Source organism: Physcomitrium patens, chromosome 8 (genome assembly GCF_059467195.1).
Source record: "Physcomitrium patens ecotype Gransden chromosome 8, ASM5946719v1, whole genome shotgun sequence".
Lineage (NCBI taxonomy): Eukaryota > Viridiplantae > Streptophyta > Bryopsida > Funariales > Funariaceae > Physcomitrium > Physcomitrium patens.
Genome location: NC_143417.1, coordinates 7,761,137 through 7,902,338, shown reverse-complemented (window position 1 = coordinate 7,902,338; position 141,202 = coordinate 7,761,137). Strand labels below are relative to the sequence as shown.

At 36.4% G+C, this 141,202-nt stretch overlaps 13 protein-coding genes and 1 long non-coding RNA gene across 49 annotated transcripts; 5 read left to right on the top strand and 9 right to left on the bottom strand.

Annotated features, from left to right (window-relative positions):
- Positions 1–9,099: 9,099 nt before the first annotated feature.
- Positions 9,100–13,511, bottom strand: LOC141045689 (uncharacterized). Its single transcript, XR_012218028.2, has 3 exons — positions 12,758–13,511; positions 10,200–12,404; positions 9,100–9,976 (listed from the first exon to the last, which is right to left on the bottom strand). It is a non-coding gene; the product is annotated as an uncharacterized LOC141045689 (long non-coding RNA).
- Positions 13,512–17,663: 4,152 nt separating this feature from the next.
- LOC112285420 (uncharacterized) lies at positions 17,664–23,759 on the bottom strand. 2 transcript variants are annotated; one of them, XM_090252433.1, is made up of 4 exons: positions 20,683–23,607; positions 19,405–19,469; positions 19,043–19,311; positions 17,664–18,627 (listed from the first exon to the last, which is right to left on the bottom strand). In XM_090252433.1, exons 1-4 carry the CDS (start codon positions 20,784–20,786, stop codon positions 18,358–18,360), a joined length of 708 nt encoding a protein of 235 aa, XP_090108559.1. In that variant the 5' UTR covers positions 20,787–23,607; the 3' UTR covers positions 17,664–18,357. The 2 variants fall into 2 exon arrangements, with proteins under 2 accessions (XP_090108559.1, XP_024382006.1); XM_024526238.3 differs by having other exon boundaries at positions 19,043–19,469; positions 20,683–23,759.
- Positions 23,760–48,347: 24,588 nt separating this feature from the next.
- Positions 48,348–52,946, bottom strand: LOC112285807 (uncharacterized). 11 transcript variants are annotated; one of them, XM_024526989.3, is made up of 11 exons: positions 52,379–52,936; positions 51,846–51,935; positions 51,406–51,643; positions 51,190–51,269; positions 50,971–51,014; positions 50,360–50,806; positions 50,050–50,101; positions 49,726–49,828; positions 49,369–49,508; positions 49,069–49,236; positions 48,348–48,941 (listed from the first exon to the last, which is right to left on the bottom strand). In XM_024526989.3, the coding sequence occupies exons 2-11, from the start codon at positions 51,861–51,863 to the stop codon at positions 48,813–48,815; spliced, it is 1,419 nt and encodes a 472-aa protein (XP_024382757.1). In that variant the 5' UTR covers positions 51,864–51,935; positions 52,379–52,936; the 3' UTR covers positions 48,348–48,812. The 11 variants fall into 11 exon arrangements, with proteins under 11 accessions (XP_024382757.1, XP_024382758.1, XP_024382760.1 ...); XM_024526990.3 differs by lacking the exon at positions 52,379–52,936 and adding an exon at positions 52,100–52,372; XM_024526992.3 differs by lacking the exon at positions 52,379–52,936 and adding an exon at positions 52,131–52,372.
- A 414-nt stretch (positions 52,947–53,360) lies between these two features.
- LOC112285808 (uncharacterized) lies at positions 53,361–55,996 on the bottom strand. The gene is made up of 6 exons (XM_024527009.3): positions 55,468–55,996; positions 55,191–55,305; positions 54,846–55,042; positions 54,689–54,716; positions 54,059–54,167; positions 53,361–53,931 (listed from the first exon to the last, which is right to left on the bottom strand). The coding sequence occupies exons 1-6, from the start codon at positions 55,744–55,746 to the stop codon at positions 53,847–53,849; spliced, it is 813 nt and encodes a 270-aa protein (XP_024382777.1). The 5' UTR covers positions 55,747–55,996; the 3' UTR covers positions 53,361–53,846.
- A 993-nt stretch (positions 55,997–56,989) lies between these two features.
- Positions 56,990–62,429, bottom strand: LOC112285716 (calcium-dependent lipid-binding protein). Of its 12 annotated transcripts, none has more exons than XM_073535970.2 (13): positions 62,118–62,429; positions 61,777–61,872; positions 61,226–61,369; positions 60,719–60,820; positions 60,487–60,537; positions 60,176–60,296; positions 59,956–60,074; positions 59,580–59,678; positions 59,299–59,379; positions 59,006–59,094; positions 58,551–58,776; positions 58,126–58,290; positions 56,990–57,875 (listed from the first exon to the last, which is right to left on the bottom strand). In XM_073535970.2, the coding sequence occupies exons 3-13, from the start codon at positions 61,325–61,327 to the stop codon at positions 57,495–57,497; spliced, it is 1,536 nt and encodes a 511-aa protein (XP_073392071.1). In that variant the 5' UTR covers positions 61,328–61,369; positions 61,777–61,872; positions 62,118–62,429; the 3' UTR covers positions 56,990–57,494. The 12 variants fall into 12 exon arrangements, with proteins under 12 accessions (XP_073392071.1, XP_073392074.1, XP_073392073.1 ...); XM_073535973.2 differs by having other exon boundaries at positions 61,226–61,344; XM_073535972.2 differs by having other exon boundaries at positions 61,838–61,872.
- Positions 62,430–79,869: 17,440 nt separating this feature from the next.
- Positions 79,870–85,394, top strand: LOC112286023 (rhomboid-like protein 15). 7 transcript variants are annotated; one of them, XM_024527517.2, is made up of 14 exons: positions 79,930–80,072; positions 80,209–80,328; positions 81,161–81,326; positions 81,584–81,887; positions 82,302–82,334; positions 82,544–82,635; positions 82,931–83,004; positions 83,222–83,307; positions 83,598–83,688; positions 83,913–83,951; positions 84,094–84,293; positions 84,562–84,601; positions 84,911–84,967; positions 85,157–85,394. In XM_024527517.2, the coding sequence occupies exons 2-14, from the start codon at positions 80,305–80,307 to the stop codon at positions 85,232–85,234; spliced, it is 1,284 nt and encodes a 427-aa protein (XP_024383285.1). In that variant the 5' UTR covers positions 79,930–80,072; positions 80,209–80,304; the 3' UTR covers positions 85,235–85,394. The 7 variants fall into 7 exon arrangements, 6 of the variants coding, with proteins under 6 accessions (XP_090108556.1, XP_024383284.1, XP_090108558.1 ...); XR_002970909.3 differs by having other exon boundaries at positions 79,870–80,328; positions 84,094–84,172; XM_090252430.1 differs by having other exon boundaries at positions 79,870–80,328; positions 83,607–83,688.
- Positions 85,395–88,544: 3,150 nt separating this feature from the next.
- Positions 88,545–90,482, bottom strand: LOC112285453 (uncharacterized). The gene is made up of 3 exons (XM_024526303.2): positions 89,907–90,482; positions 89,202–89,423; positions 88,545–88,896 (listed from the first exon to the last, which is right to left on the bottom strand). The coding sequence occupies exons 1-3, from the start codon at positions 89,985–89,987 to the stop codon at positions 88,789–88,791; spliced, it is 411 nt and encodes a 136-aa protein (XP_024382071.1). The 5' UTR covers positions 89,988–90,482; the 3' UTR covers positions 88,545–88,788.
- Positions 90,445–94,789, top strand: LOC112285451 (actin-related protein 6). 4 transcript variants are annotated; one of them, XR_002970687.3, is made up of 11 exons: positions 90,445–91,247; positions 91,384–91,814; positions 92,000–92,105; positions 92,298–92,423; positions 92,590–92,656; positions 92,795–92,879; positions 93,126–93,176; positions 93,509–93,571; positions 94,016–94,132; positions 94,259–94,351; positions 94,560–94,789. XR_002970687.3 is itself a non-coding variant. In XM_024526301.3 (10 exons), the coding sequence occupies exons 1-10, from the start codon at positions 90,966–90,968 to the stop codon at positions 94,269–94,271; spliced, it is 1,341 nt and encodes a 446-aa protein (XP_024382069.1). In that variant the 5' UTR covers positions 90,445–90,965; the 3' UTR covers positions 94,272–94,544. The 4 variants fall into 4 exon arrangements, 1 of the variants encoding a protein (XP_024382069.1); XR_002970688.3 differs by having other exon boundaries at positions 94,259–94,369; XM_024526301.3 differs by lacking the exon at positions 94,560–94,789 and having other exon boundaries at positions 94,259–94,544.
- Positions 94,790–95,757: 968 nt separating this feature from the next.
- On the bottom strand, positions 95,758–100,262 carry LOC112285450 (uncharacterized). The gene is made up of 6 exons (XM_024526300.3): positions 99,637–100,262; positions 98,248–98,531; positions 97,841–97,997; positions 97,331–97,513; positions 96,930–97,189; positions 95,758–96,544 (listed from the first exon to the last, which is right to left on the bottom strand). Exons 1-6 carry the CDS (start codon positions 100,180–100,182, stop codon positions 96,079–96,081), a joined length of 1,896 nt encoding a protein of 631 aa, XP_024382068.1. The 5' UTR covers positions 100,183–100,262; the 3' UTR covers positions 95,758–96,078.
- A 2,439-nt stretch (positions 100,263–102,701) lies between these two features.
- Positions 102,702–107,426, top strand: LOC112285334 (protein SLOW WALKER 1). The gene is made up of 13 exons (XM_024526048.3): positions 102,702–103,056; positions 103,197–103,259; positions 103,483–103,551; positions 103,716–103,768; positions 104,160–104,256; positions 104,403–104,479; positions 104,614–104,686; positions 104,861–105,121; positions 105,452–105,694; positions 106,040–106,159; positions 106,385–106,491; positions 106,654–106,759; positions 106,931–107,426. The coding sequence occupies exons 1-13, from the start codon at positions 102,862–102,864 to the stop codon at positions 107,036–107,038; spliced, it is 1,572 nt and encodes a 523-aa protein (XP_024381816.1). The 5' UTR covers positions 102,702–102,861; the 3' UTR covers positions 107,039–107,426.
- LOC112285898 (uncharacterized) lies at positions 107,363–111,997 on the top strand. Its single transcript, XM_024527257.3, has 8 exons — positions 107,363–107,438; positions 109,000–109,103; positions 109,995–110,057; positions 110,328–110,579; positions 110,670–110,761; positions 110,991–111,063; positions 111,274–111,336; positions 111,477–111,997. Exons 1-8 carry the CDS (start codon positions 107,363–107,365, stop codon positions 111,510–111,512), a joined length of 759 nt encoding a protein of 252 aa, XP_024383025.2. The 3' UTR covers positions 111,513–111,997.
- A 755-nt stretch (positions 111,998–112,752) lies between these two features.
- Positions 112,753–116,638, bottom strand: LOC112285897 (uncharacterized). Its single transcript, XM_024527255.3, has 9 exons — positions 116,470–116,638; positions 116,121–116,253; positions 115,002–115,424; positions 114,772–114,855; positions 114,532–114,650; positions 114,294–114,395; positions 113,938–114,117; positions 113,750–113,816; positions 112,753–113,607 (listed from the first exon to the last, which is right to left on the bottom strand). Exons 1-9 carry the CDS (start codon positions 116,496–116,498, stop codon positions 113,347–113,349), a joined length of 1,398 nt encoding a protein of 465 aa, XP_024383023.1. The 5' UTR covers positions 116,499–116,638; the 3' UTR covers positions 112,753–113,346.
- Positions 116,639–127,605: 10,967 nt separating this feature from the next.
- LOC112285425 (uncharacterized) lies at positions 127,606–130,592 on the bottom strand. Of its 3 annotated transcripts, none has more exons than XM_090252428.1 (5): positions 130,081–130,592; positions 129,106–129,642; positions 128,486–128,825; positions 128,207–128,353; positions 127,606–128,030 (listed from the first exon to the last, which is right to left on the bottom strand). In XM_090252428.1, the coding sequence occupies exons 1-3, from the start codon at positions 130,267–130,269 to the stop codon at positions 128,781–128,783; spliced, it is 771 nt and encodes a 256-aa protein (XP_090108554.1). In that variant the 5' UTR covers positions 130,270–130,592; the 3' UTR covers positions 127,606–128,030; positions 128,207–128,353; positions 128,486–128,780. The 3 variants fall into 3 exon arrangements, with proteins under 3 accessions (XP_090108554.1, XP_024382015.1, XP_090108555.1); XM_024526247.3 differs by having other exon boundaries at positions 128,217–128,353; positions 130,081–130,558; XM_090252429.1 differs by having other exon boundaries at positions 128,217–128,825; positions 130,081–130,540.
- A 2,505-nt stretch (positions 130,593–133,097) lies between these two features.
- Positions 133,098–138,270, top strand: LOC112285290 (uncharacterized). Of its 3 annotated transcripts, none has more exons than XR_002970647.3 (11): positions 133,138–133,468; positions 133,808–133,873; positions 134,427–134,584; positions 135,029–135,215; positions 135,564–135,814; positions 136,013–136,127; positions 136,472–136,564; positions 136,684–136,836; positions 137,285–137,407; positions 137,542–137,613; positions 137,788–138,270. XR_002970647.3 is itself a non-coding variant. In XM_024525971.3 (10 exons), the coding sequence occupies exons 1-9, from the start codon at positions 133,265–133,267 to the stop codon at positions 137,384–137,386; spliced, it is 1,329 nt and encodes a 442-aa protein (XP_024381739.1). In that variant the 5' UTR covers positions 133,098–133,264; the 3' UTR covers positions 137,387–137,407; positions 137,788–138,270. The 3 variants fall into 3 exon arrangements, 1 of the variants encoding a protein (XP_024381739.1); XR_002970646.3 differs by having other exon boundaries at positions 133,186–133,468; positions 137,542–137,577; XM_024525971.3 differs by lacking the exon at positions 137,542–137,613 and having other exon boundaries at positions 133,098–133,468.
- Positions 138,271–141,202: the final 2,932 nt, after the last annotated feature.

Below are 141,202 nucleotides of genomic sequence, written 5' to 3'. Positions count from 1 at the left end.
AAAAAAAAAAAAAAAAAAAAAAACCTTTGATATTATAAGTGTATTTTAATCAATCTATTAAAGATAAGAACTTAAAGAATGTAATTAAATAAGTAGGTTGTTTTTAAAAAAAAATGAAAAAAAAGAAATAAGTAAATATATATATTCAAAAAGAAATTGGAATAACAATTGCCAAAATACAAGAAAACTAGAGACTCTTGAAACTAGACTAGAAGCAAGAAAAGAATTGACAAGAGTAAAGATGGCTTTACTCTTGCTTATATATATACTATCTAACTATGAGCTACATAATATATATATATATATATATATATATATATATATATATATATATATATATAAATACAAAATTTTATATGTGTTACATGTTTGAATTTGTACAAATTTTATTCTTTAATATATAAATTATGCATACATACAAAAGTAATAACATCTTTAATATATAAAAGAATATTAAGATGAAATTTTATTAAATAATTTTGAATAGATTAGTAATTAAATAATAAAAAAATTCCACAATAGTAGTTTTAAGTCAATTTTAATATATATATATATATATATATATTTATATATATATATTTATATATATATAATTTTTGATACTTTACATCTTATATTGATACAAATAAATTCGATAAATGATTATTATTATGTAATTATTTTTTAAGTTTAGTAATCTTTTTAGAATCTATCAATAAAATAATATCATTAAAATAAAATATGAAAAACTATTAGATACATATTGTACCAAATTCTTATATTTAAAACATTATTTTTTTAAAATAATATTTAAATTATAAAATATTATTAAAAATATTTATTTATTTATTTATTTATTGATAAGTCTTTACTAATTAAATATATTTATGTTCTAATATTAAATAAATATAAATATAATATTATATATATATTATATATAATCTTATTATATATATAATATTATATTTATATATTTATATTATATTTATTCATGGAATAATATATATATATATATATATATATACATAAGAATACTAAATATGTCCTTAAAATTGCTATTTCTATATCTTGCATGACTTTTGGATTACTCTTAAAGTATCTACAATAGTCAATATGACTATTTTTCTAAAATAGAATTTCCATCTTCCTCCTTTTTCTTCTACAAGATATTAGGTTGTCTCTATAGTACTCGTAATGATCTTAAATACAAGTCAAAACTACCAAACCCTGTTGTCTCCAAATCTTACTACATGTAAACAATTACAATACTACATTGTGATTCTTTGAAAATATAATATGGCTAATACAAATACGTGCATTGTGAGCTACTTTGATTATATATTATGTACTTTTATACACAAGTTATACTTAAAGTTTGAAAATGTGTACTTTCTTGGACTAATTCAAATTGAGATGGATTTATTTACCTAAAGAAAATTATTTAGATATGATCTTTGATTAATAGAGCCTCATGGATGTCTATTAGTATTCTGCACCACCAAGTTCTCTAATGCCAATGTCAACAATGCCAATTTTAGTAGCTAATTGCATACATGTTCTTATTAATAGAGTGACTAGATCTAATATGTGCCTCTAATCTCGTCAAAGATGGATGCAAAGCTATCCACATTTGGCATTGTTCTTGTAATACTCAAAACACCTCTATGTGCAAATTGAACTTCTAATCTAAGTTGTTGCATATAGAGAAGGTGCCAAAAATGATGGAACTTTGAGATAAAAATTGATTTTTTTATTACTAAAAGTAAAAAAGTAGATAAAGATGAAATAGATATTATTTTAAAAATAAACTATAGTAGCTATTGTAAAGACACAAAAAAAATACAGCATCTTGAATTAAGACTTAGGTATCAGAAAGATATTGATACAACTAAAGATAGTCTTGGTCTTACATTCAATCATATTAGATACTAAAAAGCTCTTATCTAAAAACAATAAGACTTCTTGTTTAAGCAACAAGCTAAAGGTTTCTTCTAACTTGACTTTTAAGTAGTAAAAAATTTATAGAACAAGTTTCAATAGTCATGTGGTATATCTACAAGTGTCTAAATATTTCATTTCTATCTAAGAAACTTTTTAAAAGACTTTCAAGGAAGATATTATCTATCTAATATATATCTATACATATTTCTACTTACTTATATTTACTTGAATAATATAAGAATATAATATATTAGGCATATGTATCATTATATATATATATATATATATATATATATATATATATATATATATATATAAAAACTAAAAATATTATACGGTACTTATACAAAAAAAACATACAAAAAATTCATATTATATTTTTATTAAAATTAGTTTATAAATTTTAGAAAATTTTTTTAATGGTAATTTTTATCATGGTTTTTTAATTAAATATATATATATATATATATATAATTAAAGAATTATATATTTTTGAATCTTTTGTATAATTGAACAACATTTTACACTTATTAAGAATTAGAAATGGCTATATTTTTCTATTAACATTAAAAAAATTAAATAAAAAATTAAATAATTATGATAAAATATCACCTTTTTATTGAATATTAGTATGGACCAAAAATATATATATATATATATATATATAAATAAAAAGAAAAATTAAAATTAAAATCAAATTTCTAAAAAAATACCTCACTTTTTTTCTTAAGTAGAAAGATCTAATGAGCATGTATTTTTATAAGGTTTTTTTTATTTTTCTTATGCCTTCAGATTTTGTGTGCAAATACATGTATTTATGAAAATGGCTATTTTTATATACTTTTTATTTGTATAGAAACCAAGATTGTAGAAAATGTAATAACATGTTTATCATAAAAAGTCACAATTTTGAAAATAAATGGTTATTTTCTACTAGTGTATTTTTTCTAAGAATACTAGTAAAATAAAATTATAAAATATAAAAAGAAAAATAAATTAAGATAATAATACAAGACTTTTTAAAATTTTAATATAAAACATAATTATAATAGTGATAAATTTAATGGCTTTATGCGGACACTTAATAGGATGGATTCTACAAAGAATAAAAACAAGAAAAAAGTTCCAAATATTTTACTCATTTTATGCATTTTTAAATATTTTTAAAGTATCAAATAATAAAAATTTACTTATTTTATGTATTTTTAAACCTTTTGGTTATGTTCTGTTATTTCATATTTGTAAAATATCAACTTAATTTTTTTAATGAAAAAAGGCTAATGCAAGCAATTGAAGTTTTTTATTTTCTTAAAATTATGAGTATATCAAAGATAAAACTATTTAAATCATATGATTGATAAAAAAATTCAATGAATAAATAAATAACCATTAAATTAAAAATATCTAATTAGTTACTTTAAACTTTTGGATTGTAAAAATACATAAAAAATAATTAAAATTTTTATTTTTTAAAAAAATATTAAATTATATAATATAATGATAAATAAAATATCATCAAATGAAAATTTTTTAAGTTTAAAATCTCATTAGATTTTAAATTAGATCTTATATAAATTTTCTTTTGTGCAAGTACTACATATTAGTTAAAAAATTATAAAAAAAATAAATTAAACACCTAATTATAAATGATATTTATTTATTTATTATATTATTATATATTTAAAATATGTATACAAAAAATATAAAAAATATATTTTAAAAATGTTGATGTCTGTATACACGAAAAAACCACATAAAACATTAAAGAATATGTTAATAAGTATTTAAGTAATAATCTCTTGTTGCAATATGCATATTATTAAAAAAAAATATATGTTGAGTATTGAACTAATTACATCTTTAAAAATTAATGATATATATTTCTTTGTATTTTGTATTGTTAATATTCAATAAAACAAGTAATTGATAATAATTTGAAAACACAGATGTTAATTTTCAATATTTTATTTTTTTTCTATTTGTATACTTGTAGTAATAGTATTTTTTTGTCATAAGTCTTTTGTAAGAATATAATTTTTACTTCTTTAACAAAGCACTATGAAAAAGATGTCTACAACATCTTTATTTTCAAATCAATTTTTGCATATTATTCTACATTTCATAATTTTCAAATAAATAATTTATGGATTTATATACCATTTAAAAAAATCATGTTCTATGTCTCAAATATAATGGACTATAATATGTTATAAATTTATTTTTTAATATTTAAAATAAATATTAAAAATTTAATAAAATATTTTAATATTCTTTATTTTATGATAATTATATAATTATAATTTATTCTAAAAAAAAAATTATGTAGATATACACTCAAATATATATTTAGTTTCAATTTGATATTTCTTGAGTTTTTTAATTTATATTATTTATTACTCAATTTTAACTTAAATTATTTTAAAGGTACTCTAAGTATTTTTATGAAATTTATGTAAAACATTTAAATGATAAGTAAAAAAGAAAAAATATTTCATTTATAGAATAGTTTATAATGTGTTCGAATGTTTTTTAATATGCTTATATCTACCACGATTTTGATAGAAATTTTTGATACATTTTAATACCTTTGAGAAGTTTATTTGAAATTTCCTTTGGACTTATAGGATATTTTTTAATACTCACAGCCATACCTTAAAGCTTTTACAGTATCTATAAATTCTAATATAAATTATAAGACAAGAGAAGAGGCATCTAAGTCTTGTCAATGCAAGTTTTATAACAATTCAAGTATTATGTTGTTTTGATTTTTAAACTTGGCAAAGCTTCTAACTTTATCTTTTACATTGCTTTCATAATTATTTATTCTTTTTTCTTTTGTGATTAATTCTTTCTTTAGTCTTTTTATTTTTATCAAAAATCAAAAATATTTTTAAAATCATATTCTTTTTATAAAAAAACAATCAAAAATAAATAAAACAATTTTTTTTGTAATACCTTAAAATTTTTAATATTATCCACCTTTGAGTTTATGCCTTATTTCATAGTAGTATCTTCTAATTAAGTGTAATTTTATTTTTTTAGAGGATACAATACTATCATAGAAATATATATAAATTTTAAATTTTAAACTAAAAACAAGAAAATGTACGTTATTACAATCAATGTAGATACAATTTAGATCTCTATTTATCCATGGATATATAATATAACTTATGGCTTCTATGTTATCTCACATGGCTTTTTTGTTACCTATAATTTACTTAAGCAAGAAAAAGTTTATTTTTAGGTTAATTAACATTGATTCATATACTACAACATTAATATAATAATCATTATTATTTTTTTACTTTAAAATTAAAACTTTAAAAAATATTTTTTATTTTTATCTTTTAAAGATTCTTATATATATATATATATATATATATATATATATATAGACACACACATACACACATATGTATGGATTTAATTATTTTTGTAGATTTTTATGCTAAAGTATTTGAAAAATATCATTAAAAAATATTATACTTTTTTCATTAAAATGATGGTATCTATATATATATATATATATATATATATATATATAAGCAAGTTTCTGAATTACTTTATTAAAATTGCACAATCTTTATGATGCTATCTTTGTATTTATATTTTATGTTTAATTTCTAGTATAAAAATTAGTTTAATTATATTTAAAGTTTATATACAAGTAGAAAAAAATTCAAACAAGACATCATGATAGAGCAATTGGAAAAACGATTGCAATAAATGATTTTTTTAAATCATAATCTTCTTCTACCATTAAAACTGAATTTTAAAAAAATTAATTATAAAGATGAAAAATTAGAAAATTCTTTTTTAAATATATTTCTGGCTCAAAGTGTTATTTATATCGTGAATTTCCAAAAAAATAATATTTACATCATTTAAAGAATAAATATTTGTTCTCCTTGAAGACTTTAATGGTAATAAGTTGGAGCTTTAAAGATTTATCAACTGAGTATTTTCTATTTCTAAGTTCCAAATTTTAAAATAACCAAATATAATATTCTAAGTAAATTTTATTAGAATATTATTTAGTAGTCATAATTTTTTTTGGTTCTTACAAATTTTTAATACAAAACTATGTATTTGAAAAATTTGATTATATAGGATATATTTTAATGGAATTTTTGCAATAATTAACACAACAAGAATCTTTAAGAAAGTAATATTTTTGTCTTTGAGTATATAATATAAATTTAGCAACTAGCAATTAATATCAAAATAAATGGTCTTGTATTTAAAGGGAATTCTTTTACATGTAACAACATAATATAGACAAATTAATACTCATTTTTATTATAAATTTAAATATAAATAGCTTCTGATTTAATATTTTAAATATTTATTAAAATTCCTAAATTATTTTTTAAAAGCTAAAATGAAATCATGTATCTTTTTTATAATTTTTTTATATTTAATTATTTATTAAATAAAAAATCGATTCTATATTGCAAATTTTTTTTTATCTAATATAAGTTAAAATAAAAATTATTGTCATGATAAAAATCAATTATTAATGAATTCCTAAAATATTCTTGTATTTTCATATATTTTGTAAACAGAAGTTATTTTTGGTTTTAGTATTTTTTTAATTATATAATCAATTTATTAGTTTGTATTTTTTTAGTAGTTGGTTTCTAATATAATAATTAGCTAATAAAATTATATATATATATATATATATATATATATGAAAAGGTGTAATAAAAACGTATTGCTATGATTTTGGTTTGTAGATAGTAAACTTAGAAAGAAGCACTATTAAGAAAATAAAAGAAGAAAAGAAAAGAAGAGATAGCTCGTTTATGTAGCACAAAGATTTACTATAGCAATAAAACACTATGTTATTATTTACAAATCACAATCTTATTCTTATTATGTGGCTATATTCTTAATTAATATTATCTTATAATTTAATCTATACTATCTCTTTAATTTACAATACAAATTTCAAAAACTTTATTATTTTTAATAAAATTTTTGAAATCAAACTGTAAAATTTAGAAAAACTTTAGTTTTAGAGTTGTTTCCTTCAAATTCTAAAAGACAACCAAATCCAAGTATGTGTTAAATTTTTAAAATCAAATATCTACTCATTAGAACATATTATTATTGAGAGTGAAAAAATTAATATATATATATATATATATATATACATATACATACATATATAAAAAAAATAAAAATAGAAAACTTTTATCCAAGTGTATTATTAGATATAAAAACATTACAATATTTTAATTATTATCATGTTTAAAAATATTTCGTGATTTTTTTAAAAAATATATTAAATATTTTTATATATACTAAATTATTTATTTATTTATTTATTTTTCAAAAAAGTATACTGGTTAATGTCATAGTAAGAAGTTATCATTATAAAGTTTAGAATGATTTTAAAAATATAAAAATATGAAAAATAATAAAGATATTCTTAAAAAATACTCATTTTTTAAATATATTTACACATATATTTTTTCTACTTTTAAATTCTTTATACGTTTTAAGTGAAATGCAACTTGATTTAAAATTCATAAATAAAAAATTCTTATATATTTTTTATCTATATTTATATATATATATATATATATATATATATATATTTATCTATATTTTTATATATATTTATATTTATGTATATATATATTTATGTATATATATATTTATTTATTTTTTAAAAAAAAATTATGAATGTCTCAAATACACGATTATCATTCCAATTTTTTTATAAAAAAATATATTTTATAAATTCTTTAAACATTTTTTAATTTAGAAAAAATTAAACTTCGATATTTAAAATTATATGGTAGTTACAAGAAGCTAATGCTGTCAATGCTCAAAACTGTCTATTATTTATTAGTTTTTTCTTGGTACTATTGCATCTGTAATATTGTTTCAGTATCATAAATTAGAAGCTTTAAAATTAAGAAAGCTAATCACAATTTTATTTGTTAAGTGAATTTACAAACTATTATTTTGGCAGTAATATATTTACATAGTTTTTAAATAAGTTATGAAAATGTTTATATTCTGAGTACTGAGTGGTCCATATTATGGCAACATATATGAGTATATATATATATATATATATATGTATATGCATATTTCAACATAGTTTCACCTTTAAAAATATTTATCAATGCATATTTTGTATGGGCATAGTGAATATGTAGCAGTTCGATATAAATTAAAACAAAGTATAAATTCCAATTACAAAAATTGTATGGCAGAAAATAATCTCTTAGTGATGTCTACCTTAAGACTTCTTGTAAAATAAAGAATATGCAAAAACCATTAAACTTGGATGTTTTTTTCTTCAAATTGTAACTAAAGACATCAATCAAATAAACTGTACACATAACATATTGATGGAACATTGTTGATAGTATTACATATATAAATAAATCAAGCCTTTGCCTTTTTTTGAGGGTATTATATTAAAACGAATCATTAATAACTAATAAAATTACAAATTAAAGTGTTAACAATAGTTAGAAATATACAAAAATATTTTATCAATAAAACATTAAAAAAATGTAAAAAGATAAAGTTCTACAATAATATAACCACTGAAAAAAAAAAAAAAAAAAAAAAAAAACATTAACTTGATTAACAAGAAGACAACAAAAAGAAAATTGCTCGTAATTTTAATTTAATTTAATTATATAACTGAAAATTTTGACATTTAAATTATATTTTGATCAAATACAAAATCGCCAATTTATGTATCAATAATATCAGTTTTCAAGGAAAAACATATGATTAAAAAATTTAAAATCTTAATGAAACAGTAAGTTTTAAATTTATCAATCAACTAAAAAATTCTTAGCAATTTTGGTGTAGTTTATCCATTTGCACACTTATTACGAATAGAAATTACTCAAAAATTCTACTTGCAAGACACCAAGAAAACACTTTCTTTGTTGAAGAGTCAGGAAAATTCACATAAAGAATTTTGAAAGTAAGTGGGAGTTGGGAGTTTGCAAACATAATTTATACATTTGGGCATGTGTATATATATATATATATATATATATATAAACCAATTTTATAAAATATGAACAATATTGAATTTGATGTGAAGTATGTTTATTTGAAGCACGTTTCATCTATTTGGTATAAAAATTATACCAATCATTGAAAATAAAATACTCTTTTGTAGAGTATTATTCATATGAGTGTATTATACATTGCATACATATTTCCATACATTTGGAGAGTTTACAAAATGTTTTATTACACACAAGTAAAAACTGATCCAATAAATGAACGTAATTTATAAAAATAAAATGTATAGGAAACCTAAATTCTCTACATTTGCGTTGAACGTGAGATAACATGAAAGTAATAATAAATAAAGAAATACCATTAAGGTGGTGTTAATTTATTACGTGCCCAAGTTGAAGCAACACCCATACTCAGGGATTTCGACAAGAACAAGCGTTATTAATGACTAGCAGCCATGTCACCGACACTCAAAGCGCGAGTAACGTCCACATTACGTAAACAAATGGAAGATCTTACGTAGAAAAAACCAAATTAAAGACATAGGACCGAATCCCTCCTGAGACATCCATTCCTACATTCCGCCACCATGCATGCGAAGGATAGAAGAGTTAGCGTGGGCCATGCTCTCCCTCCCTTCCTCCGGAGTGTGGACATGGCATTGAATCCCCTTGATAAACCTTAGCCAGCTTCTTCTTCTAGTTTGTTTTCCAGATTCTCCTCCGCTCTTTCGTGACGAACCAATATCCCGTAACGCTTTCTATTCTTTCATGTAGCCGAGGTCCCGGAAAAGCCCTATCACACCTGCTCCAAAGCCTTCCGCTGATAAAAATTTATTGTTTTGCTCTTCCATGCCCTCAAGGGGGGAGCAAAACAATAAATTTTTATGTAAACTTTGGTTGCGGTGCACACAGCACCCATCAGGCTGTGAAAAGATGAGTGTTATAGTTGCCTCGAGTCCACACGAGCTTTGGAATGCAATTGGCTTTTGGCTTCAAGTCTGTACAGCCTTGCTGGACTCCAAAAAGGCAAGCTGTCCTCGGAACTGATTTGCACAATAAACATGATCAGATTAGCGATCCAAAAGGGGAAGCGCACGCTGTCACAGAAGCAACACCGACTGGCACGACCACTTTCTTCTTCCGTCATGCCTGATGGTGGGCCAAGAACAAATCTCTGCAAGTGTGGATGCCTGCATAAGCAACCTCATGCAAGACAAAACATGGAGAACATGTTGTCGGAGCACTGGAACATGTGTAGTAAACCACCTGTTGCTTCAAGCAGGTTGCCAAGGGTCATTGTCTCCGACCATCCGTTGGATACACTCAACGCATGTCACCAAGTCTGTTGGCTGTGCGTGTGCGTGTGCGTGTGTGTTATTTTATTACAATTTTCTCCCCCCGCTCTCTCTCTCTCTGAAACAATAATGTTACTTGGGCACTTGGCGGGTGCGTCAATCGGAAAACTTGGGAGCGACTCCTGTCGTTAGGATTTCGACTCACCACACGTGGTATGTTACTCAATTCGTGGTGGTATATTCCAAAATCTACCTACCCACGTTCAAAATTAGCCATCGAACCCGAGATTTGGGAGATGGTTTGACACACGAAGGGATGTGTGGTCAAACTAGGAAGCTAGCACTGTTCACGGGAAGATCGTGAATCAAGGCCACCTCTACTAATCCCCTCTCAGCCGCAAGCTGGGTCCTCAAATCTCGTCAAGTAGGATGCGCTGCTGAGAACCCTGCTAACACGAGCGGAAATGTCTCCATGGGAGAGTAAAGCTGAACAAGAAATCAATGTAGAAGCCATAAGAATCGATACGTGGAGTCAACAAAGTGGGTTATCTCCAACCCAGGTTTGTTGTCCCATCACTGCTTTAGTGTCAACCATTTCATCTTCGAAACAAAATAAAATTATAAATAATCTTCGAGGCAAATATTCTTCACAGAAACCCCGGACTTTTTCTTCTGAACACCGATTTTACAGGACTCCACACCCATTAAGTCAAATTTATAGAAATTGTCAATGCCCGCCAATTATTCACCACGTTCCACGATGACAAGCTTCTATGACGATTCCAATCAGAACGGATTGCCAACCAGCTGCGGAAGCAGACCGCTGCAGAAGTCGGCCAAATTCAACGACAAAAGTACGGTAACAACGCAGCAGGAGCATATGACTGGTTGGATCAGAAGGGGTAGCGTACAAGTCATCGGTAAGCCATCACACGAATCAAATGGAAACCCACAACTCATTCGCGAGCTAGAGCCTTAATGAAGACACTTCACTCCTTAGTAATATTAGACGTGTGGAGGGTTTTTTAAAAAAAGAAAAATGTTTTTTCTGCGTTTCTCTTGGAGATCATATTCGCTGGTGGACTCAGTCCCGTCGGGGATAATCCCGACAGCCCAACAACGTGGAGCCGCATGAGGGGTTGGGATACGAACTCAGAAAGTTGGCCTTTGGCCAGGCTGGAAAGCCGCACACGCAATCGGATGCTGTTCTTCTACTTCTTCTTCAGTGGCCACAGGAATCCTGGTCGCATACCCGGAGAAACGGGACTGGACAAGACGGGACGGGACAAGACGGGGTTGCGCGGATCCCAAAGGCGATGGCCTCGCCGCTGCCGAGCATCCGGAGGTGCCTGCGATCCATCGCACACAATTGACCCACCCACCCACGCAAGTGAAACTAAACAAAACAAACCAAAACCACCACAACTCACTCACACACTCACTCCCACGATCATCAGCATCGATCTCGCTCGCCTTCTTCCGCAACTCGTACCGCCCGTGCTTGCTTGCTTCCAGCCGCACTCGCTCTCCAACTCAGCACCCCTTCTCCACCATCCTCGGGGGTCCTGCCCTATGCCGCCTCGCCACGTGGACTACTGCTGGCTCACTTGCTCGCTGGCCTGGCGCCCGCAGGCCCGATAAAAGCACTGGCCCCACTTAAGTGCTACACAATGTGGGATGTACGAGGCGGACAGGCGGTGTCTTCTCATTGGGTGACCTTTCTTTCAACTTTAAAGTGAAATCTTCATGTCAACCTTTTGACTGTTTTTGGGTGGCGACCCATTTTAAATCCACCTTGTAATACTGTTTCAGAACATAGTTTATCGAAAATATACTAGTGCTTTAATGAGTCAATCATAACTTCACATTAAAATGTACATCAAATTACATTCTTCCTTGTGGGCTCACGCTACTTTTTCTGTTGTAAAATTTCTTATTTTGAAAATATTTATCTTCATTTCATATCTTGAGCTCTTTAAATTTTTATTCATTTTCATTCTTTTCTGAATGTGTTACAAATTTATGAAATTGTATTCAGAGCATATTTTTGTGTAAAATTGTACACAATCCTTTTTGTAATAACAAGTTGAGTTTGTAATTTAAATGAATGATTTATCTTCATATTTTGAACTAATATTAATGTCATTTTTGTAAAATATTGATTACCACCCTACCACTAAACATATAATCTCCATTTTAAAATTAATAAAAATACATGGAAAACTCTTACTACAAAGAAAATAAATGTAATGACATTGTAATACTTAAACTCAACTCATGACTATTACATTACTTGTGACATATTCTATTATTGCAAAAACAACCGCAACATGTTTTCATCAAACTACATGCAAAATCCTGTGAACAAATTCTTTGAAGTTCAAATGAATGTTCTGTTCTTAATTTACTCATTCAAGTAATGGTAAAAATGAAGATGTTTTAATATTTTTTAAATCATATTTGATTTAAATAAAACTAAACCAAAAAATTCCTATGTATATTTACATGTGTGTGTGTTGAGAATAGAACCTCTGTATCTTTTTTGTTGAATGCTGTGGGTCAATAGTATGCTTTGTCAGAAATATAATACTGACCATTCAGAGTGCATTTAAAAATTATTGGAAAAAGACATATTATATTCAGTTTTTACTATAAAAACCTTTCAAAATCAAGAGATTTTTTTTAAAGCGTCATTTTAAGTTATGTTTTTCATACTATTTATTTAATAATACTTCAAGTGCAAACCACTTTCTGTGAAAATTTCACAAAAAAATTGACAATGTTTGGCAATTATCCGGCATTCAATTATTTGACATTGTTCAACTGCAGTTTTATTTTTAAAAACTATGATAGGATAAATGCATTTTGAATTTGATATTGATGTTTTTGACGAAAAATTTAAACAGGATGTAAAGTGTGAATCAAATTTAAACAGGGTGTAAAGTGTGAATCAAATTTAAACAGGGTGTAAAGTGTGAATCAAATTTAAACAGGGTGTAAAGTGTGAATCAAATTTAAACAGGATGTACAACAACTAGATAAATAATAAGAATAATGATAATAATAAAAACTCACCTAATAAGCTCAAAGTGCAAAAAGAATGTTTCCCTAGTTCAAATAATGGTAGAGGGGTGCTTTGAGGTGAGGGTGTCCCAACTTTTGAGACTTTTTTGCTTTTGGACAAGGATCAACGAAGGACGGATGAATGAACGGACGGACGGACGGATAAACTGGCGAATTGGAGGTTACCACCACTGGCCACGTGGCGCAGACGAAACCCCGTTCACACAGGAGCTGGTGAATGGTGGAGTTGCTAATAATATGGATTTTTTTTTTTTTTTTTTTTTTTGTGTGCACGAAAAACGACACCCAAAATTTATATTTATATATTGGTTTACTCATTTTTCGGGGTATGATTTTATTGAATTTTCTCAGCATTAGAGTCTATGTGACATTAATATTGTGTGGTTCATTTTCATTTTTAATGGCTGACACAAAGACCAGAATTACAAAATGTAGAATAATTGATTAAAAAAAATTGTCATCATTACTATTACAAACACTTGCTTCAAATTAAAAATAATTAAAAATAATTTTTTTGCAATGAATACGAGATGGCACATAACAAGAATGGTTATATATATACACACATACACATTTATATGAATGTATATTTAAAAGCACATGCAACACTTGCATCAACAATTATTTTATTGTAGACATTTAAGGGACAAACATAGATGAAAACAACCATATCTAGTTCTCAAAAGTAGATTTCTACTTGTTCGAAGCAACAAGCAATCATTCGAACATTATTAGATCCTACTAGCTATTCTACACACAAGTATTAATATATTACCTATTTTGTACCTAAAAAGGAAATAGTGTAGTGAAAAACAGTATGGGTTCCAATTAAGGAATGGAGGTAACTTAGGGCTGGTTCAAAATCCACCTTCAACTTTCGCTCTAAATTCACTTCCAGGACAAAGCTGATGTTTGCAAGTGCCAAAGATATTGTTTACTGCAACAGTATCCATATCCAATACTTCTAACTATCAGGAGAGGTCAGAAACAGCTTCCTAATGGCATTGTACTTGTTATTCCTTAGAGGTAAAGCTATTAAACCATACATTCCTTTTCATATTGTGAACTATATTATTATTATTATTATTATTAGGATTTTGTATTACCATCAGTAATAGTGTGGGACCTTTGTTCAAGTCTTCAATCAACACATTAATAAAATTTCACTATGCATCTCTTCTTGTAAGTATTCAATTGTGGACATATTAGACTCGCTAAGAGAGTACTTGGACTTGTCCATTAATTAGTCCTAAGTGGGTTGGATGGTGGTGTGGCTGCACATCACAATCAAAAATGACAATAGTGATTGCAAAATGTATACATGGTGTTGGGTGTAATCAGAAAGGTTGCCCTTGTCTTCTGGTTACCAACTCTTATCATTTTTTTTACAACTTTCTTCTCAACCAAACAAACGTAAGAGTTGATTTCTCATACATTTTATTCATATATATATATATATATATATATATTCATACTCCATAATTTGTAAATATAATTACAAAGTATGGATCCTAATTGTCAGGATCTGTATTAATTCTAAGGTTTATCCAGCAACATATCTTTTACCACTGCAGGGTATATTTTCACTTGCTTGTAAAACAATACAATTGTCTTAAAACTTTTAAGAGAATTAAAAAGAAAAAGTAACAGAACTTCAAAATAATGTTTCCAAAACCAAAAAAAAAAAAAAAAAAAGCCACGTCATCCTCCACGCCACGTCACCACGACAGACAAAATCATGCAACCCGTCCAGAAACAGGAAAAAGCACCCAATTAATGACAAGGGACTGGACCGGACACGACAGACGGACAACACCTAACAGCAAGTCGGAATCGGAAAGAAAAAATACGACAAGGCAGAAAGAAAAAAGTAGAAGAAGACGAGATGGAGAGAGATAGAGGAAACGAAAAAGAAAAAGAAACGGAGGGGGGACGCAGTGAGTGCATGCAGAGATCGGAAGCAAATCTGCGGCGCCGAAGAGTTGAATGGCAACATGGCATACCGCACTCACTCACTTAATCGCTCGCTCTCTTCTCTTCTAATCTCTTCTCTGTCGTGTTGCATCGAATTGCATTACATGGAGATCCAAGCTAGCGGAGATCCGACCACAACACGCGCAGGGCGTGACAGCAGCAGTAACAGCAGCAGTTGCCGGAAAGCTGACCACAGCAGCGTCGCGTACTCGCTGCTGCTACTGCTACTGCTACTGCTGCGATGGAGTATCCGAATCCACGCTCGTAGATCCACCGACGACGCTCTGGACCCGAACCAAGCGCTCGCAAAGCGGCTCATATCCCTCCAGGGACACGACGCCACCGGCCTGCAGGTCACCCTCGCAGTCCACATGAGGAATGACACAGCAGGTGCAACTCAATGGTGTTTCGCGGAGCCTGTATCGGGAACGACAAGGGGAAGATGCCGACGCAGAGCCTAAGTGTTATATGGCGACGTACAGTCGAACATGATGGGATTAGTGCAAGGACTCTGGCGCTCTGCTTGCCGTGCAGCTGCATTGAGGGACTGCCCTCGCGGCTAACAGAGTTGCACGACGCGCCAGATCACAGCCTGCAGGCATTGAAGCGGGCCGCTGCCCGCTTGCGGCGTGCGAAGCCAGCAGCATGTGCTGCAGATTCAACCGCTTCAGGCCTCTGCGACCCAGGCTGAGGATCAGAGCTCTCGCTACGCGATGAGAACGATGGATCCAGCAAGCAGCAGCAGCAACAAGACCCGCGCGGCCTTGGGGTCGGGCCCTGGCATGGCTTGGCATGGCGCAGGGTTGACGAGATGCGAGTGATGACAATAATAATAATAAGAATAAAAATTATAGTAAGTTGATTGCCATGACTCATTCTTGCGTCTGCTCCACTTCCTCTTCCCCTCTTCCCACCCTCATTCTCGTCCTCCTCCTCCTCCATGTTGTGTGAATTATGTCCTCTGTCCTTTACGTGTTGTCCACGTGTACCTCCCTGATCTTCACACTATGACGCCCTCGCCCCCAGCTGACTCGATTCTGTTGAGCTCTCATCGCCGTTTGTTTGGTTTTATCTTTGTTTCATCTTTTAAGAGTCTCTCTCTCTCTCTCTTCAGTGGTTAAGCTTCTCTTACCTTGTCTTATCTGATTTCCTCGAGACTTTGCAAATCCAAAATTGTTTTCTTCATTGAAAGAAAGGAAATAAGCGGAATAAATGAATGCAAGTGCCTGAACTGCATGAAACCCAGTTACTGGAAATCCCGGGTTTTGTGACCATCTGAATTTATTCGATTTGCATCCCAGTTAATCAAGAATTGGAAATAAGAGTGTGATTCTGCATTTTGTCTTTAGCTAGACTCATTTCCAAAATGCTGTGCATGTGTGTAATTTTATTTTATTTTATTTTGTTTTGTTCAAAAGCAGCAATTTTGCTTTTGGATCATAATGGCTTTTCAGCTTGTTTACAGTTTGTTGTGCATCTACTTCACATGCAAGCCTTGTGTTGGTTGAATAAATTTATGCAAAAAAATGCTTTAGACACTTGTAGTTTTGGTCTTGTTTCGGTTTTGTACTAAATCAAATTAATTACTATTTTATTTTTAATTTAACATTATAAATTAACTTCGAAACGTTTTATGAGTAAAATAAAAGAGATTGTTTGAAGACAGAAATTTTCAAATATGAACATTTTGGATAAAACATTTTCATGTCATTTTCAACTATGTATCTTTATTTTGATTATATATGGATGTCAATTGATTATATATTATATATTTTATAATTTAGTAATGACAAATCCCAAACTATGTTGACAGTTATTTAACAAACGTCTAATTATAATATATGTTTTGATCATTTACTAAATAAATTTAAAATAAAATATCTATGCAATTATTTAAAATATAGTACATGTTTAAAACTAGATTGCAGAAAGAGTCATCAAATATGTCAAAAGAAATGACCAAAATTATCTTTTAGTAAAGTATAGGTAGAAGATTAACATGAACTGTAGAAATAAAGTTACGTATAAAAACAAGTCGTATGAGCTTGTGCAACCTCATAAATGGCCTACATTTAAGATCATCAGAAACTGTTACAAAAAGACTGTACGAATTAGAGTTCTGATGAATCCTAACTTGTACGAACCTTGGGGAGTGCTTTGACAAAGTCTGTCCAAGTCACGCAAACACCCTTCTCAGTACAAATCCATAAGGCTGGCTATATTTAAGCCAAACGTACGAAGATTATCTTAAACGTTGATAATAATAATAATAATAAAAAAATTAAAAAAATAAAAAGCAGGACAGTTGATGTCGAACAAGCACATTTGTTAGCTTACTTAAAAGACGAATCAGTAGTGAAATGAGTAGTCAACACACTGAAGACAAAAATGTTGTGTCAGATATTACCAGCCACTTGAGGTCTTCTAAAACAGGCAACAGAATGTAATGGATTCACCTTTTGTTTGTCCCTATACATCCCTCTATTAGGTTACACCCTATGTCTGCTGCAACTGTCCCTCCCAGAAATGGGCTAGAAATATGCCTAGACGCAATAACTCATGGACGTACTAGGTTCTGAATCACAGAATTCCGACCTATTTTAGAGCAGAGTCTGGAAAGTTTTGAGGCTGAACAGCCAAGTTGCTACAATCCATCCAGTAATTCTCTCATTAAGTTATTTTTACAGACCCAAAGTCAAATTGAGCTAACCGCGCACAATCCTTCCACCTTCTAGTCCTGCTGAGGTGTGAAAACATGGGCAAAATGTTCGAAAAAGAAGAACAGTCGAGAAGGGGCAACATTTGAAGAATGGCCCACACTTTACCACCTGTAAATGCGCACACTAAGCAGACCAACGGCTAGAAGGCCAGTCACTCCTTGGGAATTTCTTGATCATCGCAAATCATCCAGATTTCATCGAAAGTTTGTGAATAAGTGTAGAAACACAACCCTTCTCAATCACAGGAAGCAAGTAATCATAGTAGTATGTCCAACTTGAAGTAGATTGTTATGGTGAACAACAACGAGATGTGCTCCCAACGAACTTCGAACAGTGTGCATGAGCATCAGCTCAATAACAAATGTCGGATAATGACTTGTACCGCCTCACAAGACCCCTAGGTTGGTCGTCTCCCATGGTAATGTTATTGGAGCGAGACGGTACCTTGAGTGAAGAAAGCCTCTTCAGAGGTGCAGGTGCATTATGTCTTGATGGCAATGATAACTGACTCTTTAAAGCCTTTACATCCAACTGCTTCTGTTTCATCCCTTTGCTTCCTCGAACACTGCAACGAAGACTGCTTGGACTTCGCTTGATGTCACAAGAAGCACTTGTTCGCATCTGTGGAATTGTGTAGTAAAGGATTCGATAACTCATTAAGGCTGTGTATGTCCAAGATTAAGCAACTACAGCGTTGACGAGCTACATAAAGATGCAAGATTATGACTAAATTGCTAACTAATAAGGAGCGGTGAATAAAAACTGCTGGTAAGTCGCATAATGAGACATTCGTAACAGAAAAACGATAAACGATTCAATTTCTTATCAAGCTCATGGCCCCAGGCACGTGAATTTACAAAAACCAAGCAATGTCCCTTTAACTAGCTCCGTAGATTAAGCACTTAGCTCAGGACTAGCAACGATAATTTCGATATTTCCAAAATTCGGTTCAAATAAGCGCTCTTCACTCAAATTCTACAGTTTTAGGGTCTAGAAGACATATTTGCATGACGGTAAATGGAAGTGAATGAAGTACCTGAACAGTTCCGATACTGCCTTCTTCATCTGAAATGCTGGTGTCTATGGTCACACGCTGTTTCCGCAGATTCGAACTTGCATCACCAAGCGGGCAAGATGCTGAACGCAAGCCTGAGCTAACTTTCTCACTCTCTACACTTGATGAACAATTGGAGCCACAATTTGCAGTAGGACTAGGTTCGCTAGCTCCGGTAGGCAAACATGCCAGTGGAGGAAATTCCTCCTTGGTCGACATTACTGCCTTAATTAGAAACTCAAGGCCGTTATCTGGAGATTTCAGTGAACAATGTGAAAACTCTCGGGTGGCTTCCTTCATGTCAAGAGACATAAGCTTCTCATACTTTATTTTACGTTGCTTACCTAATCTACACCAATCACAGACCCAGTTTCCAGTGTCGAGTCCCTCTTTCGATGCGGAACAATATCTGCCAAACAGAATCAAAACATCAAATGAGTCCAAATCTTTTACTTCGACCGAAAATTACAGAGATAACCAAATAAAACTAGTTTATCGGTGCAAACGCTGGAATATATGATAACTGAAACCATTGCGATCCAGAAATGTCTAAATCTGCAATGTTGCTCAATCGCGTTACTCAAAGTTCCTAAGAGAGATCGAATAAAATTAAAGCTAATGCCAAACTTTCACTAACGCAGTGCCTCTGCGACAGCGGTTAGCAAAGAGGTCCAGCTACAAGTAGATTAAATATACTGCGACTATTTCCATTACAAACCAGCACTCCTACACAGCCATGACGAACAAGAGACGAGATGAGAGAACCAGCTACAGAAAAAAGTAACACCATTTAGATGGAAATCTTGAATAGATCATCACCGTATTTGAATAGATAGTAAACAGTAATTAAAAATCACAAATTTCTAACACTTCTTAAACAAAAATCCATGAAAATATTAGTCTAAACTAAAAACCTCATGAAGTGTTAAAAGGACACAGCAATTGTGCACCGCTAGCTAGTTCGACACTCGGTTCAATTAATAACACATTTCTGAACTCGAACCCACCACTGTGCTTCAGAAAAAAGACGCCCTACTATCCGATTCTAAACTTCGGTTCTTTGGTACACAACCAAGAGAAAAGGAAAAATCATGACTTCTAGCAGTTTCTCAGGAAGTTACTACCGCTCTGGTGAGAAAGATATCAAGCTCTGGGCCAAAATGGTTCCGCAGTTTCACTAATACAATTTTATGTTGTATACATGCAGATTATAGCAGATGATTCACGTGACAACTATATAACTATCCCACAGTTGCCACTGAAATCACCTGAACAGAATTTATGGAACGAAAGGTTATGTATCTAGCTGTAATCCATCCTAGTAGAAGCCATCGACGGACACTAAACTGAGCACTGCTGGACACCATTGACACCCAAGAGAGCATGACGCTGACAATTTCAAATGTAAACTGAGAGGATCAAAAAGTTGAATCCACTAGCAGTCTGGACCAACCACAGATCAACGACAATCTTAAAACCAGCGGTAGGAACGCCCATAGGTCTCAACAATCGTACGCTGATATATTCATGGAGGAAGGAAAGTTCACAAGTTACTTGTGAGAATTGTGAGGCCTTGGTGACTACTATCACACGAAAGTTCTCCAGAAGGCAAGAACACGTACATGTGCTGAACGCGTACACAGGCTTTACATTGCTGGAGTTGATCAGAAAATCCCACATCACCGCACATGCTGCATTCGACCGTCGAGGCACCAACGCAATCCATGCCTGCTCGATTGATTGTACAAAGATACAGTTCACCTGAACATCGTCGCTTCAACTTCCATACTCCTGCTGGTCCGTAGCGGTGCTCGAGTCACAACAAACTCCAGTGGCAACTAATGCATCTTATTTAACGAATCCAACTTCTGTTCATCGAAGCAGCGTGTGTGCGTACTTGGCAGGTGATAAAATGTTAAGACAGGCAGCAGTCGCACAGCTGTTATTCGATATGCTGAAGTCTAGCCGTGAGTGGACGCCGAAGTTTATGAGCAAGGTCAATGGACTCAGATGGGGCTGATCGCTATTTCAAGCAGCAATTCAACCGGACAGCCAGGATTACAACCAATGCTTGAAGAAAAAACTGCGAGAAATCAGGAGTAGAGAAACCCTGAGCGAACTGCACGATCGTTTGGACACACTCTACCAATGGCGATGGGCACATGAGCAGCAAGACGCAACAACGCACAATATCATGCGAGATGCGATACAGATGACTAGTGATTGTAGAGGGACAGGACTGCAAAGTATGTCGGCTAACACGAAGTAACTACTCTGACAACCAACCGCGACTTAGAAATGGCGGAGAAAATCGTCACCAAATTGTACTTCGTCCGATAAAGAGACAAAAAGGCACAGCCTCAGCCTTAATTTATTGGAAATGAAGGAGGAACAGGCAGCTACTATGCTAGGAGTAGTGCGCACCATGAGAGGGAACAAGAACTCTAACAGTCTTGACAATGGTAGAGGCAGGCATGAACCCTACGTGATTGAAACGAAAGCTTCAATTACTTCGAGGTATCACTCTTCGTCACTTGCAGAGGTTCCAGTCTTATTAGACAAATATGCCCGTTGGAGCTGCTGGCGTGGGACTCCAGAGAACTAGACACTTGGAGCGCTAAACACTAATATTCCCGATGATCGTTTCAGTGGATCTGGGCCCCCTTTTTTTTTTCTTTTTTTTTTTTTTTTTTGAAGAACGTCACTACACCATTTCTCTCTTCGGATTACAGGAACGTGCTAGTCAAGAGTGCGCTCCACAACCTGAAGGTCTAGACTGTGTGACACAGGAGATCAACCCTCGTAGGAACGTGTACCGAGTATTCAGGTCCAACGGTTTATTACTCAAGTCCGCAGACCTTTCTGATCACACCATAAAACTCCTACAAACGAGTGACAAACTGCCCGCGCCTGCCAATTCAAGACCTCAACAGTCAGCATTCACAACTTAATCAAGAAGTCATGAAGCAACGTTGTGTTTGCCTAGACCTTGAACTTCGTAGCAGCTCTTGGTATTTGCATGTAGTAAATAGACACCAAGAAAGGTGCAAAGTTCTGGACAACTTGGGTATTGAAACTCATCTACACCGACTCGTTGCCTCCTGTGAGAGGGTGAATGGGCTCTCCAAATCCTTCTAGATGAAAGAGATCACTATGACAACGCAGGAGTCTCAGAAGTCATACACTCCGCAGCCGTTCTCCACAATTGTCAATCAGCAGTAACACTATTACCGCGAAAGGGATAATTCAATAGGACTCATCTCTCCATCTCAAGCACACCCAACTAGATCAACCTAGGAAGAGAAGTGCTACTGCTAGATCGGCCAGTTTCGATTCCCACTAGCCAAGCTGCAAAACTCAATTCTCATGCGATCATCAAACGCTGCGATAAGTTTGCTACGCAGCTTAGATAACAAGAGTGCTGTGAGACACGAAGATAAAAGGCGGAACTGCTCCAAAAACAACCTGAAATCAGTAACTAGAACTGATAAAGTTTTGCGAGGAAGTCAAGTACCTACACTGACTTCGCTATGTCGGATGTGTGGTGGGCAGCAAGTCGAGAAAGACATACACAACTCTAACGATAGCACTTATAACATCAGCAGGATTACACTGAGAAAACCAAACCCGCTGGAAACCACTCTCAGCCAGAAAGATGCGCTTCGTAAAATAAACTAACTAAACAACTTGTTCACACCTCCAAAATCAGGAACAAGCTCCAACACTCGGCACTAAAACCTCCGCACGCCTACAGAAACTTCCACTCGAGCGTCAATGCAGACACAATACCACGCTACCAAAGTGCGCGCTCCGGAACACTCACACATCCAGAACACTCGGAATATCCTGACTCACCCTCAGAAAAACCGCCATACTCCCTCACTCACCTCGCACAGTCACCAAAGTGCGTGCCAATCACCGTGCACTAACTACTAGGCTACCACTCCCATTACTGCCAAACCTTCCGAAGCCTCACAACGAACTTCGCTCAGCAACAACTACAAAACCAAAATTCACGTCACATAACCCTCAAGAAACGCACTCCGCCCGGAAATACGCCATACCAAATACAATCAGACACGCAGGGCGCGTAGCGACGACGAAGTCACTTCATGCCGAGGTGAACGATACGAGGAGGGCATGAAAGGGATGCTAAGTGGCGGGGGCAGCCAAGGGGGAACAGAAGAAGAAGAAGAAGAAGCAAGGGAAAGTAGGAAGGTGCGAGATCCTGACGTCTCACGCTCAGAAAAACCGCCACACCCCCTCACACTCACCTCGCACACTCACCAAAAAGTACGCGCCCATCACTGTGCACATTATTAACCACTGGACCAACACTCTCTCACTGCTGCCAAACCTCTCAAAGCCTCCCAAACCAACTCCGCTCAGCCACCACTGCAAAACCAAAATTCGCGTCACAGAAGCCTCAAGAGACGCAGCGAAAGGCGCCCTCCGCCCGGAAATACGCCATACCGAATACCAACAGACACGCAGAGCGCGAAGCGACGACGAAGTCACTCCATGCCGAAGTGGACGATACAAGGGAGGAGGGCATGAAACGAGGTGGGGGGGGGGGTAGCCAAAGGGGAAACAGAAGAAGCAAAAGGAAAAAGTAGGAAGGTGCGAGAAGAGCGCGCGAGAGAGAGAGAGAGGGAGAAAGAGAAAGAAAGGGACCAGGGGGCTGGGCTGGGGACGGGGTTGGGTTGGGTTGGATGGGGGAGGACTTGACCCTACTAGTTAACTGGGAGGGAGTAACCGCAGTATGGGGGCGGGGGGTAAGGGCGGCTCTGGCAGGGCTACCGTTGACTGTATGTACCGCATCCAGGCATGGCATCCATGTCAGTGCCAAGGGGAAAGACATCATCATCCAGCATGACACCATTCCATCATCCCCCTTCCCTCCCTCCCTCTCCACCGCCCTTGCCTTCTCTCTCTCTCTCTCTCTCTCTCTGCTCCTTCGCTCATCCATTCGCTCATCTATTCGTTCATCTTCTTATCATTCATCTAACTAGTTTTCGACACCAACTTGGACAACGTCTCCCCCTCTTCTCCTCTCTCTTAATTCATGTCTTTCTTTCTTCCATCTTTTGTGAACTTTTTCCCCTTTTACATTTTCACTTTCTTTTATTGTTTAGGGGTTTGTGTTTAGGGTGTGTGCCATTGGGGAGGGGGGGGGGAGCATCTTTTCCCCACCCTCCTCCTCCTCCCAGTTGCAAGATCTAGTGCCCACATGAGTTAAGGAGTGTTGACATAATTGGAGGTTTCCATGCTGGATGATACCTTTGTGCATTGGAGAAAGAGAAAAAGTTGACAAAAAAGAATATTGTGGGTGACCAATGTTTTGTTTCTTTATTCTAATACATTTGTTGTGTCTGATATGTGTTGGTGAGTTTGGGATGGGTGGACGCTGAAGAAATTGTGAGGGGAGAGGGGGTGTGTGTTGCCTTCACTGTTTGAGGAAGGGATCATAAGGGAGAGGACTATTTGGTTCACAAACTAATCTCTTCCTGTTCTATTTCTGTTTTGTGGTGACTTGCCTTTCCCTGATAGATGGCAGCCTGGACTGTATGTATGTGTGTGTATATATATATATATATATATATGTAGGCAACTGATTCATTCTTTTGTGGCACACATGATTGAAATATCCACTGAACCCTTGAAGTATGAATTAGTTCTTGGTCTTGTCAAGTTTCATGGTTGTTTATCAACCTTTTTCTCTCATATTATTTTCCCCCTCTATTCCTTTAAGAAAAGAAGTAAATGTTGTGAATATGAACCACCTTTTATTATTCTTTTTATTTTATGAAACTTTGTTTACAGACAAGAAAAGGACTAAGTTATGGTTGAAAAGACTGATTCTTTTCCACTTTATTCCTCTCATTCCAATGATGTATATGATAAACTATGTGTGCAACAAATCTGGGTGACCAATATTTAAACGTCTTTTTTACTGTTGTGTTGTTAAAAACAATATTTGGGCAATTCTTTTTCTTGGTTTTTTTCTTGATTTTTTTTTTTTTTTTTTTTTTTTTTTTTTAAGTGGACTTACTGCTATGAGTTGAGCTTCACAGATGAATTACTTGTTTAGTTGGATATGTTGAGTGCCTCAGGAGAAGAGAAGATGGAATAGGAGGTTGAAATTCTCAAAAGGTTGGGTGGTTATGCCATTTGGCTATGTCTCTCTGGGAACTGCCATTAATCCAGGACACATCAAATCCAAACACACATTCTGTAGCTTGAGCAGGTTCACAAATGGGTTAATAAATTTATGAATAAATGTTCTCTCTGCAGTATTTTTAGAATCCCTAAATCATCCAATGCACATTTACACTCACTTTTCCAAATTATAAAATGATGCTTACTCAGAGTTGATACTTAACTTGTTTACTCTCTATGGTGAAAAAGGGAATAGCACCAGGAAAAACTTCCCATAATTAAATTCTCCTACATTCTGATTATCACCAATTTGGAATCATGAGAGATTCAAATTTGTGCCTACAGCTTGGTAATCTCCAGAAATCCAAGAAAAACTGGTCAGGGTTTGTCAATAATCCCCAAATCAAAGCTGCAAGCTGATATGGAAACTCTACTGGATTTTTATATTTTATATTTTAAAAATTTTGAAATTTTGAACTGTTACAATCATTGCAATCACTATGAGGCATGATTTTCATTTACATGAACAATTGGGGAAACATGACCAGTATGGGAAATTCCTAGGTATGCATGTCTCTAAGCATACACCATAATGCTAAGCAGTAGTTGATTTCAAAACTTTCTTTGCTCAAAAACACTCTACATGCAAGCATACATAGACTTACACACACACACACATACACACAAATTTAGTGACCAGACTCATGAGCTGTGAGTGGGTGGAATAAGGGGGCAATAAGATGTATCCATCTGTGCATCTATGTGTCAATCTGTGAGAGCATGTCTGGAAATAGTGTAAAGTAGGCAATGCCCCAATTGGCCAAGGGCCCAATCCACAACAAACTAGGGACACGGGTAAAGGAGTCTCTAGAGGTGTGGTAGCCTTGTCTGCTCCTGATTTAATAATCGTGAGCTTGCCCATGAGTGACATGTTTTTGTGGGTGTAGGTGCAAGCCAAGTAAAGCATGAGTGTTAGGGTTTTTGGTATAGATGGGCCCCGCTTGCAACTTGCGCTGCAGTTGTGTCTTCTTTCCCAGGCTCTTGTGCCACCCAGTTGGTGTGTGTATGTGTGTGTGGGAGAGAGTTTGAGTGTGTGTTGGGTTTATTGGTACCCTCACCCACTTGCCAAATGTAGATGAAACGTGTCTCATAGTGTGTGTGTGTTTCAGAAGTGGCAGTAGTAGATTGTGAGTGACAATGGGGATGTGAAGGGTGGGGGGGGGGGGATTGACAGGATTTGGCCAACAATGTGAAATTGTCAAGACAAGATGTTGCTTTCTCAACCATGGTTGCATCCTTCTCACAGTTCAAATGGGAGATTGTGCATAATAAGACGATTGTTCACAAAGATGGAAGAAAACTAGTTAACCCATGCTCTAAAATTAAGAATCTGATAGAAAATAAATCGGAAAATGAAATGAATAATGGATAATAAATACATGCCCTCTTCACAGGTGACATTCCTAATTTTCAGTGTATAATAAAAGGTGGCAGCTTCTCAGATTTTTTTTGGAAACAATGTTAAACAAGTGTGTCCACTTCAAGAGGATTTAGGACTAAAACTACCTTATCCATATATAAATGTCTACATATTCTTATTTTTTGGGGTGTGTTGAGCTAGCAGTGTAATGATGAGAATGTTTTCACAAACCATTTATGTTTATCTGATGTCTCTATGGGAGGTATATAAAGTTTTTTCCATGTATTAATTGACAGCATCAGTGATTAGAGTTTATATTTGTTTATTTATTTATTCATTTATTGAAATAGACAACACTTACAATCCTCACTATTATCTTACTTAAGTAAACTCATAATTTGATGGGTAATTTCCGATCCAGATCTTCCATAGCTAACTATTGTGTAATTACTTTTTGAAATTTAAAGGTCCAGAATATTAGAGATAAATTTGAAATAACATTATCAATATGTAAAACAAATCATTGTAAATTTTATTCTTTTAAGCAATCAACCAAAAATGCAATTGAATAGAAATACCTCTCTCTCTCTCTCTCTCTCTCTATATATATATATATATATATATATATATAAATCTTAAGTGTATATTAGCTATTTTTTAAAATTTACATTCTATCTTTTTCTGCAAGAACACTTTTTTGATTTAACTTAGAATGAAAACACAAATTTTTATTAAATTAATTCATGAAAATTAAATAAATAAGTGTAAGTTACTTATAAGGTAAATTTTAAGACGGCTTTTAAAAAATGACTAATCTTTAACATAAAAAATAATAAAAATAATAATTAATATAATTAATCATGTTGAATTTTTTAAGGATATTTCAAATTGTAGTAATTTATATTATTTAATAATTTTTTGTTAATGTATTGCCTAAGTGAGAAAACTGTGCATTTTATTTTTTTATTGACCAAAATTAGCACAAGTTTATTTTGATAGCAAGAAGTGCACAATAGAATACTTGAAGATGGATGCTAAAGTGACATAGCACCACTATTGCCAATAAATGTTTAAATTCTCCAGAATGTTCGTGAGGACATAGTTGGGAAGGAAATTCAAGAGGTTGTTGTGCAACAAGCAATATCCATGAAAACCAATATGCATTAATTGTTCAAGAATTCGCCTTATTTTAAATTTTTTTTATCTTTTTTATATTTTTCTTTTTATTTCCTCATTTCTTATCTTCTAGGTTTGGATGAAGCTAGATGGGATGTGCGTTATGCAGATTTGTAATAGATGAAACACGTCAATTTACAGATGTGAATGGATTATTCATCCATCCAAATCCCTTTCACACTTTGTTAGGATTTCTGCCTCCAAGTTGCTTTATTTTACACACACGGTCTGTGGAATGTTTAACTGTTACACAAGACAAGTCAATCATCCCAAAGTAAGAATTACTTTGATTTTTAAAAAAAAGTTAAAGTGCTGGTGCAAATTTTGATACATGTAGATTGCTAGAATGGTTGTTTTATTGGTTTAATCTGCTTTGATAATATTAATCCAATGTAACTAATCCTGTATTGCTTGTCATGATCCACATAGCATGATAAAGTGGGTCTTTTGGATTCATGAAAAAAGAATATTGAAACCTGCATTCCGATTTTCAGTTATATTCGTTTATTATTTAGTTTTCAAATCCTGATGCTTTCTTTTATCCTCAATATATTCTGCATATGTTCAGAATTTTTAATAATTTATTTACTCTAAAAACTTGCAGTTAAGTATTAATGCTGTCACATTTCAAGATATTTAGTCGTATTAGTTTCACATCCGGAGATAATTCTGTGTTAGATTATTTTATTTTTCACTTGAAAGTAAAATAATATTATTCAAGCATATAAACACACGCACCAAAAATATGTTGAATTGTGCATTAATCAGTTTACTATGAACTGTACTTACATACTTTAATTTATTTTTTATTCAGCACTAAAGTTTTGAAAACATGTAATCAATTCGTTTATTTGAAATAATTTTAACCGATTGATTTTAAGCTGCATCAGCAAGCCACTTCCACTGAATTTAATATTTGGCCTGAAAGATGACACTAAATAGGTATATCTTTCATTAAACAGAAAGAAATAAGAGAAAAAGAAAAAGAAAAAAGGAGTGCATAATACAAATCAGATTGTAAATGTATAAAAAATATATATTCATTAATGGAAAGATAAAATTGACTATTGCATTTACATTTGATGCATTATAATTCGTATTGTTTTGAAGATGTTTTGACAAAATCGTAAGTGTCTCAATACAAAATCTTAAAAAGTGTTAAAAAAAATCTTAACAATTAAAAAAATGATATTGGCATTGGTGTTGTCATAACAACAAAGCATACAATAATATGATTAAAAGCATTTTAAAGAGCTTCATTAGATGAGAAATTATTTACAAAAGTATATATATAGGATATTGTTTAATGTCACCAAAAATATAATTTTGGAGGTATGTTGAATGAGTTGTGCTGACAATAGCAAAAACCATCGTGACACGTGCAATAATATATATATATATACATATACACACACACACAAGTGTGCATGTACATAATTATATTCTTAAAATCTTCACACCTCATAACATTGATAAAGTTGAGGCAAATAAAGTGCAAAATTCACCCTCAATTTTGACCCAAATCTTGTACTGAGCTAGACCAAAAAGTTAAATATTAAACCCAAAAGCATTTTTGACATTCTCTATTGCACCAAAAATAGAGTTTGAAAAAAACCCAATGCAAAGAATGTTTATTACTTTCTTTTTTCAAGCCAACACTCTGTCTTAGAGCCATAAGTTGAGATTTTGTGAGAGCCCATTCTTCTAGATCTCAAGCCTCATGTTGGCTCAATTTTTAGTAGTAGTGTGGAAAGTTAAATGCTTCAATAAGTGCAATCCAATAATTAACTGGCATGATCTTGAACTCTTTAGTGAATATCTTGCTCATAGAGCTTGGGTTTCAATAGTTGGTAACACCCGTACTTACTCAAGCCAATAGTGACGTTCCAGATATTACAAACTAATATTTTGCAATGTTGAAGATGATTTATAAGGCTTTTACATGTACAGCCTTAAGATAAATTACAAGATTCTAAATATATGTACATACATTCAAATCACTAAGAGTTATCACTTAACTATAACTCTTAGTGATAGTTACTTGAGGCTCAATATCTTACATAAAATTGTGTCTGACTCTTGCAACTTTAACAATTACACCCTCAGACAACTCAACCAAGAAGTTGAATCTATCCATCAAAAGAAGAAACAATTGAATTTATATTGTGTTTTAGAAAAAAAAAAAAAAAAAAAAAAAAAAAAAACACTTCTATTTTTTTCTTCTTTATCTTTTTCTTTTTTCCTTCTCTTTGTTGGAGGGTGTTTTGTTAAGACTGGATGCAGTCTTCACTCCTGTGCCACCCCTGGACAGGAAAAGCTAAAACCCAGCTAGCAAAACTTAAGTTGGAAGCACCAAAAGGGGTGCCATCCAGGTGTCACATTAAGGGGTGGTGGTAGTGGCCAGGTGGATATGCTGAGCTGGATATCGAGGGTAGCGGGGTGGGGATGCTGAGGTGGACAACAAAGGCAGTGGGGTGGGGTGAGATGGGTGTGTCAATGCACTGGAGTGTACACCTGTTTCCATTGTGCCTGCTACATGTCAAATGCATAGCATTAAAGTGTTATGGGTCTGCTTCCTTAAACAGAGAAGGAATGGGAACAAATGAGGCTATGGTGTTTCAAACACTGTGTAATCAAACTTTCCATGTGCTTTAAGCAACCATGAATCAGTGCACATGTACACACCCATTTGTTCTTCTACTTTTGGTTATACTTCATTTAAGGCACATTCATTCAGGGAAAATAACAGAATTTCTCAAACTTGAGTAATTTGGTATTTGATGATCATTCTTACATCACTTGGTATGACTCTTACAATGATTTTAGGTGGAAAGTGAAACATTATCATTTTGTTTCCTAACTTTGGAAACAGTTGCCATTTGTGTGTGTGTGTGTGTGTGAGAGAGAGAGAGAGAGAGAGAGAGAGAATATGCACCAGAAACTAAGGTTTTCCCACTTCTTCTTCTTTATTATTTTTCTGTTATTTTCCTTACTTAAATGCACATATTCATGAGACGGCTCTGCCATGGCAACTGCCATGTGGAGGTTCGGAACCATTTCTCTCTCTCATCTGCAAAGTTAAGATCATGCTTATTAAGAAGAAGAACAACAACAACAAACACACTTTGTGAATGAGAGAAGCTTTGCAGCAATATCAGTAGTGTTATTCCAGACTCACAATTCTGCTGTTTGGAGTGAAGAAGAAGGCACTTTCTATTATTTACTTATTGATTTTTAATTTTAATTTTTCTCACCCTTTCTGTTCACTGGTGGTTGAAAATAATATTCCAGTAAAACGAGTATTATTTATATTTTCTCATTGCCATTTCATGCCTGAAAGCAACGTGAGTGTCGTCTTGTGGTTGAGTGCACAGCCCAACTTCTTCTTCTAGCAGCACTGGAGTGGAAGGAAGTGGAACAGGAATGGGAGAGTGGAGAATGGGATAGGGAATAGGGTTGGGATTAGAGTGCCACACACTCACATACACACACATTTCAGCCAGCTCTTCTTATTCTGCTTTTTGCACACCAACCTCCTCATTCTCATCCAAACTTCATCCATACACTCATCCATCCATGTTTCTCTTTCTTCAGCCTGGCTGCCTGGCTGCATGGCCACCAGCCACACAGTGTCTTTACTACTACTTAATAACAACCCCCCCCCCCTCCCCCTTTCTATCTACACTCCAGTATCTATCTATCTATCAATCTACATGTATGTATAATAACTGTCTCTATTGCTTGCTTCCAAACTGTGTTTTCATGCTCTCCTCCTCTGTTTTCCTGTGATGACATGTCTGTTTGGCACACAGCTCACTCAAAACATCCAGGAGTCTGCTTGGCACACGGCTCACTCAAAACAGCCACTGTCAACGGTTTCTCTTCTTTCTTAAAATTATATACACTACCATTAAGAATTTATAATTAATTAATTAATTCAAAGGAAGAGAAACAAACAAACAAACAACCAACCAACCAACCCCAAGAGAGGAGTCAGGGCAAGGCAGGCCAACCAACCAACAAACCAGCTTTTAGGAGAAAGAGAAGCTGTTGAATGGATGGATGAGTGGATGACGAGATGGTGGTGTATGGATGAATGAGAGTTTCTTTTTATGTTGAGAGTAGATGCAGCTAACATGATTGATGATGGGTGCATGTTTGCTTGATTGGAACAGGGAATGTCCCACTCAGACACATGAGCAGTATCAAATGAATAACAAATGAAATCCCTCCCCCCCAAAATTTATTTAAAATAGTAATGAAATATATTCCAGTATGTACAGCCTCATAATAGTAATAATAATAATAATAACAATAATAATAATAATGATAAGAGTAAATCACTCAATTTGATGGTGGAGGAGGAGGAAGCAGAGGAGGTAAAGGAATGCTAAACACAACCTCTCCCTCCCAACTACAAAAAGCACACCAACAATGTCAACACCAACACAGTAGTAGCTTCAAATATTATTCAATCACCTGAGGAGGAGGTGAGAAAAAAAGAAGGGGATCATTCTAGAGGGGAAATTCACTTCACTTCAAAATGGTATTAAAAATAAATAAATAAATCAATAACTTTGTGAAGCCGTTCTGTGAGAGAAGACATGATGTCCCAATGGACCTTCTTCACATGTCAGTGACTCATCTGCTGAAGCCACTTACCCATCCAGTTATGTCTATACATACACACATATATCTATCTAAATAAAGACTACATATAAAACATAATATGATATATTCATCCATCCACGTCAGCCAACTCTGATAGGATATTTTGCTGCTGTTGTGGGCAGGCGGGGGTGCTGGATGTGTCAATCAAAGAGGGGGGGGAGGTCCAAGACGTGCCCCTCCAGGAAGGAAGTAAGTGCCTCTAAAATTGACATTGGAGGCAGAGCTAACAATATCCACTTTTCGAAGAAAAAGAAATTGCCAGTGAATAATATTCCACGCCCAATCAATCCCCACTAATTGACAACAAAATTAAAAATAAGTATTAATATTAATACGCTGGAGGGGTACTGCATTGTTGACCAATCATTCCATTTTGAAGGAATACATACATACATATGTACATACATATATGTATGTATGTATTTAATGCTCTGTCTAGGTGAATGGACTGGGATTGGACTGAGCTGGCTTAACTGTGCTTGTTAAGCGTCCCCCCACAAATAAAAGTAGCAGGTCTCTCTATTTGCCCCCCCCCCCCCAAACCATCCCAGGTGGGACGAATGAACAAGGCTTCTCCTTTCATTTTCCATTCAATATTGCCCACCTTTGGCTTTCAAACCCATTTGCACACTAATAGTGAAAGAAGATTATATATATATATATATATATATATATGGTTAAAAAGAAGAAGAAGTGAAAAAGGAAGATAAACACAAAGGGATGATGAAGAAGATGAAGAATAGGAAGAACAATGAAAAAGTTTCAAGGACTATGGCTGACACGTCTACCCATATACATATATATATATATATATATATATATATATAAGTTTTTTAGATTCATACACTTACTCAGAAAATTGGGGTTGGTAACTTACTTAGTTGAATGAAATACCTACTTCGTGGGCCCATCTATTCAGTCAGCTTTGTCTCGTATTATTCATCCAATACATTCATCAAACACATTCATCCATCAATTTCATCCATCAATTTCAATTGACCTCTTCGTGAAAGCAAATATGTATATGTTTGTATGTTGCAGGGGCTGAGTGATGTGTCAGCAAATTATTTCTAAAAGGGTTCAAAGATGAATTGGATTCAATCTTCTTCTCCTTTTTCTTATTTATTGCATTTTTTGAATGAAAAATAAAAGAAGGAAGATTATGGGTTGTGAGCAACTCTTGTAACTCTTGATATTTCTAGACAACGATGCAAGTATTGGAAATACATGTGTTGAGTTAAAATATGTGCTTGATGAGAGCTGTGTACGCGAAAAACTGTGTTATCTTTATAATTTGGACATCAAAACACTTCAATTGGGGTCTGAAGGCACTGTAGAATTTACTTTAAAAGGTTAGAGGTATCCCAGTTAAAAATAAACAAAGTGAAGAGAAATAAAATAAATAAATAAATTTGATTAACCAAGTTGGTTGAAAACTTTAAAATGGGACTAACATTGATTTTAAACACTCTCATTATATGTTTATTTACATTTATATCTTGTTGTGGATGTAAAGATGAGCTAGGTTTTATAATAAATATTTGAATGCAGAAGAGTGGATTTTTTCGTTAAGGCTTATTATAAATCTTATAAGATTTTCAAGTGAAAAACTTTAGGATTATATTTAAGATTAAATTATATCCATTGATGTGTTTATGAGATACTACTGTTTTCACAACCATGGAAAAAAGTTAAACTATTTTTTACACTTCTATTTTAATACAAGGCCAATTTTAAACTTTAAAATAAAAAAATGTGTAAGTAAAACCAAAATTTAGTACTTTCAAACTGCATGTAAGGATAACAGACTATTAATTTGAAAGGGAAATGATATTATAAAGTCACATACCCATTATTTGTCACTGATTAAACACAATCCATTAATATTCCAAAGTATACAGAGAATACTGTGAAATTTATTAATGTACTTATCATGAAATAGCATTATGCTCCAAACTTAAACATACTAAAGCAAAACAATAATCACCACAACAATACAACTTTAGGTGATATATCTTAACATAACTAAAGTAGACCAACAGATTCATGTCCATCAAATTCCTAAGTAGAATAATATTGTTTTAATTTTTATATATTGCAGATAAATTTTCATGTGATACATAACACGGATTTAAGGAAACACAAACATTTTGTCTTTTAAAATGCCAAAAAAGAACAACTTGCTTGATGCAAATATAATGCAATCATGAATTTTTTTCTAGCATATTTTAAACAGAGACTCTTACATTTAATTGAGAATGATTGCGCAAACATTTATCATGACACTTAAAATTACATAATCTGAAAGAAATAAATCAAAAAAACTACGTTGGCACATATTACCAAAACTGTGAAACCAAAACAGGGTTTGAAACGTATTATAAGAATTCTAAACTATTATAAGAAACTCATAATAAAATTGAAAACAATGGAGAATTTCACTTTAATATGTTTTACATTATTTACTTTATTCGTGTGAGATAGAAGATCACACACACACACACACACACACATATATATATATATATATATATATATATATATACATAATCAAATTTATTATTTAAAGATGCATATAATCTTGATTGACAATCCAAAAATAATATAAAAGTTCATTTGAATCTCAGTGTATTCGCAAAATTATTTTATTAAGTCTCAAATGTAATAAACCTGATAAACATATGCATGTATGTGTATATATATATATATATATATATATATATCTAATCCTAAACATAAATTTTAATAGATATTTCGAATTTAATATTTACAAATACTGCATTGTTAACTGTGGCAAAGTTTGCTTTGGCTTTTTTGTAATATTTTTTCAAATCTAAAATATCCTTTACGAAATTGTAACTCTGCTATAAAGAAATTTATGCAATAATGAATAAAAATAGTAAAATTATGTATTGATAGTTTAAAATAGTTATAAAATCAAAAAGAAATAAAAATAAAAGTGTATATATGTATTAGTGTAAGTTACACTATTACATAAATACTTAAAAAATTCAAATAATGTTTTAGCTAAACAATACTTCATTTCTCTGTATTATTTATTTTACCCAAAAAACATGATAACCATTTGTAATATGGTATGATTATCAAATATTTGTTTTTCAAAAAACTTTTCATCTACTGTCTTATGCTGTAAATTAAATACAGTTACTATTGTAATTACACATGGAAAATTTCAAGTAGATCTTTTTGTTTAAAACTAAAACTTCACATGAATAAAGTAGACAGTGACACCTTTGAATATTCTTTGGCCAGTGTTTTTGGGCTCTTGTTAACAATGTTGTGCACCAAAGCAAAACACCATTCCAATTGGTCATGTTGTATCTTCTTTGTAAGAAGTTTTCTAACCATACAATTTTTTAGTTAAATTTTATCTTGTGAAGAATGTTACTGAGGGTACCAAGTTCTTAATGTACTGTACATTTATGAAAACATTCATATCATGTTCAACTATTAAGATATTACAATTGGTTTTAATTTATGAATTAAACAGATAATAGTACTTAAGCAAGCATAACCACATGACAGAATGAATTCAAACTTTGTAAAATACTATGTTGTTCTTGAATACATTGTTGTATTAAAACATAAACGACACTCTAAACAAAAATATAAGACATGATTCCAAGAATTTCATATATATATATATATATATATACCTGTAAATGGTGTTTTAGCTTACTAAATAAAGTATAAATATATAATTTGTTGTTTCTTAAAGTTCATAACCAATACATAAACAGAATTTATAGTTTTTTTGATATTGAAAGTATGATACAAAAACCAAATGGTATTGCAATTGAACTTTTATGCTTGTTTGTATATGCACACTACTGTGCATTTTAGTATGTGCTTGCAACAACTAATCTTGATTTTTGTAGCACATTTTCAATAATAAATAAAGAAATAAATATTCTAATCAATTTCAATTTACTGTCTTGTTACTTGGTGAATTGTTATAGATACAGATTTTTTTTTCTAATAAGAAAGTTCATTCTTTTTGAGCGGCAGTATGCAAAAAGAGTAATATTTTTTTTGTCTTTAATTTTTTACAGATGAAAAATGAAAGACACGATATAAAATTTCAGCAGTTTTGAGTAACATAAAATCTTTCAAGTCTGTAATTATCAACAGCTACATGAAATACAATACTATACCAACACAACCATTAAGAACCAATATATGCAATTATTTTGTAGTTTGTGCAACAAAATTTAACAAGAAAAAAAAAAAAAAAAAAAAAAAAAAACAATATTTCTATTAACTCTCATAAATAACAATGTTTTAGACTTAAGAGTGGATTTAAATGAGTATATTATTATTATTATTATTATTATTCAATCCCAAAAGATTTAGCTCATGATGAAGTGGTTTGGAATCACAAACTTAAACAATAGAAACAAAGCATCTCATTAAAAATATGAAAATCAAGCTATACATACAAACACACACACACACACATATAAATAGAAGAAGCATGTTCACAAATATAATCAATCTTCTACACAATAAAAATTAATCACATCACCAATACTATTACAACCCACCGAGAATGTGCTGAACACAAATAATAATGCCCACGTCGTTGTCCGGTGTGAACGCGCTGGAGACGACAATGCCAGCGGGGCAAGGGGCGGGTAGTCCACGTCAGCGAGGGAGGGGTCGAGGTGGATGAGGACGTGGCACCACCAGCACCACGTCAGCAGGGCACAATCGTCATCATCACAGGGCCAGCAGCAGAAGCAGCAGCATCATGATAATCCTCACCATCACCACCTTCACCACCACCACCACCACCTCCATCATCATCATCATCATGGTCATCATGTGCTGCTGGTAAAGATCAAGGGAGTAGCAGCAGCACATTATTGGACACTTCCTTTTCCTTCCATTCACAGACAGGGGTTAGTGTCGAATGGATGAATTTCGGGTTGTGTTCATCCTTATTAGATGAAGTAACTGGTCCTGTGGACGGACAGATTCGGACGTGGCTTTCTGGATTGGAGATCCCAACCTCTGCGATCTCATTAAACCAGAACCAGTTTCACACGAGGACTTTTTAATTTATGTTTTTTTCTATTTATTATTTACTTGATCCGTTGATGAGGAGATCTAGAAACCAGATTGGTTGGTTGCCCTAAAACTTTATTTAAGGTGTTCCTTTTGCTGCACGGAGGAGAACCTGCATTTCCTTAATGGTGGTATACTTACTAATCATTTGCTGTGTGTCAATTTAGTGCTTCTATTTTTTTTTTTCTTTGTGTTGAGCTATTATAGCGGAATTGTGTGATGTGAATCTCATGTACTTTTTCTTTCCTTTCTGTGAAAATAAAAGGAAATGAGCAGCATTTTAACAATTTTTTTAAATATATATATATATATATATATATATATATATATATCATAAAATGGTGTCCCTGAGTACAATTACTTACTTCACAGTCTAGTACTTTCAATTTCTATTTTGTATTACTTTCCATGAGTGCCCTAAATCTTTACACAGTTCTATGTTTATAGAATCAGAATGACTATTAACATTGACTATCTCATCACCAACTACACCATGTGTTTTGATATCTTTTTCAACATTTACATGTGAACATTTAAATTGACCTGATGAGTTCCAAAGATCACCCTCACATTTGTAAAATTCTCTTCCTGACGCTTCAGAAAGGAGGTCATGAACAGCTTCAAAACCCTATCTTGTCAAAATTTGTATGGGTCACCAATAAATCATATCATTGTCCAGACTGCATCTAACATAGTTATAACAGTCTCCGCAAGATTAACATTTCAATGCAGCTTCAATAGTTCTACTATTTACAGGCTCTGTACACACTGAATTTTAATAATCACTTACAATATATGTATATATATATATATACATATACATTAGTGTGTGTGTTCATGTGTTTCAAATAGATATTAAGCATGTGCATTGCAGATAATTAATCTTGATCAATTTAGAATTTAATACTACAGAGTAGATATAAAACACTTACATGTTTTTCTTAGGTTTAAATTATTAATTTTTAACAAACCCATAAAATTTAAACTAAGATGTAGTGTTAGAATACATTGCAAACATACAAAACATTCATGTAGAGTTACGTGAAAGGGTTTTTTGCATGATATACTTTATCCTGTATCACACATTGGAATACACAATAGTCCTCCAACGAATACATTTCATCTAAATCTTCAATTAAATATACCACTGTTGGTTTCACTCCAATGAACCTCACACCAGTCTCATTGGATTCTCATTATTACAACCTATTCTTGTGTAAAGGACTTGAAGGGTTGGCCAAGAAGATGGCACACAAAACAGAAAGCCAAGAAATACTATGAAACACCTACATAAATTAAAAAAATTAAAACATTCTCACTCTTTTTGATACTCATATGGATTTAAATGGCAACATTATTGCGAACGAGGAGAATCCCAAGAGGTGCCTTCAGAATTTATTGGGTTGATAGTGTAGAAGCAGAAAGAGTGACTCATCCAAAAATCCACAAGTAAAGGAAAAAGACAAAGAGAGAAAGAAAAGGAAGAAAAGAAACGCGAGAGATACTCTTCTAGACCCCTCAGAAGCGGAAGGGTATGGAATTCCCTCGGTCAATGGGCCTTGACTTTAGCTGGAGCCCTCTCCCCTCCCTTTTCTGTTCTTCATCTTCTTCTACTTCGAGAAGCAACAAGAAGCTCCCGTCCCTCCCTCTCTATGGGTCACACTAAATTGCTGGCTGGCTCCCTACTTCTGACACATCCCCCCTACGATGAAGCTTCGTCGAATCATCTCCCCCCCACAAGAGGAGTTGTAGTTGCAGTGACACTACCACAACCTAGTTATACGTACGCACGCAGCATTCTTGTCTTGACCATGTATCTACGCAAGATATATATATATATATATATATATGTATGTTACTGACAGAGCGTGCTCTGCGTACGAGCAAGCGTAAGTACACACCTCAGATAAGTACGCGTAAGTACGCGTACGTCGTTTTCTTTACAGTTTTTTAGGGTTTTTTTGGGTATTGTTTTGCTGGTGAGGCTGCAGGGTAGGGGGGGGGATTCAATTCTGACATGACAGGAAAATATATATTTGTTTTATGACTTCATTTCACCCCATCTACGGTCCAGTGGGAGCCGTATTTATTTGAACCTGGGCTAGAATCTATGTGTGGATGGAGGATGAAGTCAAGGACCACGATGCACATCCACGCCCCCTTGTGTTCGTTCGCTTGGATGAATGTTGCACAATTAGCCCTTGTGCTGTTATTTATATTATTTTGTTTCGATTTGTTTTGTTTTGTTTTTTTCTTTTCTTTTCAAGAGTAACTTTCAAGTGTCAGATATTATTCAAATACATTCGAGTTTGAGTAAAAAACTTTTCTGCATGGGTTTTAAGTTGTACTCATTCAATAATTTTCTTTCTATGTGGGGACTTCAAATTTTACAAGGTCAACTCCAATTTGCATTAATAGATTTCCCCCCCCCCTTTCCCCTCTTTTTCTCTGTTCCCTTGTAATGATAATCATGAACTCATAAATTTGACAGTATTGAGAATCTGGTAGTCATGGATTGTTGAATCAGAAGCTATTGTATTTCAAAACTCAACAAGAATTTATTTCTTTTATACTTTTTCAACTACTTCTATGAAATTACTTGTGAGATTGCTATGATCATGCTATACTCAAAGTATGGATGACCAAATATAGAATGGGCAAGATAATGGATGGAAATGGGGGGGTGGTGGGTGTGGAGGTGAATTCTTCTCTCAACTGTGCTAGTAACCAAAATCCTAGAAAATGGTCCTTTTTTTTATTGCATCAAGGAAGCCCCCCCCCAGAGTTGCATAATTGGTTGCTGACAATGAGCCACAGCTCTGCCACTACCACTACTACAACAACAAGAAGATGATGGGGCAGGTGGGTGGGGGCCATATGTCAATGAGCTTCACACTAAATATGTGGGTTTCAAATAGTGTGGCCTCGTGTGACTTGGCACGTACAAAGAAAAAAGTTGCCACCTTATTTTCTTTCTACCTTGAATGGATTTTCTTACCCTTGAGGGGAAAAAGAGCCCCCGTCCACCCGCGGAAGTAGGAAAGAGTGCGCTGGGCTGGGTTTCAGACGGGTGGGGAGACCCGGCCCCGGTTAAATTGGGTGTCTGAAGGAGGGATAGGACGAGGTCTTGGGCTGCGGCGTTAGCCACGTGTGCAGTCCAAGACACGTGTCATGCTCGAGTTGCTGACTCGGTGTACCGACGTGGAAGTTTTCAATCACCTCATTCCTGAATTCCTTGGCCTAGGAGGTGCCATGGAGCAGAAAAAGGATCCAATTGCTGCTTAACATTCCGAAATTTGTATAAATGAATAAATAGATTGACTAAATAATAAAATAAAAAAGAAAGAGAGTTCTTGTGTTGATGTTTTCTCATGGAACACTCGGATCCACCAAAAATGTGAAGTGAATATGAAATTTTGGTGATAGGCCATGATTTCATATATATATATATATATATATATATATATTCTTTTATAACAAATGTTGGGTCATTTAATCCGAAAAGAACACAACTTGAAAATTCACTCATACGTGAGGCACAGTTTAATTTTCATTTAATAATATTGTTTGAGCAAGAATGTTCCACCACGTAGTGTAACCAAGTCACCTCTTGCCAATTACCTTTTGGATGAATGGGAAACAGCAATCTCTTATGTAGATAATTGTTTAATTGTTTAATTGTTTAAATATGCCACAGAAGTGAAACAGTTTCTCAAATTTAAAATTCCATTGTCAAAAAACTTTATATCGAGACTATTTTTCTTTAATACAAGAGGAAGTGTTCAAGTGAACTTCCGTGATTGTTATTGATGGATTATTTGAAGTTTATGGATTTTAAACAATATTTCAATAAATGAATTCATTACTTTCAGGCCTTGATAGGCCACCTTCAATGTTATTACAAATTATACAATCAAAATGAATGTGACACATTTATTTTAGTTTTTTTATTTTATTTACACTCACCATAAATTCCTTAGATGCATTTTGTGGAGAAATAGTAGGTAATTCTGGAGAGGAAATTTGTTACAAAAATTTTAAAAACCTCCCACAAAATTTAACTGTAATATAATTCTACAAAAACATGGTTAATAATACTGAGAAAAAAAAAAAAAAAAAAAAAAAAAAAAACAGCATTGTTGATCAGTTTATTGAGTGATTTAAACTTGGTCAAAATACATTCTAGTTTTGATGGAAAGAATTCAAGAGATTATTTTGAGGAGTTAGCATGCTATCAAATTATAACTACAAAGTTAATTACACATTCTCTTCTATTCAACATATTTTTAAAATGAAGACTGTTAACCACATTGTGGTGCTTACAAATTGAAGATCATATTTACATCCTTTCCTTGTGTTGCTAAGAAATCAAACTTATAGTCATCTGCTCATTTTAGACTATATATTATACTAATAGTTAACAAAATAAAAGAATAATGTATCATTTAATGATCAAATCATGGTATGCACTGTGCTTTAAGTTTTAACTCTCTCTCTCTATATAAATATATATATATGTGTGTGTGTGTGTGTATGAGGGTTTATGTTATTATAACATTTTAAATACATTCTTGTATTAGAATTTATAGATACCAAAATATATCAAAATAACGAATGGTAGAAATTTATTGACATTAAATGATAATGTTGCAACACCAGATCCATTGACCAATCTAGATTTGATTAAGTCATAAACAAATTATCTACTTAATAAAAATATATGTAATTTCGTGGAAATTCTAATATATTTGAATTTGTGGAATATTTTTATTTATCTAAAAAAATTCGTTATTAATTTTTTTTAATTTTAAAAACATGTATATATTAAATTAATATACAATAAAATGAAATCTTGAGCACATCCTACCACCAATTAAATTTTGTAGAATGTTTAAGATATTTATACCACTTTCAATAAATTTTTAAAATATGCATATATAATTTTACATGAGATTCTAAATATATTTATTAGGAGCTACAAAATCTTCTAAAATCATCTGCAATCTTGTCTGATTTTTAACAAGTTTCAATCACAGATTCTTTAAATTTCTAGAATATTCTATGACCCATAGAAATTCTTTTAGAAAGTGTCAATCGGACCTGCTTGCTACATACAAATCAAAAGGCAAATCAATATGCATTTGCATAATAAGTTTTCAGCATAGAAAAATGTTCTAAATATATTTATTCTAGATCATTACTAGAATAATAAGGAATTGTGTTTTCTTGGCTGTTAAAAAACCATTAGAATGTTTGTCTCGTACATATTAATAATGCAGTAAATTTGCTCAAGGTTGGAAGTTTGTGAAATCGGAAAAATACTTTACCACTTAGATTCTCTCACGTAACAAAAAAAAAAAAAAATGGTGAAGTAAAAGAGGTTACAACTTCAACTATATAATCGGGTTATTTTGGTTATGGTTTCATATTACAATTTACTGCGCAGTTTGTGACGAATGTGGTAATTGTTTTAATAGATTATGACCTTCAGCATTTAAAACGAGACTTGAGTAAAATATTCAATCATCATCACTTCAGAATGTTTTTTATAACAGGGAATACTTGGTAAATTCCAATATTATCAAGAAAGAGTGCTTCAAATATCCACATTCAACATTAAAAATTTATAAATGTTTTTGAAGAGAATGGCCAGACCTCAAAGCAACACCAATCAATAATTCTTCTATATAATTTCATAATGGAAACAAAACACTGATTATATATTATAACGCTGTGTGTAAAAATAAATTCAACGCACTTGCTGTAGTACAACTTACAAGATATAATAGTCTTTTATAATTGAACTTTTGTTAACTTGGAAAAAGACAATAACTAACCCGTACTACATGGGATTTTGAAATATTTTCTTGGATTTTCAATATTCTCAGTTTGCAATGATTTTATAATTCAGAAAATATTTAATAAAATATTCGCAACATTCAAATTCTCCTGGACAAAACTTTCAGAACAATATATTCATTGAATATTTGGAAGGTAGATATTACAAAAACTTGCCATTTCACATGTGCTAAACAAATTCATTGTACATGAAGATATTCTAATACAAATCAATTTTTGAAGGATCTTTGATTAAATCAAAGACACTATCTCTCTGCAGGTACACTCTTACATGTTGTATTATGACTTTGAATATATTTAGACTGTATAATTTTAAAGAAATAAAGTTGCTGATGTACCATGTGCTTCAAAGATTTTGCTGCACAGAGATTTTATTTCAATATGACCATTTGGATCATTAGTGTTAATACTCAACTAGACAAGTTAGAACTTTCTCTAAACTTGTGCTGCATGACTCTTCCTTTTGGCCTAAACTTACTTTAAAAAGGCTTCTGAACATTCCAAGTTCAGCAGTTGATTGGATTATAGTTTTCACATATTCTTTAATACGTTTTGGAAGTGAGCCCCTCACCATATCAATGTACATCCAAACCCACACTTAACTTCGAAATGCACATGAGTGAAAAATATCTGTATACAGTTATATAGATAGATAGATAGATAGATAATTTTTTTTCATTCAAAACACACACACACAAAAAGAAAGAAATAAAGAAGAAGAAGAAGATATGATAGAATTCCTCCATTGCCCACACAACAACAATGGCCTTCAATGACTTCATAGAAAAGGGAGAGAGAAAGAGAGAACACACAGTGACAAATTGGGATGATTCCCCTCCCTACACATGAGCAATTCCATCATATTGATAATACATGCACATCTATTTGCCAATGCACCCACAAAAACACACCCACACACCCACACACACCATGGGGACTGACTGAAGGACGGAGGGAGGAAGGCTACAGCACTTTGTACAGCAGGGCCAAGACTTGTAAGCCCCCCCTAAAGCCGCGTCCCACATTCTTAGACCCCCCCACCCTCCTAGTTACCGCGGGTTCACCGAGGAGGAGGAGGAGGAGGAGGAAGCCCCATGACTGAGGGATGCCTATACCCACGCCCGGAAGAAGGTGGGTGGTGATAAGTCTCGGAACCCAAACCCGTGCGTCGATGGGTGGTGATAAGTCTCGGAACCCAAACCCGTGCGTCGATGGGTGGTGGGGACGACGGGCAGTAGTCGCGTGCGTGAGCCGCGGGGGTCGTGTCACAGACGGCAAAGCAAAGCATCATCGAGCCAGCCTGCGATCGAAAGAAGGAAGACTCCGTGATGAGAGTGAGAGAGAAAGGTGAGGAGAGTGAGTGTAGGAGGAGAGGGAGGAAGAGAGGGTCCCGGAGCAGCCAGTAGCAGCAAGTGGCGTAACGAAACCAAGGGGGGGAGAGGGGGTATTGGCCTCGTAGGCTCCGCCAGCTTTCTTTTGTCAGTGGTCCATCGTTGGGGGTGGTGTGCTTTGAATGTAAGACATCGCTCGGCACTGCGATCGAAGTCCACTTATTCCACGGAACGTGTCCTTCAGTCAGTTCTCCTTTTCCATCCCTCCTCACCCCCCCTGTTGCTAGCACTGGATGAATGAGAGCGTGAAAAATACCGGAGAAAAAGAGGAGGAAGGAGCAAGCAAGCTGTTTCTTCTTAGGAGTTTCACCAGGCTACGTCGACACAAGTTCGTTCACATAAATTGGACCTTTGCAAGGTCTGCAAAGTGCTCCACGCGAGTCGCATTTGTGGCTACATGTGCAGTTTTTTTCTTCTTGTTCCGGGTTTGCTGATTTTTTCCCCCCTTTCCTTTGTCCCTTTTATCCAGGTTTCCCAATTCAGCGGGACCCTTCTGTGCATTTTTTTTTTTTTGAGAACGCCCAAAAAGCAAGGGGCAGGGTGTAATTGTTAGTGGCCTGTTATAATATTGTGTGATCATCCGGTGTTAAGCCGGCTATGTGGCGTGAAAAAGGCGAGCAATCCTTTTCATTCGTGCCAAAAAGAATTCAGGGGACTAAGTTTTTCTATTCCTGGCGACAGGTGGGAGTCTTATTATCATAGAATATTCTCTAAAATTCTCTGTTGAACAGGAAGTGGAACTGCCTCACGAATTTCTGCGTCCATACAGAGTTACGTGACTGGCCCAAATAGAATATATCCACTTTTCACTTCTTTGAAAATCAAAATCGAAAAAAGAGGTGGTGACTCAAAGATTTTATTACAGGAAATCAACAAATAATTGTCTTCTAGACCTCGCCGTAGGGTTGTACTATTTACCGTAGCTCCTGATACAGTCGACACCGCGTCCAAAAGACCTCACATAGTCTGCGTTATCCGCTTTTCCCTCTGCAGCTACACACAAATCTGCAGCCATTAGAAGACATTAGAAGCAAGTGGCGCCACAATTCCATCAACTCCACAGCAGATCGGGAGCCCTTTCAAACCTGTTTAAACACCGCCTTGAATGCTGCCTGACGATACCCGGGAGCTCTGACAGCGCACCTCTACAGTTACGGCCCCAGATCAGATTCTACACAATTAAATAATTCGATTCACCGCTCATCTTTAGCCTGGGCTTCCCAGGTTACAGGCCCTCGGCGCCCAAGAATAGCCAATCGCCTTCTTACTTTGCCCCCGACATTTCCTGCAGTAACTGGATAAAGCCGTGGTTCAATGAATGGATTTGTAGACTGGGGCCGATCATTGCATGGAGTCATGGCCACTTTCAGATCCCAGAGATCACCATGTTGGCTTCTGCTTGTGAGGATCGCAACTTGATGAATAGTAACAAACAAGAAACTCGAAAAAATCTCTTGCGTCCGCAGGCTTTGCATGTGACAAGGCCGGTTCCAGCAGTGACATACCACCGATAGGGAATGAATGGATGCTTCATCAAGATCCTGGAACCTGGTCCATTGTCTACTTGCTCTGCCAGTTTAGTCCTGCACATGTTAACGCTAACTTGGCACCTTCAACTGAATCATTGAACTATCTTTCTGCATTTGTCGCACCACCTAGACTGTAGTTTTCTAATCTGATCGCGAGTCTATGTCGGTGTTGTGAGAGGGAGTGGGGTTCGTAGCATTTTGGTGGTGTCAAGGTGATATTCTAAACGTGGTCTCGCGGGTGCAAGTAGTGGTGTCGATCATGGGAGCCGACGGGGCTGAGGAGCGGGGATGCACTTGCGTCTGTACCGGAGGCGGAGGAGAAGGAGGATTGGTGGGTTATGGAGCAACGGGGATGGGGATGAAGTGCGAGCCATGCCTGCAGTTTCTGAGGCAGTGTCCCCCGAAGAAGCGGTTCCGAGAGCTTTGCAAGCTACGTCCCATTATTGTAAAGCCCGCGAGGAGTGGCGCCGTTGCGCTGGATCGTTTGGTGGAGGTTGCGTTATCGCCAACTAAGCTCGGTCCGGCTTTAAGTTGTGACTCCAGGGAAGCGCTCGCCCAAGTGGGTTGCGCTCGCCCAGACGCCAAGAGCCGTCCTAGATTTGGCGGAAGTGAACTAGGCACATGTGGATCAGACGATAGAGCTGCGGGAGCAATAGATGTCTACGACAAGGGGACGTGCAGTAGAGGCAACGAGATACACAGACAGACTGCGGAGCCTTCAAGCGACCAAGCGAAACTTGGCTCACGCTTTAAGAATCCGTTTCACTCGATAGAGACCGCGCAGAAGCTAAAAAAGTTGTCATCGTTAAACGAAGTGGTGCAAGAGAGGAGGAGGAGGTCACCGCCTGTGAATGTCACTGATCACTCCAGAAGGTTTACCCCAAGGATCAAGTCGCTAGTTGACATCACGTGTTAGACCACTAACCGACTTGGATAGACTGCAAATTTTTCTCCGATGACGCAGTGAGCGCTGTGTCAGGGCAGCTTCGAGATGAGTATCGTCACCACGATCGTCAGAATTGGATGAAATAATTCGAATTTGGTAGCGCCCGCAGGAGCCTTAACCAATTGCACCCATGTTGGATCCGCTTCCCACGTGTTATGAGCGTGTCTGTGACTGGGCTCCTTGGAGGTTGCACTGTGCCATGGTCATGACTCATTATGGTAGAATCGGAGGATTGAACCATCGAACAATCAAGAGTTAGCAGAAAGCTGGGGCCTCCTCCAGGCTTCCAGTTTCTGTCTGAGCGGCTGGTTACTAGCTCTTCCGGTCCAAACGGGCGGTTCGATTTCAGGATTTCAGATCGAGGATGCCTCGACGGAAACCTCAAAGTAGACACAGTGCTAGTTTCACCTTGACGAAGTATTCATACTTTTCTGAGTCCTCTATTGTATGAGGAATTGGGCTGTCTTGACATGGCTACAAGCTCATCGATCAATGATATGAACTGGCAACCTGTGTGAGGACCTGCAAGTTATGGAATGCACAGCATGGATCAGCGGTGGTGCCAAAGCGCGAGGAATGCTTTTCAAGATCAGGTTACCTTACAACTGGAACTTATCAACGTGTAGAAACTAGGGCACAGATCGCACTCGGAGACGTAGGGGTACATGTGTGGCAAGGGGAAGAAGATAATAGGTCCTATCTGGTGGTGAAATCCGTGTTGAATCGCACTGAAATCCTGCTGCTGACGGACAAGCAATGTATATACGCAGTTCAGGGTATATAGGCTACTCGACTGATAGCACTCTCATCTCTATTGATCTGGAGGCAATCTGCTGATTTGGAGATCGTCCATACCAGAATCCTTTTAAAAAGATACTTACGTTTGCAGAAGCTGCCGTGTGGGTGTGCTGTGTAATGAATATTTTTTCGTCCTTAAGTTGTGTAAGATGCTTCTTCCGCTGCATTCTCGACCCGGTTCCAGATCCTCCGCTTGTCTTCCGCTTGAAGGGACCTCGACAATTATCAATGTAATGATATTCACCAACGTCGCGGAATTTGAATCAGTTACTTTATTATAAATTACATACCTGTTGATGACTCACCTCCAGTTCATCTCTTATGAGCTGTGCGCATATCTTGAGATACTAATGCTAATAGCTAACACAATGAAGAGCGCTCTGGACGCAGCTGATCGACTAATTCTCCCGGATGATACTAACGTACACTCATCACAACAGTCCTTAAGGTGTTTCACCCTCAAAACCCTCTAATTCATCTTCCAAAAATCATAAAATAAAGCTTTAAAAAATGTACTGACAGCCAATCCAGACTTCACACACAGGTATTGAGCCGACTGTGTTCGACTCCTTGTTGCGAGGTTTAATGTCCCGGAACAACAGCCGATTATTTCCGTGTAACATTGAAGTCTTTGTTAACATCGTGGCTGTGAGCATCAGCCACGTTTGTCACCCCTTGATCCTGATACATAGTCTTCAAGCTCCATGAGCACCTACTAGCAGCATCTACACTGTGAATGTTTAGAGTCTGCACAATTCTTCGAATCCAGGAATTTCTTTCGTTGCATTTCTCCCCCAAGACGCTGTATTAATGCTTTCCTCATTTCTTGCCTTCTTGCGTTGGCCTAGAACATTTTAAACGATTGGGTTCTTAATAACACCCTCAGTTGAACATTTAGAGCCTCAGAAGGTTGGTTGACGTAATGTTATGCCATGAGGTTAATAACTATAGATTGGTTGGTAGAAACTAACCGAGGAAACAGCAAGAACTATCTCGCTTGTACTTTTATTAGCTTCGCAGCTTTGAGGCTTAATCCCTTTTTCAGAAGGCCCAGAGCTTCGTGAAGACATGGTTTCGGAGCCCACGTTCAACCACCCAGCTCCTGGTCTGTAGAGAAAATTGGCATACCCCCTAGCACTCTGCAATTGGCATCGCATTCAGAGAAACAGGGTTACGAAAGGTATCAATCTTCTCAATCAAGTAAATGTCGCATAAATGTCATAAGTTAACTGATTTTAAAATAAAAACAGAGGTAAGAGATATCTATTTGCCTCTTCAACTTCCTCAAAGATGGGATAGTTGGCAATAGATTGAGAGCCAACTTTTGAACTTAGTGGCGAGGTCTTGGCACGGTCTCCATCTATAAGACCTTCCAAATGCCTGACTGACATCCCTTGCTCCGTCATTATTGCTATGCCACGCGAAGTTGGTGAGTCAACTATTTGCAAGTCTAGGAATCAATTCTTCCATCTTCTGAAGCAGATATTTTCGAAGCAATGCCCCTTCTCAAAAGAGTAGCTGAAGTAAGGATAATGGCTGTCACTCTTTCTATGAGAATGAGCACATGAGATTTTAGCACTGTTTGGCAGGGAGTACCGTATTTTAGTTTGTAATGTATCGCAAGTCACCTTTTTTCTGTGGAAACCGGCGATCCTGATGCTTCTGATTTTCAACTTGGAGTAATGAGCCCTCGTGACTCTCAGCTTTTTGCCAGTGATCACCCGCAGGTCTCTGAACATCTAGCACGACATCAGCTTCAAAATAATGCATGATCTGAACCGAAATTGACAAGCTTATATACTGAGAAATGAGTTACAACAAAGAAAATTAGTACTAAGGAAGGAGACCTTAACGTCAACTATTACAAGAGGTCTTAAACAGGCTCCCATATCGCGTACCCATCATGACGATCAAGACTCTTAGAAGAAGTAAATGAGAGAAAGAACACTAACATCGGGACCCTTCAGTGTTCCAAGCCTCCAATCTTGAAACAAAACCACCTTTCTGTAGACAGCAGTCACGTAATTTAGTATGTTATCATGTAACGTACATCGCAAGAAAGAATACATTTCTCATGCATGAGTTATTACTTACTGTGTCGATACTGTACAATCAGTGTTCAATTAATACATCAAAAATGCAAAAAAATCCAAATATATATTGTTGCAGTAAAAAACATTTAAGCAAACAAGCCCAACTTTCAATGGATCTCATGTAACAAATCGAAATGTCAGATTCGGGTTAAATTGGGAGGTCTTTAACTTTGGCATGATGAGTCTCGGCTCGGTGGATTCACTCACTTCCGTGGTCGCAAATCCACTTTGCTCTTCCCTCAAGTTATTCATTACTTCTGAATGTGCGGGCTGCGCATTGTTGTTGCCACCTGTATCTGATTTTTTACCGACTTTTAAAATGCCTTTCTTAAATGAACGCTCCGTCACCAATGCAGAAAGTCCATTCTGGTGGACATGTGAAGTGCTCAAACGTGATTTCTGGGCCATCTCTATGATAGGAACTTCAGCCTTCGAGGTTGTCCTGCTGGTGGCTTGAGTTCCGACATCCCTAGACTGCAATGGCTGAGTGATGTTCCGCGTCTTCGGTTGCATTGACACTGCGGTTCGACCTATCCTTGAAGTCACGGAAGATTGCAGACGTATCCTTCTGGGAATCTCAACCTCGGATTTCTTCTTTCTTTCTGGTACTTGCGGACTTCCACACCATTCCACATACTGAAGCGTATCAATGATTATATAGATTATCAATAATGGGCAAAATTGACCATGAGATTATTTAGCTGCAGAATATTTTTCACATCAGATGTAATTGTGCTCTCGCCAGTGTGCATCGAGTTGTCATTAAATAGTGGAATGTACCGATCTTTTAACAGGTCCACCTGAATTGGCTCTCTCATGGTCACCTGCACATGGCACGCTACTCATGCTGAAGCTCCCGGAAACCACATTTTTCAAGCTGCGCATTAGGAGAAATTTCTTTCATAGAACTGATTAATTTGTTTTATAATGTCTACTGAAGGGCCCCGATAGCCACGCCCTACGAAACCAACTTGGATTCAAGGTGAAAATGATTCTAACCTGATGTATCTTTGAAGGTGTCTTGATCGAGTAATTCCAACCAGGTTGATTGTTGCCCGGCTGAGCCACCACATTCCTTTCTGAGCTTTAACATGAGTTAAGAAACATCAACCATGTGTGAACAGTAATCAATTTTTCAAATCTAGCTGCACTTATTACACGAACGTAGCATGAATTGAGCACAATCGAATATCATCAGAAGAGTGAGCATGGCACCTTTCAAACAAGAGGAGGAACGATGTGTTTGTTGCAAACATTTCTGTGGTTGCGATTGCCGTATCGTATCAGATGGACTGTGGATATCTTTTCTACTCCGTGCCTTCTTAGGACTTCGCTTTGCAACCTTATGTTCTGGTGAGTTGTGAGCATCCTTCTTTGAAAGTGTCTTCCGGCTCTTCTTCTTAGTAACCTTTTCTCTGTCTTGCACATTGTTACTCCCCTCGGCCATCATGATCTACATCTTTCGCATGCATTCGTTAGCATATCTGCAGAATAAAATAAATCTTCATGACTTGTTTTGTGTCGTTGGAATCATTCAAAATCGTCACAGGAACAAGCCATGAACTGAATGAAGTTTGGGACCAGAGAGTTTGGCTTTGTCAGACCAGCTTGAAAATATCGACTGATACAATTATCGTGACACAAATCAGACTAACCTGTTCACCATTTGTCATGATAGGCAATGAACGATGGTCGACTGAAAACCCTCACTAGAACTATTTGAGACTTTTTTACACCAATTTGACCTACGATTCACAGCCGAGAAATCTAAATTAGTACTTCATAACGGTGGTTCACCAGGGTCGCGCGACTTATAGTCGGTTTACTAATATTAAACAATTTCATATTCTCACAAAACCTCAAAATGTTGACCAAGAGTATTCAGGAATTGGAATTGTTGTGTACACACATGTATGGCAGCACATCGCTTGTGTCCTTACTGTAAAGGTGGAAGGGCGCACATTATGCGACGACAAACAAACCACGCGAACTCTGACCACCGGCAATTGATAATTACAGCTGATATATCTACGGTCAGGTATCTTCTCACACATGCATCCATGCCGCGACAATAGAGTTGTGCGCACGATATTCCTTCTCGAATCAGTCAAATGTGGACCCTAACTTGAGCACAAGAAACATGACCATGCTCTCACGGACATCAACAAACCAGAGCGGAATAACTTACCATGGACGCTGAGGAAACATGGACCATTTTATGTTGGTAATTGGAACATGCATGTCGCCAGGAAGCTATCGTGTCACTATTAGCCGCCTGCTCTTACCCCGCATGGCTTCCAAATGACAGTGATGCAGTAGTGAAGACGAAGGGACAACAACGAAGGACTGAAAGGGGCGGTGGAGATATGAAGGACACTAGTTGCAATGACGATGCATGTCCACTACTATCCGTTAAGTGTCTGTTCAAAGATGGGGGGGTTACTTTCCTTCACACCCCTAATATACAATCGATTGAATCCCCAGGTTCTCTTCCTCTGTTCCATTCCATGCACCACAACTTGATCATCCAATAAGATAAATGAGATCACTTGCGGATGCTGAATGTCAGGATACACTGGCTCTGTGCGTTTAGATTATACGTTGTTATACTACACTGCCGGAAGTCTTCTTAATTCTAATGTGTATCTCTCGAGTTAAATTCGTCCTTCGTCTCCAAGCGAATGTTGACTATTCGAGGAGTGCAGACGCAGATTTTATCTTTGTTAATAAGGTCAATCAGTTCGTCGTACACCTCATTGATGCCGTAATTCAAACCCGCACTTGCGTACAGTGAACTTCCACCTAACGCTTCAAGGAGTTTTTCTTATCCACCGTGTGAGGGGGTATAATTGGTCCATTTCAGGAAGTTGGATCAAAGTCTGAAAAACGTAGAATGAGCACCTGAGAGTTCAAAACCGTGAAAATCTAAATTGAGAGTCGACTAGCCCTCATAAATACATTCTCCATGTACATGGGAAGAGCAGCTACAATAAAACCCTGTTCACGATGTTCATAATAGAAAAAGGTACGCATGAGGTTTTTCCGTCAAGAATCAACGGGACTCCAACTACACGATCGTAGCCTCTAGTCCTGACCGACGTTGTAGACTGCGCTAATCCTCAATGAGTTTCCCGTGAAGCTCTGAAATTCAGTCGTTGTGAAGCCAAAAATAGTTCGAAAAGTGCACTTCCACTGATAGAATAGTTCCAGTAAAAACATGGTCAAGACAGTGCAGGTATATATGTTACAAAACGTCAGACAAGATGTTCCATTACCTAGCTTGAACCTAGATTTTGAGAGCGTAAACAAATAACTGAATACACAGGGACTGCCAGTTTCCAGCAGTAATCTGAACTTGAGGATAAGGTTTCGTATATCGCAACAAAGCCAAGACTTGTAATGATAGCCAATGTTGGAATACTATATGCTACTAGGATGGACGAGAAACATTGATAAATAACTACCTGCTATTTGAAACAACCGTAAAATGCACGACTCGAAGATAGCTTCTTGTAGCTATACGACTTCAAGGTGCCTTACAATGATTGAGACAATGCATAGCAATGCAAGGAACATCTGTAATTGTACAGCTATTTACACGTCGATGTTTACTCCCATGGGAGCCAATCAGAAGTAGGCTACATTTCTAAAAACATTTAGGCGATCAATTTGAGAATAAGGCAGCACGAGGTCCACACAGCCATAGAAGCAGCCCGAATCACCACAGGATGCTTATATATCCTGTAAATCACACACCCAAATACAGCAACTCATTCAGTCAAACCTTTGATGCAAATGAAAGAAGTTAACTGCACAAATAGTATCCAAAGTGAAAGGAACTGCCAGATTCAAAAGGGAAGGAACTTACGACAGTGCTGTAGCGCCCCATGAACTAGCCGTATAGAGGAACTTCCCAGTGGTCCACAACGAATGCAGCCTCCCTTTCTTTTCCACTTTAGTGAAGGCTTGTGTCATTGCTATTTGAATGCCCAACGAACTACAAAGTTAGTAGAAGTAAAGCTTCACACGATCAGCTTGGAAAAGCGCGTGAACTATGATGTACTCATCACCAATTGTGTTTCGCCACTGAACGAAATAACTACTGCATAGACTTCCAGTTCCCTTTCCACAAGAATTTGTGTGAAAAATAGCAGAGATTTACACAACATTTACAAATGGATCTCTCCAGAATCATCAATCTAGACGTTACCCCCAGCGAAGTTATCTTCATCTTTCCCTTCTATTAGTTACAAATTGGGATTTTATAAAAGATATTTCTTCTATTGTATTTAAAACATAAATATGAACTATTTATTTAAATTTTTTAAAATATGGGTTCTCTCTCAGTCACTGCCCAGTTTTCAAGATATATGCTGAACTTTGAGGATTCATCGAATCAAACTTTCAACAAAAAATATTAATTCAGTCAAGCAAATTACTTCCATACATGAACAAGATTCTGCATTAAATAAAATTCAAGAATACTGGTAGGAGTCACCTTGTTGCAGCTCCTTCGGAGTAATAGTCTGACAAACAAAAGATTAAAAAAAGAAAAAAAGGACAAATGTTAGAACCCATCACAACACTAGCCGTATTTCACAGGTCTGTCAAAAGAATGGACAAGTTTTACTATCTATAAGAGGAGCAGGAAATACCTTCGCATGAGGAATTGATGATATATACCGAGCTATAAAACTGGCAATACTATCTACGATATCCACCTGGTTAACCAGAACATAGCCATCAGCTCCGAAGCCATCTTGCACCTCCTCAGTACCTCTACTCACGTCGTTCTTAGACAGCCACAACCACCAGTTCGGATCATTTACATCAACCTTCACATTTATTCCATCTGCGCAAAAAGATCCAAAAGTCTCCAACAGTCACTTCACACATCTCTTTAAATCAACTTCCACAAACATAAGGACGCCCTAAAACCACGACTGTCCACAATTCTGTGCCAAAGACAAACCAATGTATTACATCGCAATTGGAAATACCTATGGTCGTCGAGACCGTGGTATCCTTACACGGCGAGTCGCCATCCCATTCAATTAGTTTCAGCTTATACAGAAATTCAGGTGAAGCAACCCTCAACTTCAATTCCTCATAAATCTGTAACCCCGTACAGTGCCATACTCTTCATGGTGCCCATTCAAGACAACAAAAAAACAAATAAATAAATAAATAAAGTTTACAAAAGGCTACCAATCCTCACAGGAACCGCTAAACTGCAAAAATTCCCTCATGGCTTCCCTCCAGTCAATTAAATCTTACAGCAACGGAACAATCGACGGAAACTCCCCCCGCCTCCATTTTCTGCTTGTGCAATTGCTGAAACGTCTGCTCATACATATGGATAATGGCCCGCAGCCGCATGCTCTCTCTCCGTTGAATATCCAAATCACTCTCCACCTCTGCCCAGTCCCACTCCATATCCACCTCCTTCTTCAATTGCCGCTCGTGGCGGCACTCCCAGGTCTCCGCCAGGGCCTCCGCGATCTCCCCTACCGCAACCACGGTCTCCACAGCCTCCACGCCATGAGCCCCTACCATGTACCCTTCTCCTTCCCACTCAATGCTTGCTTCTCTAACCCTCCTAACTAACCCTCCTCCTCCTCCTTCTTCTTCTTCTTCTTCCCCTCTACCACCTCAACCCCATTCCCCAACCCGGAAATCGACGCCACCGCCTCTTCAACTCTTCCTCCAAGCACACAAACATCACGCCATCCGTGCCATGGCTTGCTTGCTTGCTTCCAATTCTGCGCTGCCTTGCCTGCTGGATCATCGTCGGGCAGGCAAAGCATCGCCTCCGTCGAGGAATTGCTTCCCGATGTCGTTGCCTTCACGTTCCCCACCTCAAGCACCCGCCGCGTCCCTCCGCATTATTCATCCATCGTTTGGATGATGTTTTCGATGCAAACCAATTTGTGTGGATGGATGAATGGTTGGGTGTTTTTTTTTCTGTGTGAGAGGGTATTTAGGGGATGAGGGCAGATGCCATAACTTTTGGATTTTTTGATTGGTTCAACTTGAGAAGCGTCACTTAGTTGGATGAATACTTAAAAAAAATTATCAAAAAAAAGTTTTAAAAGTAAAAGATTGGGTAAAATGTATTCTTTGCTTTTTAGGGTATGAATGGAGTTGTCTCCTAGAAATTTCTCTTGGCCCATCTCACAAGATTTTAGAAAAATGAGAGGTCATGTTTGAAATTACTAACAATAACGCTCAAAAAAATATAAATCAAGTTATTGAAACTTGTTAGAATCAATATAAAAGTTGACATATTTAGACTAGTAATCAAAATATAATTCTATCCATATCATTAGGACAATATTTGGAGGCATAAAAAATTGGTGAACGTCGTCATGAAACTGATATAAATGTATAATACATTCCAACATAAGTTGTGGGAAACAAATGATTGAAGTGATTGAAGCTGAAAAGCATAGTTTTTAAGGCCCACATGAAGCTTGTAAAGCCAACATTCCGAAATTATTTGAAAGTAAATCTATCGTTTCGGTAACTACTCAGAGAATAAATGAAAAACATTATCGTGATTAATATGTTCGTATGATATTCCTCTGTACGCAGTATCATTTAACACAGGTTTGGGGTATTCGAACCACTCACCTAAATCAAACTGGCTATGTTTCCAATGATGTATAAATAATTCTTAGATGAGGATTGCGTCAATTAGACATTGATGGTACATTCAAATGAATTCAGATACCCAAGATGGGAATTCCAAAAATGGGAACATAGAATACTTCAACACATTTGCCTTTCCATGAAAAGATTAAGAGTATAAGTTACTTCTTTAGAAATCGTGTAAATTTACACGTCAAGCTGAGAATGTGAAATATGTAAATGTCATGCTGACCACAAAAGCCTGCCACTTTCCAACTAAGAACCTCGGACAATCATTTGTATATCTAGGATGTCTAAAAAAGTGAACCGTACTTCTGCAACTGTGATGCAATGTACACAACTAGGCCTACAAGTTACACAGGAGTTTTCAAGGGAAATGAACGACACAACGCAATGTGAACTCCAGAAGAGTGGATCCACAACCTTCAGAAGAACTACAGCTTCACACTACAGACAAATACTTATCTTCAGAGAGGCATAAACCTTGTGTAAGAATCGCATGCAACAATCATATGGCATATGCAGCCGAAGGTAACATTCATTCCCAGCTCAGTCACTTAGTCGCGACCTGTTTTTTTGGACTCCATGGGCGTTTTAGGTATGCAAATGGTCCAAAAGTTAAGAGGTCATTACCAACTACTAACACCAGCAAATTACACCTCTTTGACCTTCTGAGTGCCATTCACTTCATGCAAAGGACTACCATTCACTGGGGTAGCGACTGAAGTAGCAAGCCTGCTGCTGCTTGACAGCCTCTTCACTCCACTGCTCATCATCCTGCCAGCTCTGACCACTCCGGAACCTACCAAACCCACACCCGAGCCTACAGCTCCAACACCAGTGCCAACCAGCTTCACTCCAGTAGAACCAGCAGTGGAAATTCCTGTCCCCACCAGCTTCACACCTCCTCCCACAGCATCCATAGCTCCTCCAACAACACCACTATTCTTGAGTGCCTCTTTTGCTGCGAGCATTTCCTTCTCACGCAAAATAGCGATCTCCTGCTCCTCCTCGGTATACGGGTGGAATTTCAGCTGCAGCCATTTAAGAAAAACTTCGACTATTAAATAAATGAATTATATTATTCTAAAAAGAAAAACCAATAAATAAACAAATAAACCCAAATACGCAGAGAGAGAGCGAGAAAACGAAATTTGCAATTTTATTTCGAAAGGTGAACATTCAGGAGAACATGCAAGGGCCACATTCATGAAGCATAACCCGAAAGAAAAATCTTCGAACTAAAAAATACCGAGATTGTACGGTTTACGCCATGAAACTTACTTTCACTGTGATGGTCCCGCGATCACCTTTGTCCTTAACTCTCGCAGTGTCCAAAGATTTTAGTACTTTTTGAGTAATCAAAACTTCAGTGTCCGGTACCAACTCATTCAGAGGAATTGAAGCAATTCCCATTTGCTTATCTGATCCAACGTCTTCGTCCATGATCTGTGCGCCAGCATTTAAATATCATAACAAAACGTTCAGAACTTACCAAATACGTTGACATAATATCCTCTAGACAAACATCAAATATACAACGTTCGCTGATAATCAATTCGTAATCAGTTATTATGACCACTTCAAAAATGCATTAAACTGAGTGACTTTTCCGTCCCTTATCCCAAAAACTCCCAAGGTGATCACCCAGATCTGACTAACAAAGAAATAGATCATGCACCCCAACAGGCAGATTCAGTTGCACAAACCTGCAACACGAGAGCCTGTGTTTCGGTATCCTCCACATCAAGCAGGAATTCTTGATTCCATACTGGATTCAGATTGTCCCCAATCGTGGTGGTTTTCTCTTTGAATAGCACTCGTACATACAGTTTAACGTAAGGATCCGACTTTCCAATAGCCTCTTGGTTCTTCAAATTTTCAGCCTTCACAACGGTGACCTTCAACTGGCCTTGGGGCTTTAATCCCAGATCGCTGCAGCCCACCACATTCATGTTAGACCACAATAGCGCGACTTTGAAGTAAAACACTCGTCTCAAAATGTATATGACACCGTCTTACTCAAACGAGGACACAAAAACCTACACATCTTGCAGAAAGTAGTGAAAACATGGCAATTCTCTCCATCTCACACTCTCGTACATGCAAAAGGAGCGGAAAACATCAATGCATCCAAGCACACAGCTTACAAGCAGAAGACCACCTTATAACGTTCGCAGGAGTGTCTCCAACAGGAAGTACAATTCTGTGAGGCCACTCTAACTGATCCGCAATAGAACTCTCCACCATATCCTTCACACCAAGACAGAAACAGAAATTCAAACACCATCAACAACCACCGCATGCTCCTCATAGCATTGCAAATGACCTTCAAAAAATGACTTTCACCAATAACCATGAAATCCAAGGAACAATCCGAGCAGACTTTAACTATGCGTAGATGTCACCGCACCAGACTTAATCTTCCCAAATAAACTGATTGGTTCAGGTATCAACCTCAATCATGTCGCTTAGGCCAGGGAGGTTGTTGTTGAATCCTCCAAGAACATTTAGTTTATAACTAACTTGAAACTTTGGCTGCAGCCACAGAACGCAATAAGTTGTTGCATTAAATGCAGTAAAAGTCATTCAATCCCATACAACCGCTAGCTTGGTACTTCTCCAAGTGACAATGAACTACTCCAAACTATAGAGAACTAAACCAAGCCATCGTTGACAAAAAAAATGCACAGAACTAGAATTGTTGCAATCGTTTCAAATCCCCACTGTAAAATTACCTTAGAAAGAAGAGCGACAACTAGAGCGGAGATGCACGGAATTTCTTCTGATAGTTGAAAGATGACACGAATAGTTGCGAAGAAGGACAGGTTTTTTAACTGCAATTTAACAAGCACGAAACTTTAGTCTCTGAGTTGGTGCAAGAATACTTGTGACAGTTCTCCAATCACATGGTCATCTCAGTACAGCGACGGAATCGATCACGAATGTATCAGCACGGCTGAAACAACAGTAACATCACAACGTAGCTGCAGTACCAAAACCCTCATTCTTCCACATTCTGGCCTTAGTTAATAATCCTTATATGCTTCTTTTCATTACTAGTATTGATATGTAGAAGACCGCAGTAAGGGTTGTATAGTCCAGTTGAGCAACCTGAACGGGCAATTTGGAGCCCATGAAACCAATGTTGAGTACGATATCACCAGTGCCAGCCCACTTGAAATCCATATCCATGTGCACTTGACCCTTGACCAACCTCTGTATTCTAATCCCTGCAAACCATAGGACATTATCATTTTAGACAATACCCAGTAAATCCAGATTACTGGAAAAACTATCGCAAATAAGCAACCATACACAGTAGTGACGCTACCATCTATTTGGGGAGGTGTTTTCCCAAGTTGAAACTTATCCAATGTGAGCGCCGAAATCCCGGTAGGCTTGTAAGATTCTAACACTGGAGCAAGCTTCATTTTTACCATATCTTCGGTGGCCTGCACGCGCAACCATGACAATGCCTCCTCGTCATGAGAGGTGACTTTCGAGAACCGATGTATTGCGTAAAGCCGATCAAGAACATTCGTAAGTATCTTGACAAAATACAATAATTCATAAAAGAGAAAATAATTGTCAAATCAGAATTGTTCGGATACACTGCGTATGAATGCAGGGGTATGTAAATACCGTTAATATTGACGGCCAGAACTTCTCCAACATAGAGTTCAACCAGTTCACCTGTGAAAACACAATTCGACTGAACAATGTAAGGTACAAAACTAAACACTTCCACGAAGCCCTCCTATTCAAATGATGACTATGACACTTAAACCAGTCGCATCAGAAATAGCAGTATTCACATCAGGAAGAGAAAGCAAAATGAAGGCACCAGTTACGGAAGCTGGAGTAAGGTCCGTACCTTTTCGTAGGTGGTGAATGAGACGTGGTTAGGATAACTATCAGAACAAAGCTTCTTGAGTTCCACTTCATCTATGAGGTTGAATAGCTCAATCGCAGCAACCTGGACACCGGAACCCAACTAGGAATCAAAAGCCACTTCGACTTCCAAAACTATCCCCACCAAAGATTTCAAGAGCCTCAACCTTGAACGCATCACATTGAAGCACTCAATGTTACAATCGCCCAAGTCTGGCGAAATGAGTTTTCGACTCAATGAGATGCATTCCACCACCACCTGTGTCTCACTAGGCTAACTACTGAACCTCCGCCCACCCAAATACGGCTATATAAGCATCACACGATGGCTGTGACTAGACGACCAATCTCCACATTGAAGTTCATTATTAGCTTCACATAGCGGCCGTTCTAACATTTCTACTCATAACAAATAGGAATTCTCATAGCAACAGAAGCACGAAAAATGAGACAGACTTTCGACAAGATGTAGGGCACTGAGAGGTGAAACCTTCTTTGTTCTCTTCCTGCTCCGTCTGTCCATCATAACTTTTAACCCACAGATGAGTGCGACCCCAACCAGCCATCCGAAAATAAGCCCAACGAGCACCATGTTTCTTCACCTCTTGCCTGCTTAAATTCAAGAATACACGTCCTTGATAGCAGCAACAGAAGATGTTCAGCGCCTTCACTTTGTCACAACCAGATCAGGTGCCTCTCCTACCTGCTTCAATTTCGATTCTACAGCTAACAGAAAAGGCTAACTTCCCCTCACAAACTCCTTACACAAATATTCATTAAACAGTTGCGATGGATCCAGAAAGCATTCTTAGTTGCAAATCTGCTTCATGACTATCGAAACGCTTAAATCATCTGGTATACACGGGTAAGCAACACCTCATGTACATGGCCCTTCGCTCCAGAAGAGAGATCTTAACAGAAGAAGCCTTCTTTGATGGCCAGACAAAAAGGGAACCAAAAAAGAGAGTGGAGGATATCCTAAGCTCGTAACTGAGACAAACATTGTCCACTCAATATTACAAGAACAGACAACTGCGATACCTAGAAACTACACTTCCTGTTCCCTTTCAAGAATTGCAAACGCTCCCCAAATTGAGCTCACCCCCTGCAAAAAAAGTCGACCAGCGACGCTCCCGACTGCAACCAGCTCAAAACATGCACCATCAGCTCATGACTTGGCAACTACCCGCCACCCTCGGAACGCAGGGCACTCCGCCAGGACCTTTCACATCAACACGATGCGGCGCGTTCCAGCTCTACCGCGCTCATACACATCATACGAAACTGAGAGATCTAAAATCTCACCCAGACGCCCACTGCGAAGGAGGAAAACAAAAGGAAAAAATAAAATACGACAAAATCAGGGGCATATAGTGTGCCACCTCTCCGAAACTCAGCCCCCAGTGCTCCAAGCCCTATCTACGGCACGAATGAGATTTTCGGGCACATACCTCGAGGTTGATCAGGACATATAGCTACAGCAGACACAAAGAGCACACCCAGAGCGAGGGGAGGGGGAGGGGGGTAGGGGTTCTAACGGGGCGCCGTCCCCCAACGCGCTTCTTCTCACCCAAACCGCATCAGGGCAGCGCGGGGGCAGGAGAACAGTTGGGCCGAAACAACGCCTTGCGCGCACAAAACCAAATCTCGCACACACGTAATTGCAACACACTCCCGCGTTGAGCACGATGTGTGAGACAAATCTAATCCATCCCGCACGCACCTCCATCCACCTCACTCACTCCCGGCCTCGTAGAATCATGTCGAAGAAACCTCCTTGTTCAATCGACTTGCTACGCCATCGTGGGCCGTCGGATTGCAGGTGCGGCTCAGATGCAACCTCAACCGCCGATGAGATTTATGAGAACGGAGGGAGGGAACGTAAGGGAACCAGGGGGGGCATGCAGATTGGAGGTCGGGCAGTATGGAGGGCGGTAGATTGGGATCTCAGAAGTCATTCCTCATTGGGCCCGCACTGGGTCCACATTCACATTCATGGGTGCTGAATTTTGTTCAGGGGCTGCCACTCAATCCCACTTTTCAACCATCCCTCTTGATTCAAACAATTATTTTTTGTAGTCATACACAATACATGATAGTTATCTTTTTAGGAAGAATTCTTGCAACTCGTAAAAAAATTAGGTAGTATTGCATTTTTTTATTAAATATGTATATATAACTAAATTTAAAAAATAAGAATGATTTTTAAAAAATTACACTGCATTAACATACAACATAATGATCCAAAAAAATGAAAAAAAACTTAAACAGAATTATTTAGATAATTTTTAAAAATATATAACATATGACCTTTCAATAAGAAATAATAATTTAAATTAATGGGGTTTTAGTTTTATGACAAAAAAATAGTACAACTTTAAAATAGTAGTCTTAATACTTTAGTAATGCACAAAACATCGTAGTTTTGAGTTGTATATATATATATATATAAACACACACATATAATGATTATAGATCTAATGTAACTCAATCAAATTCTACTGTCTCATTTTTACCAAAAATAACTATATTATTAAATCAAATTTATATGAGAGTATATAAAAGAGGTGATTTAAAGCAAAAAAACACTTTACGCACAATAAACTTTATTTCTAAGAATAAATAAAAAAATATTAAATAAAGATTATATGTTAGATAATTAACCAGTTCACTGATTATTTAATCTTGTAAATTTTTCTTTAGTCTTATCATGACTAATGTTCACTGTTCATTAGAAGTATAAGCTCAAATTAAAATAGCATTCCAAATAGTTGCAATAGAACTCTTCCTAAAAAATTTAAGATCAAATCCGTATTAAGCATTGGAAATTAAAAAAAGATCTAAGTTACAAACTTGTTTTGTAGCATTTTAAGGCACTGTATAACATTAAAGATAATAAGATCAAATAATGGTATAAACATACATACACATAAAAAAATTAGGTTCAATTTTTTTAATAAAAATATTGTATTTAAATTAAAATACATAATATATTTACAGTAGTAAAATAGATGAAAAGCATAAAACAAAAATATACTGAAAAATCAATAGTTTAGTGATACACATTGATTAGAATAATATTATTAAAATAGTAATTAATAAATTTAATTTTATTGTAAGTTTAAAATTTAAAAATATCATATTTAATTATTTAATGATATGTATATATAATAGTGTACATAATGTTAGCCTATTTAAGTATTTTAGTTTTCACAATTAATAATATTAATCAAATTAAAAATTTCAAATAATCAATTGATTAACTATCGAAGTAAAAAAACATATTAAGCAGCTATATATGTATAGAAATTTAATAGTGCTAGAAGCACCTTCATACATTTACAAAAATAATAAGTTCATTAAGATAATGTGCAAAAATTACTAATTCAAAATTATATTTTGTAATAAATAAATAAATAAAACCAAAAATATACATTGTAAAAAATATTAAAAAATAAAAAATGTATATCCTTCAATTTACATATTTTAAAATATTTACATTGAGGAACTCAGAAGCCATTCCTCATTCATATTTAAAAATATTTACATATACACTGAATCCATATTCAGGAATGACTTCTGAGTTCCCAACCAACCGCCCACCATGCTGCCCGGCCTCGAACCTGCCCGCCCCTGGTTCCCCTACGTTCCCTCCCTCCGTTCCCAGATATATAATCGGCAGATGAGATTGCATCTGAGCCGCAGCTGCGATCCCAGCTCCGTCGTCACCCTTCCTCCCTTTTCCATCCCGCCCATGCCCCCCCTCCTCCGCCCGTCCCCGCCCATGCCCCCTCCCCTCCTCCGCCTGTCCTCGCCCATGCCCCCCGTGTCCCTCCTGCCCGAAAATTCTGTAACGGGCGGGCACTACCTCCTCACCCACCTTCTCTCTCCCGTTCCCTGTGCGTCCCATCAGGCTGGCCAAGTCCCTCTCCGACCCCCGCGATTCGGCGCTGGAGCACGGCCTTGGGTGCTGCTTCAGCTGCAAGGCGTTTTCAAATATCCAGGCTGCCTCGGAAAGGGGAGAGGTGAACTCCAGGATTTGAACCTCCTGCTCCTCCTGCCCCCCCAATTCCGAGGCAACAGGGGGAGAGAGAGCGAGAGTGAGTGCCTGTCTGTCTGTCTGAACGAGTGAGTGTGTGTGTGTGTGTAAGTGGACAACTGCAGACTTGATTGGCAGCTGCCGAGAAGGGAGGGAGTGCATGTAGGGTGAATTCGTTTCCCTCTCACTTTCTTTCTTCTTCTTCTTTATTATTTATTTTTATTATTATTGTTATTTTTAGGCATCTGTTGTCAAACTTCACCCTGAGAAGATTCATTTTGCCTTATTCTTCCAACTTTCCAACTTCTTTCTGTCTGAGGAACCAATGTTGTAGCGATTACATTACCCGCAAATCCATTTGACCAAATTTTGTTTTTCATATATATGGATATATCCATCCAGCCAGCCTGCCAGCCAGCCATTCATGTGTGAGAGATGCTCCCCATGTTGCTACAAAGTGCTTTACCAACCTATCCAATTTCAAACCTCTGTTTAATACAGCTCCTTTCATACCTGTACAAAAATTCCTTTTTAAAAACTATATATATATATATATATATATGCATCCATATACAATTATGATTCTTTTGACAGATATCATATATAAATATGTGTATGTATGTGCACACACACTCATATGATGTGAGTTTTCAAAACACATTGGTGTTCTTGACAATCTAACTGACATGTATGAATAAATATTTAAACCTAAATATTTGAAAGTAAGTGTAATTTCTTTATTAGGTGAAAAAATATAAAATAATAATAAAAATTTGTTTTGTTTTTGTTTCTCTTCTTATACATAGTTAGAATGGATACTTTGTGCATACTTTGTGAGGATATATTTTTTGTAGTGCATTTTTTTGGGTGCAACCTATTATCATTTGGTACATTAATATCATTCTATACCGCTATACAAAATGTGTTTGTTGAATAAATTTAAGGTCTTCTTTATAGAAGAACAAGCACTTTGAAGTCACAACACTTAGGATCAGCAAGGTTGTATACAAAAGAAAGTATGGAGTAAGATGACTCTTACTTCCAATACTTCTTACTTATATGTGGTAGTTGCCAAGTAACGAGGCAACTTCCATTAACGTTACATCCATTTCTACTTCATCCAACTAAACCTTAAGTTCTTTCTTAACCTAGCTACCACCTACAAATCCTACAAGCCACTATAATAACTTCCTTAAACTCTTTTGTCTCTTTTTAATCACTAGCAACTTACCTAAAGTAATACCTTTTACTTAGTGACTTACTTCAATACTCCCACTTTGCTATTAATCAAAGGGCTTTCAATCCTAATGTCTATGTCAACATGTGGTGTCTATCCTTTACTAATACCTTTGACAACAAATCAGCAAGCATGTCTTCCATTGCAAAATACTTCATATCAATCACTCCCATTTCAATCTTCTCTCTTATGAAATGATATTGAATGTTAATGTGTTTTGTCCTTGAATGATACTTGAGATTCTTTGCAAATGCAAGACATCTTTGATTGTCACACTCCATTGGAGTTGCTTTCATTTGCACATCTCCTTGTAATTGACCTTCAACTTCAGTAAATTCTTCATTTGTGAGCTTCATCAACTTCGAATTGGCCTCTAAAGGTGTTCCAATAGGCTTATACTCCTCCATATTGAATCGTTTCAACACCTCTTGAATATACTTGCTTTGGCTCATTGTAATGGTCTTCTTCGCACGATCTCTTACAAACTCCACTCTATAACAACACTAAAGCTCTCCCAAATCACTCATCTCATATTTTTTTTTTAACTTTGTCTTCAACCAATCCATCATCTTCATAATATTGGTTAAGATAATTAGATCATCAACACATAAGATGAGAATCAATATAAACTGATTTGATTGCATCACATACAATGAATGATTAGCTTCACTCCTTATAAATCCTTCAGTCACAAAGAAAGTATCAATGTATTGATACCATGCCTTTGGAGATTGTTTGAGTCCATATAAGGATTTCTTCAACTTACAAAGAAGATCTTTCTTGCGATCTTTAACAAATCCTTGAGGTTGATCCATGTAGATGTCTTCTTTCAAACTTCCATTGAAGAATGTCATCTTTACATCCATTTGATGCATCTCCAAGTCTATTGCTACCCCATTGCTACAATGGATCTAATGGTGGTGAACTTCGCCACATGAGCAAATGTCTCATTAAAATCAACACCAATAACTTGTGAGTAGCCTTTGATATCTAATCTAGCCTTATATCCCACAGTATTGTCCATTGCATCCCTTTTGGTTCTAAATACACACTTACAACCAATAAAAGATCGATTTGGTAGAATTAGTGTCAATTCCCGCATTCTATTGTCCATGAGTAATTTGTATTCTTCTTCCAGAGCATTCTTCCACTTCATAGCATCCGTAGACTTCATTACATCACACATATTCAATGGATCAGCAAGAAGAGCAACATTGGCATGTTCTTCACTTACTTGAGGAAATATGTTGTCCTTCTACTATTCACCACATGGTTTTCTTTTTCTCAAAGGATATCTTCTTTCATTTGAAGAGGCTTCATCTTCTTGCACTTCATGCTCTCTTCCAAGCTTCTTCTTTCTTAAAGCTTGTCTTTTCTCGCTGAAAGGTTGATACTCCTCATCATCATCATTATCATCAATATCTTCATTGTATTCATTATTGGTTCTAACAATTGAAGGCAGACTAAGGCCTACCTTCTTTGGCACTTCACCTTGATTTGCAATTCGGACATCTTCATTGTCACCATCATCTTCTTCTTCTTTCTTTGCTAAAATTGATGATGTGTCCATAAACACACCATTACTCCCACTTGGACATATCTACAAGTGCTCAAAAGCACTCTTATGCTTCAACAATTCAACATCATGACTTTTGATGATCTTCTTGGTTTCTAAAGATATTAGCATGTATGCCTTTGTACCTTCACAATATCCAAAAAATATACATTTTGTACTCTTTGCATTAAGTTTGGACCTCATGCAATGTGGTACCTTTGCATAAGCAATACATCCAAAAATCTTCATGTGTGAAATATAAGGTTTCTTGCCACTCCAAGCTTCTTGTGGAGTCATTGATGTGAGTGCACTTGTAGGGCACCTATTGCTTGTGTACATTGAAGTAACCATGGTTTCAGCCCAATACTCATGTCCAAGGTGTTGTACATGAAGCATACTCCTTGCAATCTCCACAATGGTGCGATTTGCTTTTTCATCAACTCTATTTTGTTGTAGATTGTAAGGAGTAGAGGTTTGTCTTGCAACACCTTGAATCTTCAAGAATTCATCAAAATGCTTTGACATGTATTCATATCCATTGTCCGTGCATGATACTTTGATCTTACACTGACATTGTTTCTCTATAAGAGCTTTAAACTCCTTAAACCTTGAAAATCACTCACTCTTAGCTTTGATGATATAAATCTATATTTTTCTTGAAAAATCATCAATGAATGTGATAAAGTACCTTACTCCTTCAATTGATGGTGTCTTCATTGGTCCACAAATATCATAATGCACAATATCCAATAATTTGGTTGCACGTGTTGCAACTCTATTTGGAAATGAACTTCTTTGTTGTTTACCTTGTATACAACTTTCACAAGCAAGTGTCATAGCATTGTGGCTAGAATGACTAAGATCCAAGCCATGTACCATGGATTGAAGCTCTTTTATGCATTTGGTATTCAAATGACCAAGTCATTGATGCCAGATTCCAAACTTGTCTTGGTCTTGTGGAAAATCAGCAAATACAGCCATTTCAACTCCATTCACCTTCTTACAATTGATGAAGTAGAGATTTCCATCTCTAAGGCCTTTGACAACATGTTGTCTACTCATTGTCTTTACAAAGCATCCATTCATGTCAATTTGAACCTTACAACCATGTAATACAAGTTTGTTCACCGAAAGAAGGTTCTTTTTCATTTTTGGTACATATAAGACTTCCTTCAATATGATTGTCTTGATTTGGTCCTTCACAACGATCTCCATAATAATTGAGCCAATTCCAATGGCTTGTACCATGCCATTGTCTCCCAACCAAACTTTGGTTGCTAGAATTTCTTCATTAGTGTCAAATGAACTCTTATATGGTGTCATGTCTTTAGTAGCACTTGAATCTATAATCCACTTAGACATCACTACCATAAAGGCTCTTTCACTTGCTATGAAAGCATAGTTATTTTCACCAAAGTTATCACAAGCATTGTTTGCATTCTCTCTATCACTTTTCTTGGCTTTATAGCAATTCCTAGCAAAGTGACGTGGTTTTCCACAAATATAGCAATTTCTCATATTGCTCTTTGAACTATCACGTTGGTGAGAATAGCTAACTTTGTCTTGTCCTCAGAATAGAGTTGAATCCTCACTTTGATGCTCTTTTTATTTTCTCTTAGTTACTTCATGAGAAATCTTGACATGACATAGTTCATAGTAAGCTCCTTCATGTTGATGGACTCCAATGCCACAATGAAGTAGTTGTAGGACTCGGGAAGACTCATGAGCAATGTCAACACAAATTCTTTATCATCAACTGGTGTATCAACAACTACTAGTTGGTTTGTAAGTGCTTTAACCTTGTTGACATGAGCAATGAGGTCATCTGCTTCTTCCATCTTTATTATTAAGAACTTCCCTCTTGTCTATAGAATGTTAGTAAGGTTTCTACTCTCATAGATGTTGCAAAGAGTCATCCATGCTTCCGCTAGTTCAATATAAGCAATTATATGTGAAAAGTTGGCATCATCAAGATTTGTTGCAATCATGCCAAAAGCCTTCCTTTCACATTGTTTGTACTCCTTCTTCACCTTCACATCAACATTTTTACTTGGAGGGTCTTCACTTTCATCAACAATGTCTCAAAGGTCTAATGAAGCCAACAAGAGCTCCATTTTCTTCTTCCAATGGTAGAAGTTGTCACTCGTAAACTTCTCAATTACTCTCAAACTCTCACCATCACTTGCAACCATATCTAAGAAAGGGGTGTATCAAAGAAAATAAAAAAAAAAATGAAGAATGAACTGTCAAAATCAACAAGAAGATGTTGTTGCCTTAGAAAATCAAAATGTTCTCTTAATGAGTAAACTATTATTTACATTCTTAAATCACTCTCAACTTTATTTATAAGACTTCTCATAAGTTTGATAATCTCTTGAATAAGCTTTGCCTATCTTTAATCATCTCTTTTCTTTCACAAAACACTTCTAACCTCACAAATCACCTCTTATCATAATAAGTGGATCTCTTAAGGAGATTAATACATAAAAGCACAAAGTTAGAGTACCAATAATAAAACTTAGCAAGAAAATACAATACAAGTGTCCTTAAACATCAATCTAAGATATCTAATAACCTCCAAGATTATGAATGGACTTAACAACAAGTAGGAGCATAACTACATTAACAACTAGATGCAAAAGGAGATTTAGAAGATACCAAATCCTAACATCAGCAATAATCATAAGATCTACTCTTAATACCAACAAAGACTTCAAAGAACTTCAAAACTCACAACTAAAGGTGAGTAGGCCCATAACCTATAGAAGAACAAACACTTTGAAGTCACAACACTTAATGTCGGCAAGGTTGCATATAAAAGGAAGTATGGAGTAAGATGACTCTTACTTCCAACACTTCTTACTTATAGGTGGTGGTTGCCAACTAACGAAGCAACTTCCATTAATGTTACATCCATTTCTACTTCATCCAATTAAACCTTAGGTTCTTTCTTAACCTAGCTGCCACCTACAAATCCTACAAGCTACCATAGTAACTTCCTTATATTCTTTTGTATCCTTTTGACCACTAGCAACTTACGTAAGATAATACTTTTTGCTAAGTGACTTACTTCAACATTCTTTATCAAATGTTAGAAGAAATTTCTACTCCTGAAGATTGCTTGTCAACACATGAAATATATCCAACTAATATTAGGACAAAAATATTATATTTCTCATTACTCAACAATTGTTTGACAAGCAAGATATATTTCCATGACAATAAACTTTGGATGAATAAGTTAATTTCTATATGATGTGATTTTCTTTAAACACTTAGAATTTTGAAGTAGAATTTAGTGAAGAATGAACTAAGGATATATATGTATATACATATAGTACTTAAGTATTCCATGGATTTCAATTTAAATTTTCATTCTATAGTACATTGAATTTGAAGCAGTTGCCTCAAAATTAAATCTTTTACAAACATATTGTTGTTGTATGCTATTTGTGTGTCAAGATTTAATCTATCAAGGTACTTGAGTTGAAGTAATGCAAAGAGGAGTGTTTACAATTCAACAAAACAAATTAAAACTACATAATTAATTTGCTCCATGTTGGAGGCATGTACACAGTTACAATGTTTACAAATACATGATATGATTGGTTTTTATGGTGTTAAATGCTAGTAGTGGTAAGGTCTTTCATTCCTTTTCTCTCAGTTGATTTGAAGTGAAAGTACAAATAGAATTCAATATAGAGAACTCACATTAACATTTAAAATTTGTGCAATGCTTCTATTGTTTTATTTTTGGTTTTGAATAGTATACTCTAATATGACATTGAAATCTTCAAATGGGAAACTCTTGGTATGCACAAGTTACTGTATACAGATGACTAAATCTGTATACATTGGTTGAGTCAACTAAATCAATTGTGGAAGTTGTGATTCATTGTGAGGAATATAATGAAAATTGTCTCCAAAAATAGTATATATAAGGTAATTTCTGTGTAATATTTATCCCAACAAATGAATGTAATAATGAAGAAATAGGCAAATCATATAATTCTCAACAAACAACTTATCTTCAAAGAGATATTCATCTGTGAATGGCAACAGTAGAATATTATCTTATTTTGAATACTTACAATCCAAACTTTTCCATCTTGCTATAATAAAGTATGCATATTTGCCAAATCTATAAGATGGCATTTGTTTTCTCCAAAAATATTCATTTGATTGATCCCCAAAAGATGGGTAATTTTTTTATTGTGAATTGAAATTTCATTCAACTTTTTGACATTTTCAAACAATGAGAACATATCTATATAAAGAATTAATGTGAGGTACAGTATCTGATTGCCAGTGGAATTCAAAATCAAATCATACTTTAGATAAAATACACTTAATTTCTAAATCACATCCTTGTGATTATACACACTTGTGGAGATACATGAGAATTGTGAAGTTAGTGTGTGTACATATGCACATATATTATGAATGCTGAACAATTTCATTGTGTATGCCTACTACTTCAGGCAACATTTGACTAAACTTTTTGTTAACATCTCCAACAGTATTACACAATATCTCTTAGAGACTCAACAGGGGCAATACAATTCCATTTGCATTAGCACTTCAAAATAACACACAATAATATCACAGCCCACATTGCGGAAACTGCATTGGAACACAAATATTTAGATTGAAAACTAAATGAATAACATGTATATATATATATATATATATACACAAACACATACACGTCTGAAAATACCAAAGACGCTGGAACTTTGAAAGGACTTGTGAAGATGTGATCGAAATCCACTGTTGTAAACTGGGACCCAAATAAGTAATGGCCAAAGGACGAGGAATAAAAATATCTGGAAGCAAATATAATGGAGCATCCAGCCCATTGGAAAACAGTTTGGATGTATTTAGAAAACAATAATGAGAATGAGAATGAGAAAAAAGCTTCTTGTGGATCACCCCATTCCCGTAAAGTATCCACGGGATCACCCACCGCTGCTGTCCAAGGCACGAAGTCGCATGGCCCCTATTTCCAGCACCTCAATTTTCATTCATCCACAGTCATCCACTGGCAGCGCCGCATCAGATCTGGCTGATCCACGGCTTTGGGGCTGCGGTGCTGACCTGCATATGCTGATCGGTACCCGGTGCACGGAACGGTGGATGAATGTAATGAGGATGAATGTGGATCGGCAAGATTAGGGGTAGTTGGAGATGGAGGCAACCAGCAATGCTCTTTATTTTGATTTCTAAGCCTTTTCCACGTAAATATTTTATTTGATTGAATTAGAAAGGTTTTATATTCTACAAAGAAAAGGGAAAGAGAAAGCAATGAGTTGGTGTTGGATATAAGGGGATGAATTTTTGAGTGTTCAGGGTTGGATGGGGCTTAGAGAAGTTGGTACAAGTATTTAATGTACAAAATATGCAAGTCCTTTGGAAGGACCTTGAAACCCATGGAGGAAAAAATTTATCATATTTTGAGGACAAATATAAGGTGGAAATTTGAAGTATCAATTGTCATTTTTTTTTATGTTAAAATCATTTTTCAATTTTAATTTGAACCTGTTTTATAGAACAGTTTTGTTATACTGATGTGTTAGAGCTGGTCTTTGCATACGTCACCAAAACATTAGTGATACGTTATATTTGGTAGCGAATTTTTTGCTTATTTTTTGGTAGAACCTCCACACCTTCAAATTTGGTGGGGACGACCACTTCATTAACATCTAGCACTTCATCATAGTTGTTTAACCCTTGTACTTCAAATTCAATTATTTGATGGTCCTAATTTAGATTAAGCTTCTATAATTGCTCAAAATACATCTGTACAGCTATTTTAACTAACATCTTCAGAAACCAATTATATTTTGTTTTCATGGTTTAAACTAGTGTGAATATATATATATATATATATATATATTTGTATGATTGCATCAATTTTACTCACTTTGTTATTCAAAACTGTTTGTTATTATCATTGTTCTTAATTTTGAATTTTGAATTGAATAATTATCTAAAACTGTATGTTTATTTCTATATTTAAGTGATAGGATCTAATTTGAATCTGGAGCCATTTTTCACAAGGGATCTTGTCTCATGCTTCAAAGAATACCAAATTGGATAATTCTTAAAATTTGGTAAGAAGAAATGCCAATTTTTTTATAACCATGTCAGATTTTTTATTTTGAAATGTGATTTACTATTATTATATAGCAAAAAACTTCAATCTTAGATGCATCAAACCACCTGTTAAACTTGCACGTGTAAATTTAATTCACCAGGTAAATATGTTGTTTTTATTGATTATGCTAGAATTGTAAGATATTTGTGCACCTTTGTGTAAGATATTTATGCATATTTACTTAATTTAAGTTCAAAATGTCCTAAAATCTTCCCCAAAAAAAATAATTTTTATTTGAGTGGTTTTTGGCATCATTTTACATATACAACACATCTTTGTTTTATCATTCCAAAAGATGTTTAATATTCTACTTGTTCCTAAAAAGTCATCAGGCATTTTCCAATTGAAAGGGGGCAATTGTCATACATTAAAACAACAAGGCCATTGCTTATTTCTTGCAGTCCACATGCAATTTGTAGAAGTCTTTGTATTTGTGGTGACTACTGTACAACAGTTATGTTGGTTAGGCTAGTTGTTGGTGACTTCCACACACACAACAACATCACCCCACCATCAAGGATGCTGCTATGCTATGTTCCTCTCATGATCATTGCTAATGTGTGTTTGAATAATGTGTGCACTATTTCAAACTTTCTAGAATATATTGCTAACCTCCAAAATGTAGGCACTATTCTCACATTATGTCTGTATTGTGTAGTTGTAGTGATAGGAATAATGTTTTGACCATTCCATGAAGTTATTAACTTATTTTAAAATATTTGAGTTTGAATTTGTTTCTACATTTGATCTTTGGACATGCTCCAAGACAACCTAGAGTCCTTTGCTTGATTTATTGGAAAAAATAATATAAAATAAAACTTTGATCATTAACATTGCACAAAGGAAAGCATTTATCATTAACCCCACAAACTTCCACTTGCAAGATCTCTAACAAGATCTCAAAACATGACAATAGACATAGAGTGAAGGTACTTCACAATCATATAAACAATGAACTATTGTTGAAATTGAGTTGTGACATAAAACTGTAATGCATATAAAAAAACTTTTTGCTTTAATGAAGGATATTGTAACCAATTTCATCAATTATAAGCACTGAAGTTAAACTTATTGACCTACATAAAGTTCATTTCAGTGATGCTGATGACTTACTTGATGAAATATCTGAATAAATAAAAAAATCAAAAATCAAAAATCAAAATAAAAATACCAAACACATTGCACGAGAAACAGACCTAAGATTCATATATAAATGTTTACAATAGAGTAAAGATAGTTGGCATATTCTTAATGCATGGTAGATCTTTCCAATAAGGATACTTGAATCCTTTGGTTCATAAATGTGATGGATGTTTTGAATGCATGTACCACCTTCATAATCACCACCATATGTTGGCATGCTTTAAAATTCCATCAAATAATACCATGTTAGTGCCCAAATTGTCAATGCCCATGATGCAGTTTGGTGTTGAATTGTATGTCATGTTTGTTAAAAACTTGTAGAAGACTTAATAAAGACACAAAAATTCCCTTTTTAATTTTTTTGGTGCTTAAATACTGGACTTGTACACAAAAATTCCCTTTTTAATTTTTTTGGTGCTTAAATACTGGACTTGTACACAAAAATTAGTCAAGTAGGCACTTTTTTCTTTTAATCTATTTTATTGATTTGGTTTGATTTGTTTACAGATAGACAGATAAATAGATATTTCTAGAGTTTACATCTTTGAAACTGCCAAAAACAAAAAAAAAAAAAAAAAAAAGTCATTATTGAAAATCTAATCATCTTAGAATAAATTGTTTTTTTGCTCATGTAATACAAGAAGCTGCAGTGTTTCTTCAATAAGATATATATTATAAATATTTTTATAAATTAAAATTAAAATGTTTCTATTTTAAACCATTTTCTAAGCTAATTGAATTTTGGTTTTTAATGTTATGCACATTTGATCTGAATTTATCAAATATGTATGCAATAAAAATGTACATGTTTTTATTTCAGAACATAGTGAAGTTAAGTTGTTAAAAATAAGTTTAAACACTATTGTCCAAAACTCTCTCTCTCTCTCTCTCTCTCTGTCTCTCTCTCTCTCTCTCTATATATATATATATATAGATTGTGTTGCAAACAAAGAATTTAAAAATTATATGTAAAGAAAAACTGAATTCTCCGATGAGGTTCCAAAAAAGTTGTCACAATCTTCAAAGAATATAGAAGAGCCTCCACAAAACTAAAGTTGATGTTTCTATCGAGTATAAAAATGTTTTGGATTTAAAAATCTGTAACCATTCTCACTTTTCATGGTAATAATAATTTATTTGTTAGTGTTTTTTTTAGATTTCCTTCAAGATACATTGTGGATTTGTCTATCAAAAAAGTCCACATGGCTCTCTTAAGTTTGAAAAGAGAAGGAAGGTTCAAAACCAACAATCACAGTAATTGTACATTGATCAAAGCATCATCAACTAGACTAAATTGACCTAAATATTGAACCCCAAAATGATAGTTGAATCCAAAGCTAAGTGCCTTGGGTTTTTCTTTTGAAACAAGTTCCCAAGATAAGGACACTTTCATTAGATTTTAAATTAAAATGAGCTTACCCATCATTGTATGTTGAATCATGAGTATTTAATGAATTGGCATAGCCCCAACATTGATATTCATGAGAAATCAAAGTATATACTGAGTATATGGAAAGAAGAGCAATTGCAGGAGTGTGCATAATCCAACCAAAGGGCGTCAAATAAAAATAATTACTACTATGTTATATAAATTACTCCTACTATGTTACAACCCTTTATGGGTCAATTTTTTTCCAAACCTAACACTTTTCTGCATATTCCAAAAAAGCAGATAAAATTAAACAGGTATGGATACTACCCTGTCTTTCTCTTGTCATGTAGCTCACAAAATAGAAATATCAAAACAGTCAAGGATGTACATTATTCCCCACAATTCACACAGCAAACCCACCTCATGATATGGAAGTGGGTTCAAAAAGGCCAAGCCACCAAACTACCAGAAATACCATATGGTGGGGGTGAGATTCTGTACACGAGCAAGGGACTAGACCCAACAAATTATTTTGCAACCTCCACATAGTTTTATTTGCAAATACCAGGGCACTGTAGTAGAAAAGGAGGGACCAGTACAGGCACCCAGTTTGGGAGCTGCAAACTAATTTGGGAAAATAGGGTACATTGCAAGGGAATAAAGGGGGGGGGGATAATAGGGAAGAGAGGGCAAGAGGGAGGAGCCCAAAATAGAGATTGCACACTGGGCACACAGAGCCCCCATTTTCCTTTACAACTGGCTGTGATTTTGAAGTGGATGGTAGAGCTGGCATGTCGGGGCATGCTGTTCAGATCCATTCCCACCCTTCATCTTTGTCTTTATGTTTTTGTCATCCCTTATTTGTTGTTGCCTGTTATAGTCACCAAGGCTGAGTGCATTGTGGGTGCTCTGCCATGTCCCCACCACCCCTTTTGCAATATGAGTTTTTCCAGGGAAATTTTATGACTTGGCATTATGCCTTTTGTTGCAGACCTCTTACATCTTCTGGTTGGCTGATGTGGCATCCTGCTGATGTGGCACATGGATAGGACATGGGTGGCTGGATTATTGTTGTTTATTTTGGGTTGAACCTTCGTGTACAATCACCACAATGCACTGTGCACAACCACTTGAATAACAGGATTTTCCTATCTTAAGACTTGAGTATGTGTTTCACTGGTTTCTATCACTTGTTTTGCAATGCCTTTGGTGCCCAAAGAAACTTATCAAAGTCCTGGTAATTACTTTTGGTAATTGTTTAGGTCCATGTACATGAGCAAAGAAGTCTCAATTAAATTATTCTTAGTTCTTTCACAAAAATAATTGAGTCTATATATATATATATATATATATGTGTGTGTGTGTGTGTGCATATTGCAAAATTTAACCAGAAAAAAGAAATCATATTTAATTAGTGCAAATCTAGCTCCACGGTTATTCTTTTTTACAATGTATATTGAAATATATAGTCCAAGAACTAATAAATTTTTTTTAAGTGTTTAATATTGATTTTTTTTTTTTTTTTTTTTTTTTTTTTGGAATATAACTAGGGATCATTGTTACTGTTTATTTGACATTGGAAATCAAAATCAAGACACTTTTTTTTTGGATCTTCGTTACAAAAATACCAAAGCATGAAAAACAATCTCTGTAGAAACACACCTTATTTCTTTTCTTATTATTTCATATAACATTATCTTGATTAAGATATTTGTATAAACTATTTTCTTGAGTAGATAATTTTAATTAAATTTAAAAATATATTTATTATTATCATTTTAAAAACGACTTTAGACTTATCAATGTTATAATAATTTCCTAATAGATTCAAGAAAAATATTTTTGTTTTTTCTAATAGTTTTATTAATTAATTTTTTAATAATTCTTAGATTTAATATATTTAGTATATATATATATATATATATATGTATAGAGAGAGAGAGAGAGAGAGAGAGAGAGATAAACATATATATACAACTTTATGTTTCGACCTATCACGAATACTAAATATTTCAGTTTCATTGATTTAGTTAATTAAAGAATACACAAGACAGTATACAATAATTTTACATATATCCATTGTTATCATTATGATGTTTTTAGAACTTTGGATAGCATGTATAATATGGACAATCAAGCTATGTTATACTATTATTTTACATATTTTTTATAAGTTATTGAAAAAAAGAAACACAAAGCAATATTTTTAAAATTTAAAAATACTAAGTCATACCAAAAAATGCATCTTCTTCAATAGAAATAATTTCAATTGAGAAATTCTCATAATATAATAATACTCATCGTGGTATTGAAAAGAATGATCAATAGCTTTTCATTGCCTTGTATGTAATATATTACATTTATTTAGTTATCATTAAGAAAATAAAATCATATCTAAGTTTGTTTGTCAAACAAGGTCATACATAATCTATTGTCAATCTAATCAATTTTAGAGTTATAATGTCTGAAATATCTTCAAACTCTTTTTGATGATATCAACCCTTTAAGTAACATGTTGCTATTATGCCACGCCCAATAATACATCATACCACGTGTCAGTGATGCCAAATTAAAGAACAAAAAATTTGGAAGTTTGAAATAATTGTTGGAATTGGTTAGGAATAAAATTTGCTTTAAAACTGTTAACAGAGCAATTTAGGTATAATTTGAAATGTGTGTTGGTAACAGAAAAGTGTGTCTAATGTAGTTATTCTGCATACTAACTTTTATATAAGTTTTTGCAGAACTTGGTCCAAAGATATCTCTAGGCAACCATAAAGGAGACTCTTGCTTTGATTTAGTAGTAACATGTTGAACTGAGTCACTGAGGTGTAATTGTTGTTTTTCCTCATGGATCATTGCTTTGCAACAAAGATCAAATTGATGATTAATTATATTTGTGTTTTTAATTATTTGATTTTTTATTCTTCCTAGGTGTTGCAATATCTCATGGTTATTGTTTAGGAGGTGCTGGCTTCTATTGAAGTTCATGTTGTACACTAAACATGTACGAAGTTAGAAAAGTGATCAATCTTTACAACTTTTGGTGTCTATTGGTTGATATTTGATAAAATAAGATTGTTGCACTCTCTCTTTGATGACATGAAATTGTTTTGTATACAAACACCTCTTGCTTTAATAAATAAGAAGAGAAAAACCACAAATACACCCCACAAAAAAAAAAAAAAAAAAAATAATAAAAAAACAACTGTTGAACGTTAACAAAGATGTAGGTGAACCCATATTTATTTTTACATTACCATTATAGTAAATGCTCTTAACATAACTAGGTGTGCTTCCGCGCCCAATGTTGGAGAAATCCACTTCTAAGAAACCAATTAGGGTTGCAAGGGCACGAAAAGATGAATAATTCCGGATCTAAGTAAGGGTTCAACAAATGAGCAACCATGCAGAATGTGAAGCGAACCAGCCCAAAATGAACTGGTGCGGTGCCACTCGTTACAACAGCAACCCATAACAGTCTTATGCTACGTCAGCCCAATGTACCCTTCCACGTCTGAGGAATGAATACAATTATAAATTTATTTGTTTGTTTATTTATTTATATGTGCCACGTCGGCGTGACGAATGTGCTTGGAAAGAATTGGATGGCTCATGGAATGTGCGTTTTGGTGCTGGGAGTGTTTTGAATGTGTGCATGGTTGTCGAAATGCAACGCCGCTGTGTACTCATCCCGCTCACTCCAATTGACCTGCAATCTGTTTGTAGATTCATCCCCTCAACACGATTGTATTGCTGTTTTTTTATTTATTTTTATTTTCTTTTTCAGACGATTCCGACGATACCTGGAACATTGATGGTGGTTCAGTGACGGTGAGAGGAAAATTTCATTCTAAATGCAGTGAAATGGTGTGTTTGTCGATTTGGGCCTGAGATTGAGGAGCGGACTTGTATGACATAGTTACCCAGGAGCTTGGATTTGTGGGTTTTCACCATGGCATGGGGATAGCTGGGTGATGTAGCGGAATTTCAATGGTGGAGATGAGTGATACTACCTGAACTGGAGAGGTTGGGGTCTCATCAGAGAGCATCGACAACGGGAGCAATGAGGGGCAATGTGGTGACCGAGGTTGGTTTTCTGCTTTCGATGGGTTTCACTTCATGGAATTTGACTGTATTTCGATGGGCTTGGCAATGACAACAGGATTGAGACGTTGAGTACGGGATACTTTGCAAATTGTTTTCGGTTAGTGCACGCAATGCAGTGTCGACTTGAACGCATGCGTTAAATCGAAGGCTCGACATTTCTATGGGAATAGCTGTCTTGAGGTTTAGTACACGTAGAGCTTCCCTAGATGTGGTGATGCACCGAGGAGGTCTAGGGAGTAAATTAGGGTTTCGATTATAGAATAGCTTCTTTAGTAGAGGCAGAGCACAAAATCGCCATGTCGGTGTTCTATGAAATGGGTGGGATATTGGTATTTGTTTGTCTATCTAGAGTGCAGTGTGTTTTTAAACCTTGGCAGATGGCGCTTAATGGAGCAGTCACGAATCATCTGGGTTTGCGATTGCGATTATTATTATTCTTACTGTTGTTGTTGTTGAAAGCTTCACTGTCGATACTTGAGACCACGATGCTGCAGTTAACGGTTGAATAATACTCGTCGACAAGCATCAGAATGTGCTCACCAGCCAACATTTGCGTTAAATTTAGTCCTCTGAATATATTTCCTGAAGTCTCCCCTCTACTTTGTGATCCTGCATTCTTGCACGATTGAGCCTGTTCTCTTCTTATGACAGTCCCCAAACTTAGTGTGCTGGTATGTGTTAAGTAAATCGTATAGGAGCTGACTGACGACGCTTTCTTGACTGCTCGTCTGAGTTGGAAATATTCTTAAAGAACCATGCCTTAAATGTATGTCAGCTTGATTTCACCAAAGCGTGGGTTGTCTTCTTTGCAGGCTAGTCTGAGCACCCGTGCGAACCAGTGGTGGGCAGCTGTGCCTTGTGTAACTGCAGGAGTGGTGTTTTTGTGCACTGCTATATACGTGATCTGCTTACTATTCGGATATGACAGCTTTATCCAAGTCTGCCTTCTACCAAAATATATAGTTGATAGAGTACAAGGTATTGTCTTGTCCTTTTGCGGTGAATTTTGTTGTTCGACCATGCCTTTTCCTAGTCTTGCGCGTTTTTATTTACGCACCAAGCAGATTCAGTAAGTCTCTTTTCATTTACCTCTCTAATTTGCACCATCTCTAATCGGCCTGGTTGTGTTCCCGTCTTAGATATAAGCGTACATCCCTTATATTGTCGCTTTCCACGGATTTGATTGCAACTTGATGTTAGAAGAATTTCTTATACCATTGTCTTGGGTGATGCAGTGTACAGGCCTTACACCTCTATCGTTTTCCATGCATCGATATTGCATCTCGTGTTCAATATGCTAGCACTAGCCCCTATTGGTAGTGGCCTAGAGCGCATATTGGGTTCAGTCCGTTACCTCCACGTTCTCTTTATTATGGCCACCAGCAATGCGCTTATCGAGGTTGTCATCGCATACCTGGCTGCGTATAATCCTGTTCACCCTTATCCTGGCTTGATGTACGAGTGTGGCATAGGTTTCTCGGGTGTCATCTTTTCAATGATAGTTATGGAAACCAGCTTGAATCCTGTTCAAACTCGAAGGTATGTTCCTCGTTTATTTGCGAATCCTTTGCAACGTTGAAATTTAGGGTGGAAGATATAACGTGGTGGTCTGGCCTTTCTTTTTATGTTTTCGCGGATAGTAAGATCTGCACTCCTGAAGGTTCAGGCTATCGTCCTTGCCATAGGGTCTGTTGGTTTTTGGCATTTTGAAGTTGTGAGTATGAAGATGAATTTAACCTTGCTGTGCTGCCCACTCAATTAACAATTAATACGTCAATTCAAATTGACTCGTAGATTTGACGGCGACAACCCCGAGTTGTAAAGTACTTGAAAACATACTTGCTTGTTAACTCTTAATTCGTTTCTGAATACACGGGTATGGCACATAAATTAGATATGATTTCGCATCTCTCATGTAACTTCTGTTGTGTGGTATGTGGTTCTTGAGTGCAGTGTATTTGGCTTTTTCTCAGTTCCAGCAAAATGGTAAGTGTTCCATATGCTTGGAAGTAGAAACGGGAAAAATAGTTGCTTCAACCCTACTGCACGGTTTCCTCTCCTACGAATGTTCATTATCATCTTAGTCTAACCCTCTCAAGGTTACTTTTAAAAATCTTACATGTTTTATTTGGGTAGGTCATTTTGAATCTGAAATCAGGTGTTTTGTTTTGTGTGTTATATTTCTACGCGGCCAGGTATCCTTGGGCTCTTTTGGTGCTATTTCAATTGCTGATGCCAAGGGCGTCCCTGCTTGGCCACCTTGCTGGCATTCTCTCTGGTTTTGCTTGTAAGTGCCTCCATTCGTGCCTCTAGGTTGTTGTAAGTGCTACAGTGATGCATGGGTCAGTCAATTCATTGGTTTCATTCACATTACTCTCGCTAATGAAGTTAGACATCAGTCTCGGCATCTTTATTCCTTAATTATTAACGATGGTCAGATGTTAAGAACAGCCAACCCGAATTGATTGTATGGGTGAATGTTGAATAAAGTCATTATTTTACTTTTATGCCTCGGACCTTGTGTTGCGATTCATTCTGACGAATTGCGATTGAGGAATGATTTTCTGTATGATTGTTTTCAGATACATACGGTCTCTTCAATTGTGGTATGCTGAGTTCCAGCAAGTATGCAGCTGTTGAAGGATTACCTTGTCTTGTGAGTTTCCTACTATCTCTTCATGATGATGTATGCTTTTTGTTTTCAGAATTGATTTAGGGGTATGCTATAAACTATTTCATCCCGTTATTGGTCTTGTTGATTTGTTTATATATAGAGGAATGATATTTTCCATCAGTGGCATGCTCATTATTATGAGGCAAGTTATGTACGCTCATTTTGGTCGTTCCCTTAAGCGCAAACCGAATTGTTTCAGGCACCTCTTGTTAGGAGACCTGGATTCATTGTTGGAGGCAGTGGTGGCACAGCTCCATCGTCACTTCCTTCCTTTCCTATGCCCGGGTAAGGTTGCCATTCTCAATGAGAGTATCTATCAAAATCAACATTAATACTAGTTTTTCGTGCAGACAAGATTATGCTTATGCAGTTTAGAGGCAAATTCACTTGAATGATTTTCTGGTAAGCGTCAAGAGTGAAATTTTTTACAGGCTTTTTGAGCTGAGTTGTTCTAACCACAAAAACGTATATTACACAGAGATACCCTGTCGTCGCTTATTAAAGATAATTTGATGACTCTTACACCATTCGTTAACCTTCCTTACCGCCTATGGTTTGCTGCATAATGGCTGTAGGAGCAACAGCGTTTCTTCTTTTCGGGCGGTGATGAACAGAATACAAGGCTGGTTGCCTCAAGCAAGGCAAGATTCCACAACAGCAGATGAGGTACACGTGCATTTCACATAGTAGCACTGTATGGTTGTTCTTTGCTAATCTTTTTGCTGTTGCATTTGATATATCCAGAAGTAGGTTGAGATTCTGGTATTGTCTTTTCCTAAAACTATCTGGTAGGAGTGGAGTGTCTCTTACAGAGTTTCAGTTTCTCAGTACTACCATCGAAACATTTTTATTACCTCACATCAGTTCTGTTGAGTTAATGTGATTCACAGACTAGCACTCCTATGGCTGATATGGCACATATCTCGACTGTATGTGATTACAATTTTTTGCTTCTGTATAATAATTTCATTATAAACTATTTATATTTATGCTTCTAACACGATACATTATCATCTTGTTAGATTTCAAGAGTACAACTTGATGTGTGATGGACATTTACCTGCGATGCAGAGATTTCCTGGTCGCGGACAGGTGTTAGGAAGCTCGGTTTCAACTCCTGCTCAAGTGAGATCACCGGTACTATCAGGAGGTCGGAGGCCCAAACCTAGTAGCAATCAGACAGACTTGCATGCAAGGCTCTTGGATCCAGGCCCTGCTGTGTCTTCACCTGAAATGCAGCAGAACCTTTCTACCACACCGCCTCACAATAGGTTGATAATGCAGCGATTTTGCCGTGTTATCCTCCAAATGTTTGATTCTCTTTCTACAAAGACATTATTACTAGAAATACGACCGATTCCTGCTTTAATCATGAGTCTGTTGCTCAACATGCTCATTAATCACCGTGTTAACTTCTGGATTGAATTGGCTCATGTGGACTGTCAATATAGTCCTTGATTATTGTTAAAGTCGGCGACAAGTCCTCATCATGGTTATTTACAATCATGCAGCTGATGGAACCGATTTGGTGCCTTGCAGGGGGAATCTTCAACAATCAATGAATACAGTCGACAATCACGTGAGTATATCAAACACTGGGCCCCTATGACATTAAGTTTGCCAAGATGTCTTCGAAGTTGGATTTCTTCTGTGTTCTGTGTTATGTGTTAGTTTGCCTATTCGAGAAAATCAATACTTATTGCTGTTGTGTCAACGATTTGTACCTTGTTTCTGATGAAACTCGTAGTGAGTATGTCACAGCGTCTGCACAAATTCGTTGTCTTCTACCTTATTTCTATTGTGTTGCCATTGTTTTTAGAGACCTCGCTTTTCATCTTCAATTCTCTCTTTCCACATAGTTAAGACAGGAAAGGGTTTATTGACGCAGGAATCTAAGGTGGATGACAATGCGGTAGCGAGCCTTGTGGCCATGGGGTTTGATAAGGTCATACACTTTTCTTTATTCAGAACTTAAACATCCAAAGCAATCCGTAAATTTGTGACCTTTTTTCAGGAGCTGTTTAGATGAGCCCTAATCTTAGAAAGTTTCTTTTGTAGTAGATCTTGATGTGAGCATGAAAATTATCTGTGTGAGTCAGCTTCTCATGGGATGTGTTTTCATTTGTGGATGCAGACAGTATCATCAAATGCGTTGATTGCTACCCAGGGGGACGTTGCTATGGCAGTTGATCTAATAAGCTCTCAAGACTGAGTTACCAACAGGTGTCATATAACTTGATATTACTTCATGTGATAGTGTTGTCGATTGAGAGGTTCTGCTCACGAATTGCAATGCATATATTCCACTTTCGTTATGTACATATCACATGTAGTAAAATAATCTGCATGAATTGTGATACTTTGGCGGTAAATTCTCGGTTTACGAACAATGTCGTGCTTGTTTTGATATCTCACTTCCTATCCAGATGCTCGTCGGTTTGGTTTTCTTCGCATATCATCCCAGACTTTTTGAGTTGTCATCGTTAATTATCTTCATCATAGAAGGAATCTTACGATGAGCTCTAAGTACTATCTTTACGATCAGCTCATTAAATCTTGAACCTATTTGCATGTTAATATTCACTTTGCCACTTTAATCTCCTACAAATGCCAGTCTCGTTGTACGAAATGCGAATGTTTCTGATATGGTGCAGTGTTGTACCACCAAGTTCCTGTGTGCATTCAAAATCAGTTAGATATGAGCTTTCTTGTGACAAGGTTTCTAACTGACACTGCTTGGAGTCATTTGGTGACGTTTTTATCATGGTATGATAAAGAATCTGTACAGAGGAAGGGTTACTGATCTAAATGAACATGTATTTCATCTTTTTCTAACGATATCAATTTGAGAATATTCTTGCAGCAGATAGTAGATTGATTCCCTGCAGAAGACTGCGTCGCTCTCGTAAGATCATGTATCCCATCATTCAAAATCACATGTATCCCAAAATACAACAGCGATTTCGAAACAAAAGCTGTAGGACAGTCATTTCCTCTCCTGACAGAATGGAGGGCGTAATGTTCGCTATCAATTATATACCTTACATTGATAGTCATGGTAATAATGCGCTTTTGTATGACATAATATCTAATTTCTACATATTTCTTTTCCTGACTATTACTCTTGTTACATGAAAGAGATGTGTCTTTTTGATATGATATTGACTACATGCTAGTAAACCATTGATAATAACATATGGTGTGTAACTAACACTCCTATTAGTGCATTAGTTAATTGGGTAGACGAATTGCATCTAGTGTGTACGTTTCAGTCAGTTAAAGTGGAGGTTAATGTTAAATCAATTTAGGATTGCTTCTCATTCGTTTTTATGTTTTTTCTTTTCCAAATTTTTTGGGGCATATGGTAGTTGTGTGTAGTTTTTATTATTTGGCATTCAACACCAAATCTATTGAAATTTGAATGCCAACAACGCACATTATGTTTTGCTATTTGTATTTTTTATAATGATAGTGAAGATAAAATAACAACTTTTTTTAATGATTGAATAAATATATAGCTTAAGATTTATTTATTTTGATGTATGTAATTAATACCTTTGTTGTAGTGTTCATTTTTATATCCATACTTTTAATCATTTTATTATATTAGGTATAATGTGGATTAAGCTTTAAATCTTTAAATTCAAAGTATTAGTTGTCATGTTTACATTTTTCTAATTGTTTGTTGTTGTGTTTTTTTCAATATTGGTGCTTAACTATAGATTTTTATTGAATTTAACTTTGATTTCTTGTGCTTATTTACTACAAAATTTGCTTCTCATGACATTGACATGAATCATATTATTGCTGCTTCTAGTTGTTGTTATTCTTGAATATCATTGCATTTGTCTTTAGTATTAGATATAAAACTATTTTTGATTTTAGTAGAGTCCATTATTTTAGCAATACATGTGTTTATTTTTGTAAAAGTATTTGGCATTCAAATTTCAATTGTTGTTAGTTTTGACATAATTTTTTTTTATTGTTACTATTTATTATAATCTAATTTCACAAAATCTTAGTATATTTCTAAATACTTGTAAATTTAAATAGATTTTTAAATATATCTATAACAACATTTAAATAATGTTATACTTCTATTTGTGCAAAAAGATTCTTTGAATCTAACAAATGAAGTTTTGAACATTTAAAATTTGGTTATTTGTGACTATTGCTTCTTAGATTTGTACAAGTAAAAATATGGTTTATGCCATGGTCTTTTGATGTAGATAAAATTTAAAAGTAAGTATTGTATTTTTTTAATTTTATAGATTTTTATATCTATGATCTTATTTGTCATTCTAAAATTCCTATTTGCTATTTTTTTTATGGTGATTGCTTTAAGATAAAATTATTATGTTCAATTATACACTTTAATTTAACTATTAATCTTAGATTTTCCATTAAATTTCTTAATCCGTGTATTGTTCTTGATGTTTTATATGTAACTAGTTTATTAAGATCAAAAATTCAGTTTGCTTTCATAATGTGTTTTTAATATTGATATTGCTTTAATCTATGTTTTGTTGTTAAAATTGTATCTCAAAATTGATGTTACCTTCTACTTTGCCTTTTGGATATCCAATCATCTTTTGAAGTTACTTTTTTGGAATTAAATTTTAACTTTCATGTAAAGTTATATTTATGTGATAATAGATTCTAAAATAAGTTTTAAATTTTTTTTACATGGATGTAATAAAAATTATGTATAATTATATGAAAAAACACTATAATACTATTATATTGTTGAAAAAGGAAAATTGAAACAAATTAAGTAAGTCTTGTGACACCAAATAAATCTTAAAATTATACTTATTCATTTATTTGTAATACCATCTATTTAATATATATATATATATATATATATATATATATATATATATATATATAAATCTTTGTTTTTAATTTTAATATTTTTTTTATGGAATCCAAATTTTAAGATGTATTATTGTTATTCAATCATTATTCTTTGCTCTCACAACTTACAAGAAAAATACAAATTTGTATTATATTAAATATATATAATATATGTTTAATTTTCTTATTGAAACACAACCAAGATATTTAATTGAAAATTTATTGAATGTAAAGTAGTATTGTACTCTGTAAGCTTTTGTGACCACTTGGCATTCACAGCATTGTGAACATAGTTTTTATTAAAGAGAATTTACAGGAAGCAATACACGTATGAGTGAATGCAGTGCACACAATTTGGTGAGTTTTGTAACCTCCTTGTGTGCAGAATTAGTTTTGAACTTGACCGGTCATTGTTCTAATCGGTTTATTAGTTTGTGTCGTCCATCGATTTGTCGATCTTTGACAGATCTGAGACAAAAAGGATCATAAGGCCTTGGAAAAGACTCTTCTGTGAGTGTAGCTTTTACCATTCTGGTTGATTTCGTATTTCTCAGCATGAGCCCATGTAGCATATTCTAGTTTTCTCTAAAACTAACATGCTATACTCTAAACAGAAGATAGACAATCATTGAGGATGCGGGTACTAACGAAATGTGGGCGGAAGATACAAAATCAATTTGAAAAGATTTATTAACTTTCAGCTGTTCACTTCGACAACTTCACATGCTCCAAGTACAATTAGTAGAAAAAGGATTACCATGCCTAGTCACAAGACGTCTATCCTGCAGTGCCTTGAGATTTAAGTCACTGCAGGAAATCCAGATTTACAGCAAAGAATTTTTCAGACCTGTCAATGTACACCAACTTCACTCCATTAGCACTACAATGGATCCTGATGGTAGAATCTAATTAACCCCCTGCCATGTCTGCAGGATGAGGAGCTCCCTCCTTCACTGCTTCTTGCTGACTTCGTACTCTCTCTCCATCAGCATCACCTTCTGACATTGGTTTGGATCCCTGAAAACGCCCAATCCCGATAATATTCAATTTAGAGCTACACAATCTCTTATTCTGTTCTCCAGGACATTCCATTCATGTGAACAAGGACCGTCAGATGGGGTGATTTGTGGACACTTCCATTAATGAAGCATTCACTTAACATTTGACTGCTTGTGAAGCACATTTCATCATTCTCTAGCATATAACATGACGACAGGCCCACGCAGAAATTATTAAGAACAAGAAGACCGGAGTGACCTAAGTTGCAATCGAAGGTTTCAAGGAGGAAATACAAGAGTCAAGGCTTAAGGGACGATTTGTACCTGCCCGAACTTCATTCGCTCTTCCCGCTTACTATTGATGAAATCGTCGGTACTTTTCTGGTCTTCCGAATGTGAGTCTGATTTTTTGGACGCAGTGCCAGGCCTTTGGTCTCCTGGACTAACTCCACGCTCTGTGGTCTTCTCATCAATGGGCGGTTCACCTGCTCCCCAGTTTGACGTGGAGCTATCCTCCGGTCGCTCACTTGCTAATCCACGTTTTACCTGAAGAATTATAATATGTCGACCATTAGCTATCAAGTTTTTACCCTACCGTCAGGCAAAAACTTATAAATCAACAGCAATTACGTTCAGAACTGCAAAAATGTAACCAAAGTCAAAGAAATGAATATGCAGGTATATTAATATAAAACGAAAAAGAAGTACATGACCATAATTTCACCATCCTATGTATTAGCATCGTTACAAAAATGCATCAATGATGGAGTATGCAAGAAGGATATTTCACACAAGATAATCATTTACAAAGCGTTGCTATCGCTAAAAGGACACTAATCCTTTGACAGGGAACAGAAAAATGAGAGAATCACCAAATCGTAAGCTCTAAAGGAGGTTTGCTTTATCCCCTCAAAGCAAATATGAGACATAATCAGCAATCAAAGTCCATTGACTACCGATCTCTCATCCCAATCTCAAGCGAAAAATTCTAAAAGTTTTTGGAACTCAGTTTACCCTGCATTCACTCACCACAGTAACGGGAGCGCCGCGCAAGTGTACTGGACGATATAGCGCAAGGGCAGCACGACGCCACAGCTCGTGAGACGACATTTCAGCGAACGACACTCTCTCGCACACTTCTCAAGGACTCCGTAACAGAGAGATGATGAATATATCTGAAGTGCAGCAACAGATCTGCAATGCCGAATGCGGCACCGATCTTACAAATGACTTGGTGATGTTGAGCGATGGGATATGGAACTTGGCCATCGGGGTTGGAGTTCAAGAGGACCAGGAGAAGGAAGAGGACGAGAGAACACGTGTCGTAGGAAAGGAAGAGATGCACTTGTAAGGAGCCAAGAGAACCTTGCGACAGTGGTGCCACCACACCAGAGTGAGAGCCTGCATGCATGAGAGTCACCTTGCCCTATGTCCCCCCAAAAAAGCAGAAAGTTGAAAAGAAAAAGAAGGACGGAAGAAGACAACACGTCCGCAAATCCGCAAAACATGGAGACCCACACTAAGTTAACTATTCACAATCCCAAGAAGACGCTTGTCGAAGTTTGAGAACTTCGAAGACGCAACTCAACGACAAGAGAGGCATATGTTGTCTGATAGTGACTAAAATCCTTTATTCTGCCCTCGACTTGCTATCATCTTTCGCTAGAGGTCTATGCATTGCACTGTACGCTCGTACATTTCGAATGTTCCCGCTCATTTTTATTCCAGCATTGGGATGATGTTGATGACGATCTCCCCAAAACATGTTGAAGGATGGTGTAGAATCTTCATCTTCTTTGAGTATATGAGCCATTCCTTTAGCTGACTACAATCTATTTTCCATATCTGTGTCATGAAGTATAATGCGTGACCATCGAATCTTTCGAGCTAGAGCAATGTTTTGGGGTTGGAAATGAGCAATTTCCTCAGGGGTAGTGACGATGTTTCTCTTGTCAGGAGAGGTGGGTTTTGAGATAGAATAGAATTGGTGAACGTGAATATTTTTGTTGGATTTGGGAGAAGAGCCTTGTGGGAGGTTTGAGTTTGTGAAAGGGTACGAAGATTGGAGGGGCGAGCGAGTGAGGAGCGATGAAGAGGACTGGCGGAGGGGTGACGTCCTCCGTGGTAGTTCTGGACAATGGAGCAGGATACTGTAAGGCAGGTATGGCGGGGCAATCAGAGCCTACAGCAGTGGTGCCTAATTGTATGGCGCGGCCACGCTCGGCGAAGAAATGGCTCATCGCGGACCAGCTGTTGGAGTGTGACGACATTCAGAGTATTGCCATCAAGAGGCCGATCGACAGGGGTTATATGATCAGCCCGGAAATCGAACGCGAAATATGGGACCGCGTTTTTAAGGTCCACCTTAAGGTTGGTCCATTGTTTGTTCGTAGTTGTTGCCGATGATTTTCAAAGATTTAGGGTTTTAGGAGATGGTCAAAGGCATTGGGTTTTGTGGGGCATACATGACTGTGGTTGACGCCCCCGCCGATGACGTAATTTGCAGGTTAATCCTACGGAGTGTGGGTTGATGCTTGTTGAACCTTTGTTCACCTTGTCGTCAATTCAAAAGGCGACAGATGAGCTTGTGTTTGAAGATTTTGGGTTTCAATCGTTTTGTATATCGAATTCGGCTGTCTCTGCGCATGCGTACCAAGCACAGAAAGCGCCGACGAGCATCCTTGCCAGGGGAAGGACTAGCTTAGTCGTGGACTCGGGATTTTCTTTCACGCATACCGTGCCCGTGTTCCAGAATAAAGCTGTGACGACTGCGGCGAAGCGTATTAATCTAGGAGGCAAAGCTCTCACAAATTATCTTAAGGAGTTGGTGTCGTACCGGGCATGGAATGTAATGGACGAGACATATACCATGGAGGACGTGAAGGAAAAACTGTGTTTTGTCTCTTTGGACATTGAACGTGATCTCAACATTGCTCGGTGGAACTTCTCGCCTTGATTTGTTTAGCTCCATTGTTTTCAGTCTTTAAATTCCTTCTGGAATTTTAATTGCTAAGAGATCATTTGCTCATGTGGTATCCATTATGCATGTTTTGGCGAGGCTTTGGTCATGATTCATTGTTATCGATACAATAGTAGTGGACAATGTCTTCATCGGTCTTCAGGGTGAAAGGCAAATCGAACGCTCTGCGGCGCGAGTATGTACTGCCGGATGGCGTCAAACATAAGCGTGGTTTTGTGAAGGAACTTGAACCCCTGTCTGATGACAAGGTAGATGTTCCTTAAACTTTAGTTCTCTAAATCCTTTATTTATCCTTCTTTCTTTGTTAAGAATAGATAAGTTTTCCCAGAGTCTCTAGTGTTTCTAGACATTGTATGATGAAACGTGGATGTTTTCTTAGTCAAGAATAGCACTTAACAGAGAATGGGTTTGTCATATAGCACCTGACCTGGAGTTGCTAGGTTGTAAATGTTAGCGACGAAGATGACGATGATGATCATCATATGGACGAGGATCAAGGTGAGGAGGGTAGAAGGCACCGGGTACAGCGTAAACAAGCACCACCTCAAATCAAGCAAGAAGATCAGGTATTATCTGCCTCCTTGTGCAGAAAAATTGCGGGAGTTTTTTGTCAATGTTGCCAAGATTTAGCAACTGTCTCCCGCTTTACTTCGCAGGTGTGAGGTATGTCGCTATTGTTTGGTGCGATGTTACGATGTTTGATTTTTTAACCACTGCCTTAAACGCTTGCAGCAAGAGATTACTTTAACAAATGAGCGCTTTCTGGTCCCGGAGATGCTATTTCACCCTGCTGACCTTGGTAAGTTTATTTGAATACTGGTCCTTTAGAGTTGCAAGAAGTGAATTTGTGTTTGCGGCTCTTAGTTCTGGTTAGCTTGTTGATTTTGACCTTTTATTTGCGAGCAGCCATCCAGAGCTTAACCTGCCATGTTTGTAGGGATGAATGAGGCGGGACTGGCAGAGTGCATCGTTCGAGCAATCAATGCTTGTGAACCTGAACTTCATGCTCTCCTTTATCAGAGGTATGTTCTATCATGGTTATGAGTGCATTGTCTTTAGCATATTTCATGAAGGTGTTTGTGCTCTGCTAGCAAGCGAAGTATCATTCAAGCTGTGTTATGGTGTGCGTTTTTCTACTGAAGAATCAAATGTCTTGTTTTCATTTTCTGGGTCGCTTCGTGAGAAGATGCATCTTCTTCAGAGAGATTATGTGAACACTGTATTTTGTGATACCAATGGTCAATGTATTAGCATCTGATGGTGTGCAGTGTGCTGCTAACGGGTGGGAATACTTTGTTACCTGGTTTCAAGAACCGTTTGTAAGCCTCTTTCCACGTCTTTATTATCTTCTTTTCGTTCGATAACATTCAAGAAAGTCCCTATTACATTTTTGCGAAGCCAGCGTCGTCCTTATTGCTTTTCATCTAATCGCCCTGCTCCTAAACGTAGTACTAAAGAAGTTTATAGATCTTTTAATTCTATAAACCAGTGTTTATCTCGTGTTTGAATCATCTAGGAGAAATGTCTTTTATCTATCAATGAGGTGTTCATGACATGTGAGCTGCAGAGATGGTTTGTCTTTATAACTTATTGGGCAACCTATCAAATTGTCGTTTGGTTCTTTGACAATCGTTTTTAAAGCAAACTGCAGAGAGCATGAGCTTCGTCCTCTGGTAACTGACGATTTCAATATCAACATTGAGATCGTGGACTGGTACGGTTTTGTATTTCTTTCCTTTATTGAAGAACTGTTACATCGTAATGTGTGAAATGATAAAATTTCAGCTGCAGTTCCAACTTTTTGCTGCCGACTCGTTCTTTCTGTTAACGTTATACCAAACATGCTGTGAGGTTTATCGTGTTCTGCATTTCATCCATGAAATATGTAACCCATGTGTCTTTTGTGGATGTCACTTGTTGGTGACACATATAACGCTCTCTCTCTCTCTTTGGGTCTTGTAATTCATGATTACCACTTACGGGTTTAGAGAGTTAGGATTCATGTTGTCAAGTGACCGCAAACAAGATCTACGATATGTCGAATGATCCATTATCGAGTCGATTGTTATTGCGTATCACCTACTGTAGTTGCTGTTTTAGTACCTTAGTAGTCTGTAACCAACATTTGAAGGTAGTTGTGTATATTGGTTTTGTGTAGTCCAATTTTAGCAGCTTGGAAGGGTGCGTCTCTTATGGCAGCTAGACCCGAGTTTCACACCTGGGCTGTGACCAAGGCCGAGTACGAAGAGGATGGTACTCTGCGATGTCGACAAAGGTTTGTTTCAGCTGATTGGTCTCTTTTTAAACAATCACCATAATGTTAAAAGATAGAAGGTGGCATGTTTAGGGGTTTTAAAGGCTTGCTCGTGATGCTGGTGCGCATTGCTTTCGTCTGGTACAGGTTTCAGAAGTGATGGCTGATTTTTAACTCCACAATTGTTTACACTGATGCTGAGAAAAGAATCTACGTGTTCAAATTGGTGAAGTATTTGAGGTAACTCCTTTACGGAAGGTAAACTTCTGTGCTATCAGTGAGGCTCATGGGCATATTTTGGTACATAGTTTGACTTTACCCAAAATAACTGCAGTGTAGTAAGTCTTACCATGTTTACAATGTATTTATTGCCTTGTCGACTGTTTTTATTGGATCTTTTTCATAATTGAATAGATTATGAATTTTATGATTACTTTGTTTGTGGTAGGGGCGCTTTATATTTACAAGAGTATCTTTGAAAGATCATGGTTTAAAATCTCTATTAAGGTTTCCCTTTTGGTGAAGAAAAAATCTCTTTTGAAATACTTGGCTTTTGGATATAGAAGAAAGTGAGAAGAGGTCATGAAGTGGACCAAATTATTTTTTATTACAAGTTTAATTATATCAGCATGTATTTTGTTTCAAAAAATTATGAGAAGTTTCAAAAAACTTGATTTATTTTACTTTTTTAATGATAATTTAAAGTAATTTTTGACATGTTTTTTTTTTAAAAAATAAAATCATTTCTTTGAAATGGGTCGAATAAAAATTCTAGGAGATTACACTACTTTTATTATGCAAGAAAAAAGTGTATTTTACTTCACCTTTTTTTCTTGAAATATTGGAAATTCATTTTTGTACTAAGACAAAAAATGAATTTGTAAAGAAGCTTGATCTTCACTAATCAAATCATTTAAGAGTTAAGATTTCTCATAATGTTCTTTAAATAAAAAGTGTTTTTTACTTTTCTATGACATAGTAGTAAGTTTTAAAAGTTCATGATATAGAAAAATTATTACATGATACACAATTAATGTAGAAGACGTCAAAGACATGAATCTAAATAAAATTCAAAAGACTATATGGTAATGAAATAAAGACACTAAAGAAAATTTTGAACAAAATAATAATTAAACTAAATTGAAATGGAGGACGATTTGACAATGTAGATGTTTCATTTGATGAATTGTCATGTCTAACTTTTTTATTGAAAACATGTAATTATTACAAATAATGATGACAAATTTTGTTCATCTCTATAAATGTTAATAACAAATTGATAAATAGAGTAACAATCCATATGTACCAATCACTCTTTGAACGTATCCAAAACAAGTGCAGTAAAGGATTATCACGAAATTGTGAAATTCTCCTCCATTTCAATTTGGAACCAATCTTAATATTTAGAGCCCATACACCTTTACTAGTTAATACGATATATTCCCAGTATTTTTAGTTTCACTTTAAATTAAGATAGTAACCCTGATTATTTCGTGAATGTGTTCATCCAAAACCTCAAGGATAATATTAGTAGTATTCAGGATTGAAAACTTGCAAGACAAATACCACTGCTTCACCCAAATATTGGGGAGAGTCAATGTCTGTCTTCCACACGATGAACTTCAGTTGAACAAGCTTGAGGACTATTCTAGATACAAATCATTCTATTAACCTCATCCTATACAAGGCAATATATGTCCATCAATATTCTTCAGACAGATTCTCCACCAACACGAAGCTAGTTAACATCTATCGTTGACACAGGCTCAGGCAAGTTACAAGATCTACATCCACTCAAAAGTATTTTCACTAAAATATCTAAAACATATTTGCAAATACTGCTATGTTAAAAGGAGAGGGCAGTCTTTAAGACGCTAGGTTCCTAACATAGTTTGCAAGAGTCTTCCAGACACCTACAAGCAGCACGTTACTAGAATCCACTATCAAAATCCAATAACCTAACCACGTCATACATGGCGCAACTCATGCTCGCCATGAGCGAAATTGCAAAGACGCCCGTCATTGCACCCACCAGGGCGCAAATAATACCTGCACAGCTTTGTCTTGTACAGCCTGTTGGCGAAGGGTATCTGGTGAGGTACTGTAGGCTCCAATCCCAACCCATCAAACATTCGATTAACCCCATGCAGTTCCCCAACCAGCTCAAAACCTCGAAAAGGGTTTCCGACATCAGTCATAACCCAGTCATAATCCACGTCGTCAAATTCTTCTTCGTCATCGTAGCCAAAAAAGTCGTCAACCAGCATGTTGTCATCGTCGCCATCATCTCCGAAAAACAAATCGTCTTCAGACTCGTCATCTGACTCCCGAGGTGTGCGAATAATATTCCTTTCGTCCCAGAGCTTGCATTGACATTGTTGTTTCTTGTTTTTCCATTCTGTGCCGCATGTATAACAAAACTCATATCCACACCTAAATCATTCATTCGTTTCAGTTAGTCCTACAAACGACCCCAGAAGAACTTATCCTGACCAGAGTTGAAAGACATACAGAAATGATGAGGAAATCCTCTTCCAATGAAGATGCGCATTCAACCCGAACTCTGAGCTCAAAAGTGTAAACGCCATGAACTAACTTGGTAAGTAGGTAATAATTATGCTAAAAATCGGAAGAAAACAGGTCCGCGAGAAAGGCGTGCAGCAACACTAATTAGTTCTGATTGTAGTGAAAGAACAAGATATAACATCAAACAAGCTTATATCTGCCAAACTATTAAATCACTCTGGAAGAGTAACAAAGTCCTTAATCCAGGAAAAGAAATATTTTGATGCAGCAGATCGTTTCAGTGTATACTCACCGGCACGTCATGTGGTAACAACCTTCAGCAAGCTCAATCATGCGTCTGCATTTTTTGCATCGTTGCCATTTCTGATTTTGAGCCAATTTGTAGAGATTGCTTTCTTCAGCATCTCGAAGATCGGGAGGGAGGTTTTGATATTCCTGACAAGATCGGTTCTTATGCCAAGGAACTCGACACTCTAAACAGAAGCTTCGTCTACATTCAGCGCATGCTACTTTCTGATACGTTGACAGTTTGTTGGGTGCAACTGACGTGCTCTGCACATAAAACCCCAAAAATGAAGACATCGTACGTGATCGAGAGAAATATGCAAGTGATACATGCGATGAAAACGACACACGATTGCAGTAAGTCACATATATTACATTTGAGGATGAGGTGATACAGCAATGTAATACCTGTCCTGGAGGATCCAAGCCACCCTTATCCATCAAAGCAGAGCAATTTGTGTACGGGCAGTAAACTCGATCCCCTTCGGGAACTCTTGCTTCTGTAAGTCGCTTTGTCAGTATGTTGAACACCTCCACTGTAAGATACTGTTTGCATTCTTCAGGATATTCAAGTTCCTCCGAGCAACCTGACTGAGATTCATTCAAATGAAAGAACCGTCAGTTTGACCTGATGGAAATGGCATTTTATATATGCCTCTGAGCATCTGCAGCACTCTTCATAGATATGAATGTAATGATCGGAAGATCAGGAATGAAACAATGGATATTTTGACATTTTTAAAGAAGAGTCTCAACACATCTAAGTACCAAGATCTTGTCTAAAATTTTATATATATATATATATATACACTTCTCAAACATAACTAATTGAGAAGTTTAGTGTCGTAAAAAGATAGGAAGGTTGTGTTTCCCCCAAAAAAGAAATCACCTTCGTACGGGTGACTGTAAAAACGTTACCTCCGGACAACGAATTGGAACCTGGCTGGCTTGAACTTGAACCTCGGCATGTCGTCGCAAGCATGCATCACAAAATTCGTGCAGACATTTCTTCACAGTCGCCATCTCTGATGGTAATTTGTCTTCAAGACAAATGAGACAATTTTCCTTGCTTTCCCTGCAGCAGAGAAACACATCCGTTTAACTGGCCAAAAATACACGTAAGTCATTCTGTATACTATTCATGAAAGTTGTTCCAAGCTGAATCAACATACTAAAAATTCTAGGATCATTCCAGATAGAATAACCAAATAAAATTGGCCTTCACAGTCAAACATGTACAAATTAGTCAACTCTAGATACCAAGTATCACATAAGGCTTACTATTCGATAGTGACAGAGAACAACCGAGTCCAGGACAAACGTACCGTCTGGAGTTTGATGAATAAGCTGAAGTTGAAGCATGCGATGTCACATTTGGGTGGAACACCCCATCAAATGCTCCTGCAGTAGAAGCGCCGGAGTATGATGAAGATGCGTCACCAATCAAATGATTTGTGATAGCAGCCTGCGCTAACTGAGTAACAAAATTATTATAAGAGCCTTTCGGCCAAGATCGTATCCCAAAGCTTGAGAAGTTCTGCATTGCGTCCTGAACTTGGTATAACAGCATCCACTGGTTGGTCTGCTTGGGTTTCCAAAATCCATTCACCTGCTCAACCGCACCAGAGCATAATTTATACTTGTATTAGAGCTATTATTCCATATATCAGTACAAAGAATAATATCAACAATCGTACAGCAAGTGGTTGGTTAAATGCCAGAACGTAAGAGGTACCGTAAGCAGTTATAGTAACTATGAGAGGTTAAGCTACTACAATTATCAGTTACTACCCACCAAGCAGAAATAATGAAGATGAACAATGAGATCCAGGAAGTAAAAAGTCCTGTCCGGTGGATGTATGAATATAGCCACTAAAATTCATACAGATCTCCAAAGTAAAAAATAGGCCTAGAAATACAAAAATAAACAAAGCCTCCCTTTAACTTTCCAGGCACGTCACGGTGTGTAAATGTAGATAAACAACTAGACGTCTTGACCGTCAAGAAAACCAAGAACCTCAGTCCAGCCCATACTTCCTGTACCCGATATACAACTTCGCATGCGGTTTACTCACGATCCATTTTCCATTTTACCTCAATTTTGCTGAGCTTTCGAGCGCAGTGAAGATCTGTGAAAAGACTCATTGGAATCTCGATGTTCACGCACTAATGGAGATGGATTCAGAATTACATATCCACAATAAAACGCTGTATGCTGCTCGAACAGAATTCGCAGAGAACAAGCAATAGAGCCAAACAAGCTAACTCCATGATGAGGGGTAATGTTCGTTGAAGATCGCAAAACAGGAGGTTTCTCCCCAAATCCTCCGCTAAAATAACCTATTTTGCGCGAAACTTAAAACGTGCCAATGAACATATCCTACAGCGTGCATAAATTCGCTACGTGTTCGGGTGAGAGAGTCTGTAAAGATTGAAACCCGATTCATGAACCCTAACCTAGATCGACATAACAGTTGACAACTTAAAAAGTCAAAGAATTATATTTAGTCATCCCCTTAGAGCCTGATTAACCTTCTGTTCCAGGCGCAGATACCCTCACAAACCCTCTGAACTCACAAAAATAGATAACAAACATCACAAGATATTCTTTGCTAAATATGTGCACAAAAGGACAGCAGGTAAACAAGAAACTGAACAAAATTCCCGCAAATCTGTTGAATTCCAATCAAGCATGACTCAATCAGCTATCTGACCTGTTCGCTGACCACTCTAGAGGACACGAAAACATTGAGAAACCGCAATCCGAGCCTCTCAGCAACCTCCATAGCATCGAGCACGCCTCCATACTCCGCCACATGCCAACTCATACCTATTCCGACATACTTGCTCTCCCGCCACAAAACGCTGTCGTTCCTGGTGATTAAAGCACCAATCCCAACATGCCCCTCTGGTGTCTTCACCGCTCGCACCTCAATGTCGTGCTCTTGCTCACAATCCACAACTGATCCATCATCAACCTCTTCCTCCTCCTCCTCTTCTACTCTCTCACCACCAACTTCGTTTACTTCTTCCTCTTCCACCACCGCCTCTATTCCCCCTATACGGGCCTCTACCACTCCCACCTCCACCGGGTTGTCATGAATTGTCTCCTCTTCCCTCATCATGCCCGCGATCGACGCAGCCATGACTTCCTCCAGCTGCAACTGATACACGTACTCCAAGTCCCATATGCCCCCTTCCATGCCGTGGTGAGGGTCATCCCAGGGCTCCGCCTGACTCGTGCGCGTCGCCGAAGCCATGGCTACATCCCACCCCGCGTCTCCTTCTCTCTCTCTCTCTCTCGGTGCACAGACAGAGAGAGACAACAACAGCACCTACTTCTTCATCGATTTCAAGCACCCCCGCCACCGAACGAAATCAAACTATGACGAAATCAGCCCCATGACCACGAACGAAAAACAGCCCAGATCTCCCACTTCTGGGACGCTCCGTCCGGGGACTCGACGATCACGCTTCGCGACCCCTCGGAGATGGTCCACGAAATGGGGAGCTTCGTCGTCAGGATGCTGATGGGGCGACGGACGACGTCCCCTCGTCGGTTGACATCCCCGACAGACGTTTCCCCAGTTAGCGTTTGGCGTTCCCGAGTTCGCAGTTTCTGGTGATGTTTATAGTTGGCGATTTGAACGAGTCTGCTGCGGGGGGTTTCGAATTCTGCGGCGTGGGTCGAACGTGCTCTGTCGGAACCCGGTTGGATCTGTGCCTTCCTTCCGTTCATCACTCTCCACCGTTCCCTGCCCCAACACTCGTCCTACTCTCGTTCGAACTTCTCGCTTCCTCAGACGCTTTTGCAGCTTCGTCTGCTGGATGGATGTCTCTGTGCACCGAAGTCACCCGAACGTCCAACGAACGAACGAGAGTAGAGAAATCGTGATTAACCACTCAATTTAAGTAATTAATCTTCTTCGGGAAGTATGTCTTTGGATGATATTTTGATGAAATAATGCACATCTTGAATTTTGGTGGATACCACGTTTCTTCATTCACACACACACACACACCAGGAGGAATTCATCTGGAGTGCCTTCTGGGACTTGAACTCATTAAAAACTTTACAAAAAATCTGAAGTTATAAAATAGAGCGAGAAGAGTTTAATGGATGTTTGGAGTTCAAGTACTAGAGTCTAAAAAGAGAAACATGTAATTCATGTATTTATATTTGATCAAGCCCCAGATATTTTTCTATTTCAAGTGATATATATATATATATATATGTATATACACTAATAAAGCATAGTTGTACTGATTTAGAATATAAATTTAATTTTAACCCACAATCTCAAGTAGGTAGGTTCATGTGAATAGGATATCGTGGAAAATACATCATGTTGAATTGTACGTATTAAAAAATTTTGAATAATTGAAAAATTGTGTTGAAGGAATCTGCTACTAGCAAATTAAAACCTACGAAGCAACTGGAAAAAATGAATCAAATATTTCTTTCACAATCTCAGACATCTTGGATGAAATTGAAGGATGTGCGCATTTATTACCACATTAAGAAAAACATTAAATAAACTCTTACACAAGCTCGTTTATCCCAACAAATGGTTCTGCTACAATATTGAGAAAGTAAATTGTGAAAAAATAAGATAATCCTCACCCTGTTGTGGATTTAAGTTCTGAAAAGGTCAAACGACAGTTCCAGGATATAAATAACTTTAATTATTCGCGGATGCACATGAAAAAACTCACAAGAAAATAAAGAATCGCACCTTTTTTAAAAAGCAACAATAAAGTGAATATATATATATATATATATATAAAATTAGATGGCTTCACAGGGACATCACAAAACAGGCCAAAGTTTACACAGTGAACGTAATTTTGAGCAAACAATTGAAAAAATTAACACTGAAAGCATCATCAACATTTTCATATCGTTTTAGTGCGGTTCTTATACCAAGGTTCGGACAATTTTTTCTAACTTTTTCGTCTATAACTTTTTTAGTTCCATGTTTTTACCAACAAAATTAGACATTTCTACAACCGTATGAAAGCTTTTGATATTTTTTTATTGAAAATTTGCATTTAATTCATGCTCCAGTAAATCTTTGATGGTGCCTCCTTTTAAATTTTTATTCTAATTTCTTGTCTACTTTCTACTTAAGCGGTCATTTCTTAAATTGTTGAAAAATCATTGCTTTGTGCTATACTGCAATACATGCAACAATTAAAACTACTTTTAGAGCACTAAGAAAACAATTCATGAAACTATACACACACTCACACACACATATACACATCTCCTGTTTGGTTCTTGATTATATTAGTATTAAGTCAGAGTTGTAAAAATATTCTTATAATCAATATAGTAATGTCATCTCATTTTTTCAAAGCATGGATTTTTGAACAATCCATTGATGTTGAAGCATCCTAGAAGGCACAGCGAGTACCAAACGAAAAAGTATTATTTTCATGCTTCAAAACATGTAGTTAAGAAATCACATGAAAATATTGTAAGGACAATAGTATTTAGTTTTCATGCTAATTTAAATCAGACCAGGAATTAAACAGATGTACATGATCCAGATAATGAACATGAAACCATCCCCTCAGCTTTCCTTTCAAAAACACACATTTAGCTATGGTGTGGAAAGATTGAACGCACACCATTCCTCGAACAGGTCAAACACATTCTGGCAGCAGTGTGAAAGGGGGCCTCAGTGTGACTATGGACCGCAGTGTGAAAGGGGCCAGGCAGGGCGAGACTGGTTTTCATAAACCCTGAACCCTAGAATCCGGATGCCCTAAGTCCTCAACATCCAGTTGCTGTGTGTTTTTCAGCGTCTGCCAGAATCCCTTCGCACTGACTGAGCTCTGGGAATGGCGGGCGCACGACTATACGGAATTGTTCGCGAATTGTGAGGAGAGCAACTTAGTCTTTCACAATCACAGTTGATAGCGCTCGATTCAGAATGGAAAGGGGGAGGAAGGATTACGTGCCCGTTCGACCGAAGGCGTACCCTGCGTCCAAAAATGCGCTCACAGTAGATGCCAAGTATTGGAAAGCATTCAAGATTCTAAGCACGCCTCAGCACATTGGCGCTGTCACATCAATCCAGTTCTCTCCTGTCGATCACTACGATTTTGCTGTCTCGTCCTCGACTAGAGTACGATTTTGTGAACCCCAGACTGTTCTCACCCGCTGTCGTTGTGTATAGAGCTATGTAAACGCAGTGAACGTTTCGTTGGATGGTTTGAAGGTGTTGATGGAGTGCGTTTTGAGTATTCGCGATTTTCTTAATTCTAGGTTACTATCTACGATGGAGTCACGGGAGAAGTGAAGAAGACTATTTCACGGTTCACTGACGTGGTACGTGCCTAACCCCTCAGTTTTGTGTCGACTAGGGCAGGGGCCGCATGTTGGTTGTTTTATACGTACAGGTTGAAAGGCCGAATCCTGCTCTAGAAATTCTGTCTCCGTATGTGAGTAAGGTACTCCCGATAATTATGCAGCACTTCGGCTGTATCGTACCAGTGTTAATGGTTTATGACTGATTTATGATTATTGTGGGCCTTGAATTGTCTTGCTGCAGGCTTACTCAGGAACTTTCCGGTCCGATGGTCAGCTCCTTGCAGCCGGTGGTGAAACAGGAATTGTACAGGTGATGGTTTTTTCTTCCTTGGACTTGATATTGATCTTCTACACCGAAAAGAATGGCTCTGGACAATTCTGGCCCTGATTGATTGTTGTTGGACAGCATATGCGAGTTGCATGAAGCTCTTCTTCGTGAGGTCTGAGACTGTAAGAACGGTTGTTGATTCGCAGGTATTTGATCTTGGCAGCCGCCAAATTTTGCGTCAGCTAAAAGGACATAAAGGGTAAGTAACCCAAACGTTTTTATCACCGAAATGTTCTGGCTGCCCGTTTCCAAATCTTTCCAGTCTTACCGTCTTTGGAGTATTCGTCAACAGCCTAAACAATGTAACGTGTTGTTTACATGCAACAGTAATGACGCATGCCTTGGCTCATGTTTGAATTAACTACCTTTCGTCATTGTTGCCAGATTGTCGACTGTAGTTAGTTTGGTGCAGTTTTACTGTCACATGAAAAGCGATGAAAAATGGCGCAACTTTTGCCGTCAACTTTTATTTGGAGAGTTATAGCCTATGCCGAAAGCAATTCAATGTAGAATCAAATATGTCTTGTGACCAAATTTGCCCAGTTTCAGCTGTCCACAGCCAAATCTCACTATCATTGCTGTAACTGTAGAGCGGTCCACTGGGTCCGATATGCTCCTCAGGATAAGCTACACATTTTTTCGGCAGGTGACGACCGTACCGTGCGGTGGTGGGATGTGTCCACTTCGGTATGCTTTTTCTCTTACGACATTATCATGTGATATTCTTAGTGCCTCATAGGTTTATATCTGAATCTGTTTTTAACTCTTTCGCTAATGTACACTCTACATAGTCATCATCTAATGGGATGTTCTATGCGGTTCTGGTGCTTCAGGAATCCTTGTCAACTTTGGAGGGTCACACTGATTATGTTCGTTGTGGTGTTGCATGCCCTACAACGAACGACCTTTGGTATGTTTTCCCAGCTGATAAATACGTTTGTCTTGTCGTGAGAATTCCCTTCTGTACTCCTTTTCACTCTGCCATGGAAGCACGCCTCTTCAGCAAGCTTATGTTGTTGATGGCACGTTGGTTTAATTTTGCAGGGCCACTGGATCTTATGATCATTCAGTACGTCTTTGGGACATTCGCACTCCTAAATGCGTCTTGCAGCTGGAGGTCCGTGATTTATCTTCTTGCACATGATTTCACCGAGATATGCACATATTTAGAGGTTTTTTGTAGTGTTTTTTTTTTTTTTTTTTTTTCTCGGCTTGGGCGTTCTCAAGAAGCATCAAGTTATGTTTATGTAAAATTTCATGTATTTATTTTAATTTTGGAGTGGAAATGCAGCACGGGAAGCCACTGGAAGATGTAGTTTTCTTCCCATCAGGAGGTCTACTTGCCTCTGCGGGGGGTACTGAAGTAAAGGTATGGGATATAGTAGGTGGAGGAAGGGAAGTCCAAACGCTGGGGAATCACCAGAAAACTGTGACATCTCTCACTATTATGTGTCCTCGTGAGTCCACTTCTGCTCTAGAACCAGACGCCCCAAGACTGTTGACATCTTCTCTGGATGGCCATGTTAGAGTCTTTGATACAAGTCAATTTAAGGTACTTCTCCTCTACACTATTTCATTGTCCTTAAAACATTTTTGTGAAGTATATGTCGACCACATCTTGGGCTTCACATTGGCAGAATTTTTCCTTGATCTTCTTCATTCGGCTTGATGAAATTAAGACTTCGAATTTTTCTTTGTTGTGTGAATTTTCTAGCATTCGGTGTCCAGAAAGGCTCATTGAATACCTATGTCTCTAGATCGAGTTGATGTGTAGGTCCGCCCTTTAGATCCTGATATTGTACTGGTGATTAATTGACTTTGTTCCTCATCCCTTTAAGATTTATTGCGGTAGATCTAATCAAAACCCGTGATTGATTTTAAGGTGACACATGCTGCCAAGTATCCACACCCACTCTTGAGCATGGGTTTGTCGGCATCATCCCAAACCCTAGCAGTAGGGACAGCTTCAGGAATGCTTTTCGTACGTCAGAAAAAAGAACCGAAATCCGAGGAGGATATTGAGAAGCCACAAAATGTATTGGATACTACAACGCCCAAGAAAGCCAAGCAACTACGTCCAAATAATTTTCGCTACTTTTTGCGAGGTCGCTCAGAACAAGCATCGGTCAGTAAATTTCAATTTAGGTTCTTTACGTGTGGTTATGTATCAGTTTTAATGCAACGCACTTCTGCAATTCGTAACGGCTGCTCAGGAAGCACAACTGTCTCATACTGATTCTTGCGGAGGAAGAGCATTTGTGTTTCGTATGCCCTTCCTATGGATTATTGAAGTATACCGTGCTTGTTTTCACGTATTGAACTTATTTAATGTTATGTTGATGTTGGATCTTGGATAAAAGACCTTATATTCAAAGGCTCACCTTCTTCGCCTTTAGACGAGGGTGTTAGCAGTTGAGATTGATGTATGGGGAAGATGGATGTATTGACTAGATGCTTTATCTCTAAACAGGAAGGTGATCATGTACTAGCTCGACCTCAAAGACAACGTCTTACGGCGCAAGACAAGTTTCTACGAAAGTTCATGTACAGAGAAGCGCTCTCTTCTGCGCTGGCAACATCAGATTCCACGGTTATCATTCTTTCCTTATAACCCAGTCTGGACGTCGCACTGTCTAAGATCTGCTCAATGTTTGTTATTTGGTAAATCTACCAGTCGTTTAGCAACACATCGTTTTCTTGCTTGCCTTAAAAAGATGGCCTCCTTTTGCAAGCTGTCACTGTCGTTTTGGAATCGTCACTGACGTTTGAGGCCAAATGGTGATCTTGATAATTACGTTTTTCCTAATTCTTGCAGGTTATCGTAGCTGTGATGGAAGAGTTAATAGCTCGACGTGGACTGGTGAAGGCCATTTCAAATCGTGATGCTCCCGCTCTCGAACCTCTGCTCGCATTTCTATGCAAGTAAGATGGTGGATTGTAGATGCAGTTTTCCTCAAATATTTTAGTAATTTACGGAATCGAGTTTTCTTTTCACATTTAAGCATTCTCATTGGGTTTTTTTTTTTTGTGTAGAGATAGCTTGTTCTTGTGTCCTTGTTTAACTCGTCTTTTGGTATTGAGCAGATATATTGTGATGCCAAGACAGGCGAGACTTCTAATTCCAGTTGCCCATCTAGTTCTTGACACCTACTCTGAATCTCTCGGACTTTCACCGACGATAACACATCTTGTAAGTAATCTTGCTTCTTGGAATACTTAAATTGCCTAAAGGATGGCACCTGTTAATCTGGTATTTCAACTACAAATGTGTTCACAAATAGCATTTGTGCATTCGAGTTGTCCAGCATTTGTGTGTCTGGAACTTCTCAGCAAGCGTCTATATGGTTATGGCTTTCTGTAGGTATGCGTGCTGAAGGATCGAGTTCAATCTGAAGTGAAGCTTCACATGGCTTTACAGTCCTTGCAAGGAATTATGGAGCCTCTTATTCAAGCGTCTTCGCAAATTTAGGATTACTTTGTCGACTCCTCACAATTCTCCTCTCACTTAGAAAGAAATTGCCACTTTTCTTCATCTTCCAATTTTGATACTAGTAGTGATTTAGTCCCATGCATAGATCTGGAAGCTTATTCCATCTGTCGGATGGACTGAACTTGTAAGCAATTACTTTAGCAGCACGTAAGTAGGTTTAGGCTTGAATGTGTAGGTGATTCATTTATTGACTTTGCCGTTAAAGCAGATTCTCTCTCTTTGCTATTTTGTTGGAATTAATTCTGTGAGAAAATATATCAGAGGGTTTAATTCTATTCTTAGTTAAGTCGATAAGCCGTGACCATGCCATTGAAACTTACGGTTATAATTCGAAGGGCAAGTATGAGGCGTGAAGAGATTTTCTTAACAGGTGATTCTGGTAATGCGTGTTCTGATTCAATTAACTCCTTACAAATTTGAATGTTTCGAATGTTTTGTAATGAATTTTTTTTGTTCTTTTTCCTCTTAACTATGTATAGGAGAATTTCTTATGACAGCTTTGTCAACGTGGAATTCATATGAAGTATTGTGAATTGGTACACTTTTAGTTAAAGTAGTGGAGGACTTAGTCGTGGGAGGCTTTGGGAAATTGCAGCAGAGATATTAGACTGACCTCCAGCTGTGCTTGTTAAAACTCTGAATGGTTTATACTAAAATGAGTTCAATAAACGTTAATACCAATCTGTGTTAAGTTTGAAGGATACTACGTCGATAAGAACCAATCACATTTTACAAATGTTATTTGTATTCCAACCAAAAAAGTTAGTGTTTCTAATATGTATTTTGTGTTCTAAATTTTGACAATGTGGCAGTTATAAAGTGAAAAAATACATTTGTCCTAACATATATTGTTGCTATTCAAAATCCACTTGAGTATACAAACATGCAAAATTTTTTGACAATAAGATTCTAAAATTTGAAGTTTGAGTCTAGAATTTTTGAACAACCCCTTAAAACCACATAGCAGTAAGAAGAAATAATAATAATTTAAAAAATCTTCTTTAGAGTCTTTCCTAGTTTAATTCTTTTTAGACAATTAAACAAATTCAAAACTAGAAAATTTCCCTTTAAAAGACAAACTTTGAATGTTTCAAAAGTATAATAATTTTTCAATTCCCACATTATGCAGATTTTGGCTTCCAACCATTCGAAGTTATCATTTTTACTTTATTTTCGTTTTTACTTTATTTTATGTTTTTGCATATATGTCTAAAAGCTTTTCAAGTTTAAAATAGGAAAATATTTTAAAAAGAATATACTTGTCAAGGAGTTCTATTACCTTGTGATTACAAAACATTATTGTCTTTGGCAATGCATGTTCTTAATTTATTTTTATTTATTTTTCTCCTTCATCTTCTAAGTTCCAAAAAACTTGAAAGGATATTCTATTAGATCTTTCAACAAACCTACAGACACACTAAATAAATAAATAAATAAATATACATATATATATATATATATATATATACACATATACATGGTAACACATGGTATAGTTTATATTAAATTTTGAATGACAGAAGAATTATGTTAAATTAAAAACCATTGCACTCCCACAAGAACATGTGTCGAAATACCTACAAATCAATATAATGCAAATGCTAAAATGTAATGTTGAGCAGTTCATTTTAACCCAAAGAAATATGCTATGTAAATCTCATAATCTGATTTTCACTCATAGCTAAGTGTGTCGATTCTAGGTTAAATTCCTATTGCTTGAATTTTGACTTGAATTTATGAGAAATCCATAAACATTGGGATTAATTAAGCACACCTCTGTAACAAATTTGGAAAGAATCATGGATGAACGTAACTAGAATCATCCATTCACTTTGGGGAAACACTTCGACGACATTCGTCAGTTGGCCACCACACAACAACTCATTCTGAGTGGAATGTGCACTAATGAATCTAGGGCCGACTCTTCTACGTGGAATCAGTCGTCGTCTCGAACTCAACTTGCCAGTGTCCTCCTCCCCTTCGGAAGACTCTCGCACCCCGATCACAAGCTTGCTCCTCGCGAAGTCTTGTCGCTGGTTTCCAGGTGCCAATTTGTCCCCATTGCACTTGAATTATCAATATTCGTTTCGTGCTTATTTGTAAAAACTTGCACAGTCCAAATTTGTAACTGTATTGGTAGAGCGTGGGCCTTGTAGACATGGAGCTTTGAGCTTTGAAGAATTTGGCGATCGGTGCGCCCTTGATTGATATTAATGTATCGAATTCGGATTTCTTCTCCTGAAATTCTGTTTGTTTCTCTATTTCTTTCTTCTTGTACCGTGATCTCAGTGTTGATGGCATGTATATGGCGTACTTCATATTGAGACATTTGGCACCATTGAGCTGCCCTAGAATTGTAGTGTTCCAGTTTGAAGAGTTCATGTCCTTTTAGTATTACTGCACCTTGAAGCTTCAATAAGATCGCCTTTGTGCTTTTCGATGACTAAATTTTTATTCCATTTTGTGCTTGCAAATTAGTAGTTGAGAATTTGGTCGAATTCCAGAATTCCCACTAGAATCCTGGTAGATCCAGCATGGAAATTTTGAGAGTTTTTAACTGCAAGAAGAGCTATGCTGTTCAGTGATTCCTGGATTATCATGTGTGCCGGATGTCTTGGTCGATCGTGTAAGTAAACGTCCATAAGCTAGGTCTGGATATTGTAGTGATAGCTTGCATGGCTTGGTTTTTTCTAGGTACCAAAGCTCTACTGTCCAGCTTTCTGTCCCATGGTTTGTCGATTTCTACTTGAAAAGTGGAATCCCGAACTTTAGTAAGCAATACTTTGTTAGGCTCCTTGAGCCCTTAAATATGATCTCCTTTCTCATCGAGCGGTGCAGGGTACTGTGGCAATAGTTGCCAGTGAATTAGTTGTCTGGGCCGTGCAGAGTATTTTTTGAAAGCTTACAATGTTTGTGGTTTTGACAATGTGAGCAGGATCTCAATCAGCAAGGTTCACTCAAAGAAATGGCCCCAGCAAATAACGCCTTCTCTTTGCAGGTTAATTGATTCCCCTTCATGGTGCAGTTAGGCGCATAATTTCTCTTTGCTTATAGAATTTGGAAAAGGCGTTGGCTGGCAAAGAGAATGCATTTTTGTCTTTTTCCGAATTCTGGAAGCAAAAGATGACTTGAGTTCGTAGGTCTTTGTACATCTATTTAGCTGTTTCTTTGTGCTAGTGTATGACATCCCTGAAGTTGTCAACCTGAATTGAAAGGGAATGTGGTCATATTTAAGTTTAGGGTCTTATGGATCTCTCTTGTCTGCTAGGTTACGAATGAGCTTGTGCAAAAGCTTGCGAAGGAGAACATCGTAGCAAAAAGACCAGCACGAAAAGCTCCTGCGCCGAAACCAAGCGTGAAGCCATTAGAAGCTCCCTTGGTTACGAAACAGGGTCTTCCACTGCCCTTTTATCGTGGATTTCTATCGGGTGTGCCTGGAATAAACAAAGAACAAGCTTACCAACAATCACAGGAACAAAAGCACGACCTTGTTCCCATCTATAAGGTTCTCGAAGAAACTGTAAGTAATCTTTATCCTAATATCAATTACTAAGATTTATCCTTTAGTATGATCTTTTTATTAAAAAATTGGACGTCTTGCTCACTACAGGAAAATTTGAATAAAAAGCTACAAATGCAAGAAAATTCGGAGTTGGAGAAAGTAAAACAACTTGCCCAAGAGCTGCAAGACAGACAATTCCGGTGCGTGCTTATTGTACTTGGAAAACTCTTACATAACACGCAGTGTCGTGTTTTAGAGGTTCCACATAGTTTGAAATTTGATAAGATCTCAATTCACACGGTTTGGCCATTAATATTCTATGATGAGTACATTTATGTCGGGTGTATGACGTGTTTTTCATGTGTATGGCGTTCCAATGGCAAGTATCTTATTCATCTGACACTTAACCAACAATGAAATGGAGTTCAGGGCTCCATCGTATCCAATCCCTTGCCAGGCGGAGAAGGAGAGGTGTTTACAGTGCTACCGGGGATCCCCAGAGGTTCGAACATGGCAACATCTGCTTTTACATATCTAGGCTTCCTACTAATTGAGTATTTAGTGAAACATGTCAAATAGTAGCATAACCAAATAGTAGCATTTTCCGTAGAAAGCGCTGCCTTACATTTGCTTTCCTAATTTGACATTTAATATTTTGCAAGTTGCACTCGGTCCGTGAAAGCAGTTCGTCTTACTCATCCTCTGGGTGCAGAGTCCCGTAGAGTGTGCCGAGGCAGTGAGAATGTATAAAGAATGCTCTCAACGCGTGCAACAGGTTTTTTACTACTCCCGAAGCATTAAGATTTTGCAACTTGGAGGAAGGGGGGCTTATAAAGCTGCATTGTTGCTTTAAAGTTTGCATGAACATCTCACAAGTCTGAAAACTAACCAGTTCATGTTGGTTCGGTTCAATAGGATTTTGCTGAGAGAGTAGCTACTTCCCAACTTTGACGACTGGAAGGTTTACAACCGACTTGTAATAAACTTCAAGCTGACTTCCTGTTTGGTGACATCTCCCTGCTCTTGGTAGTCCACAATCCATTTGTAGATCTTGATCAGAGACACAAGGTAGAGTTGTATTCCAAGTAAGCAAATTGCTCATTCAGAGCTCCACACTAACTTTTTGTCAAAACTTTCACTGTTATTCATCTAGGGCAAGGATTGTTTTTTGGTTACAAATTGGGCTCTTTACTTCCATCGCATCCATCACTCTATGTATAATATCGCGCTTTTCGTGTGGTTAAGCATGGTGACATGGATATTTTGGTAGCAGATTGAGAGGTAGGCGTTGGACAGCGCCAGTAACCTGAACCGGGCCACAGATTAGGGCATTACTTTTGGTTGGAGCAATAGTTTCCCTGTATTGCATCAATAATTTAACTATCAGATGAACACGGAAGCAATAGATTATTACTGCATGCCATCTTTTAGGTTTTTATCTCTCCCAACAACTTGCACGATACAATTCTGTGCGTGTGCGACGGTACTGCTGTCAAAGAGTTAAAATGGATTTTTTCATTTGAATTGTGCTCAAAGGTGGAAGAGGTTAAAAGTGCCTAAGAGATGTTCAAATTATAAGTTCACCTACAATTATGGTCTGACTTGACAGTGATTTTCTGCAGATGTAATTGAGGTATTCCAACTTGCTTTTGAAAAGAGTGATTGTTCTTCGTTACAGTTAAATTGTTTTTCTTAGTGAATCTTCATAATGTTTCAAATACTGTGCAGAAAGTAAAGTGACTATAGAAATTTTGATGTTATTACAGCATTTATTAAAAGACCTAGTAGGATAAGAACGTGTTCCAATCTTGAGTAAAATTTTGGCACACTCAGATTTATATTTCATTTATGTAAGTGTTCGTATATGTGAATTTGTTGTAATTTCATCAATGTATTGTTTCAGTTGTTTAGGGATAATTTACTAATAATTGAGTAATTCTATTAACCAAGCATGAGGATTGAGATGATGACTTCGTAAAGGTGATAATAACTCAGCTATGAACAAATGAAAATATTAAATGAACGATTATCTCGTTTGTTTGTTTATTTGTTAGCATGTGTGTGTGCATATATATAGATATATATAACATGAGCAATTTGAGAGCAGCTCAAGTCTACGAAGCCTGTTAAAAAACAGTCTACGGTTCTTTAGCAGGCAGCAAGCAGTCAAAGCGATTACTTCACTATCATCACCAGGGAGATCTAACCCTTTTTCTGTTGCTCTTTTGGCACAGTGGATTAGTTAATGCATTGCAAGGAAAACCGGCACATAGCATGGAAAGATAAAAGGAGCATACAAACTCCGGCCTTGACCCAAGCTGAGCTCAGTTTAACCTATCTAGCAGTGTGCAGCAAGAGACGTGCTCCCTTTGAGCGCCCCTGAACCTTTCCGTCTAACCAAATTTAGTTTTAGTATCCTGTGGATGTGCAACCCTTCCTCTTCTACTTAAGAACAAGAGGGATTTTACATAAATGATGAAGGCTCTACTCATCTCTGCCACTTCATTTTTCTGGAAGAAATGATTTCCTCAGAAGACCCAGCTGAGAGTCTGGAGATCCTTTGTAGAGTGCGCATCCTAAGGAAAAAATCAATCTTGGACGTCCTCAGAAGGAAATGCTTAGCAGGGGTTGAGGGACTGGTAGTTCCAGAATTAGAACCTCATGGACATGTCGTCAGCACCTGAATGAAAATTGGGTTGATTTTACCTCCACAATAGAAACAAATTAATGAATTTTACATCAACCCAATTAGGTCGTTGAGCAGCCGGGATGAATGAAACTAGCTTTAATAGAGGGTGGAGTCTTTCAGAGATTGGAGGCCATCTGCCCATCTCTTCTTGTTTTCTGACCACTCCAGAAAGCTTCTAGCGATGACCTCTCCTCGCAACTTTTTTGGATTGTCCGCTTCTGCTCCCTGTGTTCCTAGTGAAGGAATTTTGTTATGCACCACCCATTGAGTGTCCACGATACCAATGTGCTCGTGTGGGAGTCCATCTATGCACGCTTTCAGCTCGAAATCCAGACCCCATGCCATGACCAGATCATTCTGTCATCACCAACATAAGCTGCTCAGTGAAGGAAAGAGATTGAAAACATTTTACGAGAGGGAAAAATAAACAAACAGCCCAGTTTCTTAATTAATTGAAGCTGAATCAGATCCCGTGCACTGGCCCTTCGCCCTCACAGACCTGAATAAGATGCCATACACAGCGCCAAGCTTTGCTCACAAAAACTGGTGCTTGAATTTCAACAAAACTGAATCAAACAAGTGGAACTTTTTGTTAGTACCGCTTCATCGTTGATGGAAAATAAATGAAGACATGGGTCCATGAAATTTTGAAACGAGTGCATGAAATATTGGAACTGGAACACCGACCCAGCACAAGGAGGTGTGACTTTGCTCTTGGTGCAATTGTCGAAGAGACCCTCCCAGGGGTTGCGCTTATGCACCTCCTTGCCGGTCCACGACTGCCGCACAGTGATAGGCCAACTGCTGGCTCCATCTACCGCTGGCTGCGAGATTTGCAGTTCATGCCTCCTCATTATTCTTATGTACCTGATGACGCAACACAATCAATTCCGCTTCATTCTCATCAATGCACACCTTGTGAAATGAATTCAATCCCGTGAAGGGAGACTTTAAGTCTTCCCTTCGGCTTGTGTCAAACACATTTCATCTCTCGTACGAAAACAACAATAAAAACATGAGCTGGAGTCTTTATGGATGCTCACTCTAGGGGATCAAAATTCTCCACTCCCAGGTCTTCATCCCACACAAATATGTACTCGTAAGGTGCCACCACATCGGGGTGAAGGAATCTCTTGGCAAACCACCTGCACATTAGATCGATATGCATCAGAAGCAGAATTCCTGGCTTCAAAATTAAATATTTCCAACGTTGTTAATAGTGTTGAGGTGCAGACAGAAAATTGTAAGACTGATGTAGAGAGGATCGTGTCATTGATATACCATTTGGATTGCCCAGTGCTCTGTACGTGAACGACTCGATCGTTCCACTCAAAGTGGCTCCACGCATCGACAACGTTGTCGTAATGAAATAACACAATCTGAAAATGCTCTTTGGGAAACTGCAGTAGCAATATCTGGCATTAATCCCGAATCCGGAAAATGGGAAAAAAACAGTACCAAAACAAGGTTGAACTGTAGCTTGATCAGAATTTTCAACTCCAAAGCCACAAATTAGCAAACCTTTTTAACAATTGCATTAACGCTGGCGCTCTGCTTGATTCCAACTGACAATGCAAGAAGATTCTTCGGAGCTTGTAGCACGTCCTGTACGCGAATCAATCATAAGCTCAGTTCGAGAAAAAACTTCTGCTTCAAGACATAATGCAGAAGAGCAATCTTTCGAAATTAGGTTATAGCAAGAGAGAGAGAGAGAGAGAGAGAGAGGTTAGGGTATAAGGTTCAAGGCATACATTCTTCGGGGTGCCAACAAGTCGATGGAAGTGATAATCCGTTGTTCTGTGTATGAATGTTTGAGGCAGCTTGTCCACAAGCGTTGGATTTCGGCATACCCATCCAGAAGCATTTTTGTGCAAAATTTCCTCAGTGGTCCGGTTGCGCTTCACATTCGTAAGCTCATCCGTTTCCGACTGGTTCCGTTGGAGGAAGTTTCTTGGTTGAAGCAACACCTTCGCTATTTGAGAGCATTTCTCGAAATGATCACATGGAGGGCAGTGCTGTGCTGGAGTCGCCTCCAGGATAGCTCTTTCTCGTTCTCTCTCAACTGAGTAATGCAAGACATTGTCCTCGAGCACAACGTTGGAGGCTTTGTTCTGCGATTTGATGACAATATGGTTGGTCTGTGGTGAGTACCATGAATTTGTGATGCACAATTGCTGCAGACAGAGGCAAATAACGAAACGTATCAGATTACCAATCCTGGTTATGTTTTATTTAACCTGCAGCGATGCCAGAATTTTAAAAAACGCAATCTGTCCAACAATTGCGTTCTTACTAAAGTACAGGATACGAGGTGGGTGGATGGCATAATACAAAAGAACGCATGGTGATCAGTGAGGCATTCACTTGACTAAGATAAAAGTGGAAAACTGCGATAGTTAGTGTGATCCTGTGTTTCTATGCCGGAAAGAAAGCTTGTAGGGAACGGAGGAAATGTCCTGAGCTCGCGCACAGGGGACACCATAGCCTTGGTCCAGTTCTAGAAATTCAGCTTCTCGTAATGCCAGACGCATGTTGGGCACCCTTACAAAATAGAACCCAAGTGTGTAGAGAGAAGACTACCTATGACAGGAACTCCAGAAGCATAGGGATATAGCAAAGTTGATATGAGGCAGTTGTAAGGAGTAGCTCAAAGGAGGCAAGAGACATACTTGCTGCACTGAACCTTGTAATCAGTAGCCAGTCACAACGAACTATCCGATAACAATTGCAATTTACAGGCTACATTGCAGAGCGTATCAGCAGTTGTGCTGGCAAGTCCATGCTGTATGTCCAGGGGTCGTGTATGAAAACAAAGAGGTAGATACAGACATTATGAGCACTGTGTCATTTAAAGAGCAGGGATAAATCACCTGATTGAAGGAGAGGGCGGAGAGGAAACCGAAAAAGAAGCCAAGCAACCCCAACAAGATATGACTGAGCGGCGTGCCCAGTACACTGCTACTGCCCTTTCCGATCTTCATAGTGCATCCCTTCCGTTTCACCCTGTTCACAAAACCCCTACCCAAACCTCTCAAGACTACAGCGTCTTCACCCCTGCCTCATACCGTCCAGACCTCTGACACAAGTGGCACCTATTTCCCACAACTTCTTGACGATTTTTCAGCAACACTGTGAGCTCAAGGTATGTGAGCAACTCGCACAACTAGAGTGTTAGCAGAAGGAAGAGGGAGGGCACAATCTGGAAACATGAAGGGCAACCTGGAACTGGACAACATGGCGACAGCCATTATGCACAAACAAGTGGCACCATTCTTTTCACCACCGCTGTTCACAAAACCCTCTTCGCACCCTTCATCGTCTTCACACTCCAGAAGCCTCGCAAACCAACCCTGCACCCGATCAGTTGCCACCAACGAACATACACATATATACACACACACACACGCACACACTCGATCGTTGCAACAAAGCCTCGGGAGGTCAGCTGCAGCAGCTCTTCACTTGTGCTTCCAACTTCCTACTACAACAGCTACAAACTCAGTCACTGCCGGACAGCGTTCTCGCGGCGTCTGGTCAAGACTCGAGCTGGGTGGCAGACAATTACACAGCCTCAGCGGGTCGCGGTGTGCGACCTGAGAACTCCAGGGCAACCTTGAAGAGTAGTCAAGTTTCGATTGTGCTTCACGAACTAGTTCGGCGGCTGTAGTTGAAGGGGGGACGCCAAGAAGCAGATAACATCAGCTTGAATCATCACACTCAACCACTCCGGCGCCTGTTTCTTCCAGTTCTCAGTTTCTTAAGCGGTATTCTTGCAGAGCGTCGGCCGTTGGAGAACAGATCATCAACACGCTGTGAACTTTGGCAAAATCGAGGTGCAATCTTCATATTTAGAAGACTAGCGCCACGAGTTTAGTTCACATGAGTATTTATTTTTGAAAACAAAAAAGTGGCTGTTTTGGCCAAGTGTTGCGTTACTTCGCCTTGGTGTCATCGTTTTATCAGTAACTGGGTTGGATAATAAAGGTTGTTTAAGTGAGAGTAATTGGGACTTTGTCAAGGTCGTTCGGATTCTTCCAGTGCCGGAAGGATCAACTGAACTGTGAGTTGCCGAATCCTCGGACCCAACTCAACTCTTTTCACCTGCTGAGAAACTTTCACCCAGGCAATGCAGCTAGTTTACAGTAAATCTAGACTCATTTAGTGAAGAAGCAGCTTTACTCATTGGTGAAGAAGTTCAAATTGGCCTAAAGGTCTTGAGACACATGCCTTCTTCCTTCAAAGATGAATTCTACCATCTTTTCATATTCTGAGCATCAATAAAATTCATATGTATTTTGTTTCACCACACACATGTGACATTGTTTAAGAAAAATTGGATAGAGTAAGGCAATGGATGCCATACTTCAGCAATGGGGAGTTGGATGGCCAGGAATGCTTGCTATAAAAATCCAGAATAACACAAACATCAATGTGTAGAATGTAGAGTTTGAAGTCAGATCATGCTGCAGCAGTAAACAAAACACCTGAGGCCCATGAAAGCATTAATAGCAGCTGGTGAGGCAGATTCTGCTTCTATTTCAACCATTGCTCCAAACCATAAAAAGAAATATCTGCAGTCAGCATTGAAGCTGGAAAGCCATCTGTCTCCCTGACTTCTGTCAGCTTCGATTAGGGTTTGGTTAATACACAGGAATGCTGGTCAAACACTGCTGCCTTTGGGTGACAAACACAATTCAAAGGCTTAAAAACCCACATAATTGGGATTGGTGGGTCCACAGCTAATTCACTAGACAAGATTGTGGGTTTTGTGTGCAAAGTTGAGTTAGGCATGGAAATTGGGTTCTGACAAGTAGAGTGGGGCACATTGTTCAAGGATGAAGAACATGTCATCCATTTAGAAGAACTTGGATGCATTGTCCTTTGATTTGGGTTGATATCAAGGAACTGTGTTTTCATTCTAGGTTTTAATTTTGCAGTTGATGTTGTGTGAATCGTTTGGAAAATCTTTGGCTATTTCGTTCTTGATACTGTTCTTTTAAATGTTTTTTAACTCTCATGTCCATGCAATGTGTCAATTACTCATGTGTATGATATGTGTTTTATATTTATTGGAAGTGAGAGACCACGAAGAAAGAAAGATTTTGTTTGTAGAAACTTACATGGATTATTTTATGGAAAAGAAAGTAATCAAACTTGAATTCAATTATCTCATCAATTCATATATCTTGAAAGAGGTACATTTCAGAAAACAGAAAATTGCAGCCGATAATTTACCTTTACAATTTTGAAACATGTAAATATTGATAAGTTTTTTCATGCATCAGAATGAGTAGGACCCACATACAAGCTGAGGAAATCAACTTGAAAGCCCATGCTGAGAATTACAATATCTTAATGTGTTTGACCCAATGCTAGAATGAAATCTTGCTTTATGGATTCTGTTCAAGCCCTAAGCAATTCCCAAGGTTGAGTTGTAATTGAGAACAACAAACCCACTTTGAAAAAGTAAAGATGTTTTTAACTTAGTTTAGGGGAAAAAAATGGTAACAACAATGTCAAATACTGTGGATTGTAATTAAGCATAGTTGGAAAAATAGGACATCATGGAGGCAAAACATGTTACTTGTGCATTTTGTCTCTGTAAACAATAGCTGCAATGGCAACATCACTAGCATTGGTAGGGTCAAAGGTGCTTGTTTAAATCATGAAGTTTTTATATGATATAAATTTGACTTGCACACAAGCAAACACCTCTTGTTTTGATAAAAACATAAAAGAATACATGTTTATTTATTGCAATGTTGACAACAGAAAAATAAATTAAAAAAATCATGATAATAGCAAAAATGAAAAAAATTAAAATATTTTTTTGTAAATAATTTATAATAATTAATAGAATAATCAGGCATTAAAAAAAATTAACACAACCAAGATAACTTAAGTCAATATTATGTTCATGAGATTCTAAGAAGTTATGGATAAATTATTAACATATTATCATTACTATTATTCATCATCAATATATAAAATTGAATTACAATCAGATTTCAATTTTAAAATAGAAATAATATAAAATAATTTATTGTCTTTGTAAAGTAAATATTAAAAGATAAAAAAAATTTAAAAAAACCCTTTATATATCAATTGTAAATTAATCTTGACAAATATTCTATAATCTTATGTTTTAAATTGGTTATGCCAATTGTATATGACGTAAATTTTATTTGGCATTTATTTAGCTTTTTCTCAAGTATTTGGCACATGCTTTGTTTTTTTGTTTGTTTTATTTTTTGATTTTTTTTTGTAGTGGCATATCCTAACCATTCAAATAATAATATACAATCATTATAAAAATTCAAATTAATGACAACACTCAACAATAAAATAATAAATTATTAACACTTGTTACTGTTTTTAAAAGTAATTAAAAAAAATCATAAATATAATCTTTGTAACAAACTATTGTCAACTTAAAAAAATATATGTTTTTAAATAGGAATACAAAAGACATATATAAATATATATAATGATTAGTAGAAGCAAGATTATAAAGATAAATATTTAAAAAACTAATAAAAAATATTAAATATTATATGATATAATCAAGATTAGATAAATAATATAAAGATTTTGTAAAATTTTATTTTTACTAAGCTATTTCATAAAGTTTTTGATGATAACATTCAATTAAATTTGATAAGATTTTTATTTTTGTTACACACCTACAAACCCCTAAATGCATATATGTATATATGTAAATACAGATATTTTAAACTTTTTAGTTATCAAAATCAAAACACATCTATATATTTAGAATTTATTATGAATATTTAAATATGAATTATAAATATCATTATGATTATAAGTTTGAGAAATTATAACATTATGTTTTAGTATCATTTAATCAATTATAATTAAAACTATTTAGGTCGGTTATATAATTTAATGTGATTTATCTAATAAATAAAATCAAAACCTAATTTTATTATATATTAGCAAAAACATAATCAATCATATTAATAAAAATATATATAAATTAAATTTCAAATTAATAAGTATAAAATTCTACAAAATAAATACATTGTTTCAAATATATGTGTATGAAACTTACTATTAAATTTAATCTTGTGCAAAATTTAGTATAAATTTTTTTCTTTCTTTTATGCCAAAATTTGTGTACTTGAGCATACATTTGGTAAGTCTTGTATCTATTATGTAATAAGTGATCATAGATAGATGAATTATCTATGCCAATATTATTTTGTGCCTTTTGAGATAACTCAATATTAATATAAAAGCCAATTAGTAATTAAAACATATTTATATTAGTCTTCTAAGTTTGTCTTTTATTAATATTAGTATAATTATATTTTATATTTTTAATTTATGTATTAGTTAATACTTAATTTATTAGAAAATTATAATTATCATCATTAATTATAAATAAAAAATAGACCAGATGGAGGGAATTAGAAATAAAAAAAATTGGTACATTAATAGCAATAGATAATAAAAATCTCAAAATAGTTTCTTGTGTTTTAACCTCCAAAGAATACATATTAATTAAAAAAAATTAAGAGGTGATTTTTCTAAGAAATAAAATTATAAATATCTTTTAATATATTAATTTGACTTTTGAGAGTTTTGAGATTTAGAAACTAGTAAGTTTTGAAGATGTCTTGTAAATGCTTAGAGAGGTTAAAAGTATTGAGGTAATTTAGATGAATAAAAAATTACAATAACATAATAGTATTATCTTCTTTTATAGTTGTACAAAAATTGTAAAAAAATTTGGAACTTATTTTTTGCTTTATTATGATTTATCATAAAAAAAAAACTGAGACAAATTTTCAAGACATTAGTCATAATAAATCAAATTATCTTCTTAAGATAGTTTAAAGATAAACTTATTAGAACAAATAAAATTTGAATATAAAATTGAAGGAGGTTTAGCAAGATTCAAATCAAAAAGTAATAACTTTTATGGCGTGGTGAATAATATGAATATTGAAGCAAGATTTGAAAGATAATTATTTACATGCATCATGTTTATCATAAAAGAAATTTGAGATTATAAATCTTCTAAATTAGAAGAAATTTATGTAGATATGACTACATACCAAATTAAAGTAGTTAGGTTAGTATAATAGAAATTAATACTATAATTTTTAGAATTTTTTATTAGCTATGAAGTTTGATGTGTAGATTTTGGCTAAAGCATGAAATATGCATATTAAGTTTTATGAAAAAAGAAGAAGCAATGAAAAACATAAAATTAAAAAGGTCTAGATCTAATTTGTTTTTTAGTGAAATAGAACTTCAAAGGCTTGGCATTTGGTTTGAGAATTGGTTGCCAAGAAAGAATATACAAAAGCTTTCTTAAGAACCACAAGAGATACCATCACTAAGAATCATACACTTTTCCAAATGCGCACCATATTTTTTTTAATGCCTTTAGAGATGCCTTAATACTACCAACTTATAGAAGATTCAAGTTGCTAAGCAACAACATACTATCAATTACATATTGGTGGAACATGTAATATCTAGTAGAAGTTGAATGAATGTATGTATTTTTTAATTTAAAAATTTAATATATATATATATATATACATATTTAAAAACTAAATTACACTATTATTTAATAATAAAAACTAGTGGAGTTAAAACATAAGAAAAATCCAATTCGTTTTTAAAATATTTGCTAAATCATGTTCAATTTGACATGCAAACCAAATTATTTTTTGAAAGAATTAAAGTTATTCTGATATAGAATAATTAAAATTGAGATACTTTGATTTAATTTTAAAGATGAATCACATACTTGTGTATTTAAGAATTAAAAATTTGCTGTAAATGCATCTCTAATTTTTCATCTACTTTGTGATTGCAAACATCAAATTCTATTTTATAAGAACACGGTCATAGAATTTGATATTTGCAATTATGGAATGCAATCGATAGAATGCATCAAATGATTCATGAGGTATTGTGGGACTAGACATGTTTCAGTGTCTTGCATGCCTTTACTTTGCATGTCCTATATTACTTTTTATAAAATAAAGGTAGTTTGATTGATTTATTCATATATATAAATATATAAACATAATTTCATATTAGAAAAATAATTATAAAATATATCATATAAAAATATTTGAAGAAAATAAAACAATTATTTGACAAATAGATGATTTTGGTTTGTACCATTGTTGAATATTTTAGTATAATTTCAAATATATAATAATTAATGATGTAAACAAAGGCTTTATGTTCTAAATTAAGTTTTTCTCATATGTACATAGTTTGATTCAACATATATATATATATATATATATATATTTCTTATATAAAACAACTCAAGGAAAATAAATCAAATGTGTTAAACAAGAAGAGACAAAAAAACCATCTCTAATTGGTTGCATATCTCATTATTTTCATCAAAAATGAAACAAAAGTGAAGCAATAACTCAACTTTTGATCAATTAGAGATCAAAATGTACATACTATAGCTATAGATTGCCAAAGTAACATTGCAAGATTACTAGGCATGGAACTTAGAAGCTCCCAACAAATAAATAAACTAACAAATATTTGCCATTGGCCATCTTTATTCTAGCCAATGGCACAGGTTTCCTCTAGTATGTATGTATATATATATATATTTATATATATGAACTAATTATGACTAAATTTATGTATATACATATATATAAACTTAGTCGTAATTAGATTGAGTTATTTGTAAAGCATTCATATCAATGAAATGATTTTGTTGTAATTCAATTTTGAGGTTTTATTTGGAGATAGATATGATAGATTCATTACTTTAGTTTTACAAAAACATAAATATTTACCCTCAAAACTACTATTAATAATCCCCAAAATCATAAATATGAATGGTGGAACATAAAGAAGAACACACACTGTTAGTTGATTTGAATGAGCTTCCTACACATGTGCAGGATCAGAAAATGATTTCACAATTGTAAATATAAATGATGTAAAACATCATATATATATATATATATATATATATATATAAAATATATATATGTTTTGCACCAATAACATAATTCTGATTTATTGAAGTGACAGAAACAAAGGTTGCAGAAAGGAATTAATCAAAATCAAGTAGCTGGGTGAGGAGAACACTGCAAGGAGCACAGTTAGTTTCATTGTAACACACACCAATTCACCATTTTTCAGAAAAAGGCAACAGGACATGGAACATGAAGAACAATGACAACAAACAAACAAACCAAATTCTTCACATTCAAAACCCACTTCTTCTTCTTCTTTGTCTTCTTCTTCTCTATGCAAAGCTCAGAGCAATCATATTCCCATGGGCTGGCTTGTGACTTCACCATCTGCAAGGGCACAACCTGGTGGCACAACATGCAACATGAAGGACAACAAGGAAGAGAAAGAACCTCCTGGCAGAGAACAAGAGCAGAGAGAGTGAGCAAGCACATAGTGGAGCATGCAAGCTTCTGAAACCCTAAATGGTGTGGTGGAATGCATGCACACTCCCACACCCACACACTCACACCCACCCATGGGAGGGAGGGGGGACTGAGGCATGGCAGGGCCCAGAGGCCCATCAGAGGCAGGCAGGCAGGCAAGCAGGGGGTGCTATTCATTCAATGTGCTTCAATGTGACATCAATCTATCTCTCTGTCTATCTATGTATCTCTCTCTGTCTGCATGCATGTATGTATATTTATCTTTATATATATGTATGTTTATATCTGGGTTTTGTTTTTCCTTGGGCTGGGCTGGGTCATGGAGGCAGAAGCACCTTCTGTGCTGTGCTGTCCTCTGACCTGTCCTGGGAAGGGGGAGGGGGTTGGGGTGAACAGGGGCATGTCCCATTGCTGCACTGCACTGCTCTGCTCTGCTCTGCTCTCTCTGTCCTGCCCTTCCTTCCATCTCATTCTCTACTTACTCTTCTTTGTGTGGGATTTAGGGTTTTTTGGGGTTGAGTTAGGGTTTCAGAGTTTGAGGTATGTGGGTCAGGGCTCTCTCTTGGTGGTATCAAGAGTCAAATCCATGTTGCCATGCAAAGTGGGTGTTGCTTCCATGCTGTGCACCAGGTTTCTTCTTTTGCTTAGTCAAAAATATTAAAAGGTCTTGGTAAATTAAAAAGAAGTTAATTCAAAAGAAATTTGTACTGAAATTCTTTGAACAGCATAGATGAAATATTTTGTTGAAAACATACAAAGAAATTTATCTTTAAGTTTGGATATAGAAATTGAGAAGTTCAAATGATACTTTTGGTAAAATATGCAAGTATAGGCATCAACGAAGGTTAAATTGAAGTTATATAAAACAATGTCAAGTATGTTCTGAAGTTTTCATGATTGTCTCTCAGTTTCAAGTAGATCCTTCCATATATATATATATATGTTTATGTTTTTTAGTATCAAAATTTGACTAAGAAAATGCCAAAAGATTCTGTTACTTGTAGATAATTGGAATCTGAACTCAAAATATTAATATTTAATTTCAAGTTAATTTATGGGTTTTACTTAAAATATCTGTTGTGATACAACACAACAAAGGGATTGACCTGTAAAAGAATACATTTTTTCAACATTAGACACTGTCAAATACTTCAAAGAGGCTTTAGAAATCATGTTTTATCAACAAGAAATATAATATTGAAGAGATATTTGCAACAACAGATTCTCTTGCACATTTTGAATGACATTCATATTTTTAGGTTGTCACCAAATCTAAATTTAAACATCAAATATGTGAAAAGTTACTTACAGTAGTACTTGAGGTGTTTGTGTGTAGATAACTATTTCTTTTGACATCAAAAAATACTCCACTGAGTTAGTAATATATGGTTAAGTCAACATCCAAAAAATACTTAAATTGTTTCACATGCATGTTCTTGGACAATATTAACATCTGTGGTGGTACTATTTATTTTGATTTATTTTATTTTATGTTTACAGAAATATCTGGTTGTCAAACATGGGCAAAATTTATTATTACCTTCAGTCCACGAAAATGTTTGGCTATGGTCATTCTGATATTCTTTTCAAATATATTGTGTAAAAAGAGTGAAATTGATTACTCTAAGATATTAGTGCATTATTTAGTGCACTAAATTTACCCTACCATACCCACACATTTCTTAATATATTTACCCCAAAGAATATCACATGAATGTGGGTTTCTTATATTTAATTTAATTCATCATCTGTTATAATATGCTTTAACAATACCATCTGTAATCAACTATTTTTATTTTATTTTTTATCATTAACAATTTAAATCTCTTTGTATTTTTTGAAATCCTAAATATCACATCAAGATTTATTTATATTTTCAACACATTTGCAAATATTTTGAATAATTTTCCTGTTTAATTACTTATTTCAATTCTAAGGTAAACATCAAGCCATAGCAATATTTATGCACCTTAGCAAAACTTCATGAAGTTTTAGAGAGAAGACTTTGCATTGAGAAAAGACTGAGGACTCAGGACCCAGAGTGATGTGGAATATAGTACAATAGCACATAGAATAACAACAACAGCAATAAGAACATAGCCATGTCACTGTTCCACAATGTGTATGAGAAACAAGATCAATGGCCTTGGATTCACAAGACAAATGCCCTGAACAAGAAGAGTGCAACTATTCAGCTTTCACCACCCAGAATGCTAACATGTCAGTTTAGTACACAACCCACCCACCTGATCTTTGACGAGTAGCAAGTACTGGGTATTGTGTGGACTTATTGGTCTAGCCATTCAAAGACTCTCCTGCACAGCTCCTTGCTGATCCAGTACCTGCCAGAGCATGAAATTAGAAAAACAGAACCAATGTTGCAGGAGGTGGGGTATTTCCACAAGTCCTGCATTCTATTTATGACAAGTTCCAACACCCTCATGGTCTGAAATAGGTCTAGTGCTTGTTAAGTTTATAGCATTTCCAATCACAAAAAATTGTCGCATGATGGAGTGCATGTGTTCCAATTTAGGTGGCAGTTGTTGATTGGTTGGGGTAGAATTCAAGTTTAGCAGAAACTGGTTGAATTTTGGTTACCTCATTCACACATTATCCATAGGTAGCATGAAATTAGATGAAACTTAATAGCATAATTAGGTGAATCTTGCTAGCATAATTAAGTGCCACACTATTAATTATGCTATTAAGTGTGTGAAACACCTAAAATCCCCCCTATTTCTATTTCCCTACATGAGGATATTTTTCTTTCATTTTTACACTTACTGCATATGTGCTGAAATGCTTGTCGGAAATAGGTCAGCTACATTAGCACCCTACTCTCCACATTCATCTCATGCTGCTGCTTATTGGAATATGTAGAGAAGAAGAAGAAAAAAAAGATTCCATCCTCTCATTCTGATTTCAATAACAGCTTGTGTCCTATGGCATGGACCGGAATTGAGGCTTAGAGCGATTGATGGCATGTCAGGCATGCAACGTGCAATATAGACATTGTCCTGGATAGGCGAATAGAGTTGGCCTGCCTGGTTCTCACCATCCACTTGGCACATGCACTGGTTCAACGAGAAGGGTGCTAGAAGTATTTCTTTCAGGAGAACGATAGGAGGTGGTGGATTGCAGAGCCTCCACATTGGTAGTGCTCCACTTGTGCGTTTGGAGTCACAAGAATTGAGCTCCGCATGCAGTTACCAGACAGACGTTCTAGTGGGTCGGATACCAGGTTGCGATGCTTGTGAAGTGGTACTCTCCGTAGGAAAAAAAAAAAAAAAAAAAAAAAAAAAAGGCTCTTGACAAATTAACAAGCCGAAGCCTTCTAATTTCGACGGTCAGAATCTGAGGGAAAAAGTTACCGTCTCCATGTTCCCATCCATAAGATGATGTTAGCTTCATTGACAGATTCATCTAGGTCTGGGATTGCACATCCGGTGTAAAAATTAAATGGAAGCTGAGTCCTTCAGGAAGTCTGATCATTGTTTCAGAGGCGTCACTAAGATCGGATTAATGCACAGCACTTTTTGTATACGGTACTAACTTGCATCTTACTACAAACAATGTACAGAGCATGCTGGATTGCATGGGAGTGAGCCACGGAATGCTTCCGCTCACCCCTGTGAATTTTTACATCCAATGACACGCACAACTCAGAAAACTAGGTGTGTGAAGAGTTAACACCTACCACTTAATAAAGCCATTTCACCCTTTGATTTAGAGCTACGATGTGAAACATAGAACGTGCTCCCAACCTTCGAGAACTTTAAATGCTTCCATGTAGCATGTTTGGGCTTACCAGACTCTTCGACAAACCTCAACTCCAAAATACTGTTGATATGTACAGAATCATCCAATTTGCACAAGCATAACAGTGTCCAATAAACAACAATGAGGACCAAAGTACAATTCAATCAAAAGATAATGAAACTAAAGACTTTACTTCAATGAAAACGTTCACCTTGCATACTTTGAACATATTGCAAATATCAGGGTACATTCTGGAACAAAATCAAGACTATTTTTGTTCCAAGAAGAACCATCACACTAACTTCGACAATGAAGCATAATCTTGGAATTCACACTACAGGTACGAATGAAGATTGAAGCTTTGAATCCCCCTAAGCATTTGAGGCTCAAGTAATTTTTTTTGAGAATATGATATGCATCAAGGAACAAACTAAACTAGGGTTCTCGAGATTAAAATTCCTTTGAATCTTGGGTCCCCACATAAAAGATAATACCATCTTCTAAAAAGAAGGATTCTTCCGATGGCACTACGGAGTCGTAAAGCATGTGGGCTTCGATCTCATCAGACACAATGATTTGAAGAACTGCCTCAAATCCCTGCGTGAAAGAAAGTAACCAGTTAGTCGACTAAAAAATTATAGAAAACATTTTGAAATGGTGCTGAAAACGGCGACCAGAAATATTGTATGCCAGTTTAGTTCTGAATCAATCGGACTGTATATTGCATCAAGCAAAACATAATTCCAGCTCAAACGTAAATTTCATCATCGTACAAGAACAAACCCGTAGACCTTCGTCACCGCTGCATCTTTGTACTTGAAAAAAGCCAAAATTACTGGTCGGGTGCTTCGGATCTTTAGAGCAGAAAAAAGAAGAAGAAGGGGGACCTCTTTCCTTGTTAGATTGGACATGAATTGCTCCTGTACAAATAACATGTCAGAAAAAAGCTGAATTCTTGTATGTACAGTTCTTTTACCAGAGTATTTGCAAAAAAAACACAAGTCTGAAAACAACAAAAAGAATCGGTAACAATCCTTTCAGGCTTTTCTCACCAAACATAACGATCTTGTAATTGATCATACTATGATCCTGCTCATCCAATGGCGTAGACAATTGGATGCAGATAACACATGCTCGCGTCCAGCCATGATTGTGACACACCGTCAGCCAGTGGCCGGCTGATTTGTCACACATCGGGACGCAAGCCCAACCTAAGATGCTCGCCCTAATCTGACAGCTCTGTACATTGAAAACTGCATTTCAAGCGTTGTAGAAGCTCGGTATGAATGACGCAGCACCGGAAGCATACTCATTCAAGCACTGGTCAGAGGAAACTTGGTTCAAATATCATGTGAGATCTGCAGGGGCCTCTTCATCCGAATCAAACTCCACCTGCATCTCCACACACTCAAGTTTCAGATAACCCAAGACAGAAATGAAAACCATATAGCCACATTGGAGAATCAATCCTCAGTCTCCACAAAGATTAGATGTGGTAAACAGACTTCAAACCTAGCTTCGTGACTTACTTAGAACTATACTTGACGCAAAAAAATCGTGTCATTTATTCGGAGTCTTCCAAATAAATCGTTAAATTCATTGTCATAGCTGTTTAGAGGTGTTCAAGTCCTCATTATAGCGAATAAAATGCAGAAACGATACTGATGCATACATTTTCATCTTTAAACCATTTGCCATTGCCATCCAGCCGCCAACCAGCTTCCCTCAGTCGTAGTAATCGCTCTCGCTCTTGTCGACGCTCTTGGCCCTCTTTTATACCAACCGTCGGTCCTGATTCCAGCTGTCCTGCCTTTCGTTTGCCCAAAACTTTTTGATGCCCACTTTCATGTGCAGATGATGGTTTCACTTTGACGGGAGGAATGGAAACTTGTAAGGACGTTGGTGACAAAAACGGCGTGCCTTGGTCAATTATCAGTTTCGTGTTAGGCACATCTCCTACTCTGCTAGGGTAACACACCACCTTGGATCCATCCAGCATTGCAAGTGCTTGAGCTGTGCACTTGCGAGTAGCTTGTATTAGAGGGGCACAAGCTTGAGAAGTGGACTGGCGATTCTGTGAACTGCGAACAGTATCTGTCACCTTATTAGCTTCAAGTGCTATTCTCTTCTGAATCTCATTTTGCAGACGAAGATCCTTCTCCTCGTGCTTTACCGCAGCTGCTTGATGTTTTGCACCTTTTCTATGCATCTGTTGAACATCATAGAAATGCGATAATTAACTAATACATACACTCGCGCAGGATTACTTAAATTTCATAATTATTACTTCTCAAGCTAGTGCAATTCATTTTCCACTACACATGTATTTCATCAATTGTGTGACGAAAAGCCCGATCAGTATGCGTTCCCCTCGTGAAACCCATTTTCACAGAGCAAACAGACGAGAAGACTTGCAAGCCGTAAGATGCAGATCAACAAAAGCTCTAAACCCTAACCCTAATTTCTCTCAGCACTCTACATCGATGAATTCGTATGAAAAGAAGTTGAACATCAAGCGACGCACAAAACTCATTGAACCACTCCTTTCACGTACAAAACCCTACGTCCAAATACATGGTTATCATTCTCAAAAAGGCTACGACATTAACAATGCGACGACAGCACAATGTGATCAAGTCCGGCTTACAATTAGCATTGGAAACGTGTCGAGAACGGGATGGTGTGGGCAAATGAGGCAGGCGAAACGTCCGTTAGACAAGTGGCGCCACTGGTTGGAGTACCGATCCAACTGATGGACATCGCCAAGCAATTGATCCACTTGGTGCTTGCGATGCATAGCTTCCGGCACCCAACTGTCCCCCCCATACGTACTCATCTCTCCAAGAACCTACCAAAAAGATGAAGACCTCCAGATTCTCCACACTCTTTGATGCTGATCGTATCCTGGGCAATTCAGACCAGCCCAACTCGTTCAGTCTCTCTCTCTCTCTCTCTCTCTCTCTGTGACGAATTTGTTCACGAGAAAACGAATACAACAAACCCTAAAATCCTCCTCCTCGTTGCTTCCAAGCCAAGGGTGACAAACATCATCTCCTAACGACAGACAGGAAGGATACGATCCATCCATCACGGAATTGCTCTCAGAAGTTCGCGGTGCACTCATCCCACCCTCTCTCCTGCGAATTTGAAAGCCTCGCCATCCTAACCGACACCGACACCCACACTAGTTATATATGTATATACTAGTATGGCCTGTGTGTGCTCCCGGTACACCCAGCTGTCCTCAAAGAAAATTCTATTTTCTTTGTTTTATTTCAAATCAACAAAAACCATTACATTGAATTGGTAATTTTGAATCTATCAAACTGATCTTTTTTTTCAATGTATGGTGTAAGGGGAAAAAACATGTTATTTTGTTCTAATTTTTACAGTAGAGATGGTTGTTTGATTATCCCTGCCTTTGTTTTTGTTTTATTTCTTTTGTACGAATTGTTTTAGTATCTGGGATGATCCGTTATGTTATAATGAATTACATATATAGATTAGCTTTGATATCACAAATAGACAATGTTTTATTGTATGTGTAGATATACGTGAGAGTAATAAATTTTGAATTGAAATTTTTGTGCTTGTAATTTTTTAACAGCAATTATCTTATTGGCAATAATTCTTATTCCACAACAAATAAATAAGTATATATATATATAATTATTGGTCGTAGGTAGAAAGTACTAATTTAGATGCATTGCATGAAAACTCATGGAAATAAAATTCAGCTTTTCAAATTTTACTTATCAATTTTATCAAATTTTTCTTGTATTTGACAAGTTGTTATTTGAAATAATCTTATACAATTTGAGTTTAAACATATTTATGTACTAAATAATTCTTTAAAAAAATAGTATTTGTAAAAATATTTTTAAATATTTTATAAAGTAGATAATAATATTTAATATAATTTTAAATCAAATCATTTCATATTATATATATATATATATATTTATATAGATACAATAAATATTTTAAATTCTTATAATATAATATTTAGTAAGAACGTAAGAAAAAAATACAAAAATTGAGTAGACTTTGTTTTCATATGTTTTAATATGAATAGACCATATTTATATAATAAATTAAGATAGAAAAAAAATATGGAAAAATAAGCAAGTGTCTTGATTAGCTAAGAGGTTTGCATTTGCCTTTAATGAGGTCTAGATGGAATTGAACTTTAAGAACTTCATGTCGAAGTTGCTGCATTTGATATTTAAAAACTTAAACATTTGTTGGTGATGTGTTGAATACTATATGCACTATTATTCATATCTTACGTTTTTCTATGTATAAATCATGCATATAAGTAATAGATATATGTAAGTATATGAATGTTGCACTAAATTGTAATGTTAATGATATTTTTGGTTTATTATAAAGATACAATGTTACTTATATAACATGGTTATGACAATGATGAACTAAGAATAGGATAGCAATAATTGATATGTATAGGGTTTAAGCATGCAATTTCTTTTGCTTAAACTATTATAATAAGTTCTATTATATTTACATATGTCACTTCATATAATTCATTTTTAATGTTGTATGTAAATATTGTGTTTTGTTTTATTTATGTTTTAACTCTTTTAATTTTGCATAATAAAAATAAAAATTAAATAAACAACTTACTCCATACTACTTTTCCTATTTTTTTTATCATTAATAATTTTTTATAAACTAATCTATTTATTTAAAAATATAAAAAGAGACAAATGCTAGTCTTAGCCATCAATTAAGTATTGTATGTCTTGGCTATTATATAATATATTTATTAGTAGTTTGATACACATTATATATAGGAGAGTTTTAGATGGAGAACCGTAATTCTTGTTATGATCATTTGAACGATAGTGATAAGAGGGTCTTGATAGGCATCCTAGAATTAAATAGATTAAAAAATACAAAATAATATTAACAATGTTCTTTTTAGAAGATCTTATTTGGAAAGTTTTGGTTTAAGATGTACTCTGAATTGGATTAATGAATTATCTGATTAATTTTTGGATTTATTATTATTATTATTATTATTAAATATCCATCAATTTATTACTTAAATTAGTACAAAATCAAATTGTGCAACACTGCTAATTGATACTGAACTACAGTCAAACTATGAAAAAGAAAAAAACAAACCAACAAGCGATTTGTTTATTTATTTATTTATTGATGTTATATCACAGTTGTCACTAAATTATCATGCGAAGTTTCTATGCAATTTTTTTTTAATCATGGCCTTGTACAACTGGGTATATCACAAAGCATGCTTTGAAAATAAATGTAAAAGTTGGCTAAAGAAATATTTTAAAATTTTCATTCTTCTTTTTCTTACTTTTAGTTACTGTATGATATGAATGGGAAGAATTCGATTTTAGCAAAGCCAGTTGGATTTAGAAAGCTAACTTATCAACCACGATTCTAAATTCTAAAAAAATAAATTTCCAAACCAATACGTCCAATCCTAATTCTAAGGCCTTTGTCTTTCAACATTCTAAACCATTGGCTTTGAAACATGTTTGTCAATGGATATGGGCCTTCAATGGTCAAGGACTGGAATGTCTTGCAGGAAAATGTCAAGTTGCAAAATGCCTTCCACAAATGTGATGTAGAAATATGGATCCCAATTGTGGAGAGGAATGACAATGAATTAGTGTTTGATAGTCTGGGGGATGAAGGAATTTTGAATCCAGCCCAGTGACCGTGGCCCTCGTCGGCTCTGGGCTGGTCTCGGTGTGTCCCCGTCTGTTTGAAGCTGTGATTTGTTTTGTGAGAGGGGTCAGACGCAGTTTTCGTAGTGGTGTCGCAGCTCTGGCGTGGCGATGGCGGGGACGACCTTGGTGCCCCCTGGGCGGCAACACAAGCGCACCGTGTCCGACCAGCAGAAGCGCCGAGAGCTTGCCTTGCAGCGCCAGAAGCAAGGGCGTCGTGACTTACAACACCATGCCCGCCAGCTTGCCCTCAGCGCTCTGAACGAAGTTGGTGACGTTAGCGGAGAGCAGGAAGAGGAGCCTGCAGTGTATGAGGTGGGGGATAGGATTTAAAAAATGTTCTTAAGTGAAAGTGTGTCTGGATTTTCGACTACCGTATTCACTGTGTGGATTGGTTTTAAATTTTTTTCCTAGAAGTGTGTGACTTGAATGTTGAGGTTTGCGATCGCGCAATTTGTATCGTGTTCAATGAGATTCGAAGGCGCAGGTGCATATTTCTGGTCGAGTGTTAGTTCGATCAACAAGGGCTGTTGAATTGTGGAGCGTTCCGTTGACTTTTACCTCAGTTGTTGCATTTCTGATTTTCGGGATTTTCAACTGCTTGACTCAGTTTCTCTCCTGCTCATGTGCATCATTCTTCATGCGGGAATGTAGCTCAATGTTCCACGCGCAGCATCAGAAAACGTGGCGGCTGATTACAACGAACAAGATGATACAGAGGTCAGCCGACCTAATTTTCATATTGGTGATGTTATTGCATTCGCTCATTTTTTGCAATTCTTTATTTAGTAACCATCACAGTAGCAGAAAAAGTTTTTTCTGCAAATTTAAATGAGAATTCAAGTCCTCAACTTGTAGGCCAAGCAGTTTTCTCTTATGGTTTTGAATCATCTCGAACCAAGTTTTAAGGTAGATATTCTTCCGTGCTCATGGTGATTCAATTCAACTTATCATCGGTAAACCAGTCACTGGTATTGATGCTCAGCAGATCAAGCTTTTAATCTGTAGTTGAGTACAATGTTAAATTTAACTTGGCAGAATACTTATATAGCTCGCCAAATACGTAAGTGAGAGTTGTTCTTATATTTCGAACACACTCGTTTGAAAGTATGGTCCAGATACCTGAGGGTCACCAAAGCGTTAATTACTTCGCCGCTGTTTGCCTCGATGATTTTGAGATTAAATACCTCCGTGTTTGGCCTTCAGATCCTAACATGTAGTCGTTTCATACGCTAATCCAGTCTTTGCATAACTTTTTAAGTATGATATACAGGCGAGTATGGAAGATGCAGAACGCAGCCCAGGGAGTAAGCGCAAAACACTGTTAGAAGGCGCAAATCTGAAGGGGTTAAGAGCGAGAGAGTTCTTTGCTCGACAGTTGATGTTACCCGAGTGGATGGTGGATATCCCCTCTTATCTTAAAAAGGATTGGTAATAGATTTGATTCTCTACGCCTTTTCATAGTTATCATAGCACATTAACATCATATATGTGTGTCATCGCACCAACTAGCCATTACGACGTCTGTCACATGCAATGAGTCCATTAGGTTGATTCTCAAATAAGGGCAGTTCGAGGTTCTGGTTATGTTGAATATCTCTCAACAATCCGTCGAACGTCGTTAGAAAGCATCAATAACTTATGATCGAGTGGGAAACCTTCTGTTAACGTCGTTAAGTATGTTGGGCCTGACTCATGGTAGTATGTGAATCAGTGTTCATAACATGTGGGTTCTGATTGTTGTGTAGATACGCTAGACTTACTGCTCGCATTTGCCTTTGTGATTCTGGGGTATACGAAATCATAGGATTGGTTAGTCTTATTTCCTTACGTCAAGATTTCTCCGCTGACATTTATACCTATCTCAAATTTCAGGTTCGTTATGCCAAGGCCAGAAGGCCAGCGGTGTCTTGTTATATCAGCCAATGGCATTACTCTGAGTCGTCAGCGAAATGGTCGAATCTTGCATTCCTTCCCTTCTGCCTTACCCAATGGTGCTCGAACGAAGGAAGTGGCGGCAGGATCCCATGTGTACTGTATCCTGGACTGCATCTTCCATGAGGTACATCTCAATTAGCAAGCTGCGATTTCGCCACAACTGAATTCTTAAAAAAGCTTTCCATCTATGACAATTTGTATCTTTACATTATGGGTGTCTGCTTGATGCTGGAGTGCACATTGAACAAATTAGTCTGTTGTGATTCTATGTCCGTACAACATTTGGTCCAGAAGTTGAAAAATTTGATTAGTATTCAGGACGTGTAAATGAAGTTACTGTCTGTTAGGTGCTGGTTAGTCACTGGAGATTGACATTATTTCTTTCCGAATGATATTGACACAAAAGGAACAATGCTTATCTTTTTCTGATAATCACGGTTGTTTTTTGGGGGTGTGTTTCTTGCTTTGACAGCCTGATAAAACGTACTATGTCATCGACATGATGTGCTGGCGTGGCTACTCGCTGTTCGATTGTACTGCAGAGTTTCGATTCTTCTGGATGACTACTAAATTGGCTGAAACTGGGGCTCTTGGTGCTCCATCTGCTCATCATCACTACCAATTCAGTGTTGTCCCTGTTTATGAGTGCAACGTAGCTGCCTTACAAGCAGTTTACAGTGGGCCAGTACCGTTCCAAAGAGATGGAATACTCTTTTATAACAGGTTAACAATTTTTTGTGCTGGTCAAACATCCTCGTGTACTAGCTAATAAGATTGTAGATTCTTCAATTTTTATTTAATTGATTTTAAAATAAATAGTTAAGAAAGATTCTTTATATATATATATATACGCTCAAGTTATCTTCGTTGCTATGATTTGCTTATTATCTTATCTTACAGCTGTACATCTCTGTTTGACAGACATGCGCTTTATGAACTAGGTCTCACGCCATTGGTGGTCGTATGGAAAGATGCTCAATGTAGCCAGTATTTGTTAGACACTGATAGCCAGGGAAATGTGCCTACTTATCAGCAGGTGCGGAAAATGCTTCACTTAATCGAACAGCTTCCTAATTAAATTGCTCAATATTACCTCTTGTTAGGCTATGCTGTTGGTTCCTTCTAGCTCAAATGAATTTATTCTTTATGCACAGTTTCCTCTATTTTTAGTTCTATTTTCTCTTGCTTTGTACATGTCATTCCATTCTTCATGTAATGGCCTGTATTACATTTTGTGTGTTTTCAGGGTTCACAGCTTTTCCTCTTGATTATTTCATAACGTCGTTATTGTCTTGTATGATGTGATCACGCAGTAATCAGTTGCCAGCGTCTAGTTTTTATTGTGCGCACTTGGTCATAGCTGTGTTGTGGTTATTGCAGGTGGTGCTAGAATTGAGGAGTGATGGCTCTGTAGTCACTTGTGATGACCCGCCTGTGATTTTTGGAACACTCGCTCCTGAGTTTCTTGAGCAGGTGAATTCTTTTTCTTTTTCTTCTTCTCCTCCTTCTCCATCATTAGATAAATTTTAACTCATTCCTAGAGCCGTGTTACTTGAACACTAAGCTGATAAGTTTTCTTTTGATGCAACCAGAATGCTCGACACCTGAAGCCTGGAATGCTTATACGATTTGCGATTGGCGATCAGGGACTGAGCTTGGTAGAGGGGAAACCTGTAGTTGCTGACATTCATTTTGAAGGCATTGCAAATAAGAATCGGGCACGTCGTGCAGATAGCTGCACAAAGGTATATCTTTGGGAGGTCTAAAACAGAGGAAGTAGCTGTTCCAATGTTATATCCAGATTGACTGTCCTTTGTTTATGTCATATTTTATCCCTTTTTTGGTGCATGGTGTTTCCAAATATTTGAGTTCATTTCGTTTCAATCATAGTCTCTTACCTGGTGGCGCGCAAGTGATTGTGTGCTCATTTAGAGTTGTGTGAAAGCTTGCCGAAGTCTAAATATTATCTTCAGTTCGGATTCCAACTACCTTAATCCCAAAATAATTACTATTATTTGATAACCCGCCAAGAGCACAGTTTTCTGTGCTTTCTAAGCATGCTCTAGTTATTGAATTCCTTCAGAGACTCGTGTTCTTGAAGATTGTGTGTAATTAAACTCGTTCCAATTCGCTGCATTTGTTGCTGTGAGATAACTTATCACGCACGGTGTGTGCATTGTAACTGGGCTACAGATTCTCTTCCAGTATGCTGCCCGACATGGTGCATTGACAATAAACGACATAGTAGCGGCCATTGAAACCTCCGATGAGGAAGGCGACACATCTATGGGCTAGATCGAAGACCAGACAGTTATGGTGAGTATCAAGAAAAAAATTCTCGCTTAAACAGAAGGCCTCACAAGGAGAAGCGAGTGAAGTTTCTGGGAGTTTTTTTTTTTTTTTTTTTTTTTTTTTTTTTTCTTCATAATCATCGTGATCTTCGTATACAGAAAGAGCTGCGCCATTGATAGGATTTATGCTCGGCGGTGAGATTCCGATCATTCTGCCCACTTCGACTTTAGGTTCGCCGTGATTTCAGTGAAATATCACACAAGTCATGCCAAATGTTCCACGAGGACTATTTTAGTTGTGATGCTAGTAATTTTATGAAATGCAGTATTTCAAGGACGCTTGACAGAAAGCACACATTTGTTGTGGCCATTACTCAGTTTGAGCCTTGGTGTCTGTGTTGGCAGGTTATGCGCGAAGAGTTATCATGCACATAGTCTGCCTACAGCAGATCAAGGTTTCGCATTGTATTATAGCGTGCTAACTTTCAAATAGATTGAAGCAGCACACTTGAAATTAGAACTCTTAGATAGATTTTGCATTTTAGACGCATCCTTTTAATTGAGGATCTTCTGATTGTGTGAATCTGGAATATTACGACCTGCTAATGCTATAGCTTTAAGTAGAAAATTCGAAGTCCTTAAATGTATGCTAGGTTCAGAAAGATGCGCCAACAGTAGATTGGTATATGGTTGAATTGTATTTGGTGGCATGACATTCTGATGTCAGGTTCATCCTGATGCAAAGCATATATTTCGAAATGTGAAGAACGTGTGTCGAGGTATATGACGTGATGCCCGTTCAATGTACCAGTATTAAAAAGAACTGTTTTTTTCTGTGATTCCTATGACATGGAAAAGTAAAATGTGAAATTGGGGGCTTTCTCTTATTATATTTTCTCATGAGTTCAATCATTCATGGAGCAGTACTTTGACTATGAAATACTTGTGGGATTCTTGCCGAAGGGATGAAACTTCCGCATTTGTAAGAGCCTTCGCTCCTGAGTGCCACTCATTGTCACTCAACATTCCTAACTTGAAACCTGAGAAGAAGTTCCTAACATGGATAGAACAGTGTACATAGCATTGCCATCTTGATTGACATATTTGACTGCAGATTGACATGTTTGACTATCTTGTGTATTGCTCAACTTCGATTCTAACCCAGATGGAACTCTAAGCCAAAGTGAATGGCAAACTTGTTGATACTGGATTGACACTGGATATTTAGGGTCTAAATGTCGGGAAACTTTCATTTATGATTCCATAATATCAAGTCATAGAATCAGAGGCAACTCCGCTTACCAGAAACGACAACACTGAGTTTTCCGTAAACGTTATTACATGGATTTTACCTCCTTGCGGCGGAAACAGGGACACTTTTCGTTGTCCATTCTCGACAAACGACATGAAACATCCAGCAAGTCGTCGAAGCAATCACTGAAGTTCAGGTCGAACTAGTCGCATCATCGCAATATCATTCTGGCTTTCATTTAAGCCTCCTGTTACCAAACAACCGCACGGGCGTGGCAAGTTCACGCTAAAACATCGACAGCATTTGCAGCTCGGCACCGTAAATAAGTCTATTTTTCCAACAAGAAAGTGAATGGAAAACACAGATCAGTCGAGGGTTTCACATTGTTGTGCGCAGAGGCATTCCGTGGCGGGCGGAGGGGCAAATGGACAGTAGATAGGCTATGACCTACATCGATGGAACCCTTTGCAAAGAGTAACGGTAAAAAGAGCTCGAGACTCATCGGGAAGGTAGAAATGCATCATAATGGAGCATCGAAAGCGAGAGGCCTAGTTTAGAAGGAGGGGCAGGAAATGAGGTAGAAGCGGTGGGCGGAATCGATCGCTTTAGCACGCAAGGATGAAGGAGCGGGTGCCTATTTTTTCTCTCAGCAGCCCTGATTTGGGTCACGTTGCCAGCCAGGTAACAGGCTTGCGCCCTCCAAAATAATGCCTGCCGCCCATCCTCCCCCGCCGCGATCATCGCCTCCGCCCTCCCGCACGCCTTTACTAGTCGTCCCCTACCCCCTCGCTCCATCCTCTTCTTCTACTTCTTCATCCTACGCCTCCCTAGTGCTGGTGTTCATGTGGTGATGCACAGACACTGTGCGGGGGTCGCCATGGGCCCTCCACCTCCTCCTCGTCGTCCTCGGCTGTGCTTCGCAGGAGGACGAGGAGGGGAAGAAGAAGAGACGGTGATGGTGGTGGTGGTGCTCTTCGCAGTCGGGGAATGTGCACATTTTCTTCCTTGTTTCTTCGTCCCTTCTCCTCCCCCCAATCTTCCTTTTATTGTGGTAAGTGGAATTAGAGGCTAGTGTTTAGGGTTAGGGTTAGCAACACATGCCAACAAAAATTACAATGCCTGTGACACAACATCATTACTGCATATGACAACAACAAGAAGGTAGAGAGGATAAACCTTGGTTGGTTGTAGTGGACTAATCTTACTAAAATGAAGTCAATCTCAATTTAATTGACTTTCTTTCAACTGGTTGTTACTTAAATCAAGATAAAATTTTCAAAACAATGCAGTCGAAATTTATTAAAAAAAGTTATGCTTCTAAGTTGAATCCAAAACAACACTCTTGTATAAATCTCTACAATGGTTCTAGGGTCTAAAATTAATAAATGTTTCTAATTTTAGATAGTAATTGAATTAGGCATAAGCTAGTTGTCATATAATTTTATTTATTTTAAAGTTAACGTTTGAGTGGTATTATTTGTTTAAAAGTAAATATTATAGTTATTAGCAATGCATAAATATTATTAAAACTAAGTTATTATAATAATTGTAATGAAGTGCTATAATTAGTTGACATAATTGATTACATTCATAGACACTCAATTAAAAATAGAATTGAAATTCTTCTAAATGTCAAATGCATTAAATTACTAAATGTGGGATTTGTTGAATTTATTTTTTTTACTACAAAAGATGTGGTGATTTAGAAACCAAACCTATATAATAATAAGAAAAAAATGCCAAAAGCATTTGTCTCTTGATTATTATTATTTTTAAAATAATAATAGTAAAAATAAAAGACATCAGATTTTAAATAAGAAGATGTAAATATCTATTTCATTAAACATGCAATTTAGGTTGCAAAATTCAAAACATATTTAAGTTTCAATCTACACTTAAAATTTCTAAACAAATACCAAAATTAACCAAATTTTTAGATGAATTTTAAGTTTTTAAAATTTATTCTTTAAATTGACCACTTCTATAGGTTAATTGATATGCCATATTACTAATAGATCCATATTATTTTGAAAAGTCAATACTATATAACTTAACTTCTTTTGCTACAATTTTTTATTAATTTTGTATGTCATTCATATAATTTAAATATATCCAAGGTTTGTATATGGTACAAAAAATTTATTTTTAGTAAATTTTAAAACAATTCATACTATAATCTAATATTTCTACATTAGTTCTTAAACCTTGTTTATATAATCATAAGTCCAAAATATTGTATATATGTTTATTTTGAAAATATATTTAATAAAATACACTTTTTTTTATAAAAGTAATTATTATGTACTAAAAAATCACTTGTTTAATTTATTTAATTTTAAAAAATAAAATCAATTAAATATATATATATATATATATATATATATAGAGAGAGAGAGAGAGAGAGAGAGAGAGAGAGAGAATAGAATATGTTAAAAATCCAAATAATATATTTAAATAAATACTTAAAATTAAGACGACTATGTTCAAAATCAATTATTAAATATTAAATTTTAATATATATATATATATATATATATATATATATAGATAAACTTTATGTGAATTTAA

What these genes read in the sequence shown, in the direction of transcription:
- LOC112285897 (XM_024527255.3), bottom strand. Translation starts at nt 116,498, where the DNA reads ATGGCTGTCGCCATGTTGTCCAGTTCCAG. An exon ending in CCGCCCTCTCCTTCAATCAG is followed by an intron (nt 115,425 to 116,120) that starts GTGATTTATCCC and finishes CTCTGTCTGCAG; the next exon opens with CAATTGTGCATCACAAATTC. An exon ending in GAGAATTTTGATCCCCTAGA is followed by an intron (nt 114,118 to 114,293) that starts GTGAGCATCCAT and finishes TTGCGTCATCAG; the next exon opens with GTACATAAGAATAATGAGGA.
- LOC112285898 (XM_024527257.3), top strand. Translation starts at nt 107,363, where the DNA reads ATGCCATTGAAACTTACGGTTATAATTCGAAGGGCAAGTATGAGGCGT. An exon ending in CTGCAAGACAGACAATTCCG is followed by an intron (nt 110,762 to 110,990) that starts GTGCGTGCTTAT and finishes AATGGAGTTCAG; the next exon opens with GGCTCCATCGTATCCAATCC. An exon ending in GCTACCGGGGATCCCCAGAG is followed by an intron (nt 111,064 to 111,273) that starts GTTCGAACATGG and finishes CTCTGGGTGCAG; the next exon opens with AGTCCCGTAGAGTGTGCCGA.
- LOC112286023 (XM_024527516.2), top strand. Translation starts at nt 80,305, where the DNA reads ATGAGGGGCAATGTGGTGACCGAG. An exon ending in TATAGTTGATAGAGTACAAG is followed by an intron (nt 81,327 to 81,583) that starts GTATTGTCTTGT and finishes TGGGTGATGCAG; the next exon opens with TGTACAGGCCTTACACCTCT. An exon ending in TTCTCAGTTCCAGCAAAATG is followed by an intron (nt 82,335 to 82,543) that starts GTAAGTGTTCCA and finishes CTACGCGGCCAG; the next exon opens with GTATCCTTGGGCTCTTTTGG.
- LOC112285807 (XM_024526987.3), bottom strand. Translation starts at nt 52,405, where the DNA reads ATGGTCCATGTTTCCTCAGCGTCCATG. An exon ending in TTCCTCCTCTTGTTTGAAAG is followed by an intron (nt 51,270 to 51,405) that starts GTGCCATGCTCA and finishes GTTAAAGCTCAG; the next exon opens with AAAGGAATGTGGTGGCTCAG. An exon ending in TAGTTCTTGCTGTTTCCTCG is followed by an intron (nt 48,942 to 49,068) that starts GTTAGTTTCTAC and finishes AAAATGTTCTAG; the next exon opens with GCCAACGCAAGAAGGCAAGA.
- LOC112285334 (XM_024526048.3), top strand. Translation starts at nt 102,862, where the DNA reads ATGGAAAGGGGGAGGAAGGATTACGTGCCCGTTCGACCGAAGGCGTAC. An exon ending in CAGCTAAAAGGACATAAAGG is followed by an intron (nt 103,769 to 104,159) that starts GTAAGTAACCCA and finishes CTGTAACTGTAG; the next exon opens with AGCGGTCCACTGGGTCCGAT. An exon ending in AATGCGTCTTGCAGCTGGAG is followed by an intron (nt 104,687 to 104,860) that starts GTCCGTGATTTA and finishes GTGGAAATGCAG; the next exon opens with CACGGGAAGCCACTGGAAGA.
- LOC112285453 (XM_024526303.2), bottom strand. Translation starts at nt 89,987, where the DNA reads ATGTCGTCTCACGAGCTGTGGCGTCGTGCTGCCCTTGCGCTATATCGT. An exon ending in GCGGCGCTCCCGTTACTGTG is followed by an intron (nt 89,424 to 89,906) that starts GTGAGTGAATGC and finishes ATAATTCTTCAG; the next exon opens with GTAAAACGTGGATTAGCAAG. An exon ending in AGCGAATGAAGTTCGGGCAG is followed by an intron (nt 88,897 to 89,201) that starts GTACAAATCGTC and finishes GGGCGTTTTCAG; the next exon opens with GGATCCAAACCAATGTCAGA.
- LOC112285425 (XM_090252428.1), bottom strand. Translation starts at nt 130,269, where the DNA reads ATGAGTACGTATGGGGGGGACAGTTGGGTGCCGGAAGCTATGCATCGC. An exon ending in ACACGTTTCCAATGCTAATT is followed by an intron (nt 129,643 to 130,080) that starts GTAAGCCGGACT and finishes GATGTTCAACAG; the next exon opens with ATGCATAGAAAAGGTGCAAA. An exon ending in AATGGTTTAAAGATGAAAAT is followed by an intron (nt 128,826 to 129,105) that starts GTATGCATCAGT and finishes GTGGAGATGCAG; the next exon opens with GTGGAGTTTGATTCGGATGA.
- LOC112285451 (XM_024526301.3), top strand. Translation starts at nt 90,966, where the DNA reads ATGAAGAGGACTGGCGGAGGGGTGACGTCCTCCGTGGTAGTTCTGGAC. An exon ending in ATTTCACCCTGCTGACCTTG is followed by an intron (nt 92,657 to 92,794) that starts GTAAGTTTATTT and finishes CCATGTTTGTAG; the next exon opens with GGATGAATGAGGCGGGACTG. An exon ending in CCTGGTTTCAAGAACCGTTT is followed by an intron (nt 93,177 to 93,508) that starts GTAAGCCTCTTT and finishes AGCAAACTGCAG; the next exon opens with AGAGCATGAGCTTCGTCCTC.
- LOC112285420 (XM_024526238.3), bottom strand. Translation starts at nt 20,786, where the DNA reads ATGGATTGCGTTGGTGCCTCGACGGTCGAATGCAGCATGTGCGGTGAT. An exon ending in TGTGTACGCGTTCAGCACAT is followed by an intron (nt 19,470 to 20,682) that starts GTACGTGTTCTT and finishes TCTGTTTGGCAG; the next exon opens with ATATTGTTCCGCATCGAAAG. An exon ending in GCAGTATCGGAACTGTTCAG is followed by an intron (nt 18,628 to 19,042) that starts GTACTTCATTCA and finishes ACAATTCCACAG; the next exon opens with ATGCGAACAAGTGCTTCTTG.
- LOC112285290 (XM_024525971.3), top strand. Translation starts at nt 133,265, where the DNA reads ATGGCGGGGACGACCTTGGTGCCCCCTGGGCGGCAACACAAGCGCACC. An exon ending in GGAATACTCTTTTATAACAG is followed by an intron (nt 135,815 to 136,012) that starts GTTAACAATTTT and finishes TCTGTTTGACAG; the next exon opens with ACATGCGCTTTATGAACTAG. An exon ending in ATGTGCCTACTTATCAGCAG is followed by an intron (nt 136,128 to 136,471) that starts GTGCGGAAAATG and finishes TGGTTATTGCAG; the next exon opens with GTGGTGCTAGAATTGAGGAG.
- LOC112285716 (XM_090252435.1), bottom strand. Translation starts at nt 61,327, where the DNA reads ATGGTGCTCGTTGGGCTTATTTTCGGATGGCTGGTTGGGGTCGCACTC. An exon ending in GCAGGAAGAGAACAAAGAAG is followed by an intron (nt 60,821 to 61,225) that starts GTTTCACCTCTC and finishes TCCGGTGTCCAG; the next exon opens with GTTGCTGCGATTGAGCTATT. An exon ending in AACACCTCCCCAAATAGATG is followed by an intron (nt 60,075 to 60,175) that starts GTAGCGTCACTA and finishes TATGGTTTGCAG; the next exon opens with GGATTAGAATACAGAGGTTG.
- LOC112285808 (XM_024527009.3), bottom strand. Translation starts at nt 55,746, where the DNA reads ATGGTAGGGGCTCATGGCGTGGAGGCTGTGGAGACCGTGGTTGCGGTA. An exon ending in CCGTCGATTGTTCCGTTGCT is followed by an intron (nt 55,306 to 55,467) that starts GTAAGATTTAAT and finishes ACGGGGTTACAG; the next exon opens with ATTTATGAGGAATTGAAGTT. An exon ending in CATCAATTCCTCATGCGAAG is followed by an intron (nt 54,717 to 54,845) that starts GTATTTCCTGCT and finishes TTTGTTTGTCAG; the next exon opens with ACTATTACTCCGAAGGAGCT.
- LOC112285450 (XM_024526300.3), bottom strand. Translation starts at nt 100,182, where the DNA reads ATGGCTTCGGCGACGCGCACGAGTCAGGCGGAGCCCTGGGATGACCCT. An exon ending in CTAGAGTGGTCAGCGAACAG is followed by an intron (nt 98,532 to 99,636) that starts GTCAGATAGCTG and finishes GCGGTTGAGCAG; the next exon opens with GTGAATGGATTTTGGAAACC. An exon ending in TGTTACCACATGACGTGCCG is followed by an intron (nt 96,545 to 96,929) that starts GTGAGTATACAC and finishes TGAATGATTTAG; the next exon opens with GTGTGGATATGAGTTTTGTT.